The sequence below is a fragment of the Haematobia irritans genome, chromosome 1, assembly GCF_050003625.1.
Source record: "Haematobia irritans isolate KBUSLIRL chromosome 1, ASM5000362v1, whole genome shotgun sequence".
NCBI lineage: Eukaryota > Metazoa > Arthropoda > Insecta > Diptera > Muscidae > Haematobia > Haematobia irritans.
The window spans coordinates 274,712,674-274,856,852 of NC_134397.1; the positions used below are offsets into that span (position 1 = coordinate 274,712,674).

Here is a 144,179-nt window from a genome sequence, read left to right on the forward strand (position 1 = left end):
TCAGTATGCTTTGACATTTCATCATGAATAGACTTACGATCTGCCACAACGTCGAATTTTCAGTGAATGGGCCCTAGAAAAGTTGGCAGAAAATCCGCTTTTTTATCGACAAATTTTGTTCAGCGATGAGGCTCATTTCTGGTTGAATGGCTACGTAAATAAGCAAAATTGCGGCATTTGGAGTGAAGAGCAACCAGAAGCCGTTCAAGAACTGCCCATGCATCCCGAAAAATGCACTGTTTGGTGTGGTTTGTACGCTGGTGGAATCATTGGACCGTATTTTTTCAAAGATGCTGTTGGACGCAACGTTACGGTGAATGGCGATCGCTATCGTTCGATGCTAACAAACTTTTTGTTGCCAAAAATGGAAGAACTGAACTTGGTTGACATGTGGTTTCAACAAGATGGCGCTACATGCCACACAGCTCGCGATTCTATGGCCATTTTGAGGGAAAACTTCGGAGAACAATTCATCTCAAGAAATGGACCGGTAAGTTGGCCACCAAGATCATGCGATTTGACGCCTTTAGACTATTTTTTGTGGGGCTACGTCAAGTCTAAAGTCTACAGAAATAAGCCAGCAACTATTCCAGCTTTGGAAGACAACATTTCCGAAGAAATTCGGGCTATTCCGGCCGAAATGCTCGAAAAAGTTGCCCAAAATTGGACTTTCCGAATGGACCACCAAGACGCAGCCGCGGTCAACATTTAAATGAAATTATCTTCAAAAAGTAAATGTCATGGACCAATCTAACGTTTCAAATAAAGAACCGATGAGATTTTGCAAATTTTATGCGTTTTTAAAAAAAAAAAGTTATCAAGCTCTTAACAAATCACCCTTTATAAGTATCGCCCGATTTTGACAAATGGAGTCACGTTGCGCGTTTTTTCAAACGGATCGTCACCAAATTTGGCAAAAGGTAATCTTTTCCATCGCCCTTTAAGTCTGCAAAATTTCATCCAAATCGGTTCAGATTTAGATATAGCTCTCATATATATGTATCGCCCTATTTTCCCAAATTTGGCCACAAAACCTTTATTTATCAACCGATCTTACTCAAAGTTGGCTAAATATAATCTTCTATAGCACTAACTATATGTGCAAAAAATCATCGAAATCGGTTCAGATTTAGCTATAGCTCCCATATATATGTACCGCCCGATTTTTCTAAATTTGGCCATAAAACCCTTATTTATCAACCGATCTCACCCAAATTTGGCTAAATGTAGTCTTCTATAGCACTAACTATACGTGCAAAAAATCATCGAAATCGGTTCAGATTTATATATAGCTCCCATATATATGTATAGCCCGATTTTCCCAAATTTGGCCATAGAACCCTTATTTATTATCCGATCTTACTAAAAGATGGCTAGATCCAGTCCTCTATAGTACTAACTATATGTGCAAAATTTCATCGAAATCGGTTCAGATGTAGATATAGCTCCCATATATGTATCACCCGATTTTGAAAAATTCGCCCCTAATAACCTTACGTTTGAACATACACGCCTCATTTCTTAACCGATCTTACTCAAATCTTGCACAAGGTAACCTTTTGTGGTATTACTCAAAACCGCAAAATATTATGCAAATTGGTTCAGATTTAGATATAACTTCCATATATATACATCGCTCCATTTTCCCAAATTTGGCCATAGTACTCTTATTTATTAACCAATGTTACTCAAATTTCAAATTTTGATGTACTAGCCGATCGTACTAATACGTACTTGTAGCTCTTACGTAAGAATATTGCTCGATTTTTACAAACTTGTATTTATTACCCACACTAATTTAACGGTTGTCTCTTTTTTAATAATGGGCTCAATATTAGTGGCATACTAACTCCGTAGGTGCAATACCAACACAGCCAGTGTTGCTAGAAGTAGGGGAAATTCCCTATATGTAGGGTTTTTCTAATATTTAGCATCTTGTAGGGACGTAGCGCCACAATGTAGGACATTTTCACTCAACACAATTTGTAATAATTTTTACATTTTGGTGGCTCTAGAGGAGGAAATTAGAAGCCGGCAAGGCTTGATCTTTAACAATGTTTCGTAAACTTTATTCCTGTAGAACATTTTGTCAACATTTTATTTCTGTAGAACATTTTGTCAAAATTTTATTTCTATAGAAATTTTTTCAAAATATTACTTATATAAAAAATTTTCTCAAAATTTTATTTCTGTGGAATTTTTTCTCAAAATTTTATTTCTATAGAATTTATTGTCAAAATGTTATTTCTATAGAAAAATTTCTCACAAAAATTTGTTTATAGAAACTCTTTCCAAAATTTTATTTTTATAAAGATTTAACAAAAACGATTACTAATTTGGGTAGAACTGTGGCAACCGTGGTGGTAATACACATTTATATTCTAAGTTAAATACGTTGCATATTCATGTTTTAAGATAATAAAGTACTTAGAACCATTTTTGTTTTGCAAAATTTTTTAAATTTAACGAAAAATATAGTAGGGAAAATTGTTTGGGAATGTATAGGAAAGTAGGGAACTTTTTTGTCCTTGTAGGGTAAACCGAACATTTTGCCTGGCAACATTGACTATGAACTATAATCAGATTGACACAAAGTACCCATAGACATGTACCCCTTAATTTTCTTAAATATGCAACTGCGGTTTATCTCCCAGACCTATATGTTACCCCACAAAGCTTATGATTACTAATTATGTAATGGTGGTTTAGGGTATGATATAGTCGGCCCCGCCCGACTTTCTACTTTACTTACTTGTTCTTTATAAATAAGGAACTTCAAATCCAATTTGAGCCTCTTGTGAATGGATAGAAAAAATTAGTAGAGTAGAATATATAATATAATTTCATTGTTTTTGGTATTTTTGAAATGAAATAATTTAAGTAAAATTTTTCAATTACTATGGAATATGCATTCTCATATTTGAATGTGGTACCAAGTAGTAATAGTTGCCTCGTCCAACATATATAGTCGTGTGTTCTAGCCCAGGTTCTAACGGTCTACCAATTGGTTAAAAGAAGGTTTGTCAAAAATTTATTTCTATAGAAAATTTTGTCCAAATTTTATTTCTATAGAAAATTCTGTCAAAATTCTATTTCTGATGAAAATTCGGTACATTATTTCTATAGAAAATTTTGTCAAAATTTTATTTTTATTTATCTACAGAAAATTTATGAAGTACCATGAATTCTACCAACTGTGGGAACCGTGATTACAATACTACGGTAGTCTTTGTAAGCGGATATACATCCAAAAATAAATCTAAAGTTGAGGAGTTAATAAACTTAATTTTATTTTCTTTAAAATTCAGTCTATAGGAGCTCATGACAATAATAACAAAAAAGTATCTTTTTGTACTTTCTAAAAATTGTATTTTCCATCCGTGGCATATAGAGACTCTGTTTTACGATGGTAGCATCGAAATAAGTTTCGATTCTATACAAGTTTTAATGGTACAAAAATCCCACTATATCGGAAGAGACTGTCCATTGTGACCAGTGTAAATACTTTTTTTATTTTCTTATTACAAAAAATTGCATTATAAGTACAAATAAACAAGGAATTAGTTAATAAATAAATAAATATAGTTACCTTTGTATTTTCTTATCCCAGATGGCGTCCTTTTTTGAAAAATACCATAACATTTTAGACCGTGACCATTGTCTTTTAATTCAAACAAAATTCTTTTTACCAATATGATAACATTTTAGATGAGGACAATTATATTTGCCTTAGAACTATGTTCACTGAGCCAACATGGTTGCAGGTGAAAATGTTTAATCATATTATTTTGCTCTTCGAATATGATCGTGACAATCCTTTTTCTTCTCTGCGTGTATTTAATTCATATTATTTTATGATTTTTATACCCTTTGCCATTATACCCTTTGCCCCCGAATACAAACTTTGCCATTTTATTTGTACCAGGGTTGGCCTGTCACAAACTGTGACTTTTGGGACATATTGTTACGAATGTGATATTTCTAGATTTAAGTTTATTTAAATTAGTTTACGTTAATTTAAATTTCAAATTGTAACGATAAAATTACGTCATAACTTGTTAGAGTCATTTCTTTATTTTCTAGTACTTTCTTAAACATCTTTTGTGTCTCCAATCGTTCATTGTAAAAGTATCGCCTTTTGTTTTATGCCTGCACGACATCTACCTAATCTAGTAGAATGCACTAGATTATTAGCATAAGCCTAAAAGTATGTGTGCCATATCACCTATAAAGTAACGCCGATAGAATATTCCAGATGGCTGTAGGCAATGAAGATAACCAGTTGAATATGTGGTGTTAGATAAATTGTACAAGATAGTTCTAGATGGTTGTAGGCCAGACTATCCAGAATTTTCGAAATCGTCAAATCACGGTATATAAGCCCCTGGCGGAAGGAGCAGTCAAGTCAGTCGTAAGCTAAAGTTTATACAGTACACATCGTAGAGCAAATAAGTGAAGCCATCAGTTAAACTAATAAATTGTAGATTGTCGTTATTTGAAAAGGACTGTGTTTTAATTATCGGGTTATTAAACACGCCTCAATATAAAAACGTAACAATTGGTGTCAGAAGTGGGATAACGAAAAAAAATCTACAATGAAGTTTAATCAGCTCCGAGTGGAAGACTTGAAAAAGGAATTGAGCAAAATGGGGCAGTTGACTACAGGAAACAAGGCTCAATTACAAAAGCGACTACTGGAAGAGTTCGAGCGGCGCAGTATTGATATCGAAACACATGAGTTCGATTATAAGGAAGATCTTGACGAATCAGTAGTAGCCAGCGCCTTGGAAACTCCATCTGTAGCTTCTAATGTTGTTGATTACACATCGATGGTCAATATTTTAAGCAAAATGATGGAAGAAAATTCTCTAAAAATGCAAGAGAACTCAAGAAAAATGATGGAAGAAAATTCTCTAAAAATGCAAGAGAATTCTAGAAAAATGATGGAAGAAAATTCTCAAAAAATGCAAGAGAATTCTAGAAAATTGGAAGAAAAATTCGACGAAAATTCAAAAAAGATGGACGAAAATTCTAGAATTCTAAGTGAGAATCTTCAACAAATTGCTGAAGGCATGGAAAAACGTGTGGACCATATCGAAAGCCAAATTGGGGAGCTGGATAAGAAGATTATTTCTGTGGATGAGAAAATTATGGTTCATGATGAGAAGTTTCTACACATTGAAAGAAAAATGTCAGAGCTCGAAATTAAAGGTGGAACAGTGCGCGTTATCGAGGGCTCAAAAACCAAACCTCCTGTTTTCGATGGCTCAACTTCATTAGATGTCTTCAAATTCCAATTCGAAATGGTTGCTTGTAGAAATTTGTGGAACGACAACGACAAAGCAATTGAACTTCTATTGGCATTAAAGGGCAATGCCGCTGACGTGATACAAAGCATTCCCGCTGCCTCTAGAAATAATTATAATGAAGTAATAGCGGCACTTCAACGTAAGTACGGCGGAGAACATAAGCAAGACATCTTCAGAATGGAATTAAGAGGAAGAGTCCAGAAGTCAAATGAGACTCTACAAGACTTTGCAACAGAGGTTGAGCGGTTGGTGCTTTTGACATATCCAGGAGAAAGTCATCCACTTGTGGACCGCATCAAGATCGAGACCTTTGTGAATGGAATTAGAGACCCTGATATAAAATGTGCAACATATGCGTCACAAAAGGCTACATTCGCAGAAACAGTAACATTTGCACATGCACAAGAAACTGCGAGATTGTTGGCACGGCCTCAAATTCACAAAGTACGCAGAGTAGAGACCCAGTGTGAAGAAACGCAATCGGTCATTGAATTGGTAAAAGAGGCTCTAAGGCAGATAATGCAAGAAATGAAGCAGCAGGCAAATAAATCTAGAATAAAATGATATAACTGTGATAAGGCTGGACATCTATCCCGGGAATGTAAAGCGTGGCGTAAAACGTCGGGGTCAATCTCGCCATCTCCATTAAACAATAATCATAAGAAGGCGACCACAAAGCCAAGCGACTCAAATTTAAATTTTGCGGATAATAGAAAAGGTGGCAAACAAGTTATTGATCAAGCCTTGACACGACGGCATTGCAATGTAGAAAGCACACGCTACTCGAAGGCTGAACCACAGGAGACAGTTGTAAATGTCAGGCAGTTACACATCGAATCTGGCACAGACTGGTCAACAGAGCAACGTAAAGATCCCATTCTGAGAAAAATTATTTCGGCGAAAGAAGAAGATAAGAAACCCAGTAAGAAAGACATCGCAGCCGAAAGCCCACTTATGAAATCATACTGGGCTCAATGGGACAGTCTATGTCTGGTCAACGGAACCCTACAACGTAAGTGGGAAAGTGAAGATGGCAAGAATAGCCGCAACTTGATAATCGTGCCAGATTCTAAGGTAAAGGATGTTTTGACGGAATTCCACAATGGACCTAGTGGAGGTCACTTAGGAATAACCAAAACAGCCGAGAAAGTGAAGCAACGATTCTACTGGGTTGGATGCCAGAAATCAATTGCTGAATGGGTAGCAAATTGTGAGAAGTGCATAAAGGCGAAAGGGCCAAGACGAAAAAGTAGAGGTCTTATGCAAGAGTATAGGCCAGGAGCGCCTTTTGAAAGAATAGCAATGGACGTTGCAGGGCCTTTCCCAGTAAGTGATTCTGGAAATCGATATGTCCTTGTGGTCATGGACTACTTCAGCAAGTGGCCAGAAGTTTATGCCATTCCTAACCAAGAGGCGAAGACGATGGTAGATGTAGTCGACAAGAACCGGATATGTCGCTACGGTGTGCCGACCGAGATACACTCAGACCAAGGAAGAAATTTTGAATCGGCCATATTCAAAGAGATGTGTGACTCCCTTGGTATCAAGAAAACAAGGACTACGCCATTGCATCCGCAGTCTGATGGCATGGTAGAAAGGTTTAATCGCACTCTGGAAGAACATCTTCGAAAGGTGGTGGATAACGGCCAACGAGACTGGGACGATCATATACCAAAGTTTTGCTGTCGTATAGATCAGCCATACATGATTCTACGTCACGAACACCGGCCAAGGTCCTATTCGGAACGGAATTGAAGTTGCCCGGAGATTTGATATTTGGCGCTACACCCAATGAGCTCGCCATGGAAGAAACCAGTAACGACATACCAAACACATTTGGTAAAGTTCACGAATCAGTGCGAAACAAAATAAAAATGGTTAGCAACAGAATGAAGGCGAGATATGATCGTGCAGCAAACACTGAGGGCTTTAGTGAAGGACAACTGGTTCTGTTATTCAACCCGCAACGAAAGAAAGGATTATGTCCTAAACTACAAACACAGTGGGAAGGCCCATATAAAGTCATCAAGAAGATCAATGATGTTGTATACCGCATTCAAAAAGACGACAGCCCAAGGTCAAAGATGAAAGTCGTTCACCTGGAACGTTTGGCTCCATACGGAACGGGTTCTGTGCCTATTCGGGACGAACAGGCTTAAGCGGGAGGCAGTGTTACGAATGTGATATTTCTAGATTTAAGTTTATTTAAATTAGTTTACGTTAATTTAAATTTCAAATTGTAACGATAAAATTACGTCATAACTTGTTAGAGTCATTTCTTTATTTTCTAGTACTTTCTTAAACATCTTTTGTGTTTCCAATCGTTCATTGTAAAAGTATCGCCTTTTGTTTTATGCCTGCACGACATCTACCTAATCTAGTAGAATGCACTAGATTATTAGCATAAGCCTAAAAGTATGTGTGCCATATCACCTATAAAGTAACGCCGATAGAATATTCCAGATGGCTGTAGGCAATGAAGATAACCAGTTGAATATGTGGTGTTAGATAAATTGTACAAGATAGTTCTAGATGGTTGTAGGCCAGACTATCCAGAATTTTCGAAATCGTCAAATCACGGTATATAAGCCCCTGGCGGAGGGAGCAGTCAAGTCAGTCGTAAGCTAAAGTTTATACAGTACACATCGTAGAGCAAATAAGTGAAGCCATCAGTTAAACTAATAAATTGTAGATTGTCGTTATTTGAAAAGGACTGTGTTTTAATTATCGGGTTATTAAACACGCCTCAATATAAAAACGTAACAATATATTTGCGACGATATAATACGTATGTCGCAAAAGTCGTAAACCTACTGTAGAAAACTTAATTTTAAATAGAAGAAATTCTGAACATTTTTTAATTTAGTTTGACAGCATTCGCTGTGAGTTTCTGCAGAAATTTGTGAAAGTTGTCGGTTCAAGCCTATTTTCTTAGGTGGTATCGAAATTCCCGTTGGTGAGTGTGCAAAATACCTTGGGGTTATATTGGACAGGAGACAGAATTTAAAGAATTTATATTGGACAGGAGACAGAATTTAAATATGTACTCGTGCAAAAGGCAATAGGGAAAATGTGAGACTAAAACCGAAAATTGTGAACATTCTGAAGAATCAGCGAATTCGATTCTATGATTCTTCAGACGTGACTAAAGTATTTTGAGATTGCGACTTTTGTTACTTTTCTACATTTACGACGCGTATGTGACGTTTACGACGTTTACAATTTTGCGACAGTCGCAAACCTAAAAAATTTTGATACAGACCATCTCTGATTTGTACCACATCCAAATATTTGCCCAAGACTCCACTTTAGTTATTGATCGGTTTGTAAAGACGTGAAATTATTTTAAACATATCCAGTAATTATAACTCGCGGTATTGAAAGGCACTTGTTATACACTCCAAAAAAAAGTGAACTCTCTATTTCACTAAAGCCAATTTAACATTATTTTAGTTCATGGAATTTTTATGTTTGGAGAAAGTTTCCTTTACTCTAATAACTTTTTGCGTACGTTAGTTAAATGAACTAAAAAACGGGGAAAAAATTATGCATACATGAAGCATAAAGATTTACTAAATTCCTACTTCTCACAAAATAGTTCATTATTTCCTTAAATTTGTAAATTTTACTACAAATGCGCCCATCTTGAACTTCGTATCGTATTGAAGGCATTTTTGCAATTTTGAACTCCAATTAGTTATATCAAATACATTTTCTTGAATTTGTCGAAATATATTTACTTATTTTTGTGATATCGGCGTGATGCCAGCATTTGTAATAATGTTTAATTAAAATTTTTTAAAAATAATCTAAATTTTCTAAAATTAACAAAAATTTTTCTTCCTGGTGGGTTCACTGTTTTTCAGTGTATATTATATGCTAATGTTGCTCAATAGTTTATACCTCTTTCATTTTAAATTCCTATGTCTTCAGTTTCCATCGATGGCTACACAAAAAAAAATAAAATATCAAATGATACATATATTTGTACATTTTTGAAAATTTATGGACTTTTCCATAAAATAAATGTACGTTTACATTTTTCAAAATACTTGTTATAAATTTATGAATTTTTAGTAATGTTCATGATCTATTTACTACTAGAATAAGATATATTCCTAGGAAGTGGTATATAGTATACATCGATAAGTTTCACCTATATTTAGGATGCAGACTTACAGAAAAAAAGTAAACAGTTTTATAAGAAGAACTACCTCGCGCAAAAATTTAACCAAATTGTACTCCACATTTTGAAATGTCCACAATGCCCATAGAAGAAAAAATTAACTAATATAATAATATTCGGCCCCGCCCGACTTTAGACTTTCCTTACATGTTTTTATCTATCCAAGTGTACAGCTAATGCTTATTTTACTTTCATTCAATTCATTTTGATCATTAATGACTTTCAAATTTCGAAATATATTTTTTCAAAAAGAAAATTTGCCTGTTCGTGGAATTTTCGTTCGCCTCGTCAAAAATCCCATATTGATATCTCGAAAACCAGAGATATCGGTGTACGATAGTAAATCAATAATAATGAGTTCATGACAAATTTCAGCATTTTCTAGCAGATATATCTAAAGTGAACTTAATACAAACGCAATATATAATGTCTTGGGAATATATACATAACTATTAACCTCTAATATCAACCAAAATGTTTGTTACCCTCATTCACAATTTTCCTCCGAAATATGTTTAATTCTTTAGCTTTTAACGCCACCTACCGTCTTAAATTAACAACTTACATAATGCAAAGATACTTAGCAAACTCACAATCCAGGCATACAGAAAGGTGATTTTGAATCAATATCTCAATAGTTTCATAATAAAAAATAGAGCATAGTTTTAGGCGAACGAAAATCAGTAGTTGTATGCCACAGTGTTTTATAGTTGAAGAAGAAATGAAATGGACAATTGCCAAATCACCGCAGTCGAAATCGAGTACTTCGTCATCGTATTTAGTTTACGCGGATCACCGCAGTCGTTATCGAATTGTTTCTACTCGAAGTTGAACACGATAGGTAGCATGCTATCGAAAACGAAGTATGTAGTGATTTTTAAGCAGAAAAAAGGTAAACAAAAAGAAAAAAGTTGGTGAAAATGTAATTATTATTCTATTCTGGCAAAATACATTTAATAAAATATAATATTACTTGCATTTAGGGAAACGGATCAAAGAAAGGAATGCTCAGTAGCCACTTCAAAAAAACTTATTTTTTCAAGAACTCTTTTTTAAATCTATGGATGTTAAAAACACTCACTTCAAAATAGAACCACTTACTCTACTTCAGGCAATGCTAAAGGACTGCTTTTGTCATGAATATTTTTCCTTAGTAATGCCCCTTTGTACTCATCCTCTGAAGCCGAAGACGAGGAAAACCAAAAAACACTTGGATTCATAATATATTTTTACACATATATTTTAACACAAAAAAACAATATAAATATCTCAGAAATACCCTAATTTGATAACAAAAAAATATTTTGAAATTCTACTCTCTTCCAATTTCTTATTACCATATGTTTACAGCAATGTAAAAAAAAGTAGTAGACAAAATAAATTTCGATCGAATGCGGTGATCCAAAAATTTAATGCGATCGAAATGTTTCTCTATATGAAACAGAACTCGATGACGAATGTGGTGATTTGGCCCCTGCTGATGTTTTCAAAATAAATGTATTGCCTCGATTGTTGGACAAATATGAATTGGATGATATTTACAATGCAGATGAGACTGGGCTTTTTTATAAGGCACTGCCTAATGGATCATTTGGTTACAGTGGTGAGCACACCAACGGACTCAAGACACCGAAAGACAGAATAACACTTCTTTTTATATGTAATGCAACAGGTTCCGACAAATACGTATATTCCATCGGAAAGTACAAACAACCAAGATGTTTTCGTGGCAAAACCATTCCTATTCCTTACAAATATAACAAAAAGGCTTGGATGGCACGTGATATATGGTCAGAAGTAATTAAAGAAATAGACGTAAAATTACAAAAGAAAAAGAGAAAAATTCATGTCATAAACTTGATTTTATACCAGAAAATATTGAAATTGTATTTCTGCCACCATGTACCACTAGTTTAATTCAACCTCTAGATCAAGGTTTGTATTGGGAGCGTACAATATTTATTCACATTTTAATAACTGTTTTGATTTATGGTTTAAGGTATCATCCAGTCATTCAAAGCTCATTATCGCAAATGCCTGATTCGAGAACAAATACCAGCAATTGAAGGTGATCGTATGCAAAATTTTTTAAAAAGCATAACAATTCTAAGAGCGTTTTATATCGCAAAACGCTCATGGTGGCTTGTAACACCACAGACTATAAAAAAAATGTTTCAAAAAGGCTGGTATATTTAAGAACAACGAAACAGACAATATCGAAACTACTGAAAGTCCACTAGATGAAGAATACAGATCTTTCTTCGAAGAAATTTCAGATTTGGAAAACACTGACTGCTTTGGTATGCTATGCGATAATGAAATAATTAAAGAAATACAAGAAGAGGAAGAAGAAATACTCGAAGAAGAAGAAGTTGAGATATCGGAAACAATTAAGTCAAGCAGAGGAGAAGCTCTACAAGCCCTCTTTGTTCTAAAACAATATATGGAGTGTAATGACGACATCTGTAACCTCGAAAAAATTTTATATGACGAAAGAGATAGGACATTAATTCAAAGAAAAATAAAAGATTATTTCAAATCGAACTTAAGCAATTAGAGAACTAGAAAATACTACGAAACCAAGTACCTCTAAAAGGTACATACATACTGAATTTGTTTTTGTTTTGTTTATTTTATTATATTGAAGTTATTTGTCATTTTTTTATTTTAATATTCTTTTAAATCGAAGCTAAACAATTTGTGGTATCACACAATACTGTAAAACTAAGCACCTATAAAAGGTACATACATGACTGAATTTTCTAAGATTTTGTTTATTTTATTCTAATTGTTCAGACCGGAGTTCTTAAATTTTAATTTTTACCTTTTTTAATAAAAATATAATAAAATTATGACCGAAATTTTGTTACATTTTTCTAAAAGAGATTTTTGTGAAATAAATTCCTATAAGAAATTTCTTATATAAATGTGTATGCTTATAAGAAACTTTTTTCTTATATGCAATAATTGTCTATAAGAAAAAAACGCATATAAGAAAAAAATTGTGGGATTTTCTGACTTTCTTATACCGTTACCCACTGTATACACTTGTAGAGAAACATAATGCACACAAATTTTAAACCAGCTAATCGCTTTTAAAAATTGTTAATATTTGTTCCAAATATTCCACAAATAAATGGTTGATTATTGCTGCATGTTTATGGGATCGATAACACATTTACCGATTATTTAGTCATCGCCGACAAGTCGTATCGATCCGACACACTGTAAGATTCTTTACAAACACCGACATTCCGTCCGGAATAACTGATAACTGTAAAGCGCATTAATCGATACTGCTGCATGTTTATGGGACTCGTAAGTGACACTGCAACAATCGTCAACTGTGATAGTATTTTTCCATCACTATTCGCATGAAAGTATTTTGCCATCACTATTGTTACAAGAGCCATTTTATATTTTGTGAAACACCAAGCACAACTAGCTTCTTATAATTTATTTAAATAAAAATGATAGTGAAGTGCTGAAAACATAGTTATTTCGCTTAAAATTGTGAAAGGTATATTGGTGAACAATTTTTGACTTTCTAAATAGAATAAAGTAATAGTTTTTCAAATATTTTTCCAGACACGCTGCCTCAATTGGGAATAAAGGCACTGGCTGATAGACGCTACAACATGCAACTTGTAACTCAACATCAATCTTTTATTAATGCATAAAAATATGTTAAATGTGATGTGATAGTCGTATAAATGTTATATTTATGAGAATTTATAAATGTTTAATAAAATTAATAAACATCTAAACAATCGTGTTTTACTTGACCACATTGATTCTTTTACAACTATCTTAAAATGAACTTTGTCTGATTGTTTGAAGGGGATCTTATTGGCGTCCTTCTAAATGTATCCAGAAGGGCACCTAATAATTGCACTCATGCGATACTTTTTTGTAGTAACTTGGCGTGGTACAACATCTCAATAGTGACGGCGCTTTTCCGAGGAGTTTTGGATATCGTATACGACTGTTTTCGACGTAGTGGGGATTCTCAGAAGCGCCCCCAAATTCAAAAAATGTTGGCAGGGTGGTCGCCTTGGTAGTTTTTTTTTTCATGCGGCTTGTAAATAACAATAGTTTGGGATAACCTAACGGAAATTAAATGAATTCAGTGAACATAGCGAAGTATAGGTAAGTATAATATTTTTTTAGCATTATTTATGTTTTCTAATTCGACCATCCTTTAATTAGATGCGCAACTGATATACAAAAACCTTCCAAATACAACAACAGACGACTTGACTTGATGCAGTGCCTGAATTGCGACATGGAGCTGAATTGGGAGAAAAACTTTGCATGGAGAAATTAGGTTTTTGTATGTATGTTATGTATTAAATGAACTACGTAACAGAGACATTTTACGTGTGTTTCATTAAACTAAATATTATTAAACCAATACCATTTAGGTGTTATTTGGTAATACCGCACTGTTTATACATCAATACCTTTATGGTATAAATAATAGTACCGCTTAGGTATTATTTTCAATACCATATTGGTACTTTCATAATACCGAATGGCACTATCATGCTTTGCGTACCGCCTGTACCATTCGGTATTGATATTGTACCATACGGGGTTGGCTAACTATCAATAACGTACGGTATCGATTTGAGCCTGTATGGTAATAATTTTTCTATGGGTGTGGACGCTGCAACATGTAACTCAACATCATTCTATTATTAATGCAAAAAAATATGTTAAATATGTTGTGATAGTGGTATTACTGTTATATTTATAGATGTCTAATGAAATTAATAAACATCTAGGCAATCGTATTTTACCTGACCAAAATGATTATTTTACAACTAGCTTAAAGTGCACTTTTTCTGATTGTTTGAAGGGGCAGTCAGTTGGTCATTTAAGGCCGGTACTTTGCTCCGTTTTCGCGTTGAAAGTCCATACAAAACCAAAAAATGCGAAAAACTAGCGAGATTTTTTCCATTTGTGGTACTTTGTTTTTTTTTCGAGTTGAAACGTTTATAGAATGGCGCCATTTGCAATGTGAATTAAGAAAAATATTAAAACTATTTGTGTGGGTTTATAAAGCAAACACGGATCATATTTTTATTCCGAAAATATACAAAGGATCAAACCCTGCCAGCATTTCAAAGTTCCATTTCAACCTCATCGTTACCACAGACTCGTAAATGTCACTTCAACCATCATGAAAAGGTACATCAAAAAGTACATGCAAGTAATTTGCCATCCCTACTGTTAAAAAAGCCATTTTTTTTGTGAAACGGCAAGCGCAACCAGCTTGTTATATTTTAATTAAATAAAAACGAAAATAAAGTTCTGAAAACATAGATTATACGCTTAAAATTGTGAAAGGTATATTGGTGAACAATTTGGTGATTTTCCAAATGGAATAAAGTGATTGTTTTTCAGATATTTTACAGACACGCTGCCTCCATGGAATAAAAACACTGGTTGATAGACGCAGCAACATGTAACTCGCTACTTGTAACTCAACATAATCATTAATGCCAAAAATTATGTTAAATGTAATGTGATAGTGGTATAAATGTTATATTTTTAAGAATTTGTAAATGTTTAATCAAATTAATAAATATCTAAACAAACGTGTTTTACTCGACCACAATGATTCTTTTACAACTATCTTAAAATGCACTTTTTCTGATTGTTTGGAGGGTCCCTTATTGGCGTCGTTCTAAATTGATCTATAAAGGCACCTAATAATTGCACTCATGCGAAACATTTTTGTAGTAACTTGGCGTGGTACAACTTCTCAATAGTGACGGCGCTTTTCCGACGAGTTTTTGATGTCGTATATGATTGTTTTCGACGTAGTGGGGATTCTCAAAAGAGTCCCCAAATTCAAAAAATGTTGGCAGGGAAGGAGTAGCAGATCAATTGCCCAAGGAAAATTAAAATGTTAATTTTGTAATAGCAAGCAGCAACCACCAACTTAATTCCATATCGCTCATTATTAAATATCGCTCCCTGTTACCTAAATAAGCACCGCTTTCTATGTGTGAAATAAAGGTAGAATTACATACCATGCATTAAATGCGTCCGATGATTGAAGACTTGAAATTTCTCTTTCAAATCAAAAGCTCGAATAGTCTGCCGCAAACAGAAAAAATCAACCCTTCCATCAACGTACGGATTGACGCATGGTGTGTAATTCCACCTTAAGGCCGGTACTATGTTCATTCTTGCGAAAAATTTTTATAGAAACCATTATTTCGCACATAGAAAGCGGTGTTTATTTAGGTAACTTGGAGCTCTATTTTACAGGGAGCGATATTGAATTAAGTTGGTGATTGCTGTTTGTTATTACAAAATTAACATTTTATTTTCCTGGGGCAATTGATCTGCTGCTCCTTTCATCCTTTGTATAGTTTCGGAACAAAAATATAATCCGTGTTTGTGTTATAAACCCACACAAATAGTCTTAATAAATAAATTATTTCTTAATTCACAATGCATATGGCGCCATGCTATAACCCTGCCAGCATTTCAAAGTTCCATTTCAACCTCATCGTTACCACAGACTCGTAAATGTCACTTCAACCATCATGAAAAGGTACATCAAAAAGTACATGCAAGTAATTTGCCATCCCTACTGTTAAAAAAAGCCATTTTTTTTGTGAAACGCCAAGCGCAACCAGCTTGTTATATTTTAATTAAATAAAAACGAAAATAAAGTTCTGAAAACATAGATTATACGCTTAAAATTGTGAAAGGTATATTCCCTGCCAGCATTTCAAAGTTCCATTTCAACCTCATCGTTACCACAGACTCGTAAATGTCACTTCAACCATCATGAAAAGGTACATCAAAAAGTACATGCAAGTAATTTGCCATCCCTACTGTTAAAAAAGCCATTTTTTTGTGAAACGCCAAGCGCAACCAGCTTGTTATATTTTAATTAAATAAAAACGAAAATAAAGTTCTGAAAACATAGATTATACGCTTAAAAATGTGAAAGGTATATTGGTGAACAATTTGGTGATTTTCCAAATGGAATAAAGTGATTGTTTTTCAGATATTTTACAGACACGCTGCCTCCATGGAATAAAAACACTGGTTGATAGACGCAGCAACATGTAACTCGCTACTTGTAACTCAACATCATCATTAATGCCAAAAATTATGTTAAATGTAATGTGATAGTGGTATAAATGTTATATTTTTAAGAATTTATAAATGTTTAATCAAATTAATCAATATCTAAACAAACGTGTTTTACTCGACCACAATGATTCTTTTACAACTATCTTAAAATGCACTTTTTCTGATTGTTTGGAGGGTCCCTTATTGGCGTCGTTCTAAATTGGTCTATAAAGGCACCTAATAATTGCACTCATGCGAAACATTTTTGTAGTAACTTGGCGTGGTACAACTTCTCAATAGTGACGGCGCTTTTCCGACGAGTTTTTGATGTCGTATATGATTGTTTTCGACGTAGTGGGGATTCTCAAAAGAGTCCCCAAATTCAAAAAATGTTGGCAGGGTTGGTGAACAATGTGGTGATTTTCCAAATGGAATAAAGTGATTGTTTTTCAGATATTTTACAGACACGCTGCCTCCTTGGAATAAAAACACTGGTTGATAGACGCAGCAACATGTAACTCGCTACTTGTAACTCAACATCATCATTAATGCCAAAAATTATGTTAAATGTAATGTGATAGTGGTATAAATGTTATATTTTTAAGAATTTGTAAATGTTTAATCAAATTAATAAATATCTAAACAAACGTGTTTTACTCGACCACAATGATTCTTTTGCAACTATCTTAAAATGCACTTTTTCTGATTGTTTGGAGGGTCCCTTATTGGCGTCGTTCTAAATTGATCTATAAAGGCACCTAATAATTGCACTCATGCGAAACATTTTTGTAGTAACTTGGCGTGGTACAACTTCTCAATAGTGACGGCGCTTTTCCGACGAGTTTTTGATGTCGTATATGATTGTTTTCGACGTAGTGGGGATTCTCAAAAGAGTCCCCAAATTCAAAAAATGTTGGCAGGGAAACGTCAGTTTTTCAACTCGAAAAAAACAAAGTACCACAAATGGAAAAATTTCGCTAGTTTTTCGCATTTTTTAATTTTGTATGGAGTTTCAACGCGAAAACCGAACAGAGTACCGGCCTTTAATGGTTTCTATAATTTTTTTTTCGCAAGAATGAACATATATAGTACCTGCCTTAACATTGTGAATGTATTCTATGCGTACCATAATTTCAATGCGCATATGCAACGAGCATACGTTCTTATTTAGTTATTAATGTGGCTGTAGAAGTCAGCGGTGCAAAATTTTGTACAGAGTTCCCAAAAATTCCTACTGTCATTGAGTTTCGTACAAACTAGTTTGTTAGAATTTCCATCACTGTACATTTGGCAATTGTAGATTCAGAGACGACTTCACGACTGACAAATTTTGTATTTTTTTTACGTATTAAGTTATTGTGGATATTGAGTGGAATTAGTGAAAAGAAAGTGTGAAACTAGTAAACATATTAAGTGGTTAGTAATGATAAACAATTGTAGTGAATGTATTAATTAGTTTTGTGAATTATGGATAAATTTGAAACGCATAGGATACTGGATTCCACGAAATAAGAAAAAAATAGGGTCAACGAAAAAGAAGTGACACTCGCAGTTGTATAGAAAACAAATATTTGCTCTTCGACCGATAATACTTCCTTGTAATTGACGTTAATTGTATATTTTATATTTTAACTCCTCATCAGTTTTCTCTTTATATAACACGTAAATAGATTTGTAAGTACATTTCGAATCGTATGTATGTGTGACGTCTAGTAATGAGTGGCCTTTTAGGGATGTCATTAACGAAATTTTCAAGATAACTCCAATACATTTCAGCAAGCGCTCTCCCCCAAAAAATTTGAAACAACTGAAAAATAATTGGCGTATTACACATAATTTCGATTACAAAAATAAAAGATTCCCGCAGAATGGGTATATACAATGTTTACCATTCATATTGTAACACATCGAAATAATGGTCTCAGACCCATGAATATAATGGTGAAATTCAGTGTCGACCATGTCGGTAAAAATTTTTGAAAGCACGCTAATTGCCGAATGGAACAAAATGTTTGGCTTAAATCTACTTTAATACAATTTGTTCGCTTGGTCCAATTTTTGACGGAAAACGCTAATTTCGGAGTTACGGGCTCTAAAGTTTTCATTATCACGTATATCGGATTTAGTATACATCGCACATAATCAACCAAATGCCGGTAACCTGTCCACTTTGGGTTCGCGTTAGCCTATACGCAAATTTTCTCGTCACCCAAAAAATGTTCGTTTGTTTTTAACAACTTTTGCTAAAGTCGATTTGTTCCGAAATTTCTCCTTTTTTGTAAATCGCATTCCATACAAAAAATGGACATTTGGTTAATTGTGTGGATGGCGTTTAATATTTTTTTTTTTTCTTAAATATCACATTTCTTATATTTTCAACTTTTCTGTTCCCTAAATTAGTGTAGTGCGTCTTATTCCATTTTACTGAAGCTGTGCAAATACATTTTTATCAAATGTCAAACCGCTAAGCACTATTATTTCATTTTTCTAAACTGTACACTGAATTCACATTCAGAAGTTAATTTAGTAAATAATTATTTTAATAATTATACCCTTCCCCACTACTGTGGTACAGGGTATAATAAGTTTGTGCATTTGTATGTAACGCCAAGAAGGAGTAATCATAGACCAACCTTTTAGTATACGGATCGGCTTAGAATTAAATTCTGAGTCGATTTAGCGATGTCCGTCTGTCTGTCTGTCTGTCTGTCCGTCTGTCTGTCTGTCTGTTGATGTATTTTTGTGTGCAAAGTACAGCTCGCAGTTTTAATCCGATTGTCCTAAAATTTGGTATAGGGTCCTGTTTCGGCTCAAAGACGATCCCTATTGATTTTGGAAAAAATCGGTTCAGATTTAGATATAGCTGCCATATATATTTTTCACCGATCTGGTCATAATTGGCGTGTATATCAACCGATCTTCCTCAAATTCCGTACATCCGAATATTTTATGAGTCTCGAAAAACTTGCAAAATATCAGCAAAATCGGTTCAGATTTAGATATAGCTCCCATATATAGCTTTCGCCCGATTTACACTCATATGACCACAGAGGCCAATTTTTTGCTCCGATTTAGTTGAAATTTTGCACAGGGAGTAGAATTAGCATTGTAGCTATGCGTGCCAAATTTGGTTGAAATCGGTTCAGATTTAGATATATCTCCCATATATAGCTTTCGCCCGATTTACACTCATATGACCGTAGAGGCCAATTTTTAACTCCGATTTAGTTGAAATTTTGCGTGCCAAATTTGGTTGAAATCGGTACAGATTTTGATATAGCTCCCATATATATGTTTTTCTGATTTCGACAAAAATGGTCAAAATACCAACATTTTCCTTGTAAAATCGCCACTGCTTAGTCGAAAAGTTGTAAAAATGAGTCTAATTTTCCTAAACTTCTAATGCATATATATCGAACGATAAATCATAAATAAACTTTTGCGAAGTTTTCTTAAAATTGCTCCAGATTTAAATGTTTCCCATATTTTTTTTTTACTAACATTGTGTTCCACCCTAGTGCATTAGCCGACTTAAATTTTGAGTCTATAGATTTTGTAGAAGTCTATCAAATTCTGTCCAGATCGAGTGATATTTAAATGTATGTATTTGGGACAAATCTTTATATATAGCCCCAACACATTTGACGGATATGATATGGTATCGAAAATTTAGATCTACAAAGTGGTGCAGGGTATAATATAGTCGGCCCCGCCCGACTTTAGACTTTCCTTACTTGTTTTTGTATCAAATTGATCTAAACTGGATCGGCATTCTTCCATATATGTTTTTGTTATGTATTGCGGGATCATACAATTTCTTTTTATGTGTATATTCATTGTCTTATAAAATAATAAATAATTACTTTAATGGATTTCTAAGTAACGCTACTTGCTTAAGAAGAAATTCTGAAATCATGTAGGATTACCTACTGTAATCAGTCAGGAATGCATAAAATGGTGGGGATTTATAAAATTCAGTCCGAAATGACATCCCTAAAATGTTCCCAATGTAATGTTTATTGTTTAGCTACATTTGTACTTTGTGATTTGTTTTTGTTACACCAAGCCAATTTTCTATTCTTGACTTAAAAAGTTCACTTCCAGGAAATAAAATCTGAACTTAAACGAAATTTAAATCTTAGATGAGGGACGATAATAGCGATTATTTATATATATGGGTATAGGGAAACGTACACATAAACGTATTTTTCATTAATGTATAGTATCGATATATTAGTTGGGTTAAAGTTGAAATCATAATTTCGTTTAGATATCATATTGACAGTCTTTTTAATATTGCAACAAGATATGATCGCAATAGATATGACAAAAATCCCGGAAAACCAAAAAATCAAGCTAATATTTGAAAAAGTGTCCTGGTCATAACTCGTACCATATATCTTAGGGCCGGTTTCTCAATGTTTTATGGTGTCGTTTAAACAGGTGGTCCCATACAAAAAATTTACTAACCGGAGGTCTATCTCCCGGTTAACTATTAATCGGAGGATGAGAAACTGGCCATGAGTCTGACACTGTAATTTGTTACGTGTCATGTAAATATGCTAGATATAATATGAGGCTTTTGGTCTCTCTTACTAGAAGTTGTATTTCTATCGGAGGAATAATCAATAAGTTAAAACGACACACTTATACCATCATTATAAGGTTTACATGCTTTTCAACATTCTACTTCACACTAAATGCATCTTCGTTTTATTCTTGTATTTTAGTATGTCTTTTTATTAGTTTTTACTTTATCTCAGACCTATAAAAGAGGAGTAAGTCAAGTCTGATTATAGAAGTTAATGACAATAAAATTTTGTTTAATTCCTATTAATTTACGGTTATCCGTTAGTAAGAAATTTTTGATTGGCGTTATATTTTTGGTTTTATAAAATGTTGAGGTATAATTAATTTTTGAGAAGAAAAGATTCCTAATCGGTGTTTATATAAAATAGTCATAGATTAATCCACTTATTTGTAGGTACCGAAAGTAGTCATAAACATTTTATTGGAGTCTCAATATCTTATAATACATTTGCTAATCTAGTTTGGTGTTCCAAAGTTTATCAACCTGTTAAATATTCGAAGAGTTCGAGTGAAATGGTTTAGAGCTTTTATGGTAAACACAATGCATTGTTTGACACAACGATATGTACAGATCTGTTATCTAAGTTTGGATGAATAAATATCAAAAAGAGGATTTGCCACCACGTAACAATTAACATAGAACACGAACGAGCTTTTATGGTAAACACAATGCATTGTTTGACACAACGATATGTACAGATCTGTTATCTAAGTTTGGATGAATAAATATCAAAAAGAGGATTTGCCACCACGTAACAATTAACATAGAACACGAATATAAACGATTTTGCGGAATACATACTTTTTATGTCTAATAGGAAAATTGAAATATTAATTGCATTTGAAAGCTATTATTTCAATTATTTTTTCGTTTAAAATTAATTGGACGAATTTTTCAATTGGATCTATTAATATTTTATTTGGCGTTGGTAATTGATATTCTCACGAATAGCCCAATTTCAATAAAAATTAATGAATTTATTATTTGTGTGAAAAAAACATATGGATACTATTTCTATGAGTTTTGCAAACTTATAAATAAACGATATTTCATAGATACGTCGTAAAACTTAAATATTTTCGAAGTTATATGTAATTTTGTGTTCCTCAGTGCATATATTTTATTATTTATTTGCTGAAGTTCCCCTATATTCCCAGTTTGTGTAAAAGATTCGCAAGACTTAAAATATTTTCCCCAAATTGTTATCATTTACAGCATTCGTTTGACATTTAGATAAGCATTGCAAATCAGCCAAAAATAATTTATTGAATTGGAAAGAAAGACAAACTTTATAGGATTAAAACAAAATCAAACCATAAAGTTCCAATGAAATTAATTAGATGTATTAAAAATTGGTTCTGAATTTTGATTGAAGTATTCCCATTTCAATTAACCTCTTAATGTTTTCACTCACAAGCGAGGTATTGTCACAATTGTCATGATAGGTAAAATCTATTTTTCTGGGTATCAATATTGTCGAATGGTAATCGTCTAGCTTGTTAGGTTATCAGGTAAATACCATTATTAATATGTTGCGGCTAGACTTTGTTCAATGAGGAGATATGACAAAAGTATTTCATTTCGTTTAAAGATATAGGAGTCACTAAGAATATCAACAATTTTCTGTGATTGAACGTAATATAATAATTTTTATAGATAACATCTTTAATACGTCATAAAGAAGCAATATGATTCATTCGACCCAGAATACCTTGATTCTACCTCCGACGATTCGAATCATGGTACATATTTGTGAAGACAGTAAATCCCTTCTGCAACGACGATGAAAGCCAACACATGAAGAGTAAGATTATAATTATAAGATTATAATTATCGCCTAATAAATAAAATAAAAAAATTTTTAATCATATATATTGTTTGTAATTTTTTACAGTTTGCCAAATGCATTTCAAAACATCGAAAATGCCACTCATATTGAAAACTTTGTTTAATATATATTTTCTCAAAGAGAAATCCTGTCTTTAGGACAACAACTCTGGAGGTTTTATCTAATTATACAATTATTTTTCGAGCTTTATGGACAGATATAGATTAAGGAACATGGTTAATAGAGCCATTGAAAAGAAAACGCCAGATACAAATCTATACACGCCTGGACTGTACATGTTTCGGTTCGGGCGAATGAACCTTTCCACAGCCTTTAGTATAGATCTGGCTGGGAGAGATAACTCAATTTTGGGCCCTTTATGCTAACTCCTTATGGAGAAAACATTTCCGAATTTTCCTCTTACAAATTGAATCATCTTTTCTCCCACTGTACATCATCTTTTCATATAACTTACAAGTCCCTTAATCTTATTTTTATTTCGTTTTGTTACATAGTAATGCAACAACACGAAATTTATTTTTAGAAAGCTAATTTGTTAGAATTCACCTAAGTGGTGAACAGTCGAACAATGCTTATTGTTTCTACAATCAACTACAACAACATGTGACAACTTACAGAAACTGGTTTCCAGGATACAACAACAATTCTAACGCGTATATTAGTCGTGTTTTTCCTAGTTGCTTATTATATTTCATGTTAGCCTGATACCGAAACAGGCAATTGACGTCCAAATGCATTATATCTAATTATACAATTATTTTTCGAGCTTTATGGACAGATATAGATTAAGGAACATGGTTAATAGAGCCATTGAAAAGAAAACGCCAGATACAAATCTATACACGCCTGACTGTACATGTTTCGGTTCGGGCGAATGAACCTTTCCACAGCCTTTAGTATAGATCTGGCTGGGAGAGATAACTCAATTTTGGGCCCTTTATGCTAACTCCTTATGGAAAAAACATTTCGGAATTTTCCTCTTACAAATTGAATCATCTTTTCTCCCACTGTACATCATCTTTTCATATAACTTACAAGTCCCTTAATCTTATTTTTATTTCGTTTTGTTACATAGTAATGCAACAACACGAAATTTATTTTTAGAAAGCTAATTTGTTAGAATTCACCTAAGTGGTGAACAGTCGAACAATGCTTATTGTTTCTACAATCAACTACAACAACATGTGACAACTTACAGAAACTGGTTTCCAGGATACAACAACAATTCTAACGCGTATATTAGTCGTGTTTTTCCTAGTTGCTTATTATATTTCATGTTAGCCTGCTACCGAAACAGGCAATTGACGTCCAAATGCATTATATCTAATTATACAATTATTTTTCGAGCTTTATAAACAGATATAGATTAAGGAACATGGTTAATAGAGCCATTGAAAAGAAAACGCCAGATACAAATCTATACACGCCTGGACTGTACATGTTTCGGTTCGGGCGAATGAACCTTTCCACAGCCTTTAGTATAGATCTGGCTGGGAGAGATAACTCAATTTTGGACCCTTTATGCTAACTCCTTATGGAGAAAACATTTCGGAATTTTCCTCTTACAAATTGAATCATCTTTTCTCCCACTGTACATCATCTTTTCATATAACTTACAAGTCCCTTAATCTTATTTTTATTTCGTTTTGTTACATAGTAATGCAACAACACGAAATTTATTTTTAGAAAGCTAATTTGTTAGAATTGACCTAAGTGGTGAACAGTCGAACAATGCTTATTGTTTCTACAATCAACTACAACAACATGTGACAACTTACAGAAACTGGTTTCCAGGATACAACAACAATTCTAACGCGTATATTAGTCGTGTTTTGCCTAGTTTTACGACGGGCTCATCGTTGCTTATTATATTTCATGTTAGCCTGATACCACAACAGGCAATTGACGTCCAAATGCATTATATCTAATTATACAATTATTTTTAGAGCTTTATGGACAGATATAGATATAGAGTTTTATATTCCCATACACATATATTTAAATCCGAACCGGTTTGGACAACATTTTTTACCTTCTACAAAATCTCTAGGCTTAATATTTAAACACAGTTTCAGCTAAAGTCATTTTTATGCAAATACGCATTTATGATTTATCGAGCGATACATATGTATTATGCGCTTTACAGACTAACAGTTATTCCGGACGGAATGTCGGTGTTTGTAAAGAATCTTACAGTGTGTCAGATCGACACGACTTGTCGGCGATGACTAAATAATCGGTAAATGTGTTATCGATCCCATAAATATGCAGCAGTATCGATTATGCCTTCGGACTTAACTGATAATGTGTCCAATATGCGATATGTTCGACACGAGCGCTGTCGTCCGGAATAACTGATAGTCTGTAAAGGGCATTATAGCTGTGGGCCAAATTGAGGCATTTCTACAATTTTTGCTACTTTACCGTTTTGTGGAAAGGCTGTCAGTGTGTAAAATATGAAAAAAAAAATTCCATTGAAATGGGTGCAAAATATGACATTTTCTACCATATGAACCGATGTCAACCAAATTTGGTATGATACCATCAATTCTAGTCTTTGTCCAAAAATTTAAGAAAAATAAGTTTTTCTGGCCTCTGGGACCAACTAAAGCCATATTTGGCGAAAGATATATATGGGAGTTATTTCACACACCAATTTCATTCTAAGACGATATACTAAACGATGGGTCTCAGACTGGTTCTTCTGTGCGCTCCGTACAAATGTACAAACTTATGTCCTGCACCAACGTAGTGGTGAAGAGTATAAAAAGTTTAAACATATATGCATTTCTCTAAAATATAAAATAGCCAAAAACTGCTAAATTTTTTCAAAGTTTGCATATGCAAAAACGACAACCTTTTCAAAGTTTTATCCCTGGTTTGAGAACAAAATTGTAAACACGAAAAACACTGCGAGTTTGTTTTCTTAATTTATGTAAATTTTAAATTTATTAAAAAATTCTTGGGAAAGTTTTAGGATCATAAAGGTTGTCATAAAAATTATCGTATGCCTAATATACTGTGCCAAGGCAAGTTAAGAACGGTATTCTCACTATTACAAAAATAATAATGTCAGTCGCCATATTACCATTTTTATTGTCAGTCAAATAGCAACATTGTTCAACAAATGGCAAATTTTAAACAAATGGAAACTACAAAATTACTATTTTTGTTTCGAAATATTCCAAATTCAGGATTTCAATTTTTTTTTAAACATAATTTTATTTTCGAATTTTTGTTTGTCAGAGATGCCAGTTTCCTAAAGAGTGCGAGCTACATTGTTTGCGCTTTGTTAATATATCTCAAAAAATTGAGGTATAGAATAGATGAAAAGAACACAGAATATTTAATAGAAGGACAAGGATATATAACCATATAATAGACTGCATTGTGCTTGGCATCTGCAGATGGCAACCCAAAAACCAACTAGCTACTCCAATGACATTAATGAAATATATTTTGAAAATATGAACAAAAAACTGGCAAACAAAATTTCTAACTAGCAATCGGCAATGAATAAATGTAATCAGCTGATTTTGTGAGAATACCTCTTTTAAATATGCCTTTATACTGTACGACTCAATTCTTTGGTGTTCATAGTAATTGATTTTAATTAGTTTTTATTTTACTTGAAATATAAATTGCTAAGTAATCAATTTTTTCTAACATTTTAGCCGTCATCAGGCACATTTGAACCACTCACAAATATTAATAAGAGACGAAGCGATAAGTAGTAACTGCGGTAAAATGGATATGGAATCTTCAAAGATTTTATTAAACCGCAATACCTCCTTGTCGGATTACGCAGAAGTTCAAACTCATGAGCCATTGAGTGACTTCGATTCTCCACTTCATACACGTAATGAGAAGAAAGTCAGCGAAGGTGAGTTGGGCGTACGAAGTGATGACGATGATGAATTCATATCGGCCGATGTTAAAATGATTCTTCGTAAACGCCGTGGATGGGGACACGACGACTCATTGAGTGCGAACGATTTGGATTTATTGGGAGAGGATGACGATGTTTTAGCCGAGGAAGATGATGCTGGTTGTCCATTGCCGTCAACTCCAGAAGATACCCAACTTATTGAAGCTGAGGTACGTAACATTCAATATTTTGTTTTGATTGATTTGATGTGAAATATAGTCTTATAAACACAATGTGCATTTTTATGTTAGCTTGATATCAATGCAGACTGGTTTTTCAACCAAATCAATTGTTTTACATATTATTACAATTATAATACCAACTTATTGGACATGAAGATTCACGAATTGGTATTATTAAGCTATTGAAAAAAATGCCAGATAGCAATCTCACATCCAATTGAGTTAAACATGTCGCATCGTCATTTTAGGTTGAGTAGGTTTTGTATCATTAAATTTGTTACAACAACACACAATTTTAAGTCCAATAAAACATCAAAAATATATTACAAGAGAACGTGCTAAACGTTACAAAATGTTAATTTAGAACCAAAGTGAGAGTAGATTAGAAGTTACATGCAATGCAATAATTTGTTGCAGGTCTTACATTATTAGTCGTTCACTACCTTTATTTGCAAATTTAATTTAATGTCTTCACAAAGTATTTTTTTTTTTTGTTAATTTTTCTTTGTCTAAACAAATTGTTTAATGTTTGATTAAGAATCCACATAGTTTTTTTTTTTTTTTTTGGGCGGCAAAGCAAATTGGGTTGGGAAGCTATGCCTTTGAGGTAAATCCTACCAGTTTTATATCCAAAATATGGTCCAAATAGTTAAACCGTATCCGTTTTCCATGAAACAGCCAAATTATGTTATTGCTATTTTATTTATAGTTAATAAAGGCTTTTTTACACAAGAGCGAGTTCAATTTTCGACTCTGATAAATATTTCAGAATTTATTTTTATGGAATTCTTCCATATTATTTCTGAAATATGCCAAACACCAGTATTTCGGTGGGCTTTGCGAAGGACAGGAAAATGCATGTGTTGTCAATGGGAATTGTGTGGACCCATATTCTGCCCAAAGGGTCATCTGAAAGGTTTTGCCTATCAATTGACGGAAAACCCAGCCATCTAAATGACATCACTCCATATTCATTTCAATTAATTATAATTGGTATTGATATTGCTACCAGAGAATGTAAATGGCATAGAGCTTAAAATTAATTATGATAATTGGAATTGTATTTGTTTCATTCTTTAACTAACCCCCATTTTTCCTACTAAATATAAACCAAACGTGACGCGCAGAACTTTTCCCCTACAAATTCAACATTGTTATTAATTACACCTGTTAACAACTGCAACGTGGCCTTTTCAATAAAACGCAAACGTGATGACACTTTTTTGGTATTTCATTTTTTCATATTCGTTGACGTCACAACTGTGTTGCCCAAGCCAATATACACAGGTGATGATAAATCCATGTGATAGTTCCGAGCAATGTTTCCAAATTAATGTTATTTTGGTAATGGTGTTTACATTACAGAAACTTAAATTTTCTATGCATCAAAAAATATATATAATACAAAAATTAAATCCGTATACCATAAATGGGAAGGGTATGCCTTCCATTAAAACGAAAAAATATTTGGTGAAACTAGTAATTTTGTACAAATATATACGTATATAAAAACTAAAAATAATTTCAAGCAACAATAATGAATTCTTAACGTTTTTGTGTTGTTGTCTACGGCAACATTTTTTTATTTATTTATTTTCTATTTTTAATTTATAAGAAGAATTATGTAAAGTGAAAGTAATTGAAAATACTCTTAGAGAAAAGATAATGGTCTTAATCGTCATATATATGGGCAAGATGACTGACATGTCTATAGTACGGTTTAAAAGCTCGTTAGTTATCGAAGCACTAACAGAGAGCTTCATGAAAATTGGGGTTAGACGATATTTTCTTCAATCGACATTTTGTTGTTGATAAGAGATTGTAAATTTTTGTCGTGTTATCTTTCTACGTTGACATTGCCGGGGCGTGTTCTAAGAATCTTGGCAATGAAGGAGAAAAGCGTATATAGTATGAACATGCCGTTGTTGTTGTAACATTTTTTGTGATTTCATCCTCTTGTATCACAACAGATGGTAGAGCTGTTGGTCTAAGTGTCTCGAAGCCAAGGCGGCGCAAAAGTGTTTCAGCTATAACTTAGATCAGAGCTTCCCAAACCAATTTTTTAAAATGTGTGAAGACAAAGTTGTATACAAGTTTCGATATTTTAGCCTAAAATTTGCATAAAGCTATAAGAGATGTTTGGTATATTATTGACTTTTTGTTGAACTTACATATTTGTATTATTTTAACAAATTTAATGATACAAAACTGTTCAACCTGCAATGGCGTTGCGCCCCCTGGAACTTCGTGACACAACCCTAGGGGGCGCCCCCCATTTGGGTAACGCTGACATAGATTATGGCAGTACTAATTGATAAGAGATACAGATCCAGGTATATGTGGTATCGCAATAAACTGAATAGTCTACATGAGCCTCAAATATCGGGCTGTCTCTATACCCAAACTAACTTAAGTATATCTATGAAACCAGATGGTTGCGTGGCTTCTTAAAGAAATCTCAAACGCAATACATCCTTATTGATATCGATTCCATTGCTTGCACTAATATGATATTTTATTTTCTGTATGGCTATTTCAATAATAAAGTCTAAATGCATATTCCTTGCTAATTGCCTATAAAAAATGGTTTTCAAAACAGCACAATTCATATGTAAATATACTGATTAATTCTTTTGTTTCTGATGGGATAGTATTTAGCAATTAAAATCATTCGTCCGATCTGTTTACAAAAAAGAAAATAGTTTGTTGCGCATATTAGCCATTCTGTTTGCTATTCTTCTTTGCTCTCTTAAAATGCTTTAAAAAAAAAACCAAATCACATGAGAAACAGCTTTTATTTCCCTCGAAAACATTGTTAAACAAGGAAAAAAGGTTCCTCCGATAATTCAATATACATACTTGCGGTTTTAAATTAATTTACACCAACCATCCCACCACAATGTATGTCTTATCAGCTAATGGTATGAGTTGTATACATGCAATTTAATATATTTCACACATTCATAGGCCAATTACGCTGCGATAATGACGATGAATTCGTTTGTATACAAAACATTGTCCAAATTAAATAAAATGCTTATAATTGGGCTTGGGTTTTGTTCTGAAGGGTAAACAATAGCTTCACAGATAACACAAACATGCAATATATCCCCAGATTTCCTATTAGACACAATGTTTCCAATATAGTTTTCAAGTCTGCTACAATTTTCCGATTATTTAATATTATTTTATATTAGTTAAACGATTCTAAGTGATGTATAAAATGACACGATAGCTTTAAGATGAACATCAAAAATTGAGCCGAATATGTTTGCACACAGGTGGTCATGACTACAAGCAGTTTTGATTTTCATTATCACTGATTTTCGAAAAGTCGACTCTTTGATTTTCATTTCAGTCCCTACATTGATATCGTAGTTCATAACGATGGTTCTAGACCGAACCAACATTCGGTGATGACCTCTTCATTCGTTTTTGTGTGCAGCGAGAAAAAGTCTTCGTACAAGAAGGTTAAAGTGGCAGCCCGATTAAGATTCAGGCTCACTTAGACTATTCAGTCCATTGTGATCGTACAAGAAACTATGAGGTAAAAGAAACTATGAGGTAAAATAATAATGAAACAAGTATATACAGCAGCATACAAGAATATACAGCAGCATACAAGTTATACAGTCGATTCGGCCGGGCCGAATCTTAAACACCCACCATCTTGAATCAAATATAATAGTTTCGTCGTAGCGGGTTACTTGATAATATATAGAATTTCAGCACACCTAATTGTGGCTCTGAAAAACCTACAGAATCTAGACCCCACATCGGAGGCCGGGTTTATAAGGGGGATATATGAAAATCTGTACCGATACACAATATATTCGGAACACCTATTAATGGTCCTAAAAACCCTCTAGATTAAAAATTTCAAACAAACAAACTACGGTTCCTAGAAGTCCAAGAAGTAAACTCGGGAGATCGGTCTATATGGCGGCTATACAAAAAAACCTCTAGATTTCAAATTTCAGGCAAATTGAATAAAAACTACGGTTTCTAGAAACTCGAGAAATAAAATCTGGAGATCGGTCTATAGGGGGCTATAGCAAACGATAGACCGATACACACCATATTCGGCACATCTCTTTACGGTTCTAAAATACCCCTCTATTCCTATTTTCAAGGAAATCAGAAACTATGGTTTCTAGAAGCTCAAGAAGTAATATCGAGAGGTCGGTATATATTGGGGCTATACCAAAACATAGAGAGATAGGAACCATTTTCGCCTATTTTTGGTCCTAAAATGCCTCTAGATTTTTAATTTCAAGCAAATCGGATAGAAAATACGGGTTGTAGAAGCCCAAGACCCTAAATCGTCGGGGGTCGGTTTATATGGGGTCTATATATATCTTTTTGAGTGAAAACTCAAAGACTGTCCTAACCTTTATACAATTTACTTTCATTACTAAAATATTTATTTAAAATATGTTGATTTATTGACATGTAGACTCTTTTGGTATGATTTTTTGTTGCGATTTATAAATTAATTACGTGGTTAAATTTCCACGTAGCTCCTTAAAGCCGGTACTCTGTTCGGTTATCGCGTTGAAACTCCATACAAAACAAAAAAATGCGAAAAACTAGCGAAATTTTTTCCATTTGTGGTACTTTGTTTTTCGAGTTGAAAAACTGAAGTATATAGCATACCGCCATTTGCAATGTGAATTAAGAAATATTTTTTTTATTAAAACTGTAAATATAATTTATTTATTAAACAAAGTATCAAGGGAGTAGCAGATTAATTGCCCAAGGAAAAATAAAATATTAATTAGCAAGCAGCAAGCACCAACTTAATTCAATATTCGTCCCTTTTAAATAGCGCTCCCTGTTACCTAAATAAACACCGCTTTATATGTGCGAAATAATGGTTTCTTTCATTTTTTTCGCAAAAATGAACATAGTACCAGCCTTTAGACTATTCAACAGTCAAACCTTTATTCTTTCACATATATACATTAGGGACATTTCGACAATATTTTAAAATTCTGTGACGGACTTTTACCGAAAAACACGTCTATTGTCATCCATAAATCAAATGCTAATATAATTCACAATAAGAATTGTTTATGGAATCGCAAAAGATCTTTGTTTTTAATTCTATCGTTTTATTCGTACAAATCTACCCCGTAGCTTATCTTATCAATCCCTTGCTGGAACAATTCATTTCGTTATTAGTAGAAAGTAGATTTGCTGTAGACAATATTAAACACTTAGCAGAAATGGACATCAAAGTTTCAAGTGAAATTGCTCCGAATTCCAGTACCAACCAAACAAATGGGGAAGCAAATCCTCCTGAAAATGTGGAAATAGATGTTGGTCTCTTCTTCAGTAATATCATTCCAAGAATTTATAGTATACAACTATTCATAGCAATAACTTCATCTAATTTATTACTTTTTATTAATGAGCTTTCTTGCCTTTTACAGATGACGGAAGTATTGAAGGCTGGTGTTTTGTCAGACGAAATTGATCTGGGAGCGTTAGCACATAATGCAGCTGAGCAAGCCGAAGAATTCGTTCGCAAAGTACGTAGTTTTAGTTTTGCAATACTAATTTAAATTCACCTCTTACCTTTCTAATGTATTCTCAGGTTTGGGAAGCCAGTTGGAAAGTTTGTCACTACAAAAACCTCCCGAAGTGGTTACAAGACAATGATTTCTTACATCGTGGTCACCGACCTCCTTTACCCTCGTTTAGTGCATGTTTTAAGTCCATTTTTCGTTTGCACACTGAAACCGGCAATATTTGGACACATTTGTTGGGATGTGTTGCATTCATTGGGGTGGCGTGCTACTTCTTGTCTCGCCCATCAGTTGAAATACAATTTCAGGAGAAGTTAATTTTTGGAGCATTTTTTGTTGGCGCAATTATTTGCCTTGGATTCTCATTTGCTTTTCATACACTCAGCTGTCATTCTGTGGAAATTGGAAGACTGTTTTCTAAGTAAGTTTAAATAGTGTGTTTTATAATATTCTTCTCGACCATCAATGCAGCCGGTTCAGCCGAAGCGACAAGCTTGGTGCTGGTTCTGAACAAAGAAGTTTGCATTATAATATCAAAAATTATCGAATAAGTTCCTACTAATTCTCAATACATTTAGTTGTTAAAAAAAAACCTGAAATGGAAAATATACGCTAATACCAGATTTTTTTAATATTCCAGGTTAGATTATTGCGGTATTGCTTTACTTATTATGGGTTCATTTGTGCCCTGGCTGTATTATGGATTCTATTGCCACTATCAACCGAAAGTAATTTATCTTTCGGTGGTTTGTGTCTTGGGCTGTTTATCGATAATTGTATCGTTGTGGGATAAATTTTCAGAACCAGCTTTTAGACCACTGAGAGCTGGAGTCTTCATGTGCTTCGGCTTATCAGGGGTAATTCCAGCTATTCATTATGGTGTGATGGAGGGATGGTTTAGTCAAATTAGTCAAACGAGCCTGGGATGGCTTGTTCTAATGGGTACGAAAAGAAACATTTGAGAGTTTAGTTACTTCATAATTTTCTTTGTTTGACTATTTACAGGTTTTCTCTACATTTTGGGAGCATTGTTGTATGCTTTACGGGTGCCGGAAAGATGGTTCCCAGGAAAGTTTGATTTATGGGTAAATAAATGGCGAGTTGTTCATTTAAAAAAAAAAACTAAACTAACGATCTTGTTCTTTCAGTTTCAATCCCATCAATTATTCCATATTCTGGTTATAGCTGCAGCTTTTGTACATTATCATGGGATATCCGAAATGGCTATGTATCGCGTTACTGTGGGAGAATGTACCGTCCCCCATGAACCAATCACCTTCTAAACATTAGTACAATTTTCGAAACATAGCAACTCATTAAACCAGATGGAATACAGCAAACAAACATTTATTCAACAAACAAAAAGACATTCAAAAACCAAATAGCACCACAAAGTTTCCCGAATAAAATAGTAATGTCTGAAAAGATGATATCCATCCCCCTCCCCCATTACTCAAATGCCGCTCGATACTACTCCCAGGCAGATAATTTCTAAATCATATGACATTTTCTTGATATTCAATTTATTGCAATGACCGAAGAAGTATATACAACACATAATAATACATATTTATGTAGGCCGTGCATCATTCCTTAAAAACATGTTGGCTTGAATACTATATACTATATACAAAAAAAAAAAAACAAAAATTGTGAATCATAATATATATTTTTAAGTTTATGCGAAACAAAATTGCATACATTAAGTATTTTTTTCGTATTCGAATTGTTAAAATAAATCCAAAATTAAATTATCTTAAAAGAAAAATGTTTGACGGGACTAAGTTTTGATCGATTTCTTGTTACAATTTGAGAATAATCGGAATGAATGATTTTCCTCACGCTCTCTTTATAATTCCTCATAAACACAAAACGAACAAAACATCTTGTTTAATTTATTTTAATTTATGTAATTGTAGTAAAGATATCCGAAATAAATACAATAGAGATAAATTTAAATATATAAACAGTAGCGACTCTCTGTAAAATGGGGTTGAAGTTTTTAAAGTGTAGACCAATACATTCTAAAATCAACTTAGAAACACAACAGTAATCCGAAATCCTTTTAAATTTCGTAAAGAGATAATTAATCACATTTTTATTCCATAAAATCTACTACATATTTTGCAACTTGCTTGAAATCCTTCCAGAAATCCTTCCTTATCGCTTCAAACGAGAAATCTTAACTTAAGAACTTATGACAAGAGTTTTCGCTTGCGACTTAAGTAAGTATATCATTGTTTTGTATTGGTACACAATTTTAATTCAAATTTCAGATTAACAATTTTAAATACGCTTTGATAGAATTTTTTACATAATTTATTATATAATTTGTGGGAAGCCACATACCATTCGAAAAGGAAAACGGAAAATAAGCCGTAGATTCGGGTACAAATTTTGTTCCTCAAATTTACCTAAGTAAATTATTGGCAGAAAATCGGGAAAATGGTCTTCTTCATAAATTACTTCAATATTATTTGCGAGTTTTATAAAAGAATATGAAAAATCCTATTGATTTTGGAAGAAATCGGTTCCAATATGCACTTATATGGCCCCAAAAGCCAGAGTTTTACTGAGATATATGTTATATGAAAGTTTGCACATTGAGTAGAATTAACATTCTTACTATGCGTGCCAAATTCAGATTTAAATATAACTCCCATATAAAGGGTGATTCTTTTGAGGTTAGGATTTTCATGCATTAGTATTTGACAGATCACGTGGGATTTCAGACATGGTGTCAAAGAGAAAGATGCTCAGTATGCTTTGACATTTCATCATGAATAGACTTACTAACGAGCCACAACGTCGAATTTTCAGTGAATGGGCCCTAGAAAAGTTGGCAGAAAATCCGCTTTTTTATCGACAAATTTTGTTCAGCGATGAGGCTCATTTCTGGTTGAATGGCTACGTAAATAAGCAAAATTGCCGCATTTGGAGTGAAGAGCAACCAGAAGCCGTTCAAGAACTGCCCATGCATCCCGAAAAATGCACTGTTTGGTGTGGTTTGTACGCTGGTGGAATCATTGGACCGTATTTTTTCAAAGATGCTGTTGGACGCAACGTTACGGTGAATGGCGATCGCTATCGTTCGATGCTAACAAACTTTTTGTTGCCAAAAATGGAAGAACTGAACTTGGTTGACATGTGGTTTCAACAAGATGGCGCTACATGCCACACAGCTCGCGATTCTATGGCCATTTTGAGGGAAAACTTCGGAGAACAATTCATCTCAAGAAATGGACCGGTAAGTTGGCCACCAAGATCATGCGATTTGACGCCTTTAGACTATTTTTTGTGGGGCTACGTCAAGTCTAAAGTCTACAGAAATAAGCCAGCAACTATTCCAGCTTTGGAAGACAACATTTCCGAAGAAATTCGGGCTATTCCGGCCGAAATGCTCGAAAAAGTTGCCCAAAATTGGACTTTCCGAATGGACCACCTAAGACGCAGCCGCGGTCAACATTTAAATGAAATTATCTTCAAAAAGTAAATGTCATGGACCAATCTAACGTTTCAAATAAAGAACCGATGAGATTTTGCAAATTTTATGCGTTTTTTTTAAAAAAAAGTTATCAAGCTCTTAACAAATCACCCTTTATATCTTTTCTCCCGATATGCACTTATATGACCTTGGGAGCCACCGTGGTGCAATGGTTAGCATGCCCGCCTTGCATACACAAGGTCGTGGGTTCGATTCCTGCTACGATCGAACACCAAAAAAGTTTTTCAGCGGTGGATTATCCCTCCTCAGTAATGCTGGTGACATTTCTGAGGGTTTCAAAGCTTCTCTAAGTGGTTTCACCACAATGTGGAACGCCGTTCGGACTCGGCTATAAAAAGGAGGTCCCTTGTCATTGAGCTTAACATGGAATCGGGCAGCACTCAGTGATAAGAGAGAAGTTCACCACTGTGGTATCACAATGGACTGAATAGTCTAAGTGAGCCTGATACATCGGGCTGCCGCATAACCTAACCTAACCTATGACCTCAAAATCCAGAGTTTTACTCCAATGTACGTGAAATTTTTCAAAGGAAGTAAACATTGTTGTTGTTTGTTTATTTCAGCTTAAAATACATTGACTAAACTACAACAGAGGTTGGTTAAGCTACACTTGTAGTTTAGTCAATGTATGGTTTTAAGCTGAAATAAAAAAACAACAACAATGCTTAAAGAACAAAACCAACAATAACAAAACAAAATGAAGGGAAAAAGAAGAAAATAAACCCAGCCAACTGCACTCAAATCGATGATTTGACAGTGGCATAGGAAAAGAGATATGTTTGTTTCGAATTTATTTCGGCATAAGCCGGATATCATGCAAAACCTTTTTTCGGAAGGTTCAAGTGCGGTTCATTGTTGGGTTTAATGAACTGCCTGAATTTATTCTGATAATTGGTTGATAGTTTTGCTACAAGTAGAGAATTCTGATGAGGAATGTGGTAATTCCGAAACGTGCGTCCATCCAACCATCTTGCAGTCTATAGGGCTTTGCCCAAATAAATTTGACAAACATTCTTTTCCTCTGTTGGTTAAGCTACACTTGTAGTTTAGTCAATGTATGGTTTTAAGCTGAAATAAAAAAACAACAACAATGCTTAAAGAACAAAACCAACAATAACAAAACAAAACGAAGGGAAGTAAACATTAAAATATGGATATGGATAACAAATTTGGTTAACCCTTTGACTACCGATGGCCACTTAGGAGGGCATTCGAAAACGATACCAAACTTTATTTCCCCATTTAGTTTCGATTTATTTCTTGATGTTATTTTGAAGTAGTGGCTTTTATCTAAGTAAGCTAAAAATATTTTCTAAATTGGTGAGCACTAAATTGAATTTTTATGAACTTTGAAAATGCGAAATGTTGAGATCATTACAATAACTATGGCTGATATCTTTCGGGTTCTTATTTGTATTTTTTCTCACACTTAGAAAGATATTAAAGGCCAAATAGCGTTTATTTTCTTAAGGTCATTTGGTCAAGAATCAAGTTTTCAGAACAAACTCTTACAGCTCTTGTAGTAATTGAGGTAGGTCCTCAAAATTACAATGTTTGTTCTTAGTGCTGTTAGTACAAGTAAAAACAGATATAGCTCCTATATATATCTTTCGCTCCGGTTTACTTGAAATTTTGCACAGAGAGTACGATTAACATTTTAGCAATATGTGCCAAATTTGCCTAGTCTAAAATTTAGAAGTCTAACAAAATTTTGCCCATATCGGGGCAGATTTAAATATATGTAAATAAATTGGAACTTTCATTATATATGTATAGCACTCAACAAATTTGAAGGATTTGAGATGGTATCGAAATGTAGATCTACAAAGTGGCCCCGCCCGACTTTACTTTTTTAATTTCGTGTTTAATAAGATTCACAAATAGATGTGTCGAAAATGGTTGATATCGGATTGTTATTTATCATGTAGTCCCCGTATATTTCATAACTCCACTCATAGAAAAAAGTCTGCTAAAAACAGCAGTCGATGTTTGCTGTTATATTTTTGTACTTCAACAATTTATAAAATTTTTAGTTTATACATTTTTCCCCAAAGCATATTTATGTAGTTTTTGGTGTATTTTTGCACTGTAATATACTTACAAGCTCCTAAATACGATCAGCAAACATTTTGTTTGCTGTTATGCCTCAATTTTATAAATATTCAGATTTTTGGTCAAATACTATAGATATTCATAAAATATTGTTTTAATTATGTTAAGATAGCTCCTAAGTTGACATTTTTATTTGTTTTGGCCAAAATAAAACATGTTTTAGTGTAATGTAGCTTCAAAAATAGCAGGAAATGTTTGCTATTTCAGCAAACAGTGACTGCTGTCCCTTTTTCAGCAGACTTTCTACTGTTTTAGCAGACTTTTTTGCTGTCCCTACTAACAAATTTCTTTGGGTGTATGTATTTTACCTGATCTAATACATGATAGTTTATGACAACATATACTAATTAGTACAGGATATGATAAACCATCGTATTTGAGATAAACGAAAGATTTATGCATGAATAAAAGTACGAGGGCGGTTTGGAAACTTCTTAGCCTATCAATGAAAGAGAATATATAGTTTTTCAAAAATATTTTTATTTTTCAATATAATCTCCTGAAACTTCAATACACTTAGTCCAACGCTTTTCTAGCAATTCTATCCCTTGATTAAAGTAGTTTTCCTCAAGGTCTTCAAATAGTGGTTCCTCAAGGTCTTCAAAATAGTGGTTAAAGTAAAAAAAAAAAACCGTTGCCATAACCTTACCAGCCGATTGAACTGTTTTTACCTTCTTTGGGGCACTTCCTCCAGCTTCAGTCCATTGTTTGGATTGTTCTTTTGTCTCTGGAGTATAGTGGTGGATCCATGTCTTATCAACAGTTATGAAACGACGCTTAAAACGATTCAAACAAGCTTGAGAAATGTTCATTCTTATGCGTTTTTGATTGACTGAAAAATGCGGCACCCATCTTGCAGAAAGCTTTTTCATCTGTAGTTCTTCATGCAAAATTAAATGGACTCGATCATTTGAGATGCCCATGATATTAGCAATTTCACGCACTTTTATTCGTCGATCATTTAATACCATATCATGCACTTTGGCTACAATTTTTGTTGTTGTTGTTGTTGTTTTTAGACGTCCACTACGTGGTTCATCTTCAATGCTTGTATCATTATCAGTTTCTTGTCCCGATAAACTTTTTTATGTAAATATTTAATGACAGCACGCAGTTCTAATTTTTCCATTGTAAAAAAATTGCGGATGCGTCTTTTTTGAACACCTGTTTCTATATGAAGGAGTTGCCAAATCGAAACAAAATTTAACGTGTGTTCATAACAGAGACGGAAGTTTCCAAATACTTAAATTTTTTTCTGTTTAAACCGCGCTTTTTGTGCTAGGCTAAGAACTTTCCGAACTGTCCTCGTAAAAAGTCCATAAGGACCTTTCCACACATCGAAGAGTCCATAGTTTCATTTATTTATTTTATTTCTTATTTTCGCCATGTAATTTGAAGCCACCTAGCGGCCAATTTATATAAATTACAATGGACTACTAACTATGAATAAAGTACAATTCAAGTTATGATAATGTGAGAACATATGCGTGTATATAAAAAGTATAAACATGTATATAAGATAGTATAAAAATAAATTAATTAATAATGTGATATATGACAAAACATTTTAGCTTCCCAATATAACATATATATTTAAAAAAAGACAAAATAAAATAGCGGCATAACAATCTGACTTCGCCGCGAGCGGTTAAAAGAAAATAAGTCCATGAGAAATCGACGTGGCCGAGCACTGAAAATCTTGTGAAAATAACAAGTGACCTGAAGTCAATAAACCTAGAAAATGGGCACCCAAGAAACTCCTGGACATGAGGAGAAATATGGTCATATCGACGAAGTGAATGTAGGGACTATTCTATGAATTGCTAGTTTAACCTTCCTTATGTTACCAGCATTTGTGCCACAAAAACTGAGGATAGGATATTGAGCATTGCCAAAGCATGGTGAACAACCTCAATATCACACCCATTGTAAGAGAGAGTTAGTCCAATATCAGGATGAGATGAAAAAATTAATGCCGCATTTAGTATTACTTACTGAATGTAATTAGAATCAAAAAACGACTATTCGACGTCGTTGTTTCGTCTTTTTAATATTTTGAAAATGTTGACTATTCGAATTTTTTACTTTTAGAAAATTTTAAAAATTCCTGTATAGAACAATTTGTAAATAAGTGGGATCGTCTCACATACTCTCAGAGTATGTGAAATTCAACAAGCAGAGACACAAAAACCAGGTCGCAAAACCACAAAAACTAGGTAATGGTTTATTACAATTTGGAAAGATAAAATATTTAATAAAAACCAGCGTCGTGCACCGTGCAGAAATTTAAAAGGACTTGAGGGGTACTATAAATACAAGTAGTTTTTATTTTCAAAAGCCTCCAAGAAATAAAGATTTTAATCAAAAATAAAATTAGTTTGCGCGAATTTACAATATAGTACACCCGCGCCCACTGTATACCTATCAAAAGAAAGGTCTAAGAGAGAAGTTCACCAGTGTGGTATAACAATGGACTGAATAGTCTAAGTGAGCCTGATACATCGGGCTGCCACCTAACCTAACCTAGCCCACTTTTAACCTATCAAAAGAAAGGTCTCGAAGAGAACTAAAATGCAAATGATTGCCATATTCGAAAGCATCCCAGACATAATTTTTTATCAAAATGAAAAATTACTTTGTCCTAATTTAAAATAAAGTGCACGTTAACCACTGTGCAATTTGGTACCAACTGAAAGGATTTGCGAAGTACTAAATGCAAGTGGTTTGCAAAGCATGCCATAAATATCGATTTTTAGCAAAAATAAAATTCACTTGCGAGAATTTAGAAATTACAAATTCCGTTGGGTCTAACAAACGTACAGAGGATAGTTCTTCTAATACCCGCAGAAAATCGGGGTTTCCCCTAAATCAAGAATAAGACTCCGATCTGACTGAAACTCCGACAGTAGCCTATAGCTAAGTAATTTTCGGGTCACCTACGTAAACCCCAGATATATAAACATAAAAAACCCGATTGACAAGTTTAATGTCTATTGTGTGTTTGTTTTTCACTTACTAATATTCGAAGATGTTATAAGCAGAAAATTATCTGCTTGTGAAGAAAGTGGCCCAAAGAAATTTTATATAACAATTTTTTTTCTAAATGTTATTGACCTTATTTTTACGCGCGAAATGGTATTGTAAATGTTCCCGTTGATTTACATATAGCCAGCAGAGTTGACGACAATGAATTGATATTTAACGTTGACTTAATGAAATTCTTAGCATACGATTTTTGATTTATGCAGATACATATATTTTCAGAAACATGTCTGATGATATTTCCACCCATTTAATTTGTTTTTAGGTTTGACTCAAATCTACACATGCATAAATGAATAAAATTGTTTGTATCCTAAAGCAAAAATATATGATAAGGGCTAAGTCGGGCTCTCTATTTAATTCTGTTTTGCTTTATTTAAATATTGGATTTTTCTAGATAATATGAATGAAATTAAAATTATGTCCAAACCAACCAGCACAACATAGAAACGTGTATGTTTGTTCTACATAAATAAATATTAATATGAAATTGAATATGCCAATTGGGATGGACAATTTTATACTCAAAGAAAAAGGCACTTACATCCAAAGAAATTTATTAGTAGACATAGCAGAAAAATCTGCTGTAACAGCGAAAAAATCTGTTGAAAAAAGGAAAAGCAGGCACCATTTGCAATCAGCTGATGTGCAAAACTGACTTTTAATTATTTGGGTTTAAAATGCTGTTTGTATGTAACAATTTAGTATAAATATCGCATTTTTCTGTCAATAGATTTGTGATCGTGGTCAGCTCAGGACTCCTTGATATAGAACATGAGTTCCTCAAAGAGTGGAAGCTGGAAATTTAATAATTGTTACAGCTATTCTACCATTTTTTTTCATTTGTTCCAACCGGTTTTAAATCGTTGAAGTCAGTCTAGCTCATCTAATGACAGATCCTTTTTTCATTTTTTGTAATTTTTGAAGATTAGTCACTTTACTTCTTACCTATTTCCATTTTTTAAGTTTATTTTTCAATTGTTCGATTAATAAAAAAAATCAAAAATTAATCACTAAACTCGTCGGCGGTAAATTTAACGGCGAAAAAAGCGACGATATTGGCGACAAAAAGCGATACCAGGAATACCGATTTTCGTCGATAGGAATACCAATTGACGAACGGAATATCAATTAGTGGCGACAGACGAAAAACGACGGCGAGGACGACTTCAGGAATAATTATTAAATGAAAAGAATGATTAAAAGAAAGTTAATAATAGTTGCTTTAAAAAAATGTTCAATAAATTTAAGGCACGATTTTAAAGATTTTTTGAAATTGGGAAGAGAATTTTTAATCTAAGTTTTGTTGTTTTTGTTTTTCGACCTTTTGTTTAATACCTTGTTTTCTTTTTAAATTGAATTTTAAATGACCTCGAGCTTGAATTTAAACAGAAAACAAGACAATTTTTAATTTTAAGTAAGTAGTTACATGAAACTAAAATTCCTCAATTGATATCCGTACCATAATTTTAAAGAGCCTTTATTTAAAGAGCTATCTGTCCATAAGCGTAGGAAGGCCTCTGGGGAGGGGGCTTAGACCCCCCCAGAAAAATTTTAGCCCCCCCCAGAATTTGAAACTCTATTTATGATTTTCCATTTTTCAATAAATGTCAATAGTTTTTTTAATTTTTATTAACAACTAAACAAGTATATACAATCGCCCAAAGTTCCGCTAAAGACTTTCATGAACAATCGAATTACTTGGGTTGTGGTAGCAGTTGCCGATGGCAATGTTTGAAGTCAGATATTTCTTAAATAAAGCTGTGGTTGACCTTTTGATTGATTTAGTTTAGTCAATTTAATTAAAAAAATAGTAATTGATATTAAAACTATTCTTTCATAAATTAATATCTTAATAATGCTGCGAAAAAGCGTCGCCAAAAAAGTAGTGAAATGTTCTTTTTGGGTGTAGAAGTGGTGCAAAATTGGCGGAGAAGCAATGAATGTAATATGAGCTTGTCATAGGACAAATGTCCACCGTTTCAACAGCCGTTGCAATGAATTTGCATCACTTTTTAAGGTGAGATCCGAATTCAGTGTTTTGAATGTGAATTAAAAAAGTTTTGTGATATTTTCCCAAATAAATAATTTTTTTATTGTTTTTATGATTTTTAGTGCATCCCGACGCTTGTTTGAAACGTTTTTCTTCGAATAATTTCCAAAAGTATCGATTTTTCTATAATGGATTTAGCAGTTTTATGGCCAAATTTGAATAATTTGTACCAATTTATTTATTCTTACTCTTTTTTAAACTATTTAAAAAAATAGAAAACAAAAAATTACACATTAAAATATGAAAAAAATGAAGTTAAAAAAACTTCCTGTGTAGTTAAAATAATTGAGGACATTTTTGGAAGTGCTTTTAAAGTTGTGCCTTTAGAACAACTCACAATGTTTTTGCTGGGAAAAGTGTGGAACTACTTTTAGTTGCTTTATTATAAATTAATTGTTTTTATTCAATTTTATGAAATAAAACATTAATTGAACCTGTAAGATCAGTCTATGAATTTTTAGCTAGGGGGGCTTTAGCCCCCCCTAGGAAAATTGCCTAGCTACGCTAATGTATCTGTCCCAAACGGAACGACACGGATTCAGTACCAAAATACTTAAGGAAGTTTAATATCGCTGGATCCAAATAAATAGTGTGGTGTTGGAACAAAAAAACAAGTATATACGGCCGTAAGTTCGGCCAGGCCGAATCTTATGTACCCTCCACCATGGATTGCGTAGGAACTTCTACTAAAGGCTGTCATCCACAATCGAATTACTTGGGTTGCGATAACACTTGCCGATGGCAAGGTATCGTAAAACTTTTTAACACTGTCTTCAAAATTGTAAGTTAGCCCATACGGGGTATATATTAAACAAAAAAAGGCCGATTAAATACGTATATAATATAGTTTGACAAAATGTTCTATAGAAATGAAAACTTGACAAAATCTTCTATAGAAATAAAATTTTGACAAAATTTTCTATAGAAATAAAAACTTGACAAAATTTTCTATAGAAATAAAATGTTGACAAAATTTTCTATGGAAGTAAAATGTTGACAAAATTTTGTATAGAAATAAAATGTTGACAAAATTTTCTACAGAAATAAATTTTTTACAAAATTTTCTATAAAAATAAAATTTTGACAAAACTTTCTATGGAAATAAAAGTTTGACAAACATTTCTATAGAAATAAACGTTTGACAAAACTTTCTATAGAAATGAAATTTTGACACAACTTTCTATAGTAATAAAATTTGACAAAATTTTCTATGGAAATAAAGTTTTGGTAGATTATTTTTGGCGATATGGACCAATTTTTGTGTAATAAGTCATCGGCTATATATAACTAAAGACCGATATTGACCAATTTTTACATGGCTGTTAGAGGCCATATATTGACAAAATGTACCAAATTTCAGCCGCATCGGATGACTTTTGCTATATATAATTATGGACCGATATGGACCATTTTTTGCATGGTTGTTAGATACCATATACTAACACCATGTACCAAATTTCAACTGGATTGGATGAATTTCGCTCCTCCAAGAGGCTCCTGAGGTCAAATCTGGGGATCGGTTTATATGGGAGCTATATATAATTATGAACCGATATGGACCAATTTTTGCATGGTTGTTAGAGACTATATACTAACACCACGTACTAAATTTCAATTGGATCGGATGAATTTTGCTCCTCCAAGAGGCTCCGGAGTTCAAATCTGGGGATCGGTTCATATGGGAGCTATATATAATTATGAACCGATATGGACCAATTTTTGCATGGTTGTTAGAGGCCGTATACTAACATCAGGTACCAAATTTCAACCGGATCGGATGAATTTTGCCCCTCCAATAGGCTCCGGAGGTCAAATCTGGGGATCGGTTTATATGGGGGCTATATATAATTATGGACCGATATGGACCAATTTTTGCATGGTTGTTAGAGACCGTATACTAACATCAGGTACCACATTTCAACCGGATCGGATGAATTTTTCCCCTCGAAGAGGCTCCGGAGGTCAAATCTGGGGATCGGTTTATATGGGGGCTATATATAATTATGGACCGACATGGACCAATTTTTGCATGGGTGTTAGAGACCGTATACTAAGACCACGTACTAAATTTCAACCGGATCGGATGAATTTTGCTCCTCCAAGAGGCTCCGGAGGTCAAATCTGGGGATCGGTTTATATGGGAGCTATATATAATTATGGAACGATATGGACCAATTTTTACATGGTTGTTAGAGGCCGTATATTAACATCAGGTACCAAATTTCAACCGGATCGGATGAATTTTGCTGCTCCGGGAGGCTCCCCAAGCCAAATTTGGGGATCGGTTTATATGGGGGCTATACGTAAACGTGGTCCGATATGGCCGATTTTCAATACCATCCGACCTACATCAATAACAACTACTTGTGCCAAGTTTCAAGTCGATAGCTTGTTTCGTTCGGAAGTTAGCGTGATTTCCACAGACGGACGGACAGCCGGATAGAGGGACGGACATGCTTAGATCGACTCAGAATTTCACCACGACCCAGAATATATATACTTTATGGGGTCTTAAAGCAATATTTCGATGTGTTACAAACGGAATGACAAAGTTAATATACCCCCATCCTATGGTGGAGGGTATAATAATTTTAGCTGGAGGCATATTGGGCAAAAGTAAATGGATTAGGAATTTAGATTATTGTTGCACATTTGGTCATTAAAAAATATCTATTCGATATTAGGCCTGTTTTCATTTAGTACTCGATGTAACATTTGTATGATCTATCCAAAACATGTCATCGGTGTAAATCGCGACGGTGTTGCCAGATTGCATTTTGATAAAGTAACGTTTCCTCGATTCTCAATAGCAATTTATTGCGATTAATTTGTCGGTTAACATGCAATTAAAGGTGATAAAGTGTCAAAAATACTGAGTACTTCATACATGAAAAATGTAAGATTTCACTTATTTTCTGTGAAAGAAATATAGAGAACAGAAAATACTCTACGGCAAACATTTTGCTAAAAAACTTCAGTGGAATTTTATTATAAGAACTAAAATATGAAATTTTTTCGAGTGTACGTATTATATAGAACGATTAGTTTTTATCTGTTCACAGATTTTCGCACATCCATAGAACAGCAAACCAAATGCCATATTGCTAAATTGGCATCATTGATTGTAAGTCCACATCTCCATTGCTTTATGTTTACGGAAGTATTAATGATATATTCATTTTATTTTGTCTTATTGTGGTGATTCTTAACGTATCTGTAATTTATGAAAAAGTATGTCAAAATCAACTAGATACATTCAAGATAGAAGTAAAGAAAAGAAAAAAAAAACACCGTCAACGCAAAGGCCCCCAGACTAAGAGTCTAGACTATTGCGGTTGGCAAAAGAATAAAGACAAATTAATGATACATTCATCAACAAAGGTCATCGCCGTATATTTGGCAAGTTCTATTCGTCAAGAATGGAGGGTTCATATTCAGGAAAACCAACAAATATGTATTTCAAGTTGGGTTTAAAATTGATCTCCTTGAGTTTCAAGCACTCTGGGGTGGAAGTTGCGGGTAGGGCATACAAATAATCGATCCGATTCTTTTGGGAAATTTGGCTTGTGTGAGTGAGAGTTTTAAGTATGGCACCATTTCCAAATATACAGTGGGTTACGGATAAAAGCACATCTCATAAAGAAAGTTTAGCACAACACTATGCTCTTTTGGTAGTAGAAAAATGCTTCAAATGAGAAAGACATACTGATAAAAGAACAATTTGAAAAGACGCCAGACGAAAGGGTGGTGTTAAGATATATTTGGAAATTACAAAAAAAAAAAACATAATATTCAGAAAAATTCATAAACTCTTTATTTGTTTCGATAGAACAGTCCATATAATTTAATGTTTGAAGATTATTTCATGCAAATGTTTACAGTGAACTGATTTTCGGTTTTTTATTTATCGCAAAACCTATTATCCGGATACTCAACGGTACGGTTTTACCTTTGCAAATGATATTTTCATTTATTTTTTTATGAGTTTTGACGCTGAAAATACTCGTTTACTGATAGTATATGTCGGTCTATATGCCTTCAGTGAAAGAATATTTATCTTTTCGAAGGAACGAAATTAGAAGTTTTCTTTTGATTTTCTTAAAAACCAAATAAAAATGATTTGAGTCCACGGATGCCACAGTTGGCAAAATTCTGCCAAAAATGTTACATTTTTTTTACTGTTTGGTAGATTTTGCATAGAGGTACTTTTTCATATATTTTCTATAGAAATAAAATTTTGACAAAAACAATCTATTGTAATTTTTTGGTCAATATTTTTATTATTTATCTATTTCACTTTTAATTTTAAGTCATTATATTATTCAAATTACAAAATTGAGCAAATAAAAAAATTGTCTACACCCTAAAAAAAATACTTTCCTTAGGAACGAAATTTTAGACAAACGAAATTTCGTTTTGTTGTAAAGTATTTTCTTAAAGAGCAAATAAACCGGAATTTGTGACAAGTGTTGCAACGATTTTATCTAATGATTTTTATTTACTTCAAAAGAAAATATTTTAATACCAAAAGAAAACATAGTTTGACTAAAATTTTCGTTAGAAATTAAATTTTGACAAAAAAATTGATAGAATTGAAATTTTTTTGAAAAAAAAATTTTATAGAAATAAAATGTTAACAAAATCTTCTTCTATATATATAAAATTCAATCTATGTTTGTTTATTTGTTTTTTTAATTGTTTGTTTGTTTGTATGTTCCGAGTTGGCTCCGATTGTAGGGGACGTTCATGTGGTGAAAATAGGGTACCTCATTTTTTGACACCTGGTCGCGGAGGAGGACCTGCCCTTCGTCGGACTTTTGGAAAATTGGACCAAAGTTGACCGATTAGCTTGAAAATTTCATTGAAGGTTGGGGTTGGCATCTAGACAAAGATCCGCTACTTTATATTTCGATATTTGGAGGCGGAGGGGGACCTCCCCTTTGATCGACTTTTTTTAAAGTACAGTGAAAAAACTAAAATTCTCTAATTTTTGTGAACATGCGGTGAGGTTATGGAATTAATATGGAGTACCTGATGATTTCATATGTGGACGGGGAGGGGGACCTCCCCCTTGCCCTACTTTTTGAAACTTGGAACAAAATTAAGCGATTTGCCTGAAATTTTCATTGAATTTTGGGGTTGGCATCTAGACAAAAATCCGCTACATTATTTGCCCGACTTTTTTTAAAAGTACAGTGAAAACAAAACCTGTAAAATAATCTACATGGGCTTATACTGCGAGGTATCAGGAAACACTCTCTGTTTACCTCAACCAACCGATACCACTATACGGGTCAGTGGCTGTACCTCCAGTCATAAAACAGTCTTTCGAATAGTGGGAACCCATATCCATAACTAACCTCATCTATAATCAATCCTACAATGGGCTACGCTCTCACCCATAGCTAACCAATCAATGCATGTCCATCTAATCCTGAGCGTATATAAAAATCACCTTAACATTATTGTTATGTGATCATACATACTAACACACACATCTATACACCCAGTCAACATCATCGTTACATGGATATATAGATACGTCTACCTATAGAGTCATACTATGTCCCTATAAAATCAATCATACCTAACCATATCTAGTAATCTAAAAACTAACTAACCCCACCCCCAACACATCAAAATGCCACTAACTCGGCCCCAATGTGTACCTATCTTCACTTCCCTATATAACTATCACATCCCTATGATACCACTATACCAACATCTCAGTCAGTATAGCATATCTTCCTATACGGTGCCCGCTCGTGAGCCATGATGGACATTATTGTACCAACAACTCCTTCGAACAACGCACATACATCCCCAATATAAATCTACATAATCTCTCTACACATCTCCTACAGCTCCTCTCACAAATCGTCCATCTGCTCCTATGCCGTCAGTATAGTCAAGGAATCCTCCTAGCTAAGATACCTAATTATTATCAGACAGGTACGGAGAAGTGTAATTCCCTCGGGGGCCAATAGCTGTTACGGGTGTCTATCCCACGTCCAAGCAAGCTTGCACATCTAGGTCTCCATCACACTAGAGGCGAACCCTGTTTATGTGGTGGTCTCCAATATGCATCTTACCCATCAATGAAAAGCACACTTAAATACAAAACATGATCGTGATGGTTCCCAATTTTCACCACAAAGACTACGCAATGAAAACCGGAGAGTCGTGATGGTTCCAATCTTCACCACGACAAAAATCCCGCAATGAAGACGGAGATTAGCACATCTATACCCCCCGCCTACCTATATCGTCCATTCACCTTTCCCCTCGTTGTGATCTATTATCACATATCATACATCCAAAGAACACGAGGGACCTAAATCAATTTTAATTTACAGAGGACTGGGGAGAGGTTACGATATTAATAGTTGATACCTGATTTTGTGATATTTGGACGGAAGAGAGGCCGCCCCTTTAGGCTTATAATTTGCTTGACATTTTCTGGGACGTTTGCAAAAGATACGCTACATCACTTTTCGATAATTGGTCGGGGAGGTACAAAACTGTATCTTAGAGGTGTGCACGTGGGTAATATTTTGCTCACGCACACTCACGACGGAGAAATCTTATTCACGAAAAGAAAATTTGTACTCACGCACGAAAAATCTTTTAAATGTCGTAACTCACGAAAAATGTCGTGACTCACGAAAAACCTCGTAACTCACGAATAATTTTATGAGTAATTTACCAATGGAACCTGACTGAAAACATGAGTATGGTTAAAATCGAAAGCGTTATAAAACTCTTAACACCTAGGATGCCACTAAAACTATAAATGAATTCAACTTGTAAGCATTTTATGTTCGTAAGCGGGATTATTTTCGTGAACGCGTTTTTACGAAATTTGCTACTCACGCACACTCACGAAGATATTATTTTCGCGACTCACGCACGACAGTTCATTGGTTAATACCGCTAACGCACACTCACGCCGTTGCCGTCAGCGTGAATCACGAACATTTTCGTGAGTCAAGACAATTTCGTATCACGTGCACACCTCTACTGTATCTCTTTGATGCAAATTTTAATATAACTTGATGGGGAATAGCCCATAGCAACTTTTTATAAAGTTTTTATTTTTTCCCGAACATTGGCGATTTTAGCGGTTATATCCGAACAAAAGTTGGACAGGTCAACGAAGAAGACCTTGATATTTCATAATTCTCAAATTTTAATTAATGCCTGACTGACTAGAATTCAGTTGGAGTAATAGCCGATACTCTTTATCTACCTAATTTGTTCTTAATTGAAATTCCTCGTTATCTAGCTTAATTGGTTTTAATATTTTTTTGTATTATTTTGCGTTTTAATAACGCCCTTCACCAAAGGATGGAGATGGAAATATTTGTCTCAGACTACACCTTATTGATCGGTTTATATAAACATATATTTATGATAGTCACATTTCACGTACACCCAGAGAAAAGTGAACGCACCATGAAAGAAAACGTAGGTTTAATTTAGAAAATGTTAACACCCAGAAAAAAGTGCCTTCGAAACTACAGGAAAAATGTTAATCAATTTAGTTTACCCATTTTATTTCCATTAGATTATATTTCTGTGTAAATTAATAATTCAGTAAAAAATCCTACATAGAAAGCAGTTAGAAATAGTTCATTAACTAGAATAAGGTATGGAATTTTCTAGCCCTGATTTCTTCCCGGGGTATAAGAATTTACAACTGAACAATAAACTTTTATTCGCTAATAACAACGCATTCATAAAAAAATGAACAAAAACGGAAGGAAGCAAAAATTTGAGTTTAAAATTGCAAGAATGTCTTTTGTGTCATACTAAGTTCAAGATGGGCGCATTTGTAGTAAAATTTACAAATTAAAAGAAATAATGAACTATTTTGTGAGAAGTACGAATTTAATAAATCTTTATGCTCCACTTGGAACAAAATTATGCGATTTGCTTGAAATGTTCATTGAATGTTGGGGTTGGCATCTAGACAAAAATCCGCTACATTATTTTTCGATATTTGTTCGGGGAGGGGGAACACCCCTAAACTCCTCCTACTGAAATTTTACGGCAAAAATGGGTGAGGTAAATTTCAAATCAGGTTCCTGATTTTTTAATAAAAATAAAAGGGCATAGGGAGACATCCGCTTCTCTTAAGTACATACAGAGAAATAATTAAACTTTAACGAGTTACTTGAAATTTACAGAGGACTGGGGAGAGGTTACGATATTAATAGTTAGGTTAGGTTAGGTTATGTGGCAGCCCGAAGTATCAGGCTCACTTAGACTAGTCAGTCCATTGTGATACCACATTGGTGAACTTCTCTCTTATCACTGAGTGCTGCCCGATTCCATGTTAAGCTCAATGACAAGGGACCTCCTTTTTATAGCCGAGTCCGAACGACGTTCCACATTGCAGTGAAACCACTTTAGAGAAGCTTTGAAACCCTCAGAAATGTCACCAACATTACTGAGGTGGGATAATCCACCGCTGAAAAACTTTTTGGTGTTCGGTCGAAGCAGGAATCGAACCCACGACCTTGTGTATGCAAGGCGGGCATGCTAACCATTGCACCACGGTGGCTGATATTAATAGTTGATACCTGATTTTGTGATATTTGGACGGAAGAGAGGCCGCCCCTTTAGGCTTATAATTTGCTTGACATTTTCTGGGACGTTTACAAAAGATACGCTACATCACTTTTCGATAATTGGTCGGGGTCCTCCTCTAAAACTGCAAAAAAAAAATAAAAAATTCTTAAGTTCTCTTGAAATTTACAAAGGCAGTGGGGGGAGGTTATGAACGAAGAGGCAACCTTCCTTGCCCCACACTTGAAGGAAAGTTTCAAGAATTTTCAGGGAAGGTTAGGGGTGCTATTCACTATGGTGTTTGTCGATATTGTATCGTGGAAAGTGAAGTCCCTTTAAAACAATGGAGCAAAATTGAAACATCTACGATCTACTTGAAATTTACAGGGAACGTGGGAGGAGGTGCTTAAATTTATACATGATTTTTAAATTACTATATGATTTTTCGATATCTGGGTGGGGAAGGGGAAAATTGAAATAAACTTTGTCGATTTACTTCGATAGAATTTATAGGGACCATTGAGTAGTTGTGAAATTAATATAGGATACGTGATAGTCCCTTATCAGGTCGGAGTGGAGCGAAGGTGGGGAGATGATTCCCTTTTGTCCGTTTTTATACCCTCCACTATAGGATGGGGTATATTAACTTTGTCATTCCGTTTGTAACACGTCGAAATATTGCTCTAAGACCCCATAAAGTATATATATTCTGGGTCCTGGTGAAATTCTAAGTCGATCTGAGCATATCCGTCCGTCCGTCTGTTGAAATCACGCTAACTTCCGAACGAAACAAGCTATCGACTTGAAACTTGGCGCAAATAGTTGTTATTGATGTAGGTCGGATGGTATTGCAAATGGGCCATATCGGTCCACTTTTACGTATAGCCCCCATATAAACGGACCCCCAAATTTGGCTTGCGATTGCTCTAAAAGAAGCAAATTTCATCCGATCAAGCTGAAATTTTATACATGGTGTTAGTATATGGTCTCTAATAACCATGCAAAAATTGGTCAATATCGGTCCACTTTTACGTATAGCCCCCATATAAACGGAACCCCAAATTTGGCTTGCGATTGCTCTAAGAAAAGCAAATTTCATCCGATCCGCCTGAAATTTGGTACATGGTGTTAGTATATGGTCTCTAACAACCATGCAAAAATTGGTCCACATCGGTCCATAATTATATATAGCCCCCATATAAACCGATCCCCAGATTTGACCTCCGATCCGGTTGAAATTTGGTACGTGGTGTTAGTATATGGTCTCTAACAACCATGCAAGAATTGGTCCATATCAGTCCATAATTATATATAGCTCCCATATATATCGATCCCCAGATTTGAACTCCGGAGCCACTTGGAGGAGCAAAATTCATCCGATCCGATTGAAATTTGGAACATGGTGTTAGAATGTGGTCTCTAAAAAACACGCAAGAATTGGTCCATATCGGTCCATAATTATATATAGCCCCCATATAAACCGTTCCCCAGATTTGATCTCCGGAGCCTCTTGGAGGAGCAAAATTCATCCGATCCGGTTGAAATTTGCAACGTGGTGTTAGTATAAGGCCGCTAATAACCATGCCAAAATTGGTCCATATCGGTCTATAGTTATATATAGCCGATCCCCAATCAAACAAAAATTGGTCGATATCGGTTCATAATCATGGTTGCCACTCGAGCCAAAAATAATCTACCAACATTTTATTTTTATAGAAAACATTGTCAAAATGTTATTTCCATAGAAAATTTTGTCAAAATTTTATTTCTATAGAAAATTTTTTCCAAATTTTATTTCTATAGAAAATTTTGTCAAAATTTTATTTCTATAGAAAATGTTGTCAAAATTTTATTTCTATAGAAACTTTAAACTTAATTATATACGTAATTAATCGGCCTTTTTAGTTTAATATATACCACGTATGGACTATGTGGTATATATTACGGTGTTAGGAAGTTTTAAGATACCTTGCCATCGGCTTCAGTAGAAGTTTCTACGCAATCCATGGTGGAGGGTACATAAGCTTCGGCCTGGCCGAACTTACGGCCGTATATACTTGTTTTTCTTAAGTTGAAAGTAGAGGGTTGTCCGTAAATGGGAACTCGGCACATAATTTTATGATTTTTGCACAGGCTTCTGCCAGACTTCTTTTTAGTAAAGAACTTAAATTTTCATGAAATTGGCAGCCAACGTAGAGGGTGCATCATTTTCCAACATTTTTGCAAATGTTAAGGTGTTAACGAACCGTTTTACATATGCATATCCGCCGTATTTATACCTATAAACGAAAAAGCAAGTTGTCCGATTTGTTTGAAATAATTCAAATCTTTTCGAATTTGTTTTCAGCACGAAGGATATGGTTGACTAAGTTAACGCAAAATGTTCCTACAAATACGTAGTATTTTAGTAAAATTTTCTCCCTCTATTTGTTAAACATTTGGTTTTCTAATTTTGCTATTAATTTCAATCTACGCATGTTTTCTCAACCAAAAAATAATTAAAATCCAAACGGTTTCTAGAAGTTCCAGAAGTAAAATCGGGAGATCGGTCTATATGGGGGGCTATACAACATGGACCGATACACACCATTTTTAGCACACCCAGTTGTGATTCAAATTTCACGCAAATCGGATAGAAAATACGGTTTATATAAGCCCTAAGAGTAAAATCGGGAGATCGGTCTACATTGGGCTATTTCAAGACATACACACCATTTTCGGCACGCCTATTTGTGGTCCTAAAATACCTTCAGATTTCCAATTTCAGACAAATCGGATAACAACTACTGTTTCTAGAAACCCAAGAAGTAAAATCGGGAGATCTGTGCCAAATTTCAGGACGATAGCGCCATTATTGAAGATAGTAGCGTGATTACAATTTTATGTTACACTCCTATTTTCTTGTTATCTAATTTTTATAAATTGAAAAACTTCTTCGCTTCCACCGTGGGTTGAACCTAGGTCTGTTGACACACAAAACAAATATAACCAAAATATTTCCAATTAAAAAGCTGAAACCTATTCCAATTAAAAAAATTAATTGATACAATTAACTTTTTAATTGACATTAAGTCAATTAGGTCATTGATTGAAAATTTTAAATTTTTTAATTATAAAAAATAATTGATACAATTACCTTTTTAATCAAACTTGGAAGACTAAGTGAGTTAAAAAAATTATTGAATTTTTTAATTTTTAATAAAAAATAAAAACACAAAGTTATTGAATATAGTTACGTATCACAAAATTAATTGATACACTAATTTTTTAATCAACGTACATCTATTTTATGGAAGAGTCCAAAAATTTTCAAAAATGTCCAAATTTATGTACGAATTCATATTTTTTTGTGCGTAACCATCGACGGAGACTTAAGTCATAGGAATTTAAAATGGAAAAGGGATAAAGGATTGGGCAAAATTAGAAAATACCGCGGGTTATTATTACTACATATGTTTAAAATAATTTCACGTTTTCATAGACCGATCAATAACTAAATTGGAGTCTTTGGCAAATATTTCGATGCGATACAATCAAAATGGCAGAGTATTCTATGTTAGAAGGTATAAAAATCATATAATATTATGCATTAAATAAAAACGCACACAGAAAAAAAAGTGTCTCGTAAATTTAAGAAGATTTTTACAATAATTTATTACAAGAATTTTCCAGAATTTTAGTTCATTTTTCGTATTTTCAACGAAAATTAACTACTCGAAAGGAAATTTTACAAATTCTAAGTAGCAATCGTTTAGTTCATGGCCTACAAAATACGATGGAAATTTCCTTAAAAAATTTCTTAACTGGTAGTTAAAAATTCGTTTGTTATGCTATAAAACTACTTGTGAAATGTAAAGTATTTTCTAAATAATAAGTGCAATTTACTATAAGATTTTTTTGTATGAGAAAATATTTTTTTACGAAAAATGAACTTGAAAGTGGATAGCAATTTCTTACTGACAATTCCTATGGTTAATAATTGTTGGTAAAAAAATTCCCAATGAAATATTTTTAGTTCACATGTAATTAAATTTATAGACATTTTCGTCAAAAATGGGTAGATATCATTTCATGAAGTTTTTGCTAATTTTAAGTTAAACGTTTCATCGTTCTTATACTGATATGCATTTAAGAGTATTGTTTTTAGAGTAAATTGTGGACAGATGCGATGAACTAATGCATAGTACAGAGATCTTTCTCGTCAAAGTGGAATATGTTTAATGTAAAGATGATGTTACTTGAATTTTTTTGAGAGTGAGAGCATGCAATGCAATAATGAGAAATGGTAGCGAGTGAAGGGGATGTTGTGTATATCTGAGCGTGGGGTTGTTTTTGTTCTTTCAGTGGTTTGTGTGTGTGTTTATTATTGGCGAATGGTTTATTTGTCTGGATGAGGTGTTGTTTTCAATGAAGGCACATGTGTTTTTGTTGTTGTAGGAATGTTTTGGTTTTGCTTGGTTTTGTTTGGCATGCTTCAGTTATATAGTTGGCGTTGGCGTGGGCTGTTGCATCTTTTTAGCCAGTATGTAACAAGGGAATATAAAGGTATGGAATATTTTGGTTTTTTTAGACATATATTGGTGTTTGTTTATTAAAACTTTGAAATGAAAGTTATTAATATCTTAGCGATGAGATGTACGATGGCGAAGTGATGATCGGTAGCTTAGAAAAAAGTTATTAAGAATGTTCAATATTTAGGAAAAAATGCTGAAATGGAAAGTATATTGAAATTGTTTTATCTAATTTAATTTTTATTATTCAATGTAAAAAATAAATATTCATTTTCAGAGTAACTCCAGATGAATTTGGAAAATTGTTTGTTACACCTCAGCGTATAGTTTAATGATAAATAGGTAAGAGTTCTTTTTCAATGTGGTTTTCTATTAAAAAATAATAACAAGTTTCATGTTTTTCTTTGTTGTAAAAAAATATCTAAGTCAAGAGCAACCCCAGATGGATTCGGGCAAATTTTTATATTTCTCCTCAGCGTATAATTTAATAGAGAAGTGGTAAGTTTTCTTTTAAAAATTGGCTTTCTTCTCACTAGAATATTTACGTTTTAATGACATTTTTATTGTCAAAAATTACAGGTTTTTAATACCTTATTTTAGTATTACTTTAATCAAATATTTTTGGAAAATTTTTGTTACACCTCAGCATATAGTTTAATCATAAATTGGTATGTATTCTTTTTAAAATGTGGTTTTCTTTTAAAAATGATATTTTTTATTTATATCATTATTTGCTAATTATTATTATTTTTTTTTTTTGAAACTAGTTTAATGTTTTTCTTTGTTGTAAAAAAAATATTTAATTTCATAGCAACCCCAATATGGATTCGGGCATATTTTTATATTCCTCCTCAGCGTATAATTTAATAGAGAAGTGGTAAGTTTTCTTTTAAAATTTGGCTTTCTTTTCACTAGAATATTTGAATTTTTATGATCTTTTTATTATCAAAATTACATGTTTTTAATACCTTATTTTAGTATTACAATAATCAAATATTTTTGGAAACAAATTTAATATTTTTATTGTAAAAAACAAATATTTAATTTCAGAATAACAATTTGGAAACATTTTTATGAATTGGTAAGCTTTCTTAAACATTCTTTTAACCAGAATATTTAGTTTTTTTATGCATATTATTTCTTTAATTAGATTTGGAAACCAATTTAATGTTTTCTATTTAATGTAAAAAATAAATATTTAATTTCAGAGTATCCCCAAATGAATTTCAGCGTACAATTTAATAGAGAATTGGTAAGTTTTATATTAAAACTTTGGCTTTCTTTTGACAAGAATATTTATTGTATTATGTCCTTCACATCGATAACAAACACAGTTTTATGAGTTAATATATTACTTAATTCATTATTTCTCTAATTGTTTCAGGTACAAACTTTATGAGGTACGTTTATCTAAGAAAAGTTGAATTCCTTACACTATTTAATAAAATGCCCCCAAATATGGTAAGTTACAAGCTAATTTAAAGAGATTAAAAATTATATTTTATTACATGTTAATTTTTAACAATTTTCATTATTCCTTCCATTTTTTTCAGCAAGATATGTGAATATACTAACGATGAATAAAAAACTAAGGAAAAGTCAAAATGTCCAAATAGCGAGTTAAAATAAACTACTTTCTTGTTCCACGTGGTCATAATTTTTATTCACAAAAACATTGTATTAAGAACTCTCATCATAAGTTTTTATAATAAAGTACTTTTGCTTAAAGAAAGTTGAATTTTAATGTATGAAAATGTTCATAATAGTAAAACGGGTTGTTGTTCCTTTAATTATTTAATTTCTCTGTACTGTGGAATGATTGATTTAAAAATAGTTTAGTCGTCGACATTTTAAAGAGACTGTTAAGCACTTTTTATTATCGGGTTTCCCAAAAAATAAGCAGGTAAACCAAAATAATACCGACTTTTTAACTTGGTAGGCGTATATAAATCTTATGGTGTTGTAAAAATGAACTAAAATACAATGTTATAGATTAACTAAAAGTTAAGAGAATTATAAACTAGACAAGTTGAAAAAAATCTTAAGGGCTAAATCATGGTCAATATTACTACAGTTTAGTTCATTTTGCAATGGAAAAGGGTTCACTGTTTTTTCAGTGCATATAACTGGAATATATTTAATGTTTTCTTTTTTGTAGTTCATGAAGATTAGTTTATTCTTGTTAAATTTTGCCCAATGTTTCTCACTCTTATTTGAATAATTTTTTGTTTACTTCAATGACGTCAACAAAAAATAATAAGAAGAAAAGTTGTATACAAATATGGTGCACACTTTTACTACAAGCTAAAATAATTCACATTTTCCTTAATACTAACAATGTTAACATTGTTATTATTACAGAAAAAGGTACTATGAACTAAAAAATCTCGTGGAAGTGAGGAAGATGTGAGGGAATATGCAATTAGGCAGAAATATTTTTTTTAGCACAAATTCTTTCAAGCTAATAATATTTTTGGGCTCAAAATGCTTCCAAACATACAATATGTTCACTTAAAACTAATATAATAATATTTTGGCAATATCCAATAATATACACTGAAAAAAAAGTGAACCCACCAGGAAAGAAAATTTTAATTAAGTTTAGAAAATTTTAACTAAACTGTATCAAAAATGCAAATGTCACTCCGATTTCACAAAAATAAATAAATAATTTTCGACAAATTCAAGAAAATTTGTTAGACAAAATTATTATTTTTCACTTATTAAAGAAAATTTCTAAGTTTGAAGGAATAAATTGAAGTTGAAAATTGCAAAAATATCTTCAGTGCCATACGAAGTTCATGATGGGCATTATTGGTAAAATTTACAAATTTCAGGAAATTCTGAACTATTTTGTGGGAGACACGAATTTAGTTAATCTTTATGCTTCCTTTATGTATAATTTTTTCCTCTGCTTTATTTAATTTAACTAACGTATGCAAAAAATTATTAAAGTCAAAAAAACTTTCTTAAAACGTTATAATCCCATGAACTAAAATAGAAGAAAAATAGATTTAGTGAAATATAGGGTTCACTTTTTTTTGAGTGTATGTGCTTCCAGCAAAATATGTTTGGATCATATGTTAGAGAAGCATTTTTTTGAGGGTGCATACACTTTATATGGGTACATTGATAATATTTAAACATTTTAAGAAATTTTGATCTTAAAAACGCATATAACTGGAATATATTTAATGTTTTCTTTTTTGTAGTTCATGAAGATTAGTTTATTCTTGTTAAATTTTGCCAAATGTTTCTCACTCTTATTTGAATAATTTTTTGTTTACTTCAATGACGTCAACAAAAAATAAGAAGAAGAAAAGTTGTATACAAATATGGTGCACACTTTTACTACAAGCTAAAATAATTCACATTTTCCTTAATACTAACAATGTTAACATTGTTATTATTACAGAAAAAGGTACTATGAACTAAAAAATCTCGTGGAAGTGAGAAAGATGTGAGGGAATATGCAATTAGGCAGAAATATTTTTTTTAGCACAAATTCTTTCAAGCTAATAATATTTTTGGGCTCAAAATGCTTCCAAACATATAATATGTTCACTTAAAACTAATATAATAATGTTTCGGCAATATCCAATAATATACATTAAAAAAAAAAAAGTGAACCCACCAGGAAAGAAAATTTTAATTAAGTTTAGAAAATTTTAACTAAACTGTATCAAAAATGCAAATGTCACTCCTATTTCACAAAAATAAATAAATAATTTTCGACAAATTCAAGAAAATTTGTTAGACAAAATTATTATTTTTCACTTATTAAAGAAAATTTCTAAGTTTGAAGGAATAAATTGAAGTTGAAAATTGCAAAAATATCTTCAGTGCCATACGAAGTTCATGATGGGCATTATTGGTAAAATTTACAAATTTCAGGAAATTCTGAACTATTTTGTGGGAGACACGAATTTAGTTAATCTTTATGCTTCCGTTGTGTATAATTTTTTCCTCTGCTTTATTTAATTTAACTAACGTATGCAAAAAATTATTAAAGTCAAAAAAACTTTCTTAAAACGTTATAATCCCATGAACTAAATTAGAAGAAAAATAGCTTTAGTGAAATATAGGGTTCACTTTTTTTTGAGTGTATGTGCTTCCAGCAAAATATGTTTGGAACATATGTTAGAGAAGCATTTTTTTGAGGGTGCATGAACTTTATATGGGTACATTGATAATATTTAAACATTTTAAGAAATTTTGATCTTTTTTGTGGAAGACACGAATTTATTAAATATTTATGCTTCATTTGTGTATAATTATTATTACTTTTTAGTTTATTTAACTCACGTACACGAACAATTATTAAAGTCAAGAAAACTTTCTCAAAATGTAACAATTTCATGATTCACTTTTTTCAGTGATGAACACTGTCATGGTGCTTAAAAAGAACTATGTAGAAGACAATGGAACATATATAATCACAAGTAATAATGGAGCGAATGAATCCCAAGTTTGGGAAAAATTCCCTAATCTGACAACACTGTCCAAAACAGCAAACATTTGTCTCTGCTGAAATAGCAACCAAATACTGCTCAATTAACAAACGCTAAAAAGGCTATCGTGCGATTTGGTAATGACAAAATTATTTAAGAAGCTTCATTAATGATAAATATTTAGCTGATATTATACGGAATATAAAAAGAATTTAATAAAGACTAGCTCAATTTTTTCTGGCAAATTGCATCTTACCTACACTCAAAAAAAAAGTGAACTCTCTATTTCACTAAAGCCAATTTAACTTTATTTTAGTTCATGGAATTATTATGTTTGGAGAAAGTTTCCTTTACTCTAATAATTTTTTGTGTACGTTAGTTAAATTAACAAAAAACGAGGAAAAAAATATACTCAAATGAAGCATAAAGATTAACTAAATTCGTGTCTTCCACAAAATACTTCAGAATTTCTTTAAATTTGTAAATTTTACCAAAAATGCGTCCATCATGAACTTCGTATATCACTAAAGACATTCTTGCAATTTTGAACTCCAAATTTTTCTTTCAAACTACAAAATTTTCTTTAACAAGTGAAAAAACTTAGTTATGTCTAATAAATTTTCTTGAATTTGTCGAAAAATATTTACTTATTTTTATGACATCGGCGTGATGCCAACGTTTGTAATACTATTTAGTTAAAATTTTCTAAGAATATTCAAAATTTTCTAAAATTAACCGAAAGTTTTCTTCCTGGTGGGATCACTGTTTTTTCAGTGTATAACTTTCACACTTCCACATTCTACATTTAGCTCAAGCCACCTTCTATATTGTAGTGAAAATAATGTAGAAGATCAGGGAATCAACCCAAGGATCATTCGTTTGTCAACAACAACAAACAACTTTATTCTAATATTTTTTTGCGTTCTTAGTAAAATGAACTAAAAAACGGGGGAAAATATACACAAGTGAAGCATAAAGATTTATTAAATTCGTACTTCTCACAAATAAGTTCATTATTTCTTTTAATTTGTAAATTTTACTACAAATACGCCCATCTTGAACTTCGTATGACACTAAAGACATACTTGCAATTTTAAACTCAAATTTTTTACTTCTTTCGGTTTTTGTTCATTTTTATGAATGCGTTGTTATCAGTGAATAAAAATTTCTTGTTCAGTTGTAAATTCTTATACCCCGAGAACAAATCAGGGTTAGTGAAATGCCATACCTTATTCTAGTTAATGAACTATTTCTAACTGCTTTCTATGTAGGATTTTTTACTGAAACAAGTAAATTTCGAAGGCACTTTTTTCTGGGTGTTAACATTTTCTAAATTAAACCTACGTTTTCTTTCATGGCACATTCACTTTTCTCTGGGTGTACGTGAAATGTGACTATCATAAAATAGATGTTTATATAAACCGATCAATAAGGTGTAATCTGAGACAAATATTTCCATCTCCATACTTTGGTGAAGGGCGTTATTAAAACACAAAATAATAAAAAAAAATATTAAAACAAATTAACGTAGATAACGAGGAATATATTTCAATTAAGACCAAATTAGGTAGATAAAAAGTATCGGCTATTACTTCAACTGAATTCTAGTCAGTCAGGCATTTATTAGAATTCGAGAATTATGAAATATCAAGGTCTTCTTCGTTGAACTTTCAAACTTTTGTTCGGATATAAACGATCATACATTAAGTCGTTGTGATGGGAATTAAGTTCGAGTTGAGCCGCTAAAATCGCAAATTTCCAGGAAAAAATAAAAACTGTATAAAAAGTTGCTTTGGGTATTCCCCACCAAGTTATATTAAAATTTGTCACCAAACGAATTTTTTTGGTGATAAAAGTGTATACTTTTCGAAGCAATTCAAAAAACTCTAACAAAAGAAAAACGTTTTCGGTACACGTTTTTCAAACGTTTTTTTCTTTGCGTATATATATATATATATATATATATATATATATATATATATATATATATATATATATATATATATATATATATATATATATATATATATATATATATATATATATATGTATATATATATATATATATATAAAGGGTGATTCTTTTGAGGTTAGGATTTTCATGCATTAGTATTTGACAGATCACGTGGGATTTCAGACATGGTGTCAAAGAGAAAGTTGCTCAGTATGCTTTGACATTTCATCATGAATAGACTTACTAACGAGCCACAACGTCGAATTTTCAGTGAATGGGCCCTAGAAAAGTTGGCAGAAAATCCGCTTTTTTATCGACAAATTTTGTTCAGCGATGAGGCTCATTTCTGGTTGAATGGCTACGTAAATAAGCAAAATTGCCGCATTTGGAGTGAAGAGCAACCAGAAGCCGTTCAAGAACTGCCCATGCATCCCGAAAAATGCACTGTTTGGTGTGGTTTGTACGCTGGTGGAATCATTGGACCGTATTTTTTCAAAGATGCTGTTGGACGCAACGTTACGGTGAATGGCGATCGCTATCGTTCGATGCTAACAAACTTTTTGTTGCCAAAAATGGAAGAACTGAACTTGGTTGACATGTGGTTTCAACAAGATGGCGCTACATGCCACACAGCTCGCGATTCTATGGCCATTTTGAGGGAAAACTTCGGAGAACAATTCATCTCAAGAAATGGACCGGTAACAGTGGCAAGTCTTTCCGTTTTACCAAGAATAATAGCTATTCAAGAAACATGGTTCCAAAAAGATATAACTCAGATATACAACATTCCTGGATACAATGCTATACACTGCTGTCGCCATGATGGGTATGGGGGCACATCTTTGTATGTACGGGACAACCTAACGTACACAGTTGAACTTTGTGAGAGTGGAAATTTCATTGAAGCTATAAGAATTTCGGTAGATGGAATTTTAGTAAAAGGAATACCGCTGAAATTTACTTCGTTTTACCGTTCCCCTAAATGTAATTTGGATGTATTTCTTTGGTATCTGGAAAACAAGTTGTGTGTTCCATGTCGTACTGCCTCTATTGTTGTTGGAGACTCTAACATCGATCAACTGGATCCTAGTAGCTCGTCTGATATGTTCAGTGTTCTTTCAAGTGTGGCCTACGAATCGTGTCATGCATTAGTTTCTCGTCCACGTAGCAGGAAATCACTTGATCATGTATATAGCAATATTGGAAACAGAATATGTGTTCATTCAATTGAATGCGCCATAACAGATCACAACATCATATGGTGCAGAATAGAAGCTGTGGTTCAAAATAATAATGAAAAACAAGTACCAATGAGACACTATAATTATCGTAATATAACTGAAAATATTCGGAATAATATAGCCAATTATAATCTTACTGGAGATCCATCTCTTGATATGGAAAACATTACTTTTACTATTTCTGATATAATTTCAGAAAACACAACCTTTGAACAAGTTCAAGGATTTTCGAAATCGATGATAACTCCATGGGAAAATAATCAGCTGCTTTTACTTAGAAAATATAAAGAAAAATTATTGAAGAGAAGAAGAAAACGTGGAAAGGATAGAAATACCGAGTTTGTTTTGAAACGTATTAGTCGAATCATAAAAATTGCCAGTAAAGAAAGTATCAACTCTTACGTAAGCTGGAATCTTGAGAAGCTAAGCCAAAACCCGAGGGAATCTTGGAATTTTTTGAATAAATGTTTGGGAAGGAAAAAGGAGCAAGCCATTAAATTAAAAACTGATTCAAATGGATTAATAGTGGATGATAAGCTGAAATGCAATATTTTTAACGAATATTTCCTAAATATTCCAAACATTTTAAAACAAAATATAGTTTATGATTATGATGACAACTTCAACAAATTCGGAACGCTCAAACAATGTTTGTCAAGATTTTCTTTTAATGATATAAGCAGCAATGATATAATGGATTTAATTAGAAATATGAACTGCGCTAAAAGTCCAGGTCATGATGGAATATCGGGAAAGGTATTGAATGTGTCAAGGAGTTTTATTTGTGAGCATCTGTCATATATATTCAATAGAATGATAAATAAATCTACATATCCTGAAGTACTAAAGCTGGCTAAAATAGTACCAATACCAAAATCTGCCAATGCCGAAAAAGTTTCTGATTTCAGGCCAATAGCATTATTACCATTATTTGATAAAATATATGAAAAGTTATTACATAAACAACTGTCAACTTATTTCGAACTGACTGGACAATTATATCCTAAACAATTTGGATTTAAGAAGGGCAGTGGTACACAAGAAGCTGTAGTTAATATTGTAAATACTATTTGTGATGGTTTCGATGTAAGCTTTGGTGGAGTTGGTGCAGTTTTTTATGACTTGTCAAAAGCATTTGACCTAGTTGATCATAATATACTGTTGTCGAAATTGCCATATTATGGAATTTGTGGAAGGGAACTGAAACTTTTAGAGAGTTATATTGTGAAAAGAAAACAATATGTCGAAATTAATGGAACAAGAGGAGACACAGGAACTGTTGAACACGGGGTACCGCAGGGAAGTGTTTTGGGACCGCTGTTGTTTACAGTATACCTTAATGATATTTCTAATTTAAATCTCAATGGCCAATTAATTATGTATGCTGATGATATTGCTCTATTATACCCGTATAACCATGAGGCTATATTGAAAGGACAAATGGAACATGATGCCAAGATTATTTCGGAATTTTGCAGAATTAATAAACTTATAATTAACCCGAACAAGACAAAATTAATGCGTTTTCGACCTCGATGTCCGCCAGTTGAGGAAACATTTAATATAACGATTGGAGGTGTACGGATCTCTGAGTGTCAATCAATGAAATATCTTGGTATTCATTTACAAAACAACTTAGCGTGGAATATGCATATGGAAGAGTTGAAGAAAAAAGTGTCACCTGCTATTGGCATGCTGCATAAATTTCGTAATGTTTTTAATGTAAAGACAAAACTTTTACTATATAATTCTTTGATTCAAAGCCATTTAAATTACTTGGCAATAATATATGCTCACAAAAATAACTTTCATTTGAGAGCATTGCAAAGAACACAGAATAAGGCACTCAAAATTGTTTTCAATTTACCGATATTATACCCTACTTCGGAGTTATACAGCAATATTGCTAAAACAATTTTACCAGTGTATGGCATATACAAATTTCAATTATTGACATATATGTTCAAGGCTACTAATAATATCGGACTGGGATCAATACAATTTCTCATAAATCAAACTGCATTCAATACAAGAAATAATACAAATTTAAAAGTAAAACGATGTCGTCTAGAAGTGGCTAAACAGGGAATCGAGCATAGTGGATGTGTAGCATTTAACCGAATTCCCGATAATTTGAAGAATATATCAAGAATTTCTACATTTAAAAGAGAAATAAAATCATTTTTATTACGTGATATGGAAATGCTTCTGATGTAAATAGTTTTCATGTAAATTAAACTAAATTATTTTTAATTTTCAACGTAAAACAATTTTTAATCGTAAATTAATTTGTTATATAACAAGTGAATATTCATAACACGTCTATAGGTACTGATAAGGTTAGCTCCTATAAAGCCATTAGGGCGCTGGGGCAACATAGAATTTATGAATTGTAACAAATTGAAGTAAATAAAAAATATATAAAAAAAAAAAAAAAAAAAAAAAAGTTGGCCACCAAGGCTCATTTCTGGTTGAATGGCTACGTAAATAAGCAAAATTGCCGCATTTGGAGTGAAGAGCAACCAGAAGCCGTTCAAGAACTGCCCATGCATCCCGAAAAATGCACTGTTTGGTGTGGTTTGTACGCTGGTGGAATCATTGGACCGTATTTTTTCAAAGATGCTGTTGGACGCAACGTTACGGTGAATGGCGATCGCTATCGTTCGATGCTAACAAACTTTTTGTTGCCAAAAATGGAAGAACTGAACTTGGTTGACATGTGGTTTCAACAAGATGGCGCTACATGCCACACAGCTCGCGATTCTATGGCCATTTTGAGGGAAAACTTCGGAGAACAATTCATCTCAAGAAATGGACCGGTAAGTTGGCCACCAAGATCATGCGATTTGACGCCTTTAGACTATTTTTTGTGGGGCTACGTCAAGTCTAAAGTCTACAGAAATAATCCAGCAACTATTCCAGCTTTGGAAGACAACATTTCCGAAGAAATTCGGGCTATTCCGGCCGAAATGCTCGAAAAAGTTGCCCAAAATTGGACTTTCCGAATGGACCACCTAAGACGCAGCCGCGGTCAACATTTAAATGAAATTATCTTCAAAAAGTAAATGTCATGGACCAATCTAACGTTTCAAATAAAGAACCGATGAGATTTTGCAAATTTTATGCGTTTTTTTTTTTTTAAAAAGTTATCAAGCTCTTAACAAATCACCCTTTATATATATTCCCATCACAACGATTTAATGTATGATCGTTTATATCCGAACACAAGTTTGAAAGTTCAACGAAGAAGACCTTGATATTTCATAATTCTCGAATTCTAATAAATGCCTGACTGACTAGAATTCAGTTGAAGTAATTGCCGATTTTTTTTTATCTACCTAATTTGGTCTTAATTGAAATATATTCCTCGTTATCTACGTTAATTTGTTTTAATAAATTCTTTTGTATTATTTTGTGTTTTAATAACGCCCTTCACCAAAGGATGGAGATGGAAATATTTGTCTCAGATTACACCTTATTGATCGGTTTATATAAACATCTATTTTATGATAGTCACATTTCACGTACACCCAGAGAAAAGTGAATGCGCCATGAAAGAAAACGTAGGTTTAATTTAGAAAATGTTAACACCCACACGCTCACAAAAAACGCTTCTGTAACATATACTCCCAAACATATTTTGCTTCAAGCATATACATTTTTGGCTATTGCCCAAACATTTATATGTTTGATCTCTTCCAATATATAATATGTTTGAAAGCATATTGGTCTAAACAATATATGTTTGGGTAGTCAATTTCAAACATTTTGTATTTTTGCATCCAAATTCAATAATGTTGTCTTCCAAAAAACAATATGTTATTATGTGAACATATAATATGTTTGGAAGCATTTTGCACCCAAAAATATTATATGCTTAAAAAAAATTCTCCCAAACAATATTGTGCTCAAAATTTTATTTATTTATTTATATATTTACAATCATAATGAATTATGAAAATAAACAGGTAATATAGGTGCTAACAACACAGGTTTTCGACCTGAATGCTCAAAATTTTGTTTCTGTCCAATTGTATATTCCCCCATATCTTTCTCACTTCCACGAGATTTTTTAGTTCTTAGCACCTTTTTCTGTAATACAAACATTGTAGAAGAAATTATTCAATTGTATGATTTTTTTATTTTAATTTTACCTTTTGCCGGACGGGGATTCGAACAGCGGACCACACAGTTTGTAAGGATCAAAGAAGTAGCTGATCAATTGCCCAAGGAAAAATAAAATGTTAATTTTGTAATAACAAGCAACAACCACCAACTTAATTCAATATCGCTCCATGTTAAATAGCGCTCCAAGCTACTAAACACATATATGTTTATAGGCTATTTCTAAATTAATATATGTTTGCATCCAAGCATATTATATTTAAAAACATTTTATGTCCCAAACATAATATGTTCTAACATATTAACATATATGTCCCAAACATGTTATGCTAGTTTATGAACATTATATGCTTGCACTCAAAAATATTGTGTTTAAAAATTTGTATTCCAAACATATAATGTTTATAGCCAAACATATGAAAAACAGTCTTTTTCATCCGTGCAGAAAAAAGATACATAGAAAGCAGTTAGAAATAGTTCATTAACTAGAATAAGGTATGGCATTTCACTAACCCTGATTTCTTCTCGGGGTATAAGAATTTACAACTGAACAAGAAATTTTTATTCACTGATAACAACGCATTCATAAAAATGAACAAAAACCGAAAGAAGTACAAAATTTGAGTTTAAAATTGCAAGTATGTCTTTAGTGTCATACGAAGTTCAAGATGGGCGCATTTGTAGTAAAATTTACAAATTAAAAGAAATAATGAACTATTTTGTGAGAAGTACGAATTTAATAAATCTTTATGCTTCACTTGTGTATATTTTCCCCCGTTTTTTAGTTCATTTTACTAAGAACGCAAAAAAATATTAGAATAAAGTTGTTTGTTGTTGACAAACGAATGATCCTTGGGTTGATTCCCTGATTCTTCTACATTATTTTCACTACAATATAGAAGGTGGCTTGAGCTAAATGTAGAATGTAGAATGTGGAAGTGTGAAAGTTATAGGTAAGATGCAATTTGCCAGAAATAATTGAGCTAGTCTTTATTAAATTCTTTTTATATTCCGTATAATATCAGCTAAATATTTATCATTAATGAAGCTTCTTAAATAATTTTTTCATTACCAAATCGCACGATAGCCTTTTTAGCGTTTGTTAATTGAGCAGTATTTGGTTGCTATTTCAGCAGAGACAAATGTTTGCTGTTTTGGACAGTGTTGTCAGATTAGGGAATTTTTCCCAAACTTGGGATTCTTTCGCTCCATTATTACTTGTGATTATATATGTTCCATTGTCTTCTACATAGTCCTTTTTAAGAACCATGACAGTGTTCATCACTGAAAAAAGTGAATCATGAAATTGTTACATTTTGAGAAAGTTTTCTTGACTTTAATAATTGTTCGTGTACGTGAGTTAAATGAACTAAAAAGTAAGAATAATTATACACAAATGAAGCATAAATATTTAATAAATTCGTGTCTTCCACAAATAAGATCAAAATTTCTTAAAATGTTTAAATATTATCAATGTACCCATATAAAGTTCATGCACCCTCAAAAAAATGCTTCTCTAACATATGTTCCAAACATATTTTGCTGGAAGCACATACACTCAAAAAAAGTGAACCCTATATTTCACTAAAGCTATTTTTCTTCTATTTTAGTTCATGGGATTATAACGTTTTAAGAAAGTTTTTTTGACTTTAATAATTTTTTGCATACGTTAGTTAAATTAAATAAAGCAGAGGAAAAAATTATACATAAAGGAAGCATAAAGATTAACTAAATTCGTGTCTCCCACAAAATAGTTCAGAATTTCCTGAAATTTGTAAATTTTACCAATAATGCCCATCATGAACTTCGTATGGCACTGAAGATATTTTTGCAATTTTCAACTTCAATTTATTCCTTCAAACTTAGAAATTTTCTTTAATAAGTGAAAAATAATAATTTTGTCTAACAAATTTTCTTGAATTTGTCGAAAATTATTTATTTATTTTTGTGAAATCGGAGTGACATTTGCTTTTTTGATACAGTTTAGTTAAAATTTTCTAAACTTAATTAAAATTTTCTTTCCTGGTGGGTTCACTTTTTTTCAGTGTATATTATTGGATATTGCCGAAACATTATTATATTAGTTTTATGTGAACATATTATATGTTTGGAAGCATTTTGAGCCCAAAAATATTATATGCTTGGAAGAATTTTCCCCCAAAGAAGATTGTGCTAAAAAAAAATATTTCTGCCTAATTGCATATTCCCTCACATCTTTCTCACTTCCACAAGACTTTTTAGTTCTTAGTACCTTTTTCTGTAATACTAACAATGTTAACATTGTTAGTATTACAGATAACATATAATTTTTTATTGCAAAAATAAAAATTTTGTAACAAAAAAATGGTTTCGTATAAAAGTTTGAAATTTTCGAAGAAATTCAAAAACGGTAACAAAAGAAGAACGTGAAGTCAAGTATAAACATAAATAATTTTACAATATAAACAAAAATTATTTAGTCGTGAACTATTTTTTACTAATAATTTTATTTAAATGCATTTAAAATGTATCGTATTTAGAAATACAAATAAATATGAATATTTATTAACGAATAATTTTTTAATTAATTTAATGTTTTCCTTTAAGGCCGGTCTATCAAATTCTGCCCAAATCGAGTGATATTTAAATGTATGTTTTTGGGACAAACCTTTATATATAGCACCCAACACATTTGACGGATGTGATATAGTCAAGTGTGCAAAATTTGATTGAAATCGGTCCAGATTTAGATATAGCTCCCATATCGGTTCAGATTTAGATATAGCTTCCATATATTTTTCGCCCGACATGGCCTTATATGGCCCCAGAAGCCAGAGTTTTGGCCCAATTTGGTTGAAATTTTCCACTAGGAGTACAATTAGTAATATAGTCAAGTGTGCCAAATTTGATTGAAATCGGTTCAGATTTAGATATAGCTCCCATATATATGTTTTTCTGATTTCGACAAAAATGGTCGCCACTGCTTAGTCGAAAAGTTGTAAAAATGACTCTAATTTTCCTAAACTTCTAATACATATATATCGAGCGATAAATCATAAATAAACTTTTGCGAAGTTTCCTTAAAATTGCTTCAGATTTAAATGTTTCCCATATTTTTTTACTAAAAGTTTGTTCCACCCTAGTGCATTAGCCAACTTAAATTTTGAGTCTATAGATTTTGTAAAAGTCTATCAAATTCTGTCCAAATCGAGTGATATTTAAATGTATGTATTTGGGACAAACCTTTATATATAGCACCCAAAACATTTTACGGATGTGATATGGTATCGAAAATTTAGATCTACAAAGTGGTGCAGGGTATAATATAGTCGGCCCCGCCCGACTTTAGACTTTCCTTACTTGTTTTTATTTTGTAATTAATTTTATATACATAAGGTTATTATATGGATCTTGGGGATTTTTCATGTAGAAATATATTTCAGTTGGGGATTTTTTGGGGAAATATTTTCGAAATTTTGGTGATCTCTGTCGAAAAAATCTGACAACCGTGATTTTGGACTGTTTTCCCTGTTTCCCTTTTTCAGCAAACAAAATCTACTGTTTTAGCAGCTGCTAGAACAGTTGTTTTGTGTACAGGGATGAAAAAGACTGTTTTTCATATGTTTGGCTATAAACATTATATGTTTGGAACACAAATTTTTAAACACAATATTTTTGAGTGCAAGCATATAATGTTCATAAACTAGCATAACATGTTTGGGACATATATTATGTTTGGGACATAAAATGTTTGTAAATATAATATGCTTGGATGCAAACATATATTAATTTAGAAATAGCCTATAAACGTATATGTGTTTAGTAAATCATAAAATTGAATAATTTCTTCTACAATGTTTGTATTACAGAAAAAGGTGCTAAGAACTAAAAAATCTCGTGGAAGTGAGAAAGATGTGAGGGAATATACAATTAGGCAGAAACAAAATTTTGAGCATTCAGGTCGAAAACCTATGTTGTTAGCACCTATATTACCTGTTTATTTTCATAATTCATAATGATTGTAAATATATAAATAAATAAATAAAATTTTGAGCACAATATTGTTTGGGAGAATTTTTTTTAAGCATATAATATTTTTGGGTGCAAAATGCTTCCAAACATATTATACGTTCACATAATAACATATTGTTTTTTGGAAGACAACATTATTGAATTTGGATGCAAAAATACAAAATGTTTGAAATTGACTACCCAAACATATATTGTTTAGACCAATATGCTTTCAAACATATTATATATTGGAAGAGATCAAACATATAAATGTTTGGGCAATACCCAAAAATGTATATGCTTGAAGCAAAATATGTTTGGGAGTATATGTTACAGAAGCGATTTTTTGTGAGGGTGTAGTTTTATTATAAAAAAAAAAATTTTTTGATTTTACAATTCTATTTCCATTAATTTTTCCATTCATGTTGGTTTAAATCGATTTTTAATGTCAGACAAAATCGAATTACTAAACGCACTTGGGGTAAGTATCATATACTTAAAATTTTATAATTACTAAATACAACACAACTTTGTCTTCCAAACATTCTTCAATTCAAATATCACGACATATTCATTAAAACGAATTATGGTTTTTAAGCCATAATTTCGTTGTCTTCATGTGCCTCACATGAAGAAAACATAATTATTCTATTTCATAAAAATATTCTAATTAATAATTTCCACGGAAGATTCCACCAATGGTAATGTCGTACACTTATTAAAATATCATCAAGCATCACAAAAAGATTCATACATGTCTGAGTGGGGCAGCTAACAAATCTTTTGGGGTGCATACACTCTGTTGATTTTGGGGTTTTCATGTTTTTTATTTTTTTATATTTCTGTTATTCTTGGTAGAGTTATGGTCAAGGTCACTTAAGACTTTTTGCTCAAAACACCTTTAGCGCTTGTTGGCTACATAAGGGAGCAATTATTGCCATCAGCATCACATTACCAAAGATCACAGTATCGCTTAGAATGGGTCTGAAAACGAGTTATTCATTAGCATCCAAAAAGAACTCGATGATTATTCCGTAAACTTCCAAAATCATTTTTGTCTTCATTTCAATAATGCGTAGCGTTGTGAGAAATTGAAATCATACAATCAAAATTTTAATGTATCTTTTTAATTACATTAATATTTTTGTTTTCTTAACATAAATATCGGAATCGAGACATTTGCATATTCGATCAACAATTTAGTTCAATTAACATGATTTTAACAATTTATAGTAGATAATACACAGATAAAATAAATGGATAAATCTGCTTAGATCTAAAGAGGTCAATTTCGAGATATAACCATATCTAATTAGATCCCCCAATTTTTACACGGGCTCCTAAAAATCAGAAATACATTTTATGCCAGAATGAATTAAATAGTTATTTTCACATTCTTCAAAGCCTTTGTTTATTCGTGTTTTCTATGAAATTTTAATAATTTTACATATATTTCGAGAAGAGTATGATCAGTAAGAGCATATTCCAAATTAGGGGCGTTTACATGATAAAATTGACGTGTTTTGGAGGAAAACTAATATTTTGAACTTGATTTTTTATATGGAGAAAACGACTCGTTTCAAAATGCTTATAAAGGAAAAACATTTCAAACCCCAAAACATGCTTGGTAAGAACGCTATATAAAACTCCTTTTCAATATGTTTTTCACTTGGGACTTTAATTTTTGGTTTTCTTTTTAAGACATTTTGTTCTATAATTAATTTATTCAAACGCGTCAATTCATTCAAAAGTCTTTTTAACACGTTCGTGACTTTTATTATATTTTGGACCGCATTTAACCCCATATATAGTCTGATATGATGTTATATATACCATATCTTATTAGATATAGTGCTATACATACCCAAGTATATATTATTAGATATGCGAGATATAATTACATATTATACTACATATGAAGAGAACATTTTATTCCTTATCTAAGTCCGGGGTTAACAAACAATGGCCCACATTTGCAATAAAATACATATGTATCTATGATCTACTTATATCTAATTATCTCTTATTGGTATCTACAATATTTCATTGCCAAGGCCGCCACTGAATTATTCTGAAGATTTCAAATATACTGGGTCATTGTTCTCACCTCACCAGTTAGAATGTGACCATATAGTAAACACGTTTATTTGCTTGATGGTCATTCTTACGTTAGTTTTAGCCATAAACTGTGTTTAGTAATGATAGTTATTGGCAGTTCATGTGTATGCTTAAATGCTGTGTTATTTATCAACTAAACATTGATTTTTAACCCCACAGAAATGTAATGTACTAGTTGTTTTGAACGATTTCAAATAATAAAAATTATATTGGTTTTAAAATTATATCGAAAACCCTGGAAACTGATGTTCCAGTTCTTTCACAGAATTACACTGATTTATGACGATGATACTGTTTTTGTTTCTTAGCCTTTCGCCAGAAAACGTTTTATTTGATTATGTCATCAATATTCGTAATTTCAAATATTATAAGTGATTATTTGAACCGCCATTCAGAGATGTCAAATGTCGTTGGACAGTTCGCACTATCGGTGGATGGTATAAACCTTTGGGGGATTTTTACCACAACAAGTTCACAATAATTCCGTAACATGAACGCAAAAAACACATCTAACACAAAGCAACTAAAACTAGAGACAAAGCTATTTCATTAATAACTTTTAAAAATTAACCATCTTCATTATCATGAACAATCCGTAGCGAAAGTAAAATGTACGAAAATATATACAAAATTAAAACAAGAAAGATTGATGATCATTTTAGTTTGAAAGCCTGAATCCAAGAAATAGCGTAACCCTTAGTTTATAATTATCACTTAAGTATCCTAGTCCACATTATTATATTCAAAAGACCCTCAAAATAATAAGCATATGCTTTGAATATTGCATTTCAACATTTTATTTATAAGAGAAAAGTTTGTAACTCGTATGCTCATTTACGTCCATGGCTTACTTTTGCCTATGAGTTCCAAGGACGAAAGTTTTACGTTGGCGGAAAAAAGTTTGCAATAATAACTTTGATATTGATTCGCAGTTCCCACTCGATTTAAAAATAATCTAGCAAAAATTTATGAAAATTCTACATAAAATCTACCAAATATAAAAACTATCATTTTAAGTTTGAGATCGGTATGGAAAAACAAATATTTTTCTCCGAAAGAAATATGTTAATGTTATATAACATTAAAAAATTTTAGAGTTTTACGTCATTAAGTTCAAATGGAATGACAGGATGTGTGTCAAAGGATAATAAAAAACCTAAGATATAAATTAAGATCTTTAAAGATATTGATTAAATATTTCGATAATTCAGGAACATTCTTTTAACGAATTTTGGTAATAAAAAGGCCTTTGTCGCCCCAAAATCTACATTTGAAAATCCAAATAAATATGAGGGAAATTGCAATATAAACACAAGTGGAACAATTGGTATCATCCTGATTTCTTCGTTCTACAATTCGTCAAAAATAGAGGTAATAGAAGAGTAATTGAAGTATAATTCAACAAATCGATAAAAATTCTACCAATCTACGAAACAAAAATCTACCATTTTTGTAGAGTTCTACCAATTGTGGTAATCGTGTATTGATTCCAAGCCAAATAAAACTGAGATTTACAGTAAGAATGTTTATAATTTTAGTTAAAGTATATTCAAATTAAATAAAGTCTTGCAAGAAATCTCAAAAACTGCTAATAAACCAGTTTTTCTTTGTTGGAAAAAGGAAAGTAATTAATGTAGTTGTTTCAACAAACATAATTTTTATAGACAAATCGGCACTATTTTGTTGGAATGTAGTTCGATAATTCAAGAATTGTACTTATTATTCCAACAAAATAATGAATTTAATGACTATAAAAATATATGCATACACAAATTTGTTTCATTATCAACTTTCTGTGATACTAGATTTATTAGCAGTTGAATACTTATTAGAGCATCGTGTTTGAAATACGCATATCTATTTGCATTTAAAAGATATATGAGTATACAAAAATAATATTAAAAATAGAATAAATGCTTACTTCACAGTTATAAAATTAAATGTTATTTAGATAAGATGATAGATTGTGATCAATCAAAAAATTAAATGTGCATACATAAATCCATAGAAATACTAACAATTTTTTTTTTGTTCATGAGGGATGTCAACGATGTCGTTTCTTTTGTTTAGCCATCTATATTTTCAAAGGTATAAACTGTATATGTATATCTTAAATATTTAATTATAATTTATTCCAACTTACTCATTTAAATGTGATGGCTTTTTAATCAATTAAATCAATTTGGCAAAAAAGAAGAAATAAAAATGCCTTCTATGAAGAATGTGCGAATATAAAAATAAAGAAAAATATGATTTTACACAATATCAGCCTTTTCGGCAGAAGTGATCCTATAGAGTACCATGATGAATACGAATGCTAATAAATTGAAACCCGAAAAATTTGAAATCAGTCAAAACTAGTCTATTAAACAAAAGACTTAAGACACGAACTTGACGCAAACAATCATTAGCATGTTGCTGTCGATATTGTGTTTGTGCTTTTCTGTTTCCGCATCAATTATTCCATAAAACACCATAACTAAAGGCTGTAAAATGCTAACTTCCACATTGGACATGCCCATCACCCACCTCCGAATGAACGCATGTATACAGAATTAAAATCACTTTGTATTCGCAACAATCCACGTAGATTTATCGATTAAAAATGTCCAGCACGCGTTAGGAAAAATTTATAATATGCAATAAACGATTATGGAACATAATCCGAAAAAATGTACACACGTTTCTGTTTATTTGGAAAATAATACAACAAAAACTTATGGTTCTAATGTTGGACTAAAATATTTGTAATTGGAAAGAAGCTTCACATGCAAGCGAATAAATATATACGAATATTGTATAACTAAACTATGTTTTTAGTTTTATGTTCAAAGTGAAAAGTAGGAACATAATTTTATGTGTATGCTTATACCCATACATTGATGAATAGAGACAATATTATACGATCACAATTATATATAGGGTACAAAATATAGATTTGAATCGAATTGAGTACAAATCTCAATGAGAAATAAATATACATTGAATAACAATAATCTTTTGTAAATAACTTAATTATTTTTATATGAGTAGACTCGTTTTTTGGGCAAGCCCTAAGTAGGTAGCATTTTTTGCTAAAGTTTCTTAAATGAACCATAAATACTGGCACTTTCCCTTCACTATACACCGATCAACTTCGTATCATTTGTTAAGTCTCAACAATTGAAAATATTTTGTAATAATTAGAATAGTAGTACGATGACGGGAACCGAAGAAATGTGGAAATTTGGAACTGCCAGCTAATGCTCGAATACAACGAAATCGATGCCTTTATAATATTTAGATACATACAGCTCTACTGATATCGCGTGAAAGGATGTAATGGAATTGGAAGTTTACAAGTTCCCAATGGCTCACAATCTTACCACCAATCAACAAATACAATTCCTCAACTGTCAAAATGAACATGTATGGGCCGTAATACAATCGTTTTCTTCGAGCTTGGGGTAGATCCAAAAAGCCAACTAAAGGGAGCCTGAGAGATCTATTTTGAACTTTGACATATGAAAAACTTGCAAGTTTTTGCCGGAGATATTTTTCCAGTAAAAAAGCTAAAGTTAGCGCATAATTACCAGCTGTTTTTTAGTCCTAAACTAGAGGTGTGCACGTGACACCAAATTGTAGTGACTCACGAAAATTTTCATTACTCACGTGTGAGTCGTGAGCCACACTGATGGCAACGGCGTGAGTGTGCATGAGCGTGATTAACCAACCAAATGTCGTGCGTGAGTCTAGAAAATAATATCTTCGTGAGTGTGCGTGAGTAACGAATTTCAGAAAAATACGCTCACGAAAATAATCCCCCTTACGAATATAAAATGCTTACGAGTTTAATTCAATAATAATTTTAGTGACATCTTAGGTGTTGTTTTCAGTCAGGTTACTCATAAAATTATTGGTGAGTCACGACATTTTTCGTGAGTCACGATATTTTGCGTGAGTCACGACATTTAAAAGATTTTTGTGCGTGAGTACAAATTTTCTTTTCGTGAGTGTGCGTGAATCCTACCAAAAACTATCGTGCGTGAGTGTGCGTGAATAAGGTTTCTCTGTCGTGAGTGTGCGTGAGTAAAATATTACTCACGTGCACACCTCTATTCTAAACAACATAAACGTGCAATATATTTAACAGTGTCAATTAGAAGTGTAGCAAAAATATTAATACGTTTATTGTTTTAATTGGTTTAAAAGCTGTAATTTGGTTCATACACTGTAAAAACAGTGCATCCACCAAGAAGAAAACTTGTGATTAATTCTAGAAAATTTTGAATATTTTTAGAAATTTTTAACCAACCAGTATTACCAGCGCTGGCAGCACGCCGATATCACAAAAATAAGTAAATATTATTCGACAAATTCAGGCAAATTTATTAGACATAAATAATTTGTTTCACTTGTTAAAGAAAATTTTGTAGTTTGAAGGAAAAAATTGGAGTTCAAAATTGCAAGATGGTCTTTAGTTCATGATGGACGCTTTTGTAGTAAAATTTACAAATTTTAAGAAATAATGAACTATTTTGTTAAAAATACGAATTTAGTAAATCTTTATACTTAATTTATGTATAATTTTTTCTGTTTTTTAGTTCATTTATCTAACGTACCCAAAAAAAAAAATATTAGAATAAAGGGAACTTTTTCCAAACATAATAATTGTATGGACTAAAATATAGTTAAGATGGCTTTAGTGAAATAGAGAGTTCACTTTTTTTTTGAATGTATGTTTACATTTCAAAAACTATATAGTCTTGCCCACAAAAAAGTTATCGTAAACTTTATCCCCTACAAATTCTTCGATTAAAGTTCCAGACGAAACAATGAAAAAATACAAATTATAATACATATAAATATATTTTTTTTTATAATATTGTAATAAAGTACGAACATTTACCCAATTAAAAGAAGCACTAAAGCCAATTTAACTTTATTTTAGTTCATGGAAATTATTATATATAAAATTTCCCCAATATTTCTCAGTTGCCTTCACTTAACGAAAACTATTTTATTTGTTTGTTTGTTTTAATTAGTTATTTGATATTGTGTAAGGATTTCTCCTGACAATACAAGCATAAATTAAAAGTTTACACATAGGAGGATTATATTAATTATATGGTTTCATGGGATTGAAATAGAGTAATATTATATAATCGACTTGAACAGACTTCAACAGAGCATCTGATATCTCCTTTTTACAATATGATGTGTTATAAATCAGTTGATTGTTATTAGGAAGAATGTTTCGAAGACAAATAGCATTGATAAAGAATTGTATCTCAGATATTTGACACTTCTATCATTGCTGGATTAACCCTTTCACTGCCAAAATAAACCTAATGTTAAAACTTTAATTTTTCTTCTGTTGTTACTTGTACTAACAACATGTAAAACAAAAATTGTAATTTTGAGGACCTACCTCAACTACTGTGATACCACAGTGGTGAACTTCTCTCTTATCACTGAGTGCTGCCCGATTCTATGTTAAGCTCAATAACAACGGACCTCCTTTTTTATAGCCAAGTCCGAACGGCGTTCCACATTGCAATGAAACCACTTAGAGAAGCTTTAAAACACTCAGAAATGTCGCCAGCATTACTGAGGTGGGATAATCCACCGCTGAAAAACTTTTTGGTGTTTGGTCGAAACTGGGTTTGGACGCACGACCCTGTGTATGCAAGGCGGGCATGCTAACCATTGTACCACGGTGGCTCTCAATAAAAGATTAGACAAAACAAGTAAATTTATATGTTTACATAGTTTTGTTTGCCAACTAATCCTCGGTGTATTTTCATACGCTACATTTTCACTGTACCAATTCATAGATTTAGTTATATCACTTCGTTCCGTTTTGTTTCATTAAATTTCATTTGATTTCAATTTAAATTTATTTTTTATTGCTTCGAAGTTTAGGTCTAAGTTAAAAAATAAGGTGACCAAATTATGATCGATATTCTGGACCAAGATATTCACCACCGTCGACAATAGTCTCTTACTAAACACATTTTAGCAAAGATGTATTGACAGAGTTGAATATCAGTCTCTTCATACAAATGCAAGAGTATGAATTGTATTGTTGTTATAAAAAGGTATCCAAAAGCCAGAAAATATATACCTACAACATACTTGCGACTTCTTTCTGTATGATGTATAATAATGTAAGTATGAGTGTATATGTGTATTACTTTCCGAATGCCCACCATAAAACAAACGAAGCTGCTTTGAAATTATGAGCAAAGCGGGCTTTTGTGTTTTCAATTTTTCGTACGGGTGTCGTGGGGTCGTGGTGAAATTGTTGAAGCTGGGTGTTGAGCCAAAGCCGAACAGGTGACAAGATCGAAATGAATCAAATCGAATAGAAGACAGATACCTTTAGTTCAGAAGAAGTTAGTCTGCAGTCAACCTGTGAACATATCGCGTGCTTGTCGGAAATAACATAGCGCGCCTAAAATATTGAAAATAAAAAAAATATTTTTTTTAACGAAAATTCGAATTATTTTTTACAAAAAGGAATTCCCTCACAACGACATTAAGAAACAATAATAGAAATCAAGAGAAAAGAACAAAATTAAAACGTGTGTGCAAGTGCCTAAAAAATATATATTTTTTACAAAATAAAAATATTCTAACTTTTCGTCTAAATTTAATTTAATAAAATTAAGTAAAAAGAAACAAAATTAATCTATTTATTACAAAAAAAATTAATCAAACGTTTCGTTATTTTAAATAAAAATTTTCCAGGACTTTTGCTTGAGGAAGAAAATAATTCAAAAATATTTTCTACGAATTTTGGAGGCAAGTACATATAAATAAAAATTGTGTTTAACATTAAATTTGTGATATATCGTGTGGTCCTTGCGAACCAAACTCCCTATGGCGAATGGCAAAATATCCTTGCGAAACAAGAATGTGATGCTAGAATATAACCCATGAAAATGTTCAAACAATAACCGTACTATTGACTTTAACAATCTGTCACCACATATTTGGCCATTGTCAATTTTGAATTAATTTGGCTTAGGGCGACAGATAGTTATTTGCTTGCTAAACGAACTCGCGCGGTATTCTGTTGGTCTATCTTAAGAGTTAGACCTCGAATTTGGGTATTCATCATTGCCGTTTTATTGTTCGTTTAATATTTATTTTTTAAATTTCAATTCAAATTAGCAGATGAATGAGAAATTAACTCACCACCCGATTAGTAAGACGGACCCGGATACTTGTGGTGGACTTGTGGTCCAGCATACTAATGCAACTAAAATTCAAAAAATATACAACAACAAAATTCTAAAGTTTTTTTCAGCTTAGTTCAAATATTATTTCATCTGGAGTTGATCATTGCCTTGATGGAGTGATGATACACGTGGGTTTACGCAAAGATGCGGTAGGTCAGTTTATGTAGATGGGCCATGGCGGAGAGAGGCTGAATAAGTAGAGATGTTGAGTTGTTTGGGAATAAGTTTATTGATTGCCATTGGCAATGGCTGCTTGGTGGGATGTAAACGAATGATCGATCCATAAACAAAATAAAAACCCGCTCTCATCGATGGATACCCGCGTTCGGGTGGGATTTTTGTTGTTTGATTTTGTTTAAACGAAACTCAAGTGCCCTTCACTTGTATGTGGAATAGATATAGTTGATGTATACATCAAAGCTGATTGTCTTATGCACTCATAACCGTCATCCACCCAATTCGTCTTACCCCCTCCATATAGATTGATGGCCAGTCAAATCATTTTTTGATTGCGCATTTTGACGTTTATATGAATGCTCGAGTCTTCTTTTATTGCCCATCGAATGGGAATTGTATATCAAAGCAAAGCGGAAACTGTCTCGCTTCTAATTCCAATAAAAAAAAGAAGTAAACACCTTAGTGATAATTGAATATTTGGCGAAAAAGTAAACGTTCTCTTAACCTCGACTTCTTATAGATCTAAATGGTAGGAGGGGCAAAAAGATTTCAGTCATTTCTTGTCTACCAACAATTGAAGGTGAAAACTTCAGCAGCACAAAAAACCAAGAAGGTGACAAAATTTACAATTCAGCAAAAAAAAAAAAATACTGAACTGAAAATCAAGTAAGTCATTAACATCATCCAATAACAGAAACCAACAAAAAAGCGTCAAAAGCACTGATCCACCGTTAAGTTATACGATTAAAAAAAGAACCAAAACAAAGAGACATTTACATGAAAACAAAAAACCAAGAGATGTTATTTTGTAAGTGCTTTTTAGTTAGTCTCCATAGTAGCGATATGCTGGAGCAGTGAACTGAAACCAGTTTATTATTTACCAGAATTTTGTGAAAATTATTTTCAAATAAATGGGCAGGGCTGATTTATGCTCATAATATCGATACCAACAGTATTCATTCACACAATCATTGAACGGCAAACATAAATACTTGTATTTCCGGTGAGTCTATTGACTAGCACTTTTTTGGACTTTTATTAAATACGAAAATTATATTCCAATCAAGGTCAACTACCTTGATTGCCGATCTCAACGAGGGACAAACTGTATAACGCAAGTTCTTTGATTTACTCAAGAACATGTTTAAAATAGTCAAGGTCATGGAGACAAGCGAAAACAGAATATCTTTGCTGGGGTAACAGGGTCTTTTCCAGGGACTATTTTTATACACTCGTCGAAATAATTTAGCAAAAAAATCATGTATCTGTTTTTCAGGACCATAAATTTGTTTGATGTTTTACACCAAAAAAAGTATTTTTATTGTATAAATATAATTAGAACAAAAATACTATACATTCCTTGCAAACAAACTACCTTACAGCGAGGGTTGTTTTTCTAAAATTTTGTTTCCTTTAAGAGTACACCTTTATACATATTTATGTATAAAGGTGTTAAGATTATATCCAATATATTTTATTTGCTTTAAAGAAATTTTTGTAGGGTTCAAAGAAATCTTTGTTTGTCTAAAATTTCGTTCCTCAGAAAAGAAAACTCTTCTTTCAATGTAATTTGAAGGAAACAAATTGGAATTAAAAATTTCTTTAGCGCCATGCCAAGTTTAAGATGGCCGTATTTGCAATTTACAAATTTTAAGAAATTCGGAACTACCACCACCGTGGTGCACAATAACAAGTTTTTCGTCGATGGATGGAGAAATGATGGTGACATTTCTGATTGTATCAAAGCTTTTATAAAATATTTTCATTTCAAATTTATTATACCTTGAAATAAAATACAGAACGTTTATCGTTGGCCAAGTCCTCGCAACTTGTAAATGAGTTTCTAAACATTTATATGCCTACACGCAAAGAAAAAATTTTTGGAAAACGTATACCGACAACGTTTTTCTTTTGTTGGAGTTTTTTGAATTCCTTCCAAAATTTTAAACTTTTATCACCAAAAAAATCGTTTGCTACAAAATTTTTATTTTTGCAATAAAAAAATATTTTTGAACCAACAACACAGTCCATTTCGTTTATATCAAACGACTTTAAGTCTTTAATAAGACACACTTTACAGTTCATAGTAAAAATTTTATATAGTTGTATATAATGTTGAACTTTTTTTAAGTCTTCCGAACATATCTGGAATATATGTAAAAACAAAAAAATAATTTTTGGTGTTCGGTCGAAGCAGGGATCGAACCCACGACCTTTGGCATGCAAGGCGGACGTAGCAACCACTGTTCCACGGTGCCAAACTAAATGTATGTTTCTGTTAAATAAAGTTTGTTCAATCGGCTCGTGGTCGCCGCAAGTTATGCTATATAAATATAACTAATATGGATAATTGTCTATTGATGACAATAACAGCTACATAGCTCAGTGGATAGTGTGTTGGCTTACAAATTGCATGGTTCGCGGTTCGATTCTCCGTCCAGGCGAAAGGTAAAATTTATAAAATCGAATAATTTCTTCTACATTGTTTGTATTACAGAATAAGGTGCTAAGAACTAAAAACCCTCGTGGAAGTGAGAAAGATGTGAGGGAGAATGCAATAAGCCAGAAAAAAATTTTTTAGTTAGTCTTTATGAAATTGTTTTTACATCCTGGAAAAGAATAAACATTTATCACAAAAAGTATATACTTTCCTTCCAAATAAACTTCCTTAAAGCAAAAAGCAAATGAGGAACGAACTTTGTTTATCTAAAATTTCGTTTGGGAGGAAAGAATTATTTTGTGCGTGTAGGAAGACGACAAATGCAAATAGACCAAGAAACATTAATACAATTTTTGATTCTTACCAGCTAAAGGTTATTTCAAGAAAACGTTGATTTAATTAATTTGACACTTGATCGTATTTCGTGTATTTTGAAAGTCAAATTATGGATCTTACCCAAATGTTTAAAAATGCGAATGAAAAGTATTCCCTTTAAACAAACAGTAATTTTAAACAATTGCTCAACATTTTATATTCTTATACAAATGCCAAACAAGCTGACTATGTCATTTGGTCAGTATTATAACACCATTTAAATAATGGACTATGTCGTAACCAATTTCTTAAAATCAATAAGATTTAGAAAAATTCGAATCAAATTTGATTCGATTCTTTCAAAATGTTGACTCTTGCGACATAGTTAATCAGTTTCTCTCACAAATAAAGTGTGTCTGTTCCAAAAATTAATTTTCTGATCAATTTTTACGTAGAGTCAGTTCCAAATATTAATTTTCAGACATCGAAATTAGTGATCAGTTTCCGTCGTCCCTAATACGATATTTGTGGCTTTTGTACAGTAAAATAAATGTTTCTTTGCGATAGCAAACTATAGATTGATAGAATGAAGAAATTTGAAGAGAATTATGATTTTTCTCTTTCGATTTGAATAAGGCAATCAAGGTTTTTTTACTAAGAACAATAAAAACCGGTATTTTGATATTGTCTATAGGTATAGTAACGCGAGTCAATATTTTATTGGTTTGTAGATACTATTTTACATATTCACTATAATTTGAATCAATTTATTTGTTGTCATCTCCATAAGTTCAAAATGCGAATCGCACGATAAAACAAACGCATATCATAAAGCGTGTGTTTGTCTAATCAAACTATTTTTCGATTCAGCCAATAGAATTAACATATTGATTTACATTTAATTCAATGTTGAAAGAAATTTACTAAAATTTGGATTAGAGAAACTTTATACAGTCATTATGGACCTTTTTTATTATTATTTCTTTTGCTAGAAATTTCTGGAACGGATTCACTAGGATGAATAACTTTTTAAATTCATTCCAACTATAGTATAACAGTTTATTCCATCAAATTCAAGGAACCCTTAACCGGATCGCATAAAATGTGGAAACTCAGCCTTAACATGTTCAAGTTGCTTTTTTTCAATCCTGATGACAAAAATGTGATGAAGTAATGAGAATCCATTTATTTCTGTTCGATATGACAACCGTTTGCCGTGACTATTGCTCCGAGTGGGGTCAAAAAATAAGTTGTAAGCTGCACTTATATAATTTGCTTTATTTCCACGTCCATGATGTCGTACTGTCTGCATTTTCTTTACTATCTTTATGAAATTTGACCTAGTGTTTTGGCCCATAAATATTGAATAATATATTTTATAGACTGTTAGGATGTTTTTGGAAAATTTTTCGTTTATATATTTTTTTTTTTCAATGCATGGATTTACTTGATTGGCTAGATTACATCACAGAATGCAAATGAACTTAAAATTTCTATAGCCCTTACGTAAAATAATTAGCATCTTTCTCTACCCAAAAAGTTAAATATGTATGTTCTTACATTATATTTTTCTAAGGAATTAGGAGAGTAATTAAAAAGTATTCAACAAATACACCATTCTGATTACATTTTAACATGGCTCATTAAAATCTTACGAGCACAGACTAAACAAATTTATTTTGTTTGTTATGAAGTGGTAATTAAACGGTGTAACAATATAATTAATAAGATAATAATTAACCACCATGTCACTATGATGTCAGACTCAGAAAAACGATACATATACAATTGTGATATGAAGAAATGTCATCCAATTATTTTCTAAAGGAAAGTGAGAGTTATTTTTTTTTTCTCTTAAAAATCCATTTTAGTAAGTAATTACTAAATAACAATAATTTATAGCTTCCCTCCATTTTTATGTTTAACAAAGAGCAAACAAATTTGGACCTTTGGTGGGCATGCATGAATTGCCGAACCGAAAATGACATAAAACACTAGTGATGGGTGTAAGCCAAGTTCCATGTGTCATTATTTTGATATGTACAAACTTTGTGTGTATAACACAATTTTTACATGCTCGCATGAAAAAAATTTTCCTAACACAATTTTTTGTCGACCTTTTATATAGGAATTTGGAGTTATTATTTTTATTTAGCAAAACTTCCTTAGTTTTAATGAGGCAAGGTTGAAATCATAGCTTATTTATGCTTAATTGTATCAATGAATGTGTGGTTGGGGATTTCCACCATCAAAAGTTACTCACTTCATATTTTCATGATCGCATCTGAAAATAGAAGATTTCTAAAGAAAAATATCTTTTTGCAATATGTATGAGCTTAGCCTTAGAAGATTTAAATTCTGCATGTCATTCACATATGTATGAATAATCGCAAGTATAAATAATTGCAAAACTATTATATAAGCAAAAATAGTATTAATCATTATCAAGAGTTTTCTCCCATTGTCATTGCGGTAGTGAGAAACAAAAGACTTAAGACATAAACGCGGTCTGAGTTTTCCTTTATAGAGATTGGGATGGGATTAATGATAATAATGTATATGGGTGTTTGTGTGTGAGAGAGAGAGAGAAAAATAAGTTGTCAAATGTTTTTTTTTCCAGATCAACAATATTTTATTATTATGCTAATAAACAGATCTATTGTACAATGACAAAAATATTGGCTGAAGGAGAAAGATTTTGTCCTTAAAATTCGTAGCATAATTTTATACACGGTTTTGCGATATCAATTGATTTAAGGATATGCAATAAGCTACTGAAGATATTTTAATTGTTTGACAAAGTTCAACATAGGTCAAATTATCTAAGTATTTAATAAGATTACACAAGATTTTTAATTATTTTCTGTCTGAACTTAGAGATTATAGCAGGTTTTATAGTTTTGTTTTAACTACGTATGATTTGCTTGCAGAATAATAATAAAATCTGTTCTAAATGATTTTAGGGTCTATATAATCAAATATAATATATAATGGTGATTCTATTCCCCTTTTATATACACGTTTATTTTTTGTTCGATAATAAACAATAGAAACATTCCGTAAAAACTTATTAATTATCCAACATGAATTTTATAAAAATAATACTTTGTTTTCAAATTTAAAAATTGATTGACTATGGAATGATTTAACACTTTCTCACTACAAAGAGATAAGGAAATATTTAGCAGACAATTGAATAATTGATGTATAACTCATTTGAATAATACTGAGGTGCTTTCTAAAAACAGTCAAATATTTATAAGGAAAAAACTGTTTAATACATAAAAAAATAAGAGATTTTATGTGAAAATTTAACGATTTGTATTCCATAATTGTTGTTTTCTATACGAAATTAGACATTTTAAAATTGTTTTGAGTTATATTATTATAATATCATTAGTTTTTTGTATATCTAAAAAGAGAAGATTGAAAATATAAATTCATTAAAATACAAATTGCAAACTCTTCCCAAAACATTGAAGAAAATATCCCTGACTTGACCAAATAAAAAAAAAGAAAAAACTAGAAAATGTAACTGAATTGTACCCCACTTGTTGAGATTGTGAGAGTTGATAAAACAAGGAAAATGTGATAACCTGGCATCACATTTAATTAAAAGTGATAAAAGTAAAGAAAAATCATTGACGCCAAATAATTATCATATTTACCGTATAGCTATCCATTGTTACTATATTTGGGAATCGTACAAAATTTGTTTCTGCTTTAGTTTTCATTGAAATGATCGGTCATTGAACTGTATTACTCCATTTGGCTGTGGAAAAATAATCTAAATTTAACACCAGTTTTAACTTTTTTTCTGTGTAATATGAATATCTTGGAATATATGTATGAATAAATTTGAGAAGACAATGAACTTCCATTTTGATTTCTCTACGCATCGTATGACAGAAACTCACATATTGCTAGAAACTTAATTAATCTACATTTAAATAAGATCGATGATTTAAATACTTATCTCGCTATGTGTGTAAATATTCACATGAATATAACGTGCAAATAATCAAAAGCACATTCAAAGATGGTTAAGAAAACTCAGATTACATTGATTTGCCGATTTTGGAGTCACGAGTGCGAGTCTTGCATATTAAAAATTAGGCAGCAGCCACATTGAAACTATTCAGCATTATAATTATTGAAATTTTGGAATTTTGTTTATTTTTATTTAATATTGATTTCTTCTCCATTCGTCAGCCAGACCTAGCTTTTGTATAATTTTATTGTCTTTTGAAAAAAAAATATTTTAAATAAATGAAATATGCTGATACACCAAATAAAAAAACGTGATCATAATGAAAATTTGAACAATGCGGTAAGAATTTTAATTCAGACTAAGAACATTTTTTATTCTTCAAAAATACGGAAATCAACAAAAAAATATATGTATGTATTAAACTACAATTAAATTTGCATTGTCTTTTTATAGTTGTGCCGGAGACAAGTGAGGTTTAATGACGTCTGTTCTTTGACATGTGCTACTGCTTATAAATGTACTGATATAATAATATACACCCTCAAAAAAAATCGCCTCTCTAACATATGTTCCAAACATATTTTGCAGGAAGCACATATATTATTGGATACTGCCGAAACATTAATATGTTTGTTTTATGTGAACATATTCTATTTTTGGAAGCATTTTGAGCCAAAAATATTATATGCTTGGAAGAATTTTCCCCAAAGAAGATTGTGCTCATTCCCTAATATAATTTTCACTTCCACGAAGTTTTTTAGTTCTTGGCACCTTTTTCTGTAATACAAATAATGTTGAAGAAATTATTCAATTTTATAATTTTTTTAAATTTTACCTTTCGCCTGGACGGAGAATCGAACCGAGGACCATACAGTTTGTAAGCCAACACACTACCACTGAGCTACGTAGCTGTTATAGTCACCAGAAGACAATTATCGCTATAAGTTACATTTATATAGCATAGTTTGCAGCGCCCACGAGCCCATGCAAACATAACATTATTTAACAGAAACATACATGTGTTGGCAACGTGGAGCAGTGGTTAGCATGTCTGCCGTACATGCAAAGGGTCGTGGGTTCAATCCCTGCTCCGACCAAACACCAATTGTTTTTTTTTTTTTTAATTTACGCTTTTATATTTATACTATATTAAATTTTTATAATGAAACTTCGAAATGTGCACCCAGAAAAAAGTGCCTTCGAAACTAAAGGAAAAAATTTTCATCAATATAGTTTATCCATTTTATTTCCATTAAGGTAAATTTTTGTGAAAAATAATAAAATTTACTCGTTTCAGTAAAAAAATCCTAAACTGTAAGCAGTTAGGAATAGTTCATTATCTAGAATAAGGCATGGAATTTTACTCATACTATTTTCTTCGCTGGGTATAAGAATTTACTACTGAAAAAGAAAATTTTATTCACCGATAACAAAGCATTCGTAAAAATAAACAAAAACCGAACTAAAACCAAGTTTCCTCAAAATTAGTAAAATTTCTTATAAAATGATAATTGCGACTTCCTTTATAATAGAAAGTTTTTCATACATACGAACAACACTTGGCATAGAAAAATATTTTAGTTCATTCGTACTAAGAAGTATGCAATCCTTTCAAAACTTAAGGAAACACTCTTGTTAGAATATAGGAAATTTTCCTAAATTTCTATTGTCTACCTGTAATCGATACCTGTCATCGTAATCGATGTGTTTGCGCGTGGGTGTAATCGATATATTTGCGCGTCGGTTGTTTTTTTAGTTGGAATCGCGTTGTTTTGGTATACGGAGAGGTTGTTAAAAAATAATATGGTAAAATAATATAATAAATAACAAATAAAATATATAAAATATTTGTTATTTTAAATTAGTAAGAAAAATTTTCGTTTTTTTAAATAAATCTATCAATGTTCGTGATAGTGTATAAAGAAAGAAAACACCAGCAGAATAACAACCCTTTCATTCGTCTTCATTTTGGAATCTTCAATTATCAGGTAATATTCAGTGACGCTAACCTTTTGCAACAAAAATGTTTTATGATTTTTTATATTTGTAGGTATTGAAATTGTAAAAGGAGGACAAAATCGTTAGGCAGCAACTAATTAAAAGTGAAAAGTACAAGAAGAAGAAAAAGTGCGTTTTACAGTTGATAATATCACACGGAAATTGGAAATAGTGGAATAATAAACTAATATTTCAAAGAGATTCGATGCTGTTGATTCTTAATAAATATATTCAATATATTAATAAAACATGTCTTTTATTGAAGATAAAATTGCTTATAGAAATAAATAAAATTGTATTTAAAAGCCAAGGTAAGCAGTTCTAATTATGAAGTAAAAGTTTTACCACAAATGTGAAAGATTTGTCGAAATGAATGAAAAAATTTCAATAAAATCATTCCATATATGAATTCAAATTAGTTAAATTTTTTCATTCTGTAGTATAGTGGTATATAAATATAGGAAAATGTTAACTAATATATGGAATGCATTATTCCTAATTTCTACGAAAATCACATCGTTCAAACAAATAAAAATGTCTTTGGCGCTATACGAAGTTCAACTTTCTTCACAATGAGTTCATTTTAACTTAAAGAAGGGGTCACTTTTTTCTGGGTGTGGGTTATTAAAGATTTACAGTCAGAAACAGTGCTTGATATAAACGAAATGGACTGAGCTTTTGGATAAAATATTATTTTTTTATTGCAAAAATAACAATTTTGTAATAAAAAACTGGTTTTGGTATAAAAGTTGGATATTTTGGAAGGAATTCAAAAACTCTAACAAAGGAAGAACGTGGGGTCGAGTATAAACATACATAAATAATTTTATAATATACACAAATTAAATAATATTTAGACTTAAATTAAATAATATTTAGACTTAAGCGTATAAAATTTTTGGCCTTATCATAAAGCAGTTTCCGAAACAACATATAAGCGGTTTCACAGAAATTGCTCTCTTTCGATTCTCTCGCTGTGTTAATTTGATATCTTTCGTCAACCCTCCCGGTTTTTATCTCTATTTCTTTCTGTATACTCTCTCTCTCTTTTTCGCTCTCTGAATAAAATATCACAACATATATATGTTTACTCGAAATTTGTAAATTTATATATGTTTACATTCACACATATAATTTTTATGAAACATGCATGCCCCAAACATAATATATTCTAACATATTAACATATGTGTTCCAAACATTTAGTGTTAGTTTGAGAACATTACATGTTTGCACTTAAATATATTGTGTTTAAAAATTGTGCCCGAAACACATTTTGTTTATATCGAAACATATGAAAAACATATTTTTCTAACAGTGTATGTACTATTTTTTCAAAGTTCCTGAAAATAAAGTGTCTTCACTCTCATTATTAGGTTAGGTTAGGTGGCAGCCCGATGTATCAGGCTCACTTAGACTACTCAGTCCATTGTGATATCACATTGGTGAACTTCTCTCTTATCACTGAGTGCTTGTGTATGCAAGGCGGACATGCTAACCATTGCACCACGGTGGCTCCACTCTCATTATTACTTATTTTTGTGAAATTAACCAAAATTTTCCTTCTTGGTTGATTCACTGTTTTTTGAGTGTATCTGATTTCGACAACCATTTTATGTTCCCGAGAAATTAAAATTTTTGCGGCAAAAATAATAACATTTTACTGTAAAACTTTTTTTTGCTATTTTGAGTTAATTTTTGGTTTGAGTAAGAAAATTGTTGAAATGAAGGAAAATGAGAGAATTTTTATGAAATAAAGTTATATTGGATTTAGAAAGTTTTTGTTGATTAGTTTTGGAGGGTCATGGATACAAACATTGTGATCTTCAATGGTTAAAACTATGTTACACATTTTATTTACCGATTTTTTCTATTCTTTCTTAACAAAACAGTTCACATTAACGTAAATGATGTTAACGGCATCTTTTTTTTCGTCGAATTTTTTTTTTTAAGTTCAAAACATGCCGCATCGGAACAAATATATTTCAATTTAAATATTGGTTGTAATGGTCATTAGCAAAAATAATACAATCTATATTTCTTAGAAATAATGAAAAACATTGCTTTTGTTAAATACAAAATTGACAACCGCTTTAAAAATGAGTGAAGCTTAAAAAGGCAAACAAATCGTTAAATGAGATAAACTAACACACTGCAAACAAAGTGATTGAACAATCCCTCTTATTTGAATAGGTTCTCAATTTTTTAGGCAACAAAATGAGAATTCTCGAAGTTTGTTAGAAATTAGGATTAATTTTAGGCTACTTTCTTTCTTCAAAACATTGGTGTAACTTTTCGAATGAGGTAATATTTCACACCACAATTCATTGGGAAACTTTGATGTAGATTGTGCCAATTTAGACTTTTTATAGATACGCTAATTAGCAAATATCTTGTTATTCGTTAAATATTGTAAGTTGTCCCGATTGTGAGTCTGACCAAAACAATTCCGATCTACTTATGTTTTAAATCAAAACCATTGGTAATACAAATTATTCGATTCAAATTCAAAGCAAATTTTGAAAGAGGTACTTAAACAAAATTAATGAATTAAGTGTGTGGGAGTATTTGCATTTCCAAAACAGCAAAGTTCGTACACTCATAGAAAAAGTCAGCTAACAGTTTTTTTTAAAACAAATATTATTTTTCATTTGCTTTTCGCTGTAAGAATGTTCAAATTTTTACAGGATGTAAAAACAATTTCATAAAGACTAAGTCTAAAAATATATTTTTCTGCTAATTGCATCTTCTCCCACATCTTTCTCACTTCCATGAAGTTTAGTTAGCTCTAACCAACTTTTTCTGCAATACAAACAATGTAGAGGAAATCATTCGATTTTATTTTATATTTTTGTTTGTTTAATTTCACCTTTGTACGGAAAATCGAACCGCGGGCCATACAAAGGGTCGTGGGTTCAATCCCTGCTTCGACCGAACATCAAAAAGTTTTTTACATATATTTCAAAAATTGTTCGGAAGAGTTCGAAAATATGTTCGACATTACCACTATATTGAATTTTTACCATGAAACTTCAAAATGTGTGCTTGATATAAACGAAATAGACAGTGTTTTTGAATCAACAATAATTTTTTTATTGCAAAAATAAAAGATTGAAATTTTCGAGGAAATTCTAAAAACTCTAAAAAACAAAAAACGATTTCGGTACACCTTTTTTGTGTGTAGTTAAACTTGTTTGTTTCTTTCAGCCAAACTAAAATATGGTTAAGTGCAATTGAATTTAAACAATAACAGACATTTTTTTTCATATTTCATCAAACTGTGACTACTTTTCTTTCTAAAAAATTCTTTGGGTGTATAAAACATATGTATATATAGATCGAGTCAAGTTGCGAAAATAATTTGAATAAATTTAAAAGATAACTGTGAATTGAATAAAATCTATTCATGATACTCTATATAAAGATAAACATCTTCACCATTAAGTTAATCACCCATTTCGACAAATACATAAATATCAGCATACGAGTATATGTATAAATGTTTGAAACTATGAATAAACATAATTCATCAGAGTTTTTGCACCAAAATTCATATTACATTTAATGTGAGCTAATACAAAAAAAAAAAAAAAACTGCACCATCGAAGACAGAAAAAGATGCAAAGTGTTTCGTCATCATTTGTTTCGCGTTTTCTGATATTTGATTTCTTCATGTTTTCTTTTTATTTATATATATTTTTTTCTTGTAAATAAATGTTACAATGTCACTTCATTCACAATGACCAGAGTTCATATGCACAGAATATAGTAAAGTCAACACAAACGGCAGGGTGCACACTTAGCTTGCGTAATACAGACACAGTGAAGATCACTCCGAAACCAAATTCGTAATAGAATTAAATTATTATTTGTTAAATTGGTGATGAGCATATCAATTGAGGATTCATTGAATGAAGGACATGTGGTATTACAAAGAACGTGCGTGAAGCTTTTATACTGCTAAATTGTATTTGAAAATTTTATAACACATATGGCCAATTGTAAAACGCTATTCACAATTTAAACGAAAATGCACTTTTTGACATTTTGAATCTCGCTTTTGTATGCGAAAGGCGATTTGAAAATCTCGAAAAATTTATATTACATATAATATTTTATTTGGTTTTAATTTAATTTAATTATTTTTTTTTCGAAATTTTCCACAGCTTCAGTAACATATATCCCAAACACAACTTTGCTTGAGGCATATATATTTTCAGGATTGGTCCAAACAAAATATTGTTTGTATTGTTCAAGCATATTATGTTTCACCTTAGGGCATACACTGATAGAAAAAAATTTTAATGAAATTTTCTTTGTGTGGATATATTTTTAATGCGCCAATTGGTTACTTCCATTATTTTACTTGCAGCATACTCTTAGGTATCTCTTTCTAAACACATATATATTTATAGGCTATTTCTAAATTAATATATGTTTGCATCTAAGCATATTATATTTACAAACAGTTTATGTCCCAAACATAATATGTTCTAACATATTAACATATATGTCCATAACATGTTATGCTACAGGTCGAAAACCTGTGTTGTTAGCACCTATATTACCTGTTTATTTTCATAATTCATTATGATTGTAAATATATAAATAAAAAATAAATAAAAATGTTATGCTAGTTTATGAACATTATATGCTTGTACTTAAAAATATAGTGTTAAAAAATTTGAGTTCCAAACATATAATTTTTGCACCATGATGGTGCAAATAAACTAAAGCAGAACAAAATTTTCATACGATTTCCAAAAAGAGTTAGAAAAATGAAATATGTTTTATATTATGTGTTTGGAACTCAAATTTTTAACACATTATTTTGAAGTGCACATATAATGTTCATAAACATATATATGTTTAGAAACGTCAGATAGAGCGAGAGATAATAGAGAAAAAAGATGAAGATGACAACGGAGACAGAAAAATAATGACTACAACGCAGTGAGCGCGCGAATAGTGCTCTTTTTTCCATCACTGTATGGAAGTGGAATTTATGGAATTCTTCCTTACAAAAAGCAAAATGATGGTTCATTACTATTTTTGAGAATATAACGAAAAATTTCTTCAGCTTACATTGAAGTGGCATTGGTCATTTCATAAAAAAATTTTAAAACTGAACTAAAAATATTTATATATATTTATTTTTATTAAAAATTTTAAGTCAAAACGAACGAACCCATGAATAGTGTTTATCATATACTAAATTGCAATTGTATTTTTTGTATTGGAAATATTTATTTAATTTAATTAATTAATATTTATTTAACTAATTAATTTGTTAAAATTGCAAACAGTACTCTTTCTGGAATCCCATGTTCATAAAAAAAAAATTTAAGGTATTAAGAATAGGAAATAAGAAATGATGGCTAGAGACATTAATTATGTAATAGTTTACAGCTTCTTAATAAATGCAACACTTCCAAGCCCATAAAAAATTGCTGTATTAAGAATAGGAAATAAGAAATGACTTGAATGATTGTCTAGAGACATTAATTTTATGAAATAGTTTACAGCTTCTTAATAAATACAACACTTCCGAGCCCATATTTGTGCCATATCTCCCCGTTTTGCATCTTTAGACCTTCATATAAATATGTATATCAATGAAAATAATGCACAAAAGAAATTCAACGTTTTTGTTTTTCCTAAAAAAAATCAAATATTTCAACAAAATTTTAACATAGTGGATATAATTATTGCAATTCATTGTAACACATGTTTATCAAGGTACTCCTCTCAATTGCAAAGTCATTCCATACTTCTTCTCCGACCTATCGTCTGTACCATTCCATTCCCTTTACAATACCAAGCATCAAAACTTCGTTTAGTCTTTTGTCATAATCAAACACTACAATTAATGTAAAAAAAAAAAACTTTATACAAGAGGGAGGTTAGGGAGCGAGTCAATTCAAAGCTGAAACTAATTTTATTTCGGGGTAATGCTTCAACTAAAAGAAAAAATCTTTGGGTATTAGCACAGTATATGTATCAACACTCGTGAAAATTTGATCAGTTATTTGTTATTACAATAATTGAATTAAAAATTATATTTTATTATTTATAATAATAATAATTTTTAAGCAAAAAATTAAATCATCTTCTTCTTCTAAACGTGGACAAATTTCAAAGAAATAAATCAACAAAATTTTTCCAATTGGAAATTTTAAAAAACATTCTGAATTGATTTAAGAAAATTTGTAATAAAATTAAGTTTTTTGGTTCAATTGATACTATTATATCTGTGATTGAGAAAAAAAATTAATTAAAAATGAATTGGATCAATTAATTTCGTGGTTAAAGCTGAGTACTATGTTCAGTTTTCAAGCTGAAAATCAGCTTGTTACTTTTGTTAATTAATTAATTTAGAAATATAAAATTATTTGCAATCAATTCCACATAACTATCATTTATGAGTCGACCTGTAAAATATCAAAATTTTCCTCTGTACATCTATGTTCTCCAAAATATCCAAACCTGCTTGAAAAAAGAACGTAATAATTTGGTAATACTTCATATAATGAGTTTTGAACTTTTTATCGAAACTAATGATATTAAGAAATATAACCCACAAATCAGTCATAACACAGTTGAGTTGAATGCAGCTCTAATGTCTATGAAAGGCATGATTTAAAAATCTTTTTGTCGCATTAACCCCCACAAAGTAATTATGTATTTGTATTTTATCATATGCAAAAGAGATACAATAAATTATGATAGATGAACATTGTGTGAAAAAACTGTAATAATAAATTCTTTTTATTTGGCATAACAAACGCATGTTGCAATTCTTAATTGTTGGCCACGGAGGAATGTGGCCGATGGCATAATGAGTCTCCTTCTACTTCATAACTAAACTGGTTTAGGATGGTTGGTTGGTTAACATGGTCTTTTGAAAGGGCTATTTTTTCTAGAAATTCTAAATGATGCTGGTGCTATGACTTACTACGATTGGAGAAAAAACTGGTTTTCCTTTGTCTCCCAAATCAGGATAGTTCGACAGGAGTAATTTTATTTTAAGATTATTTTCATATGTGGATGGAGAAGAAGATAGATTTTGACATGATCATCATGATCTTCGAATAGGAAGGAATAGTAAAGACAAGATTTGCAATTTTGAATCGGCGGATCAAACAAAATATAATATAAAGAAATCATGCATTGAAACAAAGAACGATTTTGTCTTTACACTAATGATTTTGGTATTGATTCCGAGCCAACGAAGCTTAGAATTGATGTAAGGACACATTTAAGACACAATTTTATTTTAAATTTGCGTACTTGATTCAAGGAAACCATTTTTAATGTATTCGTTTTTTCATTTTTTTTTCTTTTCATGTGCTATCAAAGTCCATTAAAAAAGTTTTAACGACAACTTAGATTTTCATATTCAGACTCGACTTCAAGTAGAAATTATGCTATGTTTCAAGTAAGAAACATCTTTAAAATAAAGTGTTAGAAAACATCTCCGATTATTAAACGCTTTTTGGCTTTGTAGCCAAGATGCAAAAAGTCAACAAATTTAAAGAAGAAGAATTTTTCAGAAGTATTATCAACGTTTTATATTGTTTTTTTTTTATGAGATATATACCACACAAATTAATTTTCAACTGCATCAATATGAAAATGAGAAAACGTAATGCGAATCTCGAAACAAGTAAAGAAGGCTAAATTTGGACTGCACTCAAAAAAAGTGAACCCTCTATTTCACTAAAGCCAAGTTAACTTTATTTTTTGTTTGAAGAAAGTTTCCTTCACTCTAATAATTTGTTGCGTACATTAGTTAAATGAACTAAAAACTGGGGAAAAAATTATACATATATGAAGATCAACGATTTACTAAATTCGTACTTCTCACAAAATAGTTCATTATTTCCTTAAATTTGCAAATTTTACTACAAATGCGCCCATCGTGAACTTCGTATGGCACTTTGCAATTTTGAACGCCAACTTTTTCCTTCAAGCTACAAAATTTTCTTTAACAAGTGAAAAAAAAAAATTATTTTACTCTAATAAATTTTCTTGAATTTGTCGAAAAATATGTACTTATTTTTTGAGATATCGGCGTGATGTCAGCGCTTGTAATACTATTTAGTTAAAATTTTCTAAAAATAATCTAAATTTTCTAAAATTAACCAAAATTTTTCTTCCTGGCGGGTTCACTGGTTTGGTTCGACTATATTATACCCTGCACCATTGTAAATGCATATAGGGCGAAATAAACTTCTATTCGGATCTAAAACACATACTTGTGCCAAATTTTAAGTGGGTTGGACTAAAACTGAGACCTAGATTTTGATCACAGACAGACGGACAGGGGCTGACCTTGAGCATTATTACCATCGCCTGCTGCTGGGTGTTTCAAATATATATATAATATGATATAAAAACATATGGAATCGATTAATTAACTTACGGCCATTTTCATGTAGCTCCGTTAGGCTTTAACTGCCAGTTAACAGAAAGAAAAATGGAAATATTTTTTTTCCGGTTAACTTTAACTGAAAAATTTTCAGCAGTTAAGTTTCTAACTGGCATATGACAGATATGTAGATATCACGGTTTGAAAGTTCGTTAGCTAACGTAGCACTAGCGGAGCTTTATGAAAATGGGGGCTAATGTACTTTAATAACTAGTCCTATTTTTTACAATTTACACACCCTAATAATGATTTATAATCTCTATTTATATTTGCAGACGATAGCAGCGAAAATGTCCACAATGACAATGAACATGAATGAGACCAATACGGTCGTTGATCGATTGGTGAACTTCTTGGTCGAACATGAAGATTTACGCACAAAAAGTTGGTTCCTTTCAAATGCCCCCGGTCCTCTCTTCACAATTTTGGGTGTGTACCTGTATTTCTGTTTATATGCTGGTCCTCGATACATGCGCGATCGTAAACCTTTCGAGCTGAAAAATACCCTGCTGGTCTACAATGCAGTACAGGTGGCCCTAAGTTGGGTGCTATTCTATGAGGTAATCACTTAAAACTATCGCTACATATTAAAAGTGCTTGTGTTAATTGGTTGACGCGACCAATTCCATTCTGGTTTCAGGGCTACAAAGGCGGATGGGGTGGTCATTATAATTTCAAATGTCAACCCATTACATATGGCACGGATGCAGTTTCAATGAGAGTAAGTCAATGGGTGTAGCATTTTCAATGGGGGGATATAATAACGATTTATGCCTATGATCATTTATAGATGGCCCGCGCCGTATGGTTATACTACATTGCCAAGATTACAGAATTGTTGGACACAGTGTTCTTTGTATTGCGTAAGAAGGATCGTCAAATTTCTTTCCTTCATTTATATCATCACACATTGATGCCCGTATGTGCTTTTATTGGTGTTAAGTATTTTGCCGGTAAGTAATATTCGAGCGATACAAAGATGGGAATACACTTTACTATTACCAAGGGGACATTCGACATATCCTAGGCCATTGAGCAGGGCCCATCATTATCAGATAATATTAAGTGATTCTCTGATAAACAGAGCCATTGGCAAGATTAATGGTATAATTTGATAATTATTGATTTGATTTAGATGATTTGTAATAAACGAAGAGGCTTTTCGTTTTAACTATTTTCCAATCACAGTTTGCTATTTCAGCAAACAATACATGTTTCTCCGGTTCATTTTATTAAGCTAATTGGACCAATGTTGTTTTGTAAATAAAAACAAGATTTATTACATTTTTTTCCAATGTTTCGACTATTCGTTGTTGTCTTCCTCAGTTTATTTGAATAAAATTTATGTTTCTCGTTTTTCAGCAGACTTTTTGCGGTTTTAGCAGATTTTTCTGTTGTACCTGCTAACCTTTTTATTTGTGTGTAAACAATGTTTTAATTTGGTTTGTTTTTGTAGGGTTTTGTTTAACAGACATTTTACATTTTAACTGCTAGAAAATTCCTGTGGGTGTAGATCATAATTCAAAATACCATTTAATTTGGAGATTTTGCGTAGCGCCCCCTTATAAATAAAAATGGTTCTATTTAGCGTTATTAAATACAATACTTGTGCTTTCTTTTACAGGTGGTCATGGTACCTTGCTAGGTTTCATCAACTCCTTCATTCACATCATTATGTATGCATACTATTTGTTATCTGCCATGGGACCTAAAGTACAAAAATACTTGTGGTGGAAGAAGTACATCACAATCTTGCAAATCGTAAGTATCCCTATACTCATTTAAATTAACCCTCTGTAGCTGACGTCCTAGTCTGACAGACACCGCAAATTAAATTTTCGTGCGTATCTTCCTACCAAGTACGAAGCATCGATCTCTCCGCTCTCAGTAACTTTCCTCTTTATGGTCGCACATCGGTCATTTATGGAAAATATGGCCAAAAACTTTTTGATCAGAAATGTTTAGAAATGAAGTCTGCTGGACCCCACGTCAGTTATATTGTGAAAATTATACCACCACAGCTACGTAGGGTTAAATAAAATTAAAATCATTTAAATTAATTACAATTAAATCAAATTAATATTAAATACTAAAAATTTTATAAATTGATTTGTGCATTGAATGGTTTTAAATTTCAATTAAAATGTATAATTAAAAAATCCGTGTTGTCTTTTGTCTGAATTCTATATTAAAAACAAAAACTCTTTTTAAATAAATTTACAGGTTCAATTCTTGATCATCTTTGTTCACACCTTACAAATTCAATTCCAACCAAGCTGCCCCTATCCCAAACCCATTGCCGCACTATTGACTTTCAATGCTGGTCTCTTCACCTACATGTTCAGTTCGTTCTATGTTAAAAACTACAACAAGGAGCAGAAAAGAGCTGCTCTTAAGAAGGAAGCTGAAGCTGCAGCCATGCGTAAGCTGGACTAAACTGACACATCGAATTAACACCCTACAATCTCATCACATCGCACTTGCGCGTCCCTTCGCTTAGTAAGTCGCGTGATTCACGCGCCTCGTATCAGAGCCATCATTTGTCCTTTCCGCCTTCATACACCACCATTTATGTAGTTTTTTTTTGTATGGGAGTACATGCTAAGGGTTCCGAATTCTAGACATGCTCTCAAGTGACATCCGAAGAGTTCGGTGGAATGCCCTTAGAGGATCAGGGGTATTTACTTTTACCATGTTTGTTTAGTAGCATAAGTTAAGTAGTTTTTTTCTTATATTTAAACTTTGTTACTATCCACACATAAAAACAACAAAGTGCTAAAGAAAAGTGAATGCTTCACTTAAATAGTATTTAAGTTTTCCATTAAGTAATTGTTATGTTTTAAGTGAAAAAATAAATAAAACCGAAAAATTTAATTAATAATAAATTTTCATTGAATATAATGACGACGAAAAAACTGATCAAATGTCCACAGGATATTTGGCTGTGAGAGTTATTTGACTTACTTACAATCATAGGTCTCTACACCCTCACAAAAAATCGCTTCTGTAACATATACTCCCAAACATATTTTGCTTCAAGCATATATATTTTTGGGTATTGCCCAAACATTTATATGTTTGATCTCTACCAATATATAATATGTTTGAAAGCATATTGGTCTAAACAATATATGTTTGGGTAGTCTAAGTTCCAAACATTTTGTATTTTTGCATCCAAATTCAATAATGTTGTCTTCCAAAAAACAATATGTTATTATGTGACCATATAATATTGTTACGAATTTGATAATTATAGATATAAGTTTATTTAAATTAGTTTCCGTTAATTTAAAATTTCAAATTGTAACGATAAAATTACGTCATAACTTGTTAGAGTCATTTCTTTATTTTCTAGTACTTTCTTAAACATCTTTTGTGTTTCCAATCGTTCATTGTAAAAGTAACGCCTTTTGTTTTATGCCTGCACGACATCTACCTAATCTAGTAGAATGCACTAGATTATTAGCATAAGCCTAAAAGTATGTGTGCCATATCACCTATAAAGTAACGCCGATAGAATATTCCAGATGGCTGTAGGCAATGAAGATAACCAGTTGAATATGTGGTGTTAGATAAATTGTACAAGATAGTTCTAGATGGTTGTAGGCCAGACTATCCAGAATTTTCGAAATCGTCAAATCACGGTATATAAGCCCCTGGCGGAGGGAGCAGTCAAGTCAGTCGTAAGCTAAAGTTTATACAGTACACATCGTAGAGCAAATAAGTGAAGCCATCAGTTCAACTAATAAATTGTAGATTGTCGTTATTTGAAAAGGACTGTGTTTTAATTATCGGGTTATTAAACACGCCTCAATATAAAAACGTAACAATTGGTGTCAGAAGTGGGATAACGAAAAAAAAAATCTACAATGAAGTTTAATGAGCTTCGTGTGGAAGACTTAAAAAAGGAATTGAGCAAACTGGAGCTGCCGACAACAGGCAATAAGGCCCAGCTTCAAAAGCGTCTACTGAAAGAGTTTGAACGGCGTAATATGGACATTGCGACGCATGAGTTTGATTATAAGGAAGACATTGATGAATCAATACTCGTCAATACAAGCAGTGTAGAAACTCCATCTTTGGCTTCGAGTGTTGTGGATTACACCTCAATGCTCAATGTTTTGAGCAAAATGATGGAAGAGAATTCTAGAAAACTGGAAGCAAATTCTCTAAAAATGGAAGAAAATTCTAGAAAATTGCTGGAAGAAAACGCTCTAAAAATGCAAGAAAATTCTAGAAAAATGATGGAAGAAAATTCTCTTCTTTTGGTGGAGAAATTTGACGAAAATTCTAGAATTCTTAATGAAAAGTTACAACAACTTTCGGAAGGTATGGAGAAACGCGTAGACCACATTGAAAGTCAAATTGTGGAATTGGATAAGAAATTTGTGGTTCACGATGAAAAATTTCTACACCTTGAGAAAAAAATGTCAGAACTAGAAATGAAAGGTGGTCCACTGCGCGTAATCGAGGGCCCAAAAATCAAAACTCCTGTTTTTGATGGTTCATCTTCATTTGATGTTTTCAAATTCCAATTTGAGACGGTGGCATCCAGAAACATGTGGAATGACAACGACAGAGCAATTGAACTTCTGTTGGCATTGAAGGGTAATGCTGCCGATGTAATACAAAGTATCAAAACTTCTTCCAGAAATAACTATAAGGAAGTAATAGCTGCGCTACAACGCAAGTACGGTGGAGAACATAAGCAAGACATCTTCAGAATGGAATTAAGAGGAAGGGTCCAGAAATCAAATGAGACTCTACAAGATTTTGCAACAGAAGTTGAGCGGTTGGTGCTGTTGGCATACCCAGGAGAGAGTCACCCACTTGTGGACCGCATCAAAATTGAGACCTTTGTGAATGGCATTCGAGACCCAGACATAAAATGTGCAACATATGCGTCACAAAAAGCTACATTTGTGGAAACTGTAACATTTGCCCTTACACAAGAGACAGCGAGGGTACTAGCACGTCCTCAAATTCACAAAGTACGTAAGGTGGAGACCGAGAATGACGAATCAAATTCCGTGATTGATTCAGTGAAAGAAGCCGTTAAGCAGGCAATGCAAGAAATGAAGCAAGAGGCAAATAAATCCCGGATCAAATGCTATAACTGTGATAAGCCGGGACATCTAGCTCGAGAATGCAAAGCACGACGCAAACGGTCAAGGTCCACATCACCATCTCCATTAAACAATAGCCATAAGAAGGTGACCCCACAGTCAAGTGAGTCACCTTTAAACTAAATCGAGCTAGTTCAGCGGGGCAAGAGCTGGCTCCCACAGTCGATGGCCCCACCATCTCCATAGCAATAGTTCAACAGAAAAATAACAATTTAACTATTGCGGGTGTTATTAATGGCGACAAGCGTACTTTGACGTTGGATACTGGTGCATCAAAGTCTATCATTAGATCTGATTTAGTAAAAGGAAAAGTTACACCACTGATTGGAGCCAAGCTACGCACGGCTACAGGGGAACCCGCAACCGTAAAATTAACTATTGCTAACAAATCCGTTACTTATGATTTCATTGTGGCAGATATAGTAGACGAAGTTATAATTGGAGCGGATTTCATGATTGCTTTTGGTCTCAATTTGGATATGAAGCGTCGTGTAATGACATGGTGCGATGTCGAAATAACGGTAAACGTGGGATACGACGGGAATACACCTGTCAGACGTTTGACAACGAGCCAGTCGGAGTCTATACCACCGAATGCCGAAGCAATTATATGGGTTTCTATGAATGGAGATTGTGAAGTCGGCCAATTGTGGGTTGTTGAACCAGCAGAAAACAAAAGCAACAACATCTTGATAGCAAGTGCCCTGGTAACAACGAACGAAGAGAGACTAATACCAGTTCGTGTCTTGAACTTGTCTGACAATCATGAGCAAATCGTAAAATTTTCTGATATTGGAAAATGTACACCAGCCGAGGCAATAGTCAATTTGGAAGGCACCTCATCAAAGACACATGGAGCAGTGAGAAAACATCTAGAAGGGTATTTCGAGGCTTGGACACGTCATCTATCGCCGTCAGAGAGAAATAAAGCCAAGCAATTGTTGTGGAAAAACGCCTCTGCTTTTGCTTCTGAAAAGGGAAATCAAGGAAGAACATCTGTAGTGAAACATGAAATTAAAACCGCAGAAGAAAGGCCCATAAAACAGGCACCACGAAGTGTTCCCCTGGCAAAAAGAGACGAAGTTCAAAAGCTCATAAAGGAAATGGCGGAGAGTGGAGTGATCGAGCCATCATCAAGTCCTTGGTGTTCCCCAGTTGTGCTGGTCAAAAAGAAAGATGGAAGTACCCGATTCTGCGTGGATTACAGAAAACTGAATGATGTCACCAAAAAGGACAGTTATCCGCTTCCACGCATTGATGACACGTTGGACACACTAGCCGGAACAACATGGTTTTCTACGCTTGATTTGCAGAGTGGATATTGGCAAGTAGAGATCGCCGAGAAAGACAAGGAAAAGACGGCTTTTGGCGTTAATGGTGGTCTCTGGCAATTCAATGTAATGCCGTTCGGGCTCTGCAACGCTCCGGCTACCTTCGAAAGATTGATGGAGCGGGTACTGAAGGGGTTGCACTGGAAGTCGTGCTTGATATACTTGGACGACATCATAGTGATGGGCAAAACATTTGACGAGCACCTTAAGAACTTGAAAGACGTTATCCAGCAATTGTCAGCCGCTGGTCTACGCCTTAACGCAAATGTTTAGAAATGAAGTCTGCTGGACCCCACGTCAGTTATATTGTGAAAATTATACCACCACAGCTACATAGGGTTAAATAAAATTAAAATCATTTAAATTAATTACAATTAAATCAAATTAATATTAAATACTAAAAATTTTATAAATTGATTTGTGCATTGAATGGTTTTAAATTTCAATTAAAATGTATAATTAAAAAATCCGTGTTGTCTTTTGTCTGAATTCTATATTAAAAACAAAAACTCTTTTTAAATAAATTTACAGGTTCAATTCTTGATCATCTTTGTTCACACCTTACAAATTCAATTCCAACCAAGCTGCCCCTATCCAAAACCCATTGCCGCACTATTGACTTTCAATGCTGGTCTCTTCACCTACATGTTCAGTTCGTTCTATGTTAAAAACTACAACAAGGAGCAGAAAAGAGCTGCTCTTAAGAAGGAAGCTGAAGCTGCAGCCATGCGTAAGCTGGACTAAACTGACACATCGAATTAACACCCTACAATCTCATCACATCGCACTTGCGCGTCCCTTCGCTTAGTAAGTCGCGTGATTCACGCGCCTCGTATCAGAGCCATCATTTGTCCTTTCCGCCTTCATACACCACCATTTATGTAGTTTTTTTTTGTATGGGAGTACATGCTAAGGGTTCCGAATTCTAGACATGCTCTCAAGTGACATCCGAAGAGTTCGGTGGAATGCCCTTAGAGGATCAGGGGTATTTACTTTTACCATGTTTGTTTAGTAGCATAAGTTAAGTAGTTTTTTTCTTATATTTAAACTTTGTTACTATCCACACATAAAAACAACAAAGTGCTAAAGAAAAGTGAATGCTTCACTTAAATAGTATTTAAGTTTTCCATTAAGTAATTGTTATGTTTTAAGTGAAAAAATAAATAAAACCGAAAAATTTAATTAATAATAAATTTTCATTGAATATAATGACGACGAAAAAACTGATCAAATGTCCACAGGATATTTGGCTGTGAGAGTTATTTGACTTACTTACAATCATAGGTCTCTACACCCTCACAAAAAATCGCTTCTGTAACATATACTCCCAAACATATTTTGCTTCAAGCATATATATTTTTGGGTATTGCCCAAACATTTATATGTTTGATCTCTACCAATATATAATATGTTTGAAAGCATATTGGTCTAAACAATATATGTTTGGGTAGTCTAAGTTCCAAACATTTTGTATTTTTGCATCCAAATTCAATAATGTTGTCTTCCAAAAAACAATATGTTATTATGTGACCATATAATATTGTTACGAATTTGATAATTATAGATATAAGTTTATTTAAATTAGTTTCCGTTAATTTAAAATTTCAAATTGTAACGATAAAATTACGTCATAACTTGTTAGAGTCATTTCTTTATTTTCTAGTACTTTCTTAAACATCTTTTGTGTTTCCAATCGTTCATTGTAAAAGTAACGCCTTTTGTTTTATGCCTGCACGACATCTACCTAATCTAGTAGAATGCACTAGATTATTAGCATAAGCCTAAAAGTATGTGTGCCATATCACCTATAAAGTAACGCCGATAGAATATTCCAGATGGCTGTAGGCAATGAAGATAACCAGTTGAATATGTGGTGTTAGATAAATTGTACAAGATAGTTCTAGATGGTTGTAGGCCAGACTATCCAGAATTTTCGAAATCGTCAAATCACGGTATATAAGCCCCTGGCGGAGGGAGCAGTCAAGTCAGTCGTAAGCTAAAGTTTATACAGTACACATCGTAGAGCAAATAAGTGAAGCCATCAGTTAAACTAATAAATTGTAGATTGTCGTTATTTGAAAAGGACTGTGTTTTAATTATCGGGTTATTAAACACGCCTCAATATAAAAACGTAACAATTGGTGTCAGAAGTGGGATAACGAAAAAAAAATCTACAATGAAGTTTAATGAGCTTCGTGTGGAAGACTTAAAAAAGGAATTGAGCAAACTGGAGCTGCCGACAACAGGCAATAAGGCCCAGCTTCAAAAGCGTCTACTGGAAGAGTTTGAACGGCGTAATATGGACATTGCGACGCATGAGTTTGATTATAAGGAAGACATTGATGAATCAATACTCGTCAATACAAGCAGTGTAGAAACTCCATCTGTGGCTTCGAGTGTTGTGGATTACACCTCAATGCTCAATGTTTTGAGCAAAATGATGGAAGAGAATTCTAGAAAACTGGAAGCAAATTCTCTAAAAATGGAAGAAAATTCTAGAAAATTGCTGGAAGAAAACGCTCTAAAAATGCAAGAAAATTCTAGAAAAATGATGGAAGAAAATTCTCTTCTTTTGGTGGAGAAATTTGACGAAAATTCTAGAATTCTTAATGAAAAGTTACAACAACTTTCGGAAGGTATGGAGAAACGCGTAGACCACATTGAAAGTCAAATTGTGGAATTGGATAAGAAATTTGTGGTTCACGATGAAAAATTTCTACACCTTGAGAAAAAAATGTCAGAACTAGAAATGAAAGGTGGTCCACTGCGCGTAATCGAGGGCCCAAAAATCAAAACTCCTGTTTTTGATGGTTCATCTTCATTTGATGTTTTCAAATTCCAATTTGAGACGGTGGCATCCAGAAACATGTGGAATGACAACGACAGAGCAATTGAACTTCTGTTGGCATTGAAGGGTAATGCTGCCGATGTAATACAAAGTATCAAAACTTCTTCCAGAAATAACTATAAGGAAGTAATAGCTGCGCTACAACGCAAGTACGGTGGAGAACATAAGCAAGACATCTTCAGAATGGAATTAAGAGGAAGGGTCCAGAAATCAAATGAGACTCTACAAGATTTTGCAACAGAAGTTGAGCGGTTGGTGCTGTTGGCATACCCAGGAGAGAGTCACCCACTTGTGGACCGCATCAAAATTGAGACCTTTGTGAATGGCATTCGAGACCCAGACATAAAATGTGCAACATATGCGTCACAAAAAGCTACATTTGTGGAAACTGTAACATTTGCCCTTACACAAGAGACAGCGAGGGTACTAGCACGTCCTCAAATTCACAAAGTACGTAAGGTGGAGACCGAGAATGACGAATCAAATTCCGTGATTGATTCAGTGAAAGAAGCCGTTAAGCAGGCAATGCAAGAAATGAAGCAAGAGGCAAATAAATCCCGGATCAAATGCTATAACTGTGATAAGCCGGGACATCTAGCTCGAGAATGCAAAGCACGACGCAAACGGTCAAGGTCCACATCACCATCTCCATTAAACAATAGCCATAAGAAGGTGACCCCACAGTCAAGTGAGTCACCTTTAAACTAAATCGAGCTAGTTCAGCGGGGCAAGAGCTGGCTCCCACAGTCGATGGCCCCACCATCTCCATAGCAATAGTTCAACAGAAAAATAACAATTTAACTATTGCGGGTGTTATTAATGGCGACAAGCGTACTTTGACGTTGGATACTGGTGCATCAAAGTCTATCATTAGATCTGATTTAGTAAAAGGAAAAGTTACACCACTGATTGGAGTCAAGCTACGCACGGCTACAGGGGAACCCGCAACCGTATATGGAAAGGTCACCGTAAAATTAACTATTGCTAACAAATCCGTTACTTATGATTTCATTGTGGCAGATATAGTAGACGAAGTTATAATTGGAGCGGATTTCATGATTGCTTTTGGTCTCAATTTGGATATGAAGCGTCGTGTAATGACATGGTGCGATGTCGAAATAACGGTAAACGTGGGATACGACGGGAATACACCTGTCAGACGTTTGACAACGAGCCAGTCGGAGTCTATACCACCGAATGCCGAAGCAATTATATGGGTTTCTATGAATGGAGATTGTGAAGTCGGCCAATTGTGGGTTGTTGAACCAGCAGAAAACAAAAGCAACAACATCTTGATAGCAAGTGCCCTGGTAACAACGAACGAAGAGAGACTAATACCAGTTCGTGTCTTGAACTTGTCTGACAATCATGAGCAAATCGTAAAATTTTCTGATATTGGAAAATGTACACCAGCCGAGGCAATAGTCAATTTGGAAGGCACCTCATCAAAGACACATGGAGCAGTGAGAAAACATCTAGAAGGGTATTTCGAGGCTTGGACACGTCATCTATCGCCGTCAGAGAGAAATAAAGCCAAGCAATTGTTGTGGAAAAACGCCTCTGCTTTTGCTTCTGAAAAGGGAAATCAAGGAAGAACATCTGTAGTGAAACATGAAATTAAAACCGCAGAAGAAAGGCCCATAAAACAGGCACCACGAAGTGTTCCCCTGGCAAAAAGAGACGAAGTTCAAAAGCTCATAAAGGAAATGGCGGAGAGTGGAGTGATCGAGCCATCATCAAGTCCTTGGTGTTCCCCAGTTGTGCTGGTCAAAAAGAAAGATGGAAGTACCCGATTCTGCGTGGATTACAGAAAACTGAATGATGTCACCAAAAAGGACAGTTATCCGCTTCCACGCATTGATGACACGTTGGACACACTAGCCGGAACAACATGGTTTTCTACGCTTGATTTGCAGAGTGGATATTGGCAAGTAGAGATCGCCGAGAAAGACAAGGAAAAGACGGCTTTTGGCGTTAATGGTGGTCTCTGGCAATTCAATGTAATGCCGTTCGGGCTCTGCAACGCTCCGGCTACCTTCGAAAGATTGATGGAGCGGGTACTGAAGGGGTTGCACTGGAAGTCGTGCTTGATATACTTGGACGACATCATAGTGATGGGCAAAACATTTGACGAGCACCTTAAGAACTTGAAAGACGTTATCCAGCAATTGTCAGCCGCTGGTCTACGCCTTAACGCAAAGAAATGCTCCCTTTTCCAGCGGGAAAGTTAAATACCTGGGTCATCATGTGACTGCAGAGGGCATATCCACCGATGAAGACAAAATCCAAGCTGTCAGAGATTGGCCACGACCCCGAAATCTCCACGAATTAAGAAGTTTCCTTGGGTTATGTACATATTACCGACGATTCGTCCCAAACTTCGCCAGCATCGCCGCTAGTCTCCATAAATTGACGCAAAAAGGTCAGAAGTTCCAGTGGAGCGACGAACAGGAGGATTCATTCCAACATTTAAAAGAACTTTTATGTTCAGCTCCTGTTCTAGCGTATCCTATTCCGGGCGAAAAATTTGTTTTGGATACAGATGCTAGCGCGCATGGTATTGGAGGTGTGCTATCCCAACAGATAGACGGCAAGGAGAAGGTCATCGGATATTTCAGCCGAACGTTGTCCAAGCCCGAAAAGAACTACTGTGTAACGCGACGAGAGCTGCTAGCCGTCATAGAGGGTGTAAAACATTATCATAAATATTTGTATGGACAACACTTCTTGCTCAGGACTGATCACTCAGCTCTACGATGGTTGCTCCAATTCAAGAATCCGGAAGCTCAACTGGCACGTTGGATCGAGAGGCTCCAAAGCTATGATATCAGTATCGAGCATAGACAAGGTGGAAAACACGGTAACGCTGACGCTTTGTCACGTCGACCTTGCAGTATAGAATGCACGCACTGCTCGAAAGCTGAACATAAGGAGGAGATTGTTGATATTCGGCTGTTACACATCGAATCTGGGGTGGACTGGCCAACAGAACAGCGTAAAGATCCCATTTTGAACAAAATTATTTCGGCAAAGGAAGAGAACAAGAAGCCCAGTAAGAAAGACATCGCAGCCGAAAGTCCACTTATGAAATCATACTGGGCTCAATGGGATAGTTTAGTTCTAGTCAATGGATCCCTGCAACGTAAATGGGAAAGCGAAGATGGCAAGAGCAGCTGAAATTTGATCATCGTACCGGATTCCAAAATAAGAGACGTTTTGGCGGAGTTCCATAATGGTCCCGGTGGAGGTCATCTGGGAATAACCAAAACCGCCGAGAAAGTGAAGCAACGATTCTACTGGGTTGGATGCCAGAAATCAATTGCTGAATGGGTAGCCAATTGCGAGAAGTGCATGAAGGCGAAAGGTCCAACAAGGAAAAGTCGAGGTCCTATGCAAGAATATAGACCAGGAGCCCCGTTTGAAAGAATAGCAATGGACGTGGCAGGCCCTTTCCCAGTAAGTGATTCTGGAAACCGTTATGTCCTTGTGGTCATGGATTACTTCAGCAAATGGCCGGAGGTGTATGCAATTCCAAACCAAGAGGCAAAAACGATTGTGGATGTGGTCAACAAAAACTGGATATGTCGCTACGGTGTGCCGTCCGAGATTCACTCAGACCAGGGAAGAAATTTTGAATCGGCCATATTCAAAGAGATGTGTGAATCCCTTGGTATCAAGAAAACGAGGACTACACCATTACATCCACAATCCGATGGCATGGTAGAAAGGTTTAATCGCACTCTGGAGGAACATCTTCGAAAAGTAGTGGACAACGGCCAGAGGGACTGGGACGAGCATATACCAAAGTTTTTGCTGTCGTATAGATCTGCCATTCATGATTCCACCACTCGAACACCGGCCAATGTTCTATTCGTAACTGAGTTGAAGTTGCCTGGAGATCTGATATTCGGCGCTAAACCTAATGAGCTCGCCATGGAAGAAAACAGAAACGACATCCCAAACACTTTCGGTGAAGTTCACGAATCAGTGCGCAACAAAATAAAAATGGTCAGCAACAGAATGAAGGCGAGATACGATCGTGCTGTAAATACTGAGGGCTTCCAAGAAGAAGAATTGGAATATCGCTCCCTGTTAAATAGCGCTCCAAGCTACTAAACACATATATGTTTATAGGCTATTTCTAAATTAATATATGTTTGCATCCAAGCATATTATATTTACAAACATTTTATGTCCCAAACATAATATTGTTACGTTTTTATATTTAGGCGTTTTTAATTACCCGACAATTAAAACACAGTTCTTTTGAATAACGACAATCTACAATTTATTTACTTTGACTTCACACTTTACAATTCGTTCACACTGAAGTTATTCGTTTGACGCTTTAATTAAGACTGACTCGTTAGCAGCATGCGAGCGCTTTTATATATGACGGTGTGGCAATACGAGAACATTCTGGTAGCACTACAATATTCTGGCAACGCCAGAACATTCTTAGACAATGCTAGAATGATCTACGATCATTAAGTTATTCGTCTGGTGGCTGCCAAACACATACACACTCACATAGATATATGCTCGCATTACTACAACAACAATGACAATAGACAATGAGATGAAATGAAATGAGAATGCAGAATAACAAAGCAAAGGGGTTGCTATTCTATGAGAGAGTAAGAACTAACATTTCGGTAAGCAAACAAAAGAACATAAAAGAAATTCAGGAAAATACTAGAAAATGAATAGATGATTCCAACAAGTGATAGCGAAATTTTATCGTTACAATTTGAAATTTTAAATTAACGGAAACTAATTTAAATAAACTTATATCTATTATTATCAAATTCGTAACACTGCCTCCCGCTTAAGCCTGTTCGTCCCGAACAGGCACAGAACCTGTTCCGTAAGGAGCCAATCGTTCCAGATGTACAACTTTCATCTTTGATCTAGGGCTGTCGTCCTTCTGAATCCGGTATACAACATCATTGATCTTCTTGATGACTTTGTATGGGCCTTCCCACTGTGTTTGCAGTTTAGGACACAATCCTTTCTTTCGTTGCGGATTAAATAGCAGAACCAATTCTTCTTCTTGGAAGCCCTCAGTATTTACAGCACGATCGTATCTCGCCTTCATTCTGTTGCTGACCATTTTTATTTTGTTGCGCACTGATTCGTGAACTTCACCGAAAGTGTTTGGGATGTCGTTTCTGTTTTCTTCCATGGCGAGCTCATTAGGTTTAGCGCCGAATATCAGATCTCCAGGCAACTTCAACTCAGTTCCGAATAGAACATTGGCCGGTGTTCGAGAGGTGGAATCATGAATGGCAGATCTATACGACAGCAAAAACTTTGGTATATGCTCGTCCCAGTCCCTCTGGCCGTTGTCCACTACTTTTCGAAGATGTTCCTCCAGAGTGCGATTAAACCTTTCTACCATGCCATCGGATTGTGGATGTAATGGTGTAGTCCTCGTTTTCTTGATACCAAGGGATTCACACATCTCTTTGAATATGGCCGATTCAAAATTTCTTCCCTGGTCTGAGTGAATCTCGGACGGCACACCGTAGCGACATATCCAGTTTTTGTTGACCACATCCACAATCGTTTTTGCCTCTTGGTTTGGAATTGCATACACCTCCGGCCATTTGCTGAAGTAATCCATGACCACAAGGACATAACGGTTTCCAGAATCACTTACTGGGAAAGGGCCTGCCACGTCCATTGCTATTCTTTCAAACGGGGCTCCTGGTCTATATTCTTGCATAGGACCTCGACTTTTCCTTGTTGGACCTTTCGCCTTCATGCACTTCTCGCAATTGGCTACCCATTCAGCAATTGATTTCTGGCATCCAACCCAGTAGAATCGTTGCTTCACTTTCTCGGCGGTTTAGGTTATTACCAGATGACCTCCACCGGGACCATTATGGAACTCCGCCAAAACGTCTCTTATTTTGGAATCCGGTACGATGATCAAATTTCGGCTGCTCTTGCCATCTTCGCTTTCCCATTTACGTTGCAGGGATCCATTGACTAGAACTAAACTATCCCATTGAGCCCAGTATGATTTCATAAGTGGACTTTCGGCTGCGATGTCTTTCTTACTGGGCTTCTTGTTCTCTTCCTTTGCCGAAATAATTTTGTTCAAAATGGGATCTTTACGCTGTTCTGTTGGCCAGTCCACCCCAGATTCGATGTGTAACAGCCGAATATCAACAATCTCCTCCTTATGTTCAGCTTTCGAGCAGTGCTTGCATTCTATACTGCAAGGTCGACGTGACAAAGCGTCAGCGTTACCGTGTTTTCCACCTTTTCTATGCTCGATACTGATATCATAGCTTTGGAGCCTCTCGATCCAACGTGCCAGTTGAGCTTCCGGATTCTTGAATTGGAGCAACCATCGTAGAGCTGAGTGATCAGTCCTGAGCAAGAAGTGTTGTCCATACAAATATTTATGATAATGTTTTACACCCTCTATGACGGCTAGCAGCTCTCGTCGCGTTACACAGTAGTTCTTTTCGGGCTTGGACAACGTTCGGCTGAAATATCCGATGACCTTCTCCTTGCCGTCTATCTGTTGGGATAGCACACCTCCAATACCATGCGCGCTAGCATCTGTATCCAAAACAAATTTTTCGCCCGGAATAGGATACGCTAGAACAGGAGCTGAACATAAAAGTTCTTTTAAATGTTGGAATGAATCCTCCTGTTCGTCGCTCCACTGGAACTTCTGACCTTTTTGCGTCAATTTATGGAGACTAGCGGCGATGCTGGCGAAGTTTGGGACGAATCGTCGGTAATATGTACATAACCCAAGGAAACTTCTTAATTCGTGGAGATTTCGGGGTCGTGGCCAATCTCTGACAGCTTGGATTTTGTCTTCATCGGTGGATATGCCCTCTGCAGTCACATGATGACCCAGGTATTTAACTTCCCGCTGGAAAAGGGAGCATTTCTTTGCGTTAAGGCGTAGACCAGCGGCTGACAATTGCTGGATAACGTCTTTCAAGTTCTTAAGGTGCTCGTCAAATGTTTTGCCCATCACTATGATGTCGTCCAAGTATATCAAGCACGACTTCCAGTGCAACCCCTTCAGTACCCGCTCCATCAATCTTTCGAAGGTAGCCGGAGCGTTGCAGAGCCCGAACGGCATTACATTGAATTGCCAGAGACCACCATTAACGCCAAAAGCCGTCTTTTCCTTGTCTTTCTCGGCGATCTCTACTTGCCAATATCCACTCTGCAAATCAAGCGTAGAAAACCATGTTGTTCCGGCTAGTGTGTCCAACGTGTCATCAATGCGTGGAAGCGGATAACTGTCCTTTTTGGTGACATCATTCAGTTTTCTGTAATCCACGCAGAATCGGGTACTTCCATCTTTCTTTTTGACCAGCACAACTGGGGAACACCAAGGACTTGATGATGGCTCGATCACTCCACTCTCCGCCATTTCCTTTATGAGCTTTTGAACTTCGTCTCTTTTTGCCAGGGGAACACTTCGTGGTGCCTGTTTTATGGGCCTTTCTTCTGCGGTTTTAATTTCATGTTTCACTACAGATGTTCTTCCTTGATTTCCCTTTTCAGAAGCAAAAGCAGAGGCGTTTTTCCACAACAATTGCTTGGCTTTATTTCTCTCTGACGGCGATAGATGACGTGTCCAAGCCTCGAAATACCCTTCTAGATGTTTTCTCACTGCTCCATGTGTCTTTGATGAGGTGCCTTCCAAATTGACTATTGCCTCGGCTGGTGTACATTTTCCAATATCAGAAAATTTTACGATTTGCTCATGATTGTCAGACAAGTTCAAGACACGAACTGGTATTAGTCTCTCTTCGTTCGTTGTTACCAGGGCACTTGCTATCAAGATGTTGTTGCTTTTGTTTTGCATTGCCTGCTTAACGGCTTCTTTCACTGAATCAATCACGGAATTTGATTCGTCATTCTCGGTCTCCACCTTACGTACTTTGTGAATTTGAGGACGTGCTAGTACCCTCGCTGTCTCTTGTGTAAGGGCAAATGTTACAGTTTCCACAAATGTAGCTTTTTGTGACGCATATGTTGCACATTTTATGTCTGGGTCTCGAATGCCATTCACAAAGGTCTCAATTTTGATGCGGTCCACAAGTGGGTGACTCTCTCCTGGGTATGCCAACAGCACCAACCGCTCAACTTCTGTTGCAAAATCTTGTAGAGTCTCATTTGATTTCTGGACCCTTCCTCTTAATTCCATTCTGAAGATGTCTTGCTTATGTTCTCCACCGTACTTGCGTTGTAGCGCAGCTATTACTTCCTTATAGTTATTTCTGGAAGAAGTTGGGATACTTTGTATTACATCGGCAGCATTACCCTTCAATGCCAACAGAAGTTCAATTGCTCTGTCGTTGTCATTCCACATGTTTCTGGATGCCACCGTCTCAAATTGGAATTTGAAAACATCAAATGAAGATGAACCATCAAAAACAGGAGTTTTGATTTTTGGGCCCTCGATTACGCGCAGTGGACCACCTTTCATTTCTAGTTCTGACATTTTTTTCTCAAGGTGTAGAAATTTTTCATCGTGAACCACAAATTTCTTATCCAATTCCACAATTTGACTTTCAATGTGGTCTACGCGTTTCTCCATACCTTCCGAAAGTTGCTGTAACTTTTCATTAAGAATTCTAGAATTTTCGTCAAATTTCTCCACCAAAAGAAGAGAATTTTCTTCCATCATTTTTCTAGAATTTTCTTGCATTTTTAGAGCGTTTTCTTCCAGCAATTTTCTAGAATTTTCTTCCATTTTTAGAGAATTTGCTTCCAGTTTTCTAGAATTCTCTTCCATCATTTTGCTCAAAACATTGAGCATTGAGGTGTAATCCACAACACTCGAAGCCACAGATGGAGTTTCTACACTGCTTGTATTGACGAGTATTGATTCATCAATGTCTTCCTTATAATCAAACTCATGCGTCGCAATGTCCATATTACGCCGTTCAAACTCTTCCAGTAGACGCTTTTGAAGCTGGGCCTTATTGCCTGTTGTCGGCAGCTCCAGTTTGCTCAATTCCTTTTTTAAGTCTTCCACACGAAGCTCATTAAACTTCATTGTAGATTTTTTTTCGTTATTTCACTTCCGACACCAATTGTTACGTTTTTATATTTAGGCGTTTTTAATTACCCGACAATTAAAACACAGTTCTTTTGAATAACGACAATCTACAATTTATTTACTTTGACTTCACACTTTACAATTCGTTCACACTGAAGTTATTCGTTTGACGCTTTAATTAAGACTGACTCGTTAGCAGCATGCGAGCGCTTTTATATATGACGGTGTGGCAATACGAGAACATTCTGGTAGCACTACAATATTCTGGCAACGCCAGAACATTCTTAGACAATGCTAGAATGATCTACGATCATTAAGTTATTCGTCTGGTGGCTGCCAAACACATACACACTCACATAGATATATGCTCGCATTACTACAACAACAATGACAATAGACAATGAGATGAAATGAAATGAGAATGCAGAATAACAAAGCAAAGGGGTTGCTATTCTATGAGAGAGTAAGAACTAACATTTCGGTAAGCAAACAAAAGAACATAAAAGAAATTCAGGAAAATACTAGAAAATGAATAGATGATTCCAACAAGTGATAGCGAAATTTTATCGTTACAATTTGAAATTTGAAATTAACGGAAACTAATTTAAATAAACTTATATCTATAATTATCAAATTCTTAACAATATGTTCTAACATATTAACATATATGTACCAAACATGTTATGCTAGTTTATGAACATTATATGCTTGCACCCAAAAATATTGTGTTTAAAAATTTGTGTTCCAAACATATAATGTTTATAGCCAAACATATGAAAAACAGTCTTTTTCATCCGTGTAGACCTCCTTTACCAAGACATCATTTAAGTCTGCAGTTACATTCATACATCTTTTTCTATTAACCAGAGTAAAACTGCTGCAATAATTAACTTATTTGCTGTTCTACTGCCTGTTTCTTTTCAGTGTACTTGTCATTTACATTGAAGCAAACTTTTTAACATAGCAAACGGTTATCTTCGACGAGTTTACCACAAAAAGTCCCAATAAACACAAACGTTTGAAAAATACTAAAATTCAATAATTTTTCAAACATTTTTTCAAAGGATTAGGGTAATATTCAAGTTGAGAAATTGTTGAGAAAATCGCGTTCTCAACAAAAAACAGACATTACCCTCAACAGTAAAATTCAACACAATAGCAATAATTTCTCAATTGTAATCCTCAAATTGAAATGCACCGCTACTCAATAATTTCTCAAACAGTTTTCAACGTGAGAAAAATAAAAAATTAGCATTGTTGCGAATACTTTCAAACCACAATTTGTATGAAAGTCAATCCAAGTTCTAACTGAAAGTCAATACTAAATTTCTAGGGATTTTGTAAATTTTATTGTTTTTTTCGTTAACAAATATAATAATCTTAAAAATAACATTAATAATATATAAAAATGATAATCAAAATGTAATTATCTTATTAAACGTATTAATAAATAAAACTATGAATACAACTTTAAATATCGTAAACATTTTTACACGTATAATTCCATTTCCTCTATAATGTTGGTGTCAAATAACTATTAATTAATATGCTGGCAATTTGAAATAATTACTATCGAGGAACTTGCTGGCTTGTGTGTTAGAATAGATTCCAGCAAGAGGAAATCACAAAATATCAACCTGATGACGGGATGTAAATTGATGTAATGCACATTTTCATCCAGAAGTTCTTGATATAGGAATTGTTGCACTTTGTTTTAATTGGTTGCACTTTATAAGTTTTCTGAAAACTTTTCTTTGTTGTTTCCTTCATTGGTTTTTCATCGGCCAACATCTTCCAAGAATATACCATCCAATGATTTTAGTTTTCTGCATAACAATCGAGTTTTGTGATTTCCATTATGTTTTCATTTCACTTTTTATTTTGACTTACCAATTTGTATTTCTTCCAACTGACCACGTACTTCGTGATTTCCTCAAGAACGTTGGTGTTACAAAATTGTTGTTATTAAAATACTGGCAATTTTCAGGAACTTGATGACCAGATAATTGGAATAAATTTCCAGCAATTTCAATTCACAAAATAACAAATTAAACCGATGATGCGATGTAAATTAAACTATCGATGTGATGCGAATTATCATCCAGTAGTTGTTGATATGGAAAAGCATAAATACCAAGTTTTTTTGGTTGCACTTTGATTTATGGAAACTTTCTCTTCTCGATAAGCCACTACCATTGTTCATCGGCCAGCCTCTTAATGTGTCCAAGAATCAGCATCCAAATATTTTAGTCTTCTGCAAAGAGATTTGAGTTTAGTGACTTCCTTAAAGTTTTCATTTCGTGTTTTAATTTTACTTACCAATTATTATAAGCAATTTCAATTGATTATTAAAAAATTTCCACATTTTTGTATTTCTTCCACGAACTTTGTTGTCCAAAGTAGTATTAAAAACCATGTGGTTTTTTCGTTGCATTTCAGGGTAGTGTTTTGTCAACGTTTTCTTCAATTATCTACAACACATTTTCAAAGTTTTCGTCAACATTTTGCCAAATTGGTTGTAATTCGCAAACAACTTGAAGATGTATTGAAGATGAGCTTTTTCAAGTCAAGTTGAATTTATGTTGAAAATTATATTTACCCTCAAACTGAAGAGGTGTTGCATTTGAAAAACGCTCATCCTGTGTTTATTGGGGTAATTTTATATGAACATTATGAATAGTAAAATTGATAATCTTTTTTTATAACAAAAAATCTTAATGCAAAACAATTTGTTGACAGTTTATCGAAGGAATTTCTATGGTAAAAGAGGCAGCAAAAACTGGCTGAACATTAGAGATTTTTCCAGCATTACCGGTAATCAAAAACATACTACTTGGAGCATTAGTACACACAAAAGTAATTGCTTCCATATTACAAATAGGGATGTCATTCGGAATTTGGTATTTTGAATCTAGGGAATTTTCGGAAATTCCGGAAAAATAATCCCAATTTGTTAAATATATTAAATATTTTTTATTAAATATTTTATTCTTATTAAATTTTTTAGAATCTTTCGGGAACCATATTTATACCCACCACCATAGAATGGTGACGCGGGTATAATAAGTTTGTCATTCCGTTTGTAACACATCGAAATATCGATTTCCGACTATATAAAGTATATATATTCTTGATCAGGGAGAAATTCTAAGACGATATAACGATGTCCGTCTGTCTGTCTGGCTGTCTGTTGTAATCACGCTACAGTCTACAATAATGAAGCAATCGTGCTGAAATTTTGCACAAACTCGTCTTTTGTCTGCAGGCAGGTCAAGTTCGAAGATGGGCTATATCGGTCCAGATTTTGATATAGTCCCCATATAAACCGACCTCCCGATTTGGGGTCTTGGGCTTATAGAAATCGTAGTTTTTATTCAATTGGCCTGGAATTTGGAATCTAGAGGTATTTTATGACCATAAAGAGGTGTGCCAAAAATTGTGAGTATCGGTCCATATTTTGGTATAGCCCCCATATAGACCGATCTCCCGATTTTACTTCTTGGGCTTATAGAAACCGCAGTTTTTATCCAATTTACCTGAAATTGGAAATCGAGAGGTACTTTAGAACCGTAAAGAGGTGTGCCAAAAATGGTGAGCATCGGTCCATGTTTTGGTATGGTCCCCATATAAACCGACCTCCCGATTTGAGGTCATGGGCTTATAGAAACCGTAGTTTTTATCCAATTTGCCTGAAATTGAAAATCTAGAGGTACTTGAGGACCATCAAAAGGTGTGCCGAAAATGGTCCGTATTGTTCCATGTTTTGGTATAGCCCCCATATAGACCAATCTCCCGATTTTACTTCTTGGGCTTCTAGAATCCGAAGTTTTTATCCGATTTGCCTGAAATTGTGAATATTCTGGTATTTTAGGCTTACAAAAACGTGTATCGGATTAAGTTTTTATCGGTCCATTTGGTAATGCCTCCATATAGACCGACTTCACTTCTTGAGGGTATAGAAGGCGCACTGATCATGAAAATTGCTTGAAACTCGATGTAAAATTTCCAGATTTTACTTCTCGGGTAAAAATCTATAGATTTAAGTTTTCAAATCAAGACGTTATTTTATAATTTTCTTGCACACTTACATGAGATGTTAATGATTCCTCTAAAACTCAAACAAAAATGGTTCTTATAAATCCAGAATCTGATATAGTCCTCAAAGGTGAAATCTTTAAATTTATCTTCGGAAAGTATCCTCAAGTCCTCAAGCCCTCCTGAAATTTCAAAGGAAACCCTAATATTTTATTCATGGTGGTGGGTATTTAAGATTCGGCCCGGCCGAACTTACTGCTGTGTATACTACTTGTTTTGAAATTTATTTGTTGTGTGCATGTGTGTTTCTTTATTGGGTTAGAGTAACCTCTTGAGCGATTACTGGCTTTGTTAATGGTAGCGAAAACTAATGCCACATCACATTTCAGAACAAATTACAACATATTAACAGATGCCAATAAAACATACCCTTCAATGTGGAACGCCTTTCAGACTAGGCTATAAAAATTACCTCCTTTTGTCCTTGTCATTGAGCTCAACATGGAATCGGGCAGCACTCAGCAATAAGAAAGAAGTTCACCAATGTGGTATCACAATCGACTGAATAGTCTAAGTGAGCCTGATACATCGGGCTGCCACGTAACCTAACCTAACCTAACCTAAGGGTTTTCCGTATCATGATCGTAGATTCACGTCGCCAATTGTAATACGCTAAAATACATTGCAAAACCTGGGTAAGTAGTTGAGGCGAAAAACAGCTTACCAAGAGCATTTGCACAATATCCTCAGCAATACCGCATGTTAAAAAGTCATCAGATAGTTTCGGTTCCCACACATGAGATTTTCATAACTATATCAAGTAGTCAATTTTTTGTTGTTTATTACCTCCATACTACATTTTTTGGTCATATCTCGTCCACGTTTAAGAGAAGTACTTTACTTATAAGACATGTCCTTGCAAAAGTAATAAATAAATGTATTGGGTTACCTCCAAGATTGTTTGGTAATGAAAAGATTTGCTGGCTATATTGCAAATTACATTATTTAATAGATACATGCTGTGGAGTAGAGTATTGTGTGTTGGATTGCAAAACAAAATTTGTGGCATTTTAGGATTTTATTAAATATTTTAGGATCCTTCGGGAACCATATTTTTGAAATTAATTTGTTAAGTGTGTGAGTGTTTTTTTTTTATTGGGTTAGAATTACCTCTTGAGCGATTATTGGCTTGGTTAATGGTAGCGAAAACTAATCACATATCACATTTCAGAACAAATTACAACATATTCATGCCTGTTCTGAGTCTCACCACACTGTACACCACACTCAGAGATGGTATCACACTTTTTAAGGTTTGAGACTGTCGCAAAGTTGTAAACGTCACATATAAGTCGTAAATGTAGAAAAAGTAGCAAACGTCGGAATCTCAAAATACTTCATTTCATTCAGCTAGATAGCGAATGATATCTAAGATGATATGTGCGAAGAAGTTCCAATTCTCAGGAATGTTCATAAAATTATTAACAAGTTGAAAAACTTGAAAATAGAGTTATTTCAATTGGATACTCCAAGCCAAAATTACTACGAACTACTCGATGGTGCAGTAAACGTGGCGGTCGGTACTACGAGCGAGTACCGACCGCCACGTTTACTGTTAATCTTTCACTGTTAATCTTTCACAAATTTCTGCAGAAACTGGAAGGAAGGAAATCTACTAAGTGAATTGCTGTTTAGAGAGAATTTTATCACTATTTGGTTTATTTTTCAAAATTGTAGTCATTCGATGATGCAAAAAAATTGAATTGAATTGAACGAAGAACCCTTTTATGCAACGCGGTCATGGACAATGGGGGGCCTTCAACAGGGTGCAACTACTCAGTAACATATGTAATTTTGTTTTTGAGAAAATTCCTCTCGCAGTCTCGTTTGTTGTCGATGCTGAATATGTCCGCAATTTGCCAGGCTAAATGACATATTTTTTTTAAATCAAAACCGTTTCAAACTGGTCCATTTTACAAAAAATAACATTAAAATATATCAAATCATTATTTTTGGTTGGCACATTTTTACACAGATAGAAGTTATTACACGATGGCCACATAGTGGTTTAGCGTATATTAATGAAAAAAAAACCTAAATAGAATAAATAATGCAACAATTTTGAAAACCATATTTTATAATTTTGTGTATATTTTATAATAATATTTTTCAAGACAGTTACAATTAGATTCTTTTTGTTCTGTTTCATAATAACATTGGAATTCGAAAATATATAAAATATAGAATATAATAAGAATATCTTAAATTAAAGAGACAATTGAAAAAGTAGTACTTTTATTTTTATATCATTGTTCCATTCTTAATTCCGTGAATGATAGATACACCATTACAGCTGAGCGCGGATTAGATCGATGACTTCACAAAGAAAAAACAAATTAAATTAAAGCATCTTTTCATCAATCGATTGTTTCTTAAAAACATAACATCTGTTTTATCTTTTACTAGTTTATTGTAAAGTTGTTTTTCTATTTAATTATTTATCATTTTTGTTCGTTATCATTCCTGAAGCCTTTTAAGTGTTGCGTATTTTTCCGGGAACGTAATTTTTATCAATTACACTCTCTTGTAGAAACATATGCAGACACCGCTCATTTTGCGCTAATGGATGACCGGCGATTTTATTGATAAATGCCTCCAAGCCCTTGCGTCGCTCTTCGATGAAATTCTCATCGAATATACCTTCATCGTTGCGGAATGGCATCTGACGTTTCCATGCTTTTCCAGGTAATGGAGGTACAACAATCTGTAAATAATAGAAATTAAAAATGAATAAATGTATTGGAATGCAATAGTATATTAACGCTTAAATAAATAAGAGATATTTTCAACCTACCTTAATGTACAGAATAGATTAAGGTAGGTTGAAAATTCTATTGTAGGAAAAATTTCGATTTGTAATAACAAAAATTCATTTGCACAACTCATATAGCCCAACGATCCATAGACACTATTAGGGCCAATTGGCATATTTTACTATAATAACCTAACCTACTATAATATTGGAAATATTTATATTTGGCTTTGTTGCGAGCTAGCATAGATGGGAACTGCGGGATCATATACACCAACACACAAAAAAATTCACGAAAATTTTGCCCAATTAAAATTTTGATTGAGTTTTAAAAAAATATTCAATTAAAAATTTAATCATCAATTAACTTTTTAATTGACCTTCAATTAATTTTTTAATTGATACTATCATTTCTGTGATTGAAGACATTTCAATTAAAAATTAATTGGATCAATTAATTTCGTGATTGAATCAGAAAAAAATTGTTTGTGTGAATATATTCATTTCATTTATTTTCCCTAACCACCACTCTTATTCTTAAATTGTCGGAACCTGTGAGAAGGGCTACGGATAGTAATCTGCCATCGATATTAGCTGCATTACACCCAAAGAAATTTGTTAGAAATCTGCCAAAACAGTAAAACGTCTGCTGGAAAAGGGCAGTCACTGTTTGCTGAAATAGCAAACATTGTCTGCTATTTTTTAAGCTCGAATATACTAAACCATGTTTTAGTTTAGCTGAAACAAATAAAAATGTCAACTTAGGAGCTATCCTAACACAATTAAAACAATATTTTATGAATATCTATAGTATTTGCCCAAAAATCTGAATATTTATCAAAGTGAGACATAACAATTTTATAATTTGTTGTTCGTTAGGCCCTGAAGTACAAAGATATAACAGCAGACATCGCAGGCTTTTTTTATGAGTGTAGTTTTAAGTAAGTCCTTTGATTCAATTGAGGGAGCCACCGTGGTTAGCATGCCCGCCTTGAATACACAAGGTCGTGGGTTCGATTCCTGCTTCGACTGAACGCCAAAAAGTTTTTCAGCGGTGGATTATCCCACCTCAGTAATGCTGGTGACATTTCTGAGGGTTTCAGCTTCTCTAAGTGGTTTCACTGCAATGTGGAACGCCGTTCGGACTCGGCCATAAAAAGGAGGCCCCTTGTCATTGAGCTTAACATTGAATCGGGCAGCATTTGGCGATAATAGAGAAGTTCACCAATGTGGAGCCTGATACATCGGGCTGCCACCTAGACTAACCTAACCTTAATTCAATTGATCACGGCATATTACATTCTAAGCTTTATAATCAATTCTTTTTCTTCGGTACATCTCGTAATTTGACGTTTTCTTTTCTGTCACGACGCTCACATTTGTTTCAAATAAAGGTTAAAACTCGAACTTGTGTGATATTTATTCTGGGGTTCCTCAGAACCATTTTTCACATCGATTGATGGTTCAATTTCGGAAGAATAATTTTCCTATGTCATTTTCATAAGAAATTAGCAAGTAAGAACCAAAATGAATCATATCCTGCCGCCAGTTCTACACAAAAAGTTGTGAATATATGTAATTATACTTTTTATATACTCGCATATATTTTCGCATTGTCATAACGTCAATTATACTTTAGTCACGGTTAGTAGTCCATTGTAATTTACATAAATTGGCCGCTATGTGGCTTCAAATTACATAATGAAAATAAAATAAATAAAAATAAAATAAATATTCGAATTGGCTAGCGATGAAACATGTGTATAGTCAGGCTTGTGTAGTCGAACTTCCCTATAATGAATCTTGACGGGATCAGAAAATTAGTTCATTGTATTGAAACTTCATTACACAGAAATTATGTCAGAATACAAGAAAATGGGAAGAAAAAAAGCTTCATTGTATGGAAGTTCGCTTTAGAGAAGTTTGACTATAGTATCAAGTTCCATAATCTTCTTGTCCAATAAGCTCAAGTAAATATTGTAATAATTTGTAATATAAACAATTTGGGCATTAAACCAGCCTGCATTGATATCAGGCTAACAAAATGGCAGTGAAATAACTTGTTGTATATCTTAACTAGTTTAACATTAATTTTATCTCCATTTATTTGCAAACCTTTAAAATTTAATATTCAGAAGATTAGACTGGTTTATCTGCTATAGTAAATGTTCATGTATACTTTTAGGAGTTTAAAGTATTTACTGATATGGTAAAAAAAATTGCTCACAAATTTAATATACGACTCGTTAACTTAATTATTTATTAAGAATCCAATCATATATGTATTATTAAAGCTAACACTGCGTGGATATGAGAGAAAGAAATGAGATTCTTTAACGGTCAGTATTTGAGCTAAAAGGAGGTCATTAGTACCATTCATTTATCTTCTCCCCATAGTAATGGTGAAACAACTGAGTATTTCAAAGCTTATCTAAACAATTCACATATAGTGCGACACTACACATTTTTTTTATTGAGGTACACCATCGTGGTGTCACAAAACAAAATACACCTGGACCTCGGTTTGCCGTCATTTCGTTTTGCGTTGTTTTGAAGTAGCGTCGCTGTTGAATTATTACTAGTTTTCACTTTGCGTTGTTAGATTTTCAAAGTTGCGTTACTATCTATCTCCAATCTTTGCATAGTTTGCCATAGAAACTCATAATTCACTTTGCGTCGTTTCAGTTTGCGTCGTCTTTTTTTGGAACGTATCGACGCAAAGCGAGGTCGTGTAGTGATACCCTTAACAACCTAGTTGTGGTTTACTATACATGTGACAAAAGTATATCTATTCAAATTTGGAGAAAAATCATAGAGTGCAGGAAAGCTATTATTTATCAGGGATGGAAACCGCAGTACTATAGTACTTTTTTCAATACTCTTTCACCTTGATCAGTACCGTGGTACCCCCGCGAATGATTTAATACCTTTTGTGTATACAGTTTTGAGCCGATATCAGATTTATGGAACGATAGTTTTGACAAAATATTTTAATATTTTGAGAAAGTCTTTAACAAACTTATTTACTAATGGTCTTTTATAAATTTGTCAAAATAGACAAGTTTATGCGGTAAATCTCGATTTTGTAAAAGCCAGAGTAAAAAAAAACGATTTTCTATAAAAAATTTTCAAAATTTTTTTTCTATCGAAAATTTTGTCAACATTTTATTTCTATAGAAAATTTGGTCAAAATTTTATTTCTATAGAAAATTTTGTCAAAATTTTATTACTATAGAAAATTTTGTCCAAATTTTAGTTCTGCAGAAAATTTTCTGAACATTTTATTCTACACACAAAAAATTATCACCAAAATTTTTTCAATTAAGCACTTAATTGAATTTAGAAACGGATTCAATTAATATGTTAATTGATTCAATTAATTATTTAATCAAATCCGAATAAAAATCAATAAAAAAAATGATTGATATTTGTTACGTTTCCAATTAAAATATTAATTGATTCAATCAATTTGTTAATCAATTCGGAAATAATTTTCAATTACAAACGTGATTGAAATTTTTTCCGTTTCCAATTACACATGTGATTGATCCAATCACCTTTGTGATTGAAATTGAATAATTTTGAGCAATGGAAAGAGCGAAAAGAGAACAAGAGAATGGGTATTTATTCAACAATGTATGATGGAGAGATCAGTCTGTGGAAGTAACTCGTAACGAACGGTTGGTTTTTTGTTTTTCGCGTAAATTGAAAAACATGATTGGCGACATTCTGTCTGCTGCATTCAATATGTGTGCATAAATATTTTGAACGCAACAACAAATCATAGCAAAGGGTTGAAATAAAGTGTGCAACAACAAACGACCACGTGGTAAAGGTTTGAAAAAAATATATGAGAGAACGCATTTGAAATTACCTGTGTTTGTGTTTTGTGGTATTGTAAAAATGGAAAATAATCTACCTTTATTGAAGGTAAGAAATTGTGAAATGTGAATACGGGTTTCCATTGAAGCCTGTTTACATTAAACGGACTAAAATAATATATTTTTTTATTCATTTCTTTTAGTGGCCAATTTTATTTTGTGAAAATGACCAATCAATCCCATCAACTCCATCATTTTATTAAATATATAAGAATATGTTTGCAACAAAAAAGTGGGTACCGTTTTGATCTTTTAAAATTACAAACTTTTTTCACTCCTAGTTTTCTTAAAACCAAGAGCGGTATGGGTTTGTTGGAAGATTCACCTTGAAGTTGCGAAGTAGCGTTGGCATTAAATTGCATTTTTGTTTTACCTGCCTTTTTCAGTTTGAACCCAAGTAGAGAACAGTATATCTGATATATAAACTAATGAGCTGAATTATGTAATTATGTAAAAATATGAAAAATATCCGAAAATAATAAAAATATGTATCTTCCATTTATATTTTTTTCTATTTCCAGAATTTACAAAGTATCATCAATATAATACCAAATACTACATTGTTTTCCCATTATTTTTGTCTTTCATTGGTTCAAATTTTAATAGACGATTTCAATGTGTGGATTTTGGAAAGGAATTGTTACTAAAATTAAATTACCGAGCTCCTTAATACACCTTTTTATGCTAAAAGACTACAACTACAAAAGAAGCTTATAAATCTGTAACCTGGAACTAAGAATTGAACTTGATATTCTATGCAGGTAATGTTTAACAAAATTAATTTTTAATTGAACAAATTTAAATTCAAATTATTCTAATTTAGCTTACAGGCTGCTGAATTATTGGAAATATAGGCGCATCTACATATTAGAAGGAACATGCTAACATGGTTATTATTATAAGGAAGATAATGATTTATATAATTTATTTTTTCACCCTATAGTTGTTATTGATAGTAATTGTATTAGTAAGTTATGTTAGAACAAAACACAAATAACAAGAACCAAATTTATTTGTCTATTGCATAATTCAAAAAATAATAAAATATTGAATATGTTTTATAAGAAACACATATTTTCTTTTATTTCAAATAAAACTAAATACGATTTTGGGGTCGCAATATATAATTTTTTTGATCGAAATTTATAGCCAATTTCAATTAATTATTTAATTGAATGAATCAAATAGTTGATTGATTTTTGTCGCGAAATTAATTAAAATTTTAATTGATTCAATTAAAACTGTGATTGAATTTTATGTTAAAAATCAATCACGTTTTTAATTGATTCAATCACACAATTAATTGATTCCGTGACAAAAGTCAATTAGATTTTTAATTGAAAATCGTGTTGGTTTTCAATCAAAATGGGTGATTGATACTATCATTTTCGTGATTGAAGACATTTCAATTAAAAAAATGATTGAATCCGCGATTTTCGTGATTGAAATCAAAAAAAAATTTTTTGTGTGTATAGAAAATTGTGTCAAAATTTTATTCTATAGAAAATTGTGTCAAAATGTTATTCTATAGAAAATTGTGTCAACAATTTATTTTTATTTATAAATCTGTGACGCACCATTTTTGGAAGAATTTTACCAACTGTGGCAACCGCGATTACAATACTACTGTAGTCTTTGTAAGCGGATATAAAACAAAAAAAAATATATTTAAAATTGTGGAGTTGACAATAAAAATTTAGTTTAAAAAAGATTATTGTAATTTTCCAATGGAATTTTTTTTGAAATTTAGTGAAAAGTACTTTTTCGCTCAAAAAGATACCTTTTTTGTACTTTCTTAAAAATTGCATTTTCCATCCCTGTTATTTATATGTAAAATAAGTGTTTTACTTGTGAATAAATTAATTATTGTACATATTATTAGTCAAAGTCAAATTTATACACGCTTAGCTTTAGATCCCTGGTGACAGTACATATTCTTGTTGCTTATTAGGGTCTTATATGAAAATTTTTAATTGAAGAAGCATATGACATTTCATCTTCTCACGCAAACTATTTCCACCCCACTTTGCATCATCGCTTCCAGCAAATCTCTTTAGATTATATTTTTTTGTTGGTCACTACACTAATTTAGCTTATTTCAATACATACCTTACTGTCACGTTCCAACTCATTTCTTAGCCATTCAAAATCACTATAACGACGACGTACGCTAGAATCCTTTACTTTGAAAACGGGAAGATTTGTCTGAAATGGTTATGAATGTATATATTAATGGTCAGATTTAAACAATTTACAGAAAATTAATAGAAGGCATTTGCATAGAAAAATTAGTTTATTTTAGTTTCTTGGATTTTGGTGTTTGGTATAGCCTGCAAAATTAATCGATTAATCGCACTTTATAGTTTACACGAATCAATCTTATATATCATAATATGTCTATAGCGACATTTGTGAAGACATTTAACTAAATAAAATAATTCTTAACATACAAAAGATCGTTGGTTGTAATTGAAATGTTCGAGCACTAAGTAGCTGTCATACATCGACACGGGAAAAGTTCCTACCTATAGCATCATAAATAAAATAAATGCACCTTTTTTTAGATATTCAACCTTTGTACAGGGGAAGAGTCGACAATCAATTTTTGTGTCGTGTCGACATTCTGAATCTTCAATGTGAATTGAAAGAAAGATGTGATTTAGTAGCTAATTTTATAGTGAAAAATCCATCAAATGTCTACTGAACGTTACATACAAATGTAACCTTAAATGCTCTTTACCACAATAGTAAATGCTTAGTTAGTGTCCAAAACTTAAAATTATTTAGATTTTTTATATATTTAGATATTAGGAAATTGAAACAATTTGTCGGATTTCAAAAATATTTTTTCAGATGCGAATTAAAATGATTCATTTCCTTTTTATTTAGTAAATATTCATATGCTTTCTGTGAAAATATGATACTCCGATTCTATAATCATTTTTCACATATTCAACGTTGGTTTTCTTGTTATTTAATGTGTCACCCAAAACTCAATTTATCAATACTTAATCCTATGTGCGATCTTCTATTAGATAAATATTGTTTTGTTTTAAATAACATTCCATGCAGTAAATTTGTTAACTACACCACTTATTAAATATGACAGTAATGTTTCCTTTCTCTTGACCTCTTATTTATGCGGGTGGATGTTCTTATCGCCAAACAGAAAAACGCATTTATTTTGATTTCCTTGATCGTGCATCGACACCGGACGGACGGCGTTGTAATGAGAACTCAGAGTAGGTCGATGACTAATGCTATATAGAAGACCAATCAATCCATATTTTATGCACTGATTTCGTTGCAACAAAAGGGAGCAATCATAAAACCTCGGAAATAAATATTATCGCTTATCAGTTATGGAGTATTTGATTTTATACAAGAACATTTCAGTGATTTTAGAGGCAAGTAGGAACAATGAATAAATGACATACGCCCCATTTACAAAGTGAAGAACAAAGCGGTTTCTTAACCTTTGACTACACCCCGCCCAGCAAACTATCTCTAACAATTGATGCAAATTTTGGGAATAAATGACCATTTTACTCACCCTCATTTTGACCTCGTAATCGGTATACCGTTTTTTACCCGCCGTCATGGACGTCTGAGGATTTATGACGTCGATTTCCAAGAAATTCGCAGGAACTGCATATGCATCATCCAAAGTTTGTTTCTTCACATTAAGGCGACGAGTGGCATCGGTAGTTGTTCCGTCGGATTCCACCATCATATTTCGAGACCTCTAGACTTTTTGCTGAAATATATCCAACACCTATTACTCGCCAAGTTGTGAGCAACAGCAATTCTCTATTGTTTTTTACTTGTTCCAAGACTTGTTTTTCCAGAAATTTCAATAATATTAGGGAATTTTTTTCGCTCAAATATTACTCCCTCCTAAGAATTATAGCTTTACTTCGGGTGAGTTTTATCGCCTCAAGCGTAAAATATATGATAATTCGCTTTAATTATAATTTAATTAAATTTTCTTGTGATTGAAGATTTCTGTTTTCTCGAATTGCATTTGTTGTTGTGCGAGCGATAACAAAACTGTCGATAAATATCGATCACATTGTTGCCAATATACATTTGGACAACCAATATGGGTACATTTGGAAAAAACAATGCCAATGTAACAAAAAATGTACAAAAGTACGTTGAAAGACGGCGTCATTATTGTTTACCCGGCTTTTTTCTACACCAAGCAAGGATTTTCTCATGGCTGAATAAGGAGGTTGAATCACGATAACAAAAACAACAAATTTCAAAATGTTTACAATTTTAAGAAGTCAAAATCAGCTGATAAAAGAATCGTATGGCATTGGTAAAAGTAGCAATTATTTATTCTTTCAATTGTCCTGAAAAAATAATTAAAATCCAGAGAAAAATAAAGGTTCAAATCTAATTGCGTCACCTATGAGTGATTGCGAAGTGGATAATTCATCCGAGGAACGCCGATATGAGACAAATAAGACTATAATACCCACCAAAGTTAAGAATGGAAGTCAGTCAAATGGATCTTCGCCATCTATTAACAAAAACAGTTTATGATGCAGTTTAAAAACTGATGTGCGTGGTATTTTGGGTCTGGAATATGTTATCAAGATACTCAAGTCATCTTTGAACAATTCTCCAGCTATGAATGCGCGAGTTTGTTTGAGATGCATTTGCTATGCAGTGTCATTTAGAGAGCTGCAATCACCATAAACATATGATTTTGACATCTTAAAATTTTGTCGAAATAAAAAAATTGTAATTATATGGGCCTATGATTTAACCTTCTTGTTCAGCCATGGATTTTCTAATTTCAACTTAAGGCCTGGTTATGAATCCAAAAGCGGGACGTAATCGTAGCGTGTCATCTGTTTGTTTTTTATATATTATTTTAATAATAATATATTTTTTATTATTATTTTACGAAAAGAAATTAATTTGTTTATTTTAATAATAATATTATATCTTAAATTATAATTAATAATTATAATTAATTATTTTAATTATAATTTAAAAAAATAAATTTAACATTTTTGTTGTATTGTAGAGTAATAATAATAATAATAATAATATAGGGCCGTTTTCTTTTTGCACTGGATGCAACATTTGTATGGGCTATCCAGAACATCGTTGCACTGGTGTTCTATCCAGAACATCTCATCAGTGCAAGTCGCGCCGATGTTGCCAGATTGTATTTTGATAAAGTAACGCTTCATCGATTCACAATAGCAATTTATCGTGACTATTTTTTCGAAAAACATGAAATTCAAAGTGGTACAGTGTCATAAATAATCGCAGCAGTAAATATTTATTACTAATTGGAGCATTTCATACATTAAAAATGCAAGATTTCACTGGAGATGTCCTGGATAAACGAGTACTCTGTTTTCGTTTAGTCCTTCACGGCTTAGCATATCCAGTGCTAAAAGAAAACAGCCCTAATAATGACAAATAAATAAATATAAACGTATGCGCTTTGCAGACTATCAGTTATTCCGGACGGAATGTCAGTGTTTGTAAAGAATCTTACAGTGTGTCGGATCGATACGACTTGTCGGCGATGACTAAATAATCGGTAAATGTGTTATCGATCCCATAAACATGCAGCAGTATCGATTATGCCTTCGGACTTAACTTATAATGTACACAATATATGGGATATGTTCGACACGAGCACTGACGTCCGGGATAACTGATAGTCTGTAAAGCGCATTAATAATATCGGAGGGATGATGGTGATGGACGATGCAGACTATAAATTGCTTTGTGGTGGAAAGGCTCACCTGCCCTCATTTAAGTCCTGAAAAGAAAATACAAAAATATACAAATTAAAAACGAAACAACTAATAAAATTAAAGACTTACGAATTTAAATGCACGAATAAATGGATTATTCGACATTTTTCAAATATTTCTTTAATGTAATTGGGCTTGTTTTCGAAGTTTCGATAAGTTGCAAGAAATATTCATCTGCCTATCGGGCAGGGTGAACTCTTTCCTTGCCTGCGTCTCAACTGTCCGGAACGCCTTTCGGATTTCTGACGACAACCCATATAATAGGCTTGTCTTGTCGGACATCGCCGGCTCCTCGTCAACTAATTCAACGACCCGGAGCCATAAAGTTTTATTCCGGAGAGACACTGCAAAAAAATATAGAAATAAATATAAAGTAAATTCGATAATGAAATAATGTATAATAAAAATAAATACTTACATGGATTGCCACTAGGTGGTTTGTCGTCCTGAAGATCCTGAGAATTCGCAGGTTCCTGAGAATTTCGAAGTTTCTTCTTTCAATAAAGAAATCTACTCCCTTTGGGAGATTTGCATCTTCACAAATATAGTTATAAATTTTTGGGACTGGAAACAAATAAATTAAAAAAATAATAATAATATTTTGTAGTAATAATAATAATCCATAATACCAGCATGTTAGACTAATCTTTTAAAGATATATAATATTTGTAGCGAGATATGATGTTGCTTCCTTGAGTTCAAGAATGATAAAAAGCCTTTCATCATATACTTACCTACCATCAAATAGTTAGACCGTAATAGGTATTCTAATTATACCCTAAAACCACATAGTGGTCACGTTGACATTTTTACTAACAGATCGTCGTCAAATTTGGCACAAAGTAATCTTTTGCATCGCCCTTTAAGTCTACAAAATTTTATCGAAATCGATTCAGATTTAGATATGGCACTCATATATATGTATCGCCCGATTTTTCCAAATTTGGCCAGAAAACCCTTATTTATTACCCGATCTTTCTCAAATTAAGCAAATGGTAACCTTCTATAGTATTATACTCTTATTTATTAAACAAAGTTATTAAAATTCCAAATTTGGATGTACTAGACTTACCTGCAAAAGTAGATATTAGACTATATAGACCCCATATACAGTGCTGTTCAAAATTCCTGTAATATTTTTATTGGCATTAATTTTTACCTCAAATAATTATAAGGACCTAAATGAGTTACATTAAACGAACAAAAAGAGGCATTGTAGGAATATGATCGTTTAGTTCATTGCCTAATTAGGCAATGAGTCGAGTAACGCAATTAGCTCACATATCGATATGTTTTCGACAGGTTTAACAACATGAAGAGAATGTGCGTAGTTTGCCGTAATAAAAAAATCCAAGGAGATTTATTTTTGTTACATGCATTTAAAAATTATGAAGAAATTTGTGCAGCCCTGGGCTTAAATCCAGCTTTGGTTCCCGACTACTATAAAATATGTAGGAAACACTTTACCCAGCAAGAACTCCACAGAAAAAAATGAAGACCATGTGGTATTCCCACGGAGTCTATGGAGGGATACACTGTATATAAACCCTATATAGCTGCTTGTAAGTCTATTAGTTTTCATTTACAAATTTTCCATAAACGAATGATTTCATTTTCAACAGCAACATCGTCAGCAACACAAAATGCCCCGTCAGCAGCACAAAATGCCTCGCCTCAGATGTTATTTGAGGATGACCTTTCTGTGGGCCCATGTAAGTTTTTGACTTTATATAATTTTCCATGTATGATTTTCATTTAACAACAGCAACATCCTCAGCAGCACAAAATGCCCCGTCTCAGATGTTATTTGAGGATGACCTTTATGTGGGCCCATGTAAGTTTTTGACTTTATATAATTTTCCGTGTATGATTTTCATTTAACAACAGCAACATCCTCAGCAGCACAAAATGCCCCGTCTCAGATGTTATTTGAGGATGACCTTTATGTGGGCCCATGTAAATTTTAAGTTTCTGACTACATATTATTTCCCATAATCGAGTGACTTTTGTTTTCCACAGCATTAATGACAGCTGGAAATCCAGAGCAATTGATGGTGGTACCATATAGGCATCAAAGCTCAAGCTCACGTAAGACATATTTTTAATTTCTGAATGTATATATGTCATTTGTCATAAACGAATGATTTTTTTCTACAGCATCATCGGCAGGGAATCCAGAACAAACGATGGTGGTGCATTACGACCATTCAAGCTCAAGTAAGACGCATTTTTGATTTCATACTTATCATTTTATTAAATGTTCCCCACAGATTCACATAACCCACCAGTTTTGCCAATAACGCACCGTAGACCACCACCTTTTCAAGACGGAATATACGCAAAACTTCTAGAATACTATATCCTTGGAAATACTGTTTACATTGGCAGCAGAGTGTTATGTATGTATATAAGTACTTATTCTTTATTTAATAATTGAAATGTTTGGAGGGTAAATATGTGAATGTTAATTTTTTCAGGTACTCCTGTTGCTGAACTTTTACAGTATGCACCTGAAGTGATCCCCCAGTAAGGCATATCTCAGCGCATGACATTTTGCGACAATGTTGCATTCATACGAAAAAGTCGTATGCGTAGCATGTGACGACATTAAGGTCAATGCATTGGGGGCTCCATTAAATGAAGTGACCAATCTAGTATTCTCGTTGAGTAGCGTCGCGGCGGTGAGAAGGTGGTCTATGGTGGTTGCGTATTATCAACTGCAACGTAGTCGTAGTAATACAGTAGGAGTAGGCATAGAGCAACTAAAAGAAGTTCTGGAAACAGTATCACAAGCTGGATTCACCCCAAAGTTTCATTGTAGTGATGTATTACCACTCTTGAAGAGAGCTTGTACGGAGGAGAACCTGGTGCTGAAACTAAAACCATTTTTATTTATTGAAATATTTGCATATTTATTACGATATTTGTCTCTACTAAATCATTTAAGATATAATGTATTATGTATATAATACATAGTATAAATTCCGCAAGAAAATATATTATTCAGGAGCTCGTTGACCCGGATAACATTTCCCAAAGATTTAAATTAACATTTCAATCAGAGTATAATAATATAACCCAATTTTATGATAGGAATATAGCAAATCGTTCTTCACTGAGGAATTTGCAAATTTGGAATCCCACAGTGAAGAAGTAAAAGAGATTTTGACGAAATTCTATGAGCTTTTCAACACAAATTTCTTTAAATATGAGTTCGAATCTATGGTTTATAGTGACATTGGTAAGTATATGGCATTATTTCAATATATGTAACAATAATGTTTTATCTTTATATTTTAGCAACGATTGAGGAGTTTATAGAATATTTCCGGAGGTATGCACGTTTCGAAAATTTGATTTATTCCCTTCATGGAATAAAAGAAGCTGCAATATCTTTTTTTGGCAGACATCACGATGTATTGCACTGGGTTTACCACAATATGGTTGGAACAAATATTTTACATGTGGCGTACCAACTTTTCCAGAAGACCTAATTCTTTGTATCCGACCCTGTACCAAATAGGGAGATTATATTCCTAATATTCTGTAAGAGGCTATCCCTTCCATGCGAAACACTTTGAATATAACGGGTGATTTGTTAAGAGCTTGATAACTTTTTTTTTTTTAAAAACGCATAAAATTTGCAAAATCTCATCGGTTCTTTATTTGAAACGTTAGATTGGTCCATGACATTTACTTTTTGAAGATAATTTCATTTAAATGTTGACCGCGGCTTCGTCTTAGGTGGTCCATTCGGAAAGTCCAATTTTGGGCAACTTTTTCGAGCATTTCGGCCGGAATAGCCCGAATTTCTTCGGAAATGTTGTCTTCCAAAGCTGGAATAGTTGCTGGCTTATTTCTGTAGACTTTAGACTTGACGTAGCCCCACAAAAAATAGTCTAAAGGCGTCAAATCGCATGATCTTGGTGGCCAACTTACCGGTCCATTTCTTGAGATGAATTGTTCTCCGAAGTTTTCCCTCAAAATGGCCATATAATCGCGAGCTGTGTGGCATGTAGCGCCATCTTGTTGAAACCACATGTCAACCAAGTTCAGTTCTTCCATCCAGTTTGTTAGCATCGAACGATAGCGATCGCCATTCACCGTAACGTTGCGTCCAACAGCATCTTTGAAAAAATACGGTCCAATGATTCCACCAGCGTACAAACCACACCAAACAGTGCATTTTTCGGGATGCATGGGCAGTTCTTGAACGGCTTCTGGTTGCTCTTCACTCCAAATGCGGCAATTTTGCTTATTTACGTAGCCATTCAACCAGAAATGAGCCTCATCGCTGAACAAAATTTGTCGATAAACACATTTCGAACCGAACACTGATTTTGGTAATAAAATTCAATGATTTGCAAGCGTTGCTCGTTAGTAAGTCTATTCATGATGAAATGTCAAAGCATACTGAGCATCTTTCTCTTTGACACCATGTCTGAAATCCCACGTGATCTGTCAAATACTAATGCATGAAAATCCTAACCTCAAAAGAATCACCCTTTATAAGGGAACTTACAAAAGAAATGGAAATTCTTAATATTAATTACAATTGGAAGGTTAGTCATTTTTATGATTTCCATACATAATTCCCGTTTATGTCATCCATTATTTTTAATTACAGGTGAACAGGTGGTGATAGTGTGAAATAGTTGAAAATAGAAAGGTTGAAGTTTTTATAATTTTGCTCCTTATTGCATTTTTATAATGTTTTTACATTTTCAGATGATGGTTGAGGGAGGATAGTATAACATAACATAGTATAACACAAACTCAATCGTCCATCTAACCGTCTTGTAGTCTATGGTGTTAGCTGCAAATAAAGGACGCTGATGAGGAATTTGGGAAGTTCCGAAACGATTGATATTTCAAAACAAAGAAACTATATCGAAAAAATGCAAATTTGACGTAACTAAGGGCGTTTTCGATTCGCAAAAAATATGTTGCCTTCGTGTTACACTACTTTTTCCCTAATTGACATTTCGACCAAATGATAGTGTAATTCTAAAGTTATTTTTAATTTATAATATTGTGAGGTATAAAGGATCCAAAATCTATGACAGTGTCCTTGATATGTTGCAATCAATTTCGAGAATGTTGCACCTTTTTTCCAATCGACATCGCCATAAATGTATTCGATGTAAGGATATGGTATGCAAGGACAATGGATGTCATTTTTTCTATAAGAACACTTATTGCCCCCCACTATTCCATATCTATGTCAAATCAGGTAAGTAAATGGGATGAATTCGCGTGTATGGTATCAGGGGGTCCAATAAATTAAGGGCATGAAGTTGAACTGTGATTGCTGATTGTTGTTGTGTGTTGAACGTTTTTTATATGGAGTATAACAGTTTTTCGCATTATAAGGTGAGTACACTAAATTCAAATTACAAAAATATATATGAAGACGATTATATTTTGACCAGGTCTTGTCAAATTATGGATGGAGATCCAAGGCATTGATTGCGAAACATTTTATATTTCTAAATAAATTGATTCAAAAAAGTAATCGAGAAAATAAGCTGGTTTTCAGATTGAACACTGAACATAGTACTTAGCTATAGGTCGGTACTAAGTTCGAGTTTAGCCACTAATGATAAGTACTATGTTCAGTTTTCAAGCGGAAAACCAGCTTATTTTCACGGTTAGGTTAGGTGAGGTTAAAGTGGAAGCCCGATTAAATTTCAGGCTCACTTAGATTATTCAGTCCATTGTGATACCACATTTAACTAAAAGTACCTATTACATATGGGCACTTCTAGTCTTAAGTTATTTTCACGGTAACTTCTTTAATCAATTAATTTAGAAATACTAAATGTTTCGCAATCAATACATTGGATCTTTTCCATCCATAATTTGGCAAGACTTGATAAAAATGTAATCGTCTTCCTATATATTTTTGCACTTTGAATGTTTTGGTGAAAAAACCGAACATAGTACTCACCTTTAAAGGTGGGTATTAAGTTCGACTTTAGCCGCTAAAATCGCCATTTTTTCACTAAAGTGAAAACTAAATCAGTAAAAAAAGATATAATATTATACATTTTTGTTTCAGATTTCATTATAACTTGATGCGGAATAGACCAAAGCAAATTTTTATAAGGTTTGTATTCCTTAAAATGGATTATTAAAGAAAAGTAATCGTGAAAAAATGACGATTTTAGCGGCTACTGATTTATTAAATCAAAAATAAATCAGTAGAAGCAGAAAAACGTAACAATTTTTTGGATACATTTATTATTGCTTGGTGGGGAATGATCCAAAGCAACAATTGAAACAGTTTATTTCCTTAAAAATGGATTATTAATGAAAATGAAAAAATTAATGGAAAAACGATTATCCAACGTTTGCACAACTTAAGCGTGTCGTTGTCGTATCAGCTGAGCGTCATTGATGAAAATGCGATTAGCCTGAAAATATATTTCATTAAAAATGTGGTATTGTTTACGGTTAAAATGGATGATGAGAAATTAATATCTTTCGTGAAATTCATTTCAAATGTAAAAAACAATCTTTTTCTGCCAGTTTTTGATAGTTTGTTGGTACGTTTTTTCAATTTATCTAATCGCCAAACAATAATACATTGCCGTTATGTTGCGACTACGCTACCTTTTTAGATGCATAACAAGGCCGTTACCCTGCCGTCAAATGAGTAGCTGACTACCAAAAACACTAACATTAAGTTCGCTTGTATAGACCAACTTTAAGCTAACTACTACGCAATACAGAAATTACATTAATGGCCAGTTTCTCATCCTCCGATTAATTTTAACCGGAGGATAGACCTCCGGTTAGTAAAATTTTTGTATGGGATCAGCTGTTTTATCGACACGATAAATAATAACAAGACATTGAGAAAGTGGCCCTAATAAAAGTGTATACAACACTTCGCTAATGCGTTTTACAGACTATCAGTTATTCCGGACGACAGTTCTAGTGTCGACCATATCCCATATATTGTGCACATTATAAGTTAAGTCCGAAGGCATAATCGATACTGCTGCATGTTTATGGAATAGATAACACATTTACCGATTATTTAGTCATCGCCTACAAGTCGTATCGATCCGACACACTGTAAGATTCTTTACAAACACCGACATTCCGTCCGGAATAACTGGTAGTCTGTAAAGCGCATAACGGCAACCGATGCCTTCCGTTTTTCAACGAAGCGAGAATTAATAGAGAATTACTGCAAAAGGATAAAGTGTTTTAATCAGTGTTCGAAATTGCTCCGAAGCTCCGGCTCAGTTTTTTAGCTCTTGCTCTTGGAGCTCTATGAATAGAGTGTCACAACCAATGAGCGACACTGAAAATTAATTTATTTCGAAAAATGTTCGCTTTAACGAACTTTCGCCATTTCTCGGCACTTTGGTCGGGTGGGATGTGACATAAAAATATATAGTAATATGTAGGACACACATTGAAATTTGTGATGGTATGTATTTTTTTAAGTTGATATACAAATGAAATGAATGGAGACAGGCAAACACGTTGTGATTTCTGATTTGATTTTTTAATTGTGTTCGTATACAATTTGTATGTAACCCTCCAAATATTAAACCACGATAGTAAGCCACTATGTATGTTTTAATTCATTTGTTTGTATTGCAAAAATATAAATAAAACAAAAAACAAAGCAAGTAACTGTCCTGAAATGAAGAATTAAGTTTTATTGACAAAATATTTTCCTTTCGTTATCGACATTTCCGAGACCTTCACATATAGGATCCAAAATATTTTTCATATTTGGAGAGTCTAGAACATTAAATTGTATTCCATCTTCTGTGACCAATCCAATGAAAGCTCTTACAATTTTTCTTTATTTAGTGCAACTTTTATTTGCTTCTTCTTTTTTTCATTCTCATCGCATTTTATTTGATGAATTTGTAAAAGCATTAAAGCTTTAGATTTGAAAGCTTTAATGATTTCATTGATCGATTATATTTTTTGCAAACAGCTTCCCCAGTCTCTTCATTGATGTGAATTGCTGATTTTAAAAAATTTCTTTGCAGGCAAAATTTCTCTTAATTTCCGATATTAAAGCTTACAGCCTGTTTCTGTATGTCGAACGAGCTCTATCGATCGACTGAAATGCACAGAAACAGCTGATTTTTGGTTATAAATTCAGCTGTTTGTCTCCATTTCAGTCGATCGATAGAGCTCGTTCTACATACAGAAACAGGCTGTTAATGCGCTTTACAGATTATCAGTTATTCCGGACGACAGTGCTCGTGTCGAACATATCCCATATATTGTGCACATTATCAGTTAAGTCCGAAGGCATAATCGATACTGCTGCATGTTTATAGGATCGATAACACATTTACCGATTATTTAATCATCGCCGACAAGTCGTATCGATCCGACACACTGTAAGATTCTTTACAAACACCGACATTCCGTCCGGAATAACTGATAGTCTGTAAAGCGCATAACATGATAAAACTACTAAAGGTACTACATCACAGTCAGCTGTTCACAGCTGAGTACATCCAACTGTCAAAAACTTGTCTTGTTACTATTGGTTACATTCCACAGGTTACTATTGTCAAAAATATGTATGGTTACTACTGGTTATGTAGATTCTATTGGATACATTTTACATGCCACAGGTTATTATTGTCAAAAACATGTCTGGTTACTATTGGTTACATGGGTTACTGTTGGTAACTAACATTAAAATGAAAATATGTAATATCTTTTGTTTACTAACATTAAATTTGTAAACAAAACTGACATCTGGATGTACTTGAATCTTGCTGTTTTTATTGTTTTTGTAATACTGCAACTACCTGGGAATTATTTTACCGTGGTTGTTAAGGAGATGCCACAAATTCTTGATTGTTTTTTAAACCTGTTTCTTTTAATGGGTCGTAGTTGGTCCTACACATGGACGCTCTAGATTTATGGTCATATACACAATAATAACTGACAGTTTATTGAACTTGTTTATGGAACTTGTATGGTAATAGAAGATTTAACGTTTACGTTAACATTCATGAATATGGGAGTTATTCTGACTTTTGTTTTTTTATTTCCATATATTCATATTTCCATATTTTCATATTTTTTTATTTCCAATTGTTTTCTTGATTTTTCAATTGTTTTTTACTATTTATTTATTTTTTTTTTTTTCAAAATATGTATAATTTACAATATGGAATCTCAATTATGTAAACAAAATTAAAAATAACCCTCATTTTATAGAACAGTTCTACGAGTTTTCGAAAAGGGCTGCTCATTTCATTGGCACTTGTGAGCGGAGCTGTCATGTCGGCACGCTCCTTTTAAGAAGTGCTGAGTTGCATGTGTGCTCCGGCACTCAAATAAAAAAGGGTTTTCGGCTCATTTTTTAGCAAAATTCAAACACTGGTTTTAATAACTAAAATATATTTAAAATTATTGTGTGTGGTAGTTTGAATATACAAAAGAACACGAAATGTGTTATCAAACGGCATTTGAGAAGGCTTTTTAAAAAAGAAAGGGTTTTGTACTCAAAAAAAAAAAAATGTATTGTTATATTTTGAAGATGAAGTGTCTTTAGTTGGTATATGAATTAAAAAAAAAATATTAAAATATACATTTTTAAACCCCCTTTTATTGTATTAAGGTAGGTACTATGTTCGGTTTCTGAAGCGAAATCCCATACAAAACCAAAAATGCGAAAAACTACCGAAATATTTTTTCATTTGTGGTACTTTGTTTTTTTCGAGTTGAAAAACTGACATAAAGTGCATAGTCCCTAATTAGGTCGGCTTTAAATCCTTCTATATGTTGAGATTAGTTAGTTTCAAAACATGGCGCCATTTGTAATGTGAATTAAGAAATAATTGATTTATTCAAATGATTTGTGTTAAATTAGAATACAAAAGTGGTTCGCGTTGTTATTTAAAAATGCAATTAGATTGACGAAATAAAAATAACGGAGTGCTATATGTATATAACATATATAACAGCATCTGGTTCTGTAGCCGTTTCTGCCACAGTATCATCTGCCCTCACATCCCTGACACCCACAATTGCAGCCACTACATCAGCTACAGTGAACAACTCCAACATAGCACCCTCAACACCTGCCACGACCACAGTGGCTGTGACCGCAAATATTGTATTGCAACAACCAAATACAACGGCCGCCCAAGTAGTGAGTGGTCCCATTGGGGTGGCAGCAAATACTACTCCAACATTAGCCACTATTACTAATTCTTCAAATGCAATATCGACTGTTGCTGCCGTTAGTAATACAAATGCAATACTAATGCAATGGTGGTTTCACAATCATCCACAATAGTATCACCAGCAGCTGGATCGAATGTTGTTGTTCCCACCACTACAATGGCTTTAGCAGGAGCTACCGTGGGACTTAAGTCTG

At 33.0% G+C, this 144,179-nt stretch overlaps 5 protein-coding genes and 5 long non-coding RNA genes across 17 annotated transcripts in view; 7 read left to right on the forward strand and 3 right to left on the reverse strand.

The window, feature by feature from the left end:
* Positions 1 to 12,345: 12,345 nt before the first annotated feature.
* Positions 12,346 to 13,265, forward strand: LOC142219777 (uncharacterized). The gene is made up of 2 exons (XR_012717764.1): positions 12,346 to 13,015; positions 13,084 to 13,265. It is a non-coding gene; the product is annotated as an uncharacterized LOC142219777 (long non-coding RNA).
* A 1,085-nt stretch (positions 13,266 to 14,350) lies between these two features.
* On the forward strand, positions 14,351 to 15,118 carry LOC142219778 (uncharacterized). Its single transcript, XR_012717765.1, has 2 exons — positions 14,351 to 14,847; positions 14,905 to 15,118. It is a non-coding gene; the product is annotated as an uncharacterized LOC142219778 (long non-coding RNA).
* An 868-nt stretch (positions 15,119 to 15,986) lies between these two features.
* Positions 15,987 to 17,263, forward strand: LOC142219780 (uncharacterized). The gene is made up of 2 exons (XR_012717767.1): positions 15,987 to 16,226; positions 17,050 to 17,263. It is a non-coding gene; the product is annotated as an uncharacterized LOC142219780 (long non-coding RNA).
* On the forward strand, positions 16,233 to 16,742 carry LOC142219779 (uncharacterized). Its single transcript, XR_012717766.1, has 2 exons — positions 16,233 to 16,471; positions 16,529 to 16,742. It is a non-coding gene; the product is annotated as an uncharacterized LOC142219779 (long non-coding RNA).
* A 590-nt stretch (positions 17,264 to 17,853) lies between the features above and the next one.
* AdipoR (adiponectin receptor) lies at positions 17,854 to 34,644 on the forward strand. 6 transcript variants are annotated; one of them, XM_075294891.1, is made up of 8 exons: positions 17,869 to 18,012; positions 22,844 to 22,991; positions 26,711 to 27,134; positions 32,582 to 32,680; positions 32,746 to 33,098; positions 33,318 to 33,619; positions 33,683 to 33,762; positions 33,826 to 34,644. In XM_075294891.1, exons 3-8 carry the CDS (start codon positions 26,784 to 26,786, stop codon positions 33,958 to 33,960), a joined length of 1,320 nt encoding a protein of 439 aa, XP_075151006.1. In that variant the 5' UTR covers positions 17,869 to 18,012; positions 22,844 to 22,991; positions 26,711 to 26,783; the 3' UTR covers positions 33,961 to 34,644. The 6 variants fall into 6 exon arrangements, with proteins under 6 accessions (XP_075151012.1, XP_075151000.1, XP_075151006.1 ...); XM_075294897.1 differs by lacking the exon at positions 22,844 to 22,991 and having other exon boundaries at positions 17,854 to 18,012; positions 33,683 to 33,773; XM_075294885.1 differs by lacking the exon at positions 22,844 to 22,991 and having other exon boundaries at positions 17,854 to 18,012.
* A 5,391-nt stretch (positions 34,645 to 40,035) lies between these two features.
* LOC142236620 (uncharacterized) lies at positions 40,036 to 66,334 on the forward strand. The gene is made up of 2 exons (XM_075307849.1): positions 40,036 to 40,095; positions 63,653 to 66,334. Exons 1-2 carry the CDS (start codon positions 40,036 to 40,038, stop codon positions 66,332 to 66,334), a joined length of 2,742 nt encoding a protein of 913 aa, XP_075163964.1.
* Positions 66,335 to 80,717: 14,383 nt separating this feature from the next.
* On the forward strand, positions 80,718 to 101,812 carry LOC142225138 (very long chain fatty acid elongase AAEL008004). 2 transcript variants are annotated; one of them, XM_075294920.1, is made up of 7 exons: positions 80,718 to 81,002; positions 81,083 to 81,136; positions 99,203 to 99,487; positions 99,568 to 99,648; positions 99,718 to 99,880; positions 100,552 to 100,688; positions 101,151 to 101,812. In XM_075294920.1, the coding sequence occupies exons 3-7, from the start codon at positions 99,218 to 99,220 to the stop codon at positions 101,361 to 101,363; spliced, it is 864 nt and encodes a 287-aa protein (XP_075151035.1). In that variant the 5' UTR covers positions 80,718 to 81,002; positions 81,083 to 81,136; positions 99,203 to 99,217; the 3' UTR covers positions 101,364 to 101,812. The 2 variants fall into 2 exon arrangements, with proteins under 2 accessions (XP_075151035.1, XP_075151032.1); XM_075294917.1 differs by having other exon boundaries at positions 80,718 to 80,916.
* A 16,795-nt stretch (positions 101,813 to 118,607) lies between these two features.
* LOC142219782 (uncharacterized) lies at positions 118,608 to 119,907 on the reverse strand. Its single transcript, XR_012717768.1, has 3 exons — positions 119,601 to 119,907; positions 119,172 to 119,535; positions 118,608 to 119,107 (listed from the first exon to the last, which is right to left on the reverse strand). It is a non-coding gene; the product is annotated as an uncharacterized LOC142219782 (long non-coding RNA).
* Positions 119,908 to 123,435: 3,528 nt separating this feature from the next.
* Positions 123,436 to 132,064, reverse strand: Snx3 (sorting nexin 3). Its single transcript, XM_075294925.1, has 4 exons — positions 131,834 to 132,064; positions 131,563 to 131,766; positions 130,119 to 130,214; positions 123,436 to 124,080 (listed from the first exon to the last, which is right to left on the reverse strand). The coding sequence occupies exons 2-4, from the start codon at positions 131,740 to 131,742 to the stop codon at positions 123,850 to 123,852; spliced, it is 507 nt and encodes a 168-aa protein (XP_075151040.1). The 5' UTR covers positions 131,743 to 131,766; positions 131,834 to 132,064; the 3' UTR covers positions 123,436 to 123,849.
* Positions 132,065 to 140,022: 7,958 nt separating this feature from the next.
* The window catches only part of LOC142225161 (uncharacterized), a 10,886-nt gene continuing 6,729 nt past the window's right edge, over positions 140,023 to 144,179 (reverse strand). Inside the window, exon 2 of one of the 2 annotated variants that reach the window (XM_075294952.1) lies at positions 140,023 to 140,214. In XM_075294952.1, coding sequence (XP_075151067.1) covers positions 140,210 to 140,214 — 5 coding nt within the window. In that variant the 3' untranslated portion in view covers positions 140,023 to 140,209. Of the gene's footprint in view, positions 140,215 to 143,060; positions 143,129 to 144,179 lie in introns of those variants that run through there. The other variant, XM_075294948.1, reaches the window with a different exon arrangement.

Coding starts and splice junctions, on each gene's coding strand:
- AdipoR (XM_075294885.1), top strand. CDS start 26,784: ATGGATATGGAATCTTCAAAGATTTTATTAAACCGCAATACCTCCTTG. Junction 33,099..33,317: donor ATTGGAAGACTGTTTTCTAA/GTAAGTTTAAAT, acceptor TTAATATTCCAG/GTTAGATTATTGCGGTATTG. Junction 33,763..33,825: donor CAGGAAAGTTTGATTTATGG/GTAAATAAATGG, acceptor TTGTTCTTTCAG/TTTCAATCCCATCAATTATT.
- LOC142236620 (XM_075307849.1), top strand. CDS start 40,036: ATGGGCACCCAAGAAACTCCTGGACATGAGGAGAAATATGGTCATATC. Junction 40,096..63,652: donor GTCATATCGACGAAGTGAAT/GTAGGGACTATT, acceptor GATATAACTCAG/ATATACAACATTCCTGGATA.
- LOC142225138 (XM_075294920.1), top strand. CDS start 99,218: ATGTCCACAATGACAATGAACATGAATGAGACCAATACGGTCGTTGAT. Junction 99,488..99,567: donor GTTGGGTGCTATTCTATGAG/GTAATCACTTAA, acceptor TTCTGGTTTCAG/GGCTACAAAGGCGGATGGGG. Junction 100,689..101,150: donor ACATCACAATCTTGCAAATC/GTAAGTATCCCT, acceptor ATAAATTTACAG/GTTCAATTCTTGATCATCTT.
- Snx3 (XM_075294925.1), bottom strand. CDS start 131,742: ATGATGGTGGAATCCGACGGAACAACTACCGATGCCACTCGTCGCCTT. Junction 130,215..131,562: donor ATTACGAGGTCAAAATGAGG/GTGAGTAAAATG, acceptor TAACCATTTCAG/ACAAATCTTCCCGTTTTCAA. Junction 124,081..130,118: donor AGTTGGAACGTGACAGTAAG/GTATGTATTGAA, acceptor TATTATTTACAG/ATTGTTGTACCTCCATTACC.